Genomic DNA, 143,654 nt, shown 5'->3' on the forward strand with positions numbered 1-143,654 from the left:
TATCTCTTCCCCATGCCCATTGTTGGAAAGTCCCAGGCACTGCCCCACAGATGTGACTTCATTTGCATTGCCCCTGAAGTCAACAGAATTAAATGACTTTGGTCTTATCAAGCTGTACAGATGCTGATGGGCACTCAGCTGATTCCTGACTCAGACAAGTGGCTTTGCATTGTAGGGAGGAACCCCATCTTCACACCCATCTGCTGCACTTTCTTCAGCCCTGGCATCCCTCCACATGAAGAGCAATGGAAAAGAGTTGGTGGCGATTTACTTCCCCAAGGCAGGCTGTGCTTCCTGGTGCCTGAGGTTGAGTCACGGCTGAGGGCTGCAGGCGCCCACGCGATGGGTTTCTCTTTGTGGCTTTTGATTGGCTTTTCCCCTTTCTTGGCCCAAAAAGGCTGACCGCAATCAAATCTCTCTGTGTCAGCACAGGAAATCCCGGCGTCGCCGTTCAGCACGAGTGCTGTGATGGGAGCTGGGCTTGGGTGCCTTGCTGCACCACGGCTCCCTTGGGCCAAGGCATCCAAAAGCACTGATGTGAGGCTGGGCACAGCCCAGGGTGGCCCTGCTGGGCCAGGGTTGGACCAAAGGGACCCAGAGGTGCCTCCAGCCTCAGCCATGCTGTGAGCCTCAGACACCAAACAGCCCAGCACCAATTAACGACAAAATCATTGATAGGACAAGGGGAATGGTTCTAAAGTGAGACAGGGGAGGTTTGGGTTGGATATGAGGAGGAAGTTTTGGAGCCAGAGGGTGGTGAGGCACTGGCACAGGTTGCCCAAGGAGGCTGTGGATGCCCCATCCCTGCAGGCATTCAAGGCCAGGCTGGATGTGGCTCTGGGCAGCCTGGGCTGCTGGTTGGCGACCTGCACACAGCAGGGGTTGGAGCTGGATGAGCGCTGTGCTCCTGTGCAACCCAGGCCATGCTGTGATTCTGTGATCTATACAATCACACAGTGGCTGGGTGTGGAGGAACCTTCCTGTCCACCCTGCCATGGTCTGGGTGCCCCCCAGCTTGGACTGGGGCACCTCCAGGGACGGAGCCCAGCACAGCCAGCACCACCGCAGTGCCAACATCACAGGAGCTGTAGGGAAGGGAGAAGGGCTCGGGTTGCAGCACGACCACAACACTCAGCGATGGCAGCCATTAAATAAAAGATTCGACTTTTATTTAAAATAAAATGCATTTATACATTGCCTTGAAACCACAGACTGGGGGAACACAACACTGCTTACTCCTCACATCAGGAGATGCGGCGGCCGCTGGCGCTGCCCCCGCCGTGGGATGGGAGCTGCACCCATCATCCCTGGGTTGGGGCTCCCAGCCCAGCTCCTGCTTAACTTAGATAAAAACTGAACTGAAACTGGCTTTTTTTTTGGCTGTATTTAGTTTTCCCTAGGTTAATCCCCTTATTTCTTACAGGCATACTAGAGTTAAGGCGGATATCTATGCGATATTCTAGCTGGCTTGTGAGACTAGTTAAAAAACTGTACAGTTTTATAAAATTTGTGTTTTTACATTAGTTACACAAAACCTATACTTCATAGACCTTTACTTCATACTGTAATGAAAACGTTTGCATATCGTAGGCGGAACAGTGGACTATGCTGGTGAATACTAAAAGTGTTGTAACACAATACGGTGTAAAAATAAAATAAAATAAAATAAAAAGACAATATAAATGATTATCAAAAAAGGAAAGTTAACACATAAATCCAAGCTATAACAAACTAACAGAAGGTCATCTTTAAGGCCACATATCTTCAGAAGAACGTCAGGCACCTGTAGCAGTCCCGGTGCATGTAGTGTGAAAGGAGATTGGAACTCTACATATGGGGAGGACAACTTCCAAACAGGTCAAATGTACAGAATAATAATAAAAAAAAAATACAACAAGAAAACACAAAAAAAAAGGAAATAAAACACTCATGCATTAAACATGATAAATAGACTTCATATCATTTAAGCCCCGGATGGCTTTTAAAGAAGATGGCTTAGAGTTCTCTCGGAAATTTGGCTCTTTAAGTCAAATCCTATCCCAGCTGCAGGCATGTTCTGGAGTAAGGCTGCAGGCAGCATCACCTGGCCCAGGCACGGTCTCGTTATAGCAAATTAACAGAAGTGCTCATTAGTGCACACAGATTAACTGGTCTGGTAATGCAAAAACGTTCATGATTAAAAAAAAAAAAAAAAAGATACATTTCAAGCTTACTTTATTAAGCAGCATATTTCAAATAACAGCTTCTTAAAGTTAAATATTAATACGGCCACGGGGTTTCCTCTTGGCTTACAGTACATGGGGCTCACACCCAGCCGCTGGTCAGTTTGTAGAACATCTCCTCGTCCAAGCTCTCATTCTGGTCCTTCGCTCGCGTCGACAGGAAGATGTAACCACCAATGAACTCGTGCACCACTTTGCAATCCACCTCTGTGCAGATGAAGGACACCCGCACGTCGTCGGCGAACTCCACCGTCACCTATGGCGTGGGGGGAGGGCAGCGTTTCACCACTGATTAGAATCACTGAATCATTATGGTTAGAAAAGACCTCTGAGATCCCCAACCCAACCCAACCCAACCAAACTCAACCCAACCCAACCAAACTCAACCCAACCCAATTCAACTCAACCCAACCCAACCAAACCCAACCCAACCGAATCCAAGTCAACTCAACCCAACCCAACCAAACTCAACTCAACTCAACTCAACCCAACACAACTCAACTCAAGCCAACCCAACCCAACCCAACCCAATTCAACTCAACCCAATCCAACCAAACCCAACCCAACACAACTCAACTCAAGCCAACCCAAGCCAACACAACCCAACCCAAGTCAACTCAACCCAACCCAACCAAACCCAACCCAACCCAACTCAACTCAAGCCAACCCAACCCAACCCAACCCAACTCAACTCAACCCAACCCAACCCATCCCACTATGCCCACTGGCCGTGCCCCTCAGGGCCACATCTCCATGTATCCCAGTGACATCATAAGTGTCACTGAATCCAACTCCTGGCTCCACACAGGAGCGCTCACAAATTAATCAGCAGACTACCAAGCTGTGCCACAGATAGAATGCATTTTCATAAGGATCCCCAAAAAGGGTGAGGGATCGGTCGGTTGGTGGTGAGCAACTGCACTGCGCATCACTTGTTTTGTAAATATAGATATACATTTTACTGTCATTACCATTATTTCCTCTTCCTATTCTGTCTTACTAAAATGCCTTTATCTCAACCCATGGCTGTTTACTTCTTCTCATTCTGTTGCCCATTCCACACAGTGGGAGTGGGTGATAGCACTAAGCTGCTTGCTGGTAATGCAAAAACCCCAATGCATGCACTTTGGGAAACAGCAACAAAACCTCTCAATGCTTTAACAATTAGCTCAAGAATCATAGAATCATAGAATGGCCTGGGTTGAAAAGGGCCACAGTGATCATCTAGTTTCAATGCCCCTGCTACGTGCAGGGTCGTCAACCAGCAGACCAGGCTGCCCAGAGAAAATGGAAAGCAATCACTTTCCCATGCAAAGAAAGTGAGGAAGAAGCCTACACATGTGAAATAATGAGCAGATGGCACTGAAACTGCAGTGTGCACATCTGGTCATGGCGCACAGCTGGGCAAGGCACGCATCTGGGCTCTGCCCACTCACCATTTTGATCTCCCAGTTCACGTTCCACTGCTTCATGTTGCTGAATCGCCACGTTTTGATGGCATCACCCGTGCTGGCGTCCATGCGGATGAGCCGGTTGTAGGCGATGCCGATCAGCTCCTCCTTCTTCCCCCCCTGGAACCTACAGCACAGTGAGGGATTAGGAACCGAAGGCCAATGTCTTATATTCAGCAGCTAACTCAACCCAAGGACTCCAACCCCAGTCCCAGTAGGACGCTGCCTACACAACGTGGCCCCGTGCTCTCACCCAGCTCCGCACGCCCACCGACCTGGCAATGAAGTGCGTGATGCCGAATTCGGGCAGCGACTGCCAAGCTTGGATGAAACGCATCTTGGCCTCGATGAGGCTCATCTGGGCGACGTTCTGGTGGGCCTCCAGGATCCGCGCCGTGAGCTATGCAGCGAGACATCAGCATCAGGCACTGGGCTCACAGCAGCCCTCCCGGCACCGCGCTCACCCCATTGGGAACAGTATGGGTCAGCAAGGCAAAGAAATGGCCGTTTCTATCCCAAGGATATATTTCTGCTGTTTGGTGCTCAATGAGTGGGAGCCCAGCTGATGGAGCTGCTTTTGCTTAACATCTCCCGACACACAAAGCAAATCCAGCTCCGACCTGCCTGAAGGCAGAGGGCACTCGGGCTCATTTCATCGAAGACGCAGGATGTGAGCAAGCAGCAGGGCAGATTTCTGGTGTAGGGTTTCCACTTGTGCAGCATAAATCACCAGGGACCATTGCAAAAAAACAAACAGGGCTGGAATTTCTCAGGGAGGATGGGCTGTGTTAGTGTTTCCATTGCTGTTTTCAAAACCAAAAGGGTTCTAAACTATTTTAGTGGGTTTTTTTTTTCAGCTTAGTTGGATGGTCGCTGTCACTTACCAAGTCTCTTACATAGCCTGGCTGTAGATGGCAAGGCGAAAAAAAAAAGGAGGCAGAAAGAAAAAAAAGCGATCAGAAATATGGCAACAAAGCAAAGAAAAAGTGCAAATCATCTGCAAATCAAAGTTCAAGCAAAAAAAAACAAACCAAACCAAACAAACAACAAAACCCATGCATGACTCTGTAGGCAGAAAAGCAGCTAAAGTGAAGGGAAGTGTGGGGAAGGGACAGGCGAGCCGGTTCAACACTGGTGCCAACTGCTGTGGGAATGGCTCTGCTTGGAGAAATGCCCTTCACCCCCTCCTCTCCTTGCCTCTGTGCAAACTCAGCTCTATTTATTTGTATCGAGAGGGCCTTGAGTTGCTTTTATCTGAGGAAGGCAGAAGAAGGGATGGAGACATTCACAGGATCATTCAGCCTGGAAAAGACCTCTGAGATCCCCAGCCCACCTCACCGTGCCCACTGCCCACATCCCTCAGTGCCACATCTCCACAGCCCTGGAACACCTCCAGGGATGGTGACCCCACCTCTCCTGGGCAGCTGTGCCACTGCCCAACCACTCTTTTGGAAAATAAATGCTTCCTTATACCTAACCTGAAACTTCCCTCGGCACAACTTGAGACCATCACCTCTCATCCTATTGCCATTACCTGGGAGTAAAGGCTGACCCCACCTCACTACCATCTCCTTTCACAGGGTTGTGGAGAGCAATGAGGTCTCTCCTGAGCTATCTTTTGCGTTTCAGATTTGATGCTCCCCAAACATAAGCATGCCAGCCCTACGCTGCTGCAACAGCACATGGAAAAAACCAAAGCCTAAGCAGGTTTGGGGCTGCCACATCCATAAATCATCTCACAAGGCCGGGTGCCAACTCCCATTTTCAATATCCTCTTCCTTATGCCAGGGCACAAGGGGACCCTCAGCCAAATTCCTTGCATTCCTTCCTCTATCCATCCATCCATCCATCCATCCATCCATCCATCCATCCATCCATCCATCCATCCATCCATTTATCTGTCCGTCCATTTATCCGTCCGTCCGTCTGTCCTTCCCAGCAAACAGCCTTTGAAACTGCCCCTATCTCTCCATTCTGATGCCCACTGTCCCCATGGGGCCATGCCCTGTGGTTGATTTCCATAGCAAGGATGCCTGCACACTAAGTAAGTTCTATCCTACTATTTTTCCAGGTGCCCCCATTTTACTGAGCCGGAGCCTGGAAGGTGCTGTATGTCAAAGCTGGATATTTATGCAGCCTCTCCACCATCCAAATGGATATAAAGGCTCATTCAGAAGAAGAACAAGGGCTATATAAAATATAACTCCACTGCCAGGAAATCATCGTGCTGTGCCAATAAAAAGTTATATTTTTCCTGCTTCTCTCAGTTGCAGCCTTCTTCTTGGCTTGCAGAGGTCGAACGCAGCCACAGCCCAAGAACTCGGGCTGCAGAGCCATTCATGTCAGTGAGAGGCCACAGAGCAATGCCTTCCTTCTTTCTGCTGCTGAACTGGAGTGTAATGTCTTTCAGAAAGCCATGCTTTTTTTTCCATCACGAAACAGATCAGCTCTGTCATGCACGGACTGAATGCAGCGCCGAGTTCAAGCACAAGTCGTGGCGATGTAAAATGAAGCAATGTTTCAAGGACTGGCATTTGGAAGGAGGGGGAAAGCAAAGAGAGAAATATGCAAACCGCAGTACAGCCAAGTCTGCACAAAGCACTGCAAGCAACTGCAGCTCCGCTCATCCTGAGGGCTCCTGCACAGCTCAGTGCAGGTTGTGGTGCCAGCACCGGGATCCTGCGTGGCTGAGCTGCAGCATCCTTTTGTGGTGAACACAGCTCAACCGAGGGACGGGCACCGCTGCTGACGTGCACTCAACCTACAAAGTGTCATTATGGTGGTGGGTGCCATTCCCTGACGCCGGAGCACAGATCTCAGTGGGTGCTGTGTTTTAGTAGGGTGCATCCCAACACACCACCCCACGGCCCCGCGGCCGGCCCTACCTGCTTGCTCTTGTACTTCTTCAGGTAGCGCGGGGACACCAGGCACTCGGGGTTGATGTCTGTTGTGATCTGCTCCGGGATCAGCTGCGGGTCCGGGTTGAGGTGTTGCATCTTCAGGAAGGAGAGGATGTTCTGCACCTCCATGCTGTACGAGCTGTCCGCCATCGTCTTGCCCTTGGAGGCGAGGCGGCAGGCGGCCATCCAGCTGGCGTACTGCCTCTCCTGTGGCACAGTGAGAGCGTGGCTGTCAGCTGGAGGCATCAGCCCACCCCCCTCAAGCACCCGACAGCCTTCCTGCCTGCACAGCTGAGCAGAAACCAAGCGGTGGCCACGGGATGGACCCGAGCAAAGGAGATGGGTGCTGTCACCCATATGGACCAGGAGACAGACTTACATTGTCACAGCGCAGCCAGATTTCGTTCATTCCCTCTGCAACGGGGATCAGAAGCTTGATGTTAAACTTCTGACCGGAGATGTTCACGTCGGGAGTGACTTCACAACCTGCAATGGGAGCCACTGTTCAGAAGGACGTTCTAACAAGGAGAAAACAAGGAAAATGGACAAGAAAAGGCAAAGCGTTCCAGCTAGGTGCTGCCAAATTGCAGACCTCACAGTGCACCTCCAATGGGACAGCATCACAGGGACACAAACTGTGGCTCACAGCTATATTAGAATCATAGAATCACAAGGCTGGAAACGACCTATAAGATCATCTAGCTCCTCTTCCCAGTGAAGGGAAAATGGAAGACCTGGCCCAAAAGCAGAGAGACTGAAGCTGACAGGTTCCCTCAGGACTCACCTCCCACACCTTGGCCTTGATCTAATGGTAAACACCACTTGGTCCCCAGATTTTCACGAAAGTGCAGGAAAATGTGACTGGCCAGGTCCTGAACACCCACCTGCTGTTCTGTGCGGGTGCACTGCGACGTTTAGTGCTATGAGCATCCCACTTTGGGTGTTCAGGAAATGCTACGAGCCACCCTGCCAACATGGGTGGTGAATGGGGATGGCCAAGGTCACAGAATCACAGCACCCCATAATTATAAAGCAGTTTGGGTTAGGAGGCACCTTAAAGCCCATCCAGTTCCACACCCTGCTGTGGGCTGGCTGCTCCTCCCACCAGTTCAGGCTGCCCAGGACCCCGTCCAGCCTGGCTACAATGAAGTCTCCTTGGAGCCTTCTCTCCCCCAGGCTGTCTCCCTGGGCTTGCAAGAACCTGCTTCACTCTGACTTCACTCTGCAGCCAAAAAATGGGCCAGCCTGAGAGGTGAGTGGCAAACTGATATGCTACTGGGGAGCTGGCAGCACCTAACAGGGTCGTGGGCCACGTGGTAGACATCTCAGCACACACCAGCCCAGCCACTTTCTCCTTTTCACACCTTTATCCACACCCAGGATGGCACGCTAGGAACACAAGTAGAAAAGCAAGGTGTTGCAGTGGCAGATGATCACTGGAATGCCACACAAAGTGTGTGAATGCTGCTCCTACCTCTCAAGTTCATCTGGTGGGCAGGGGTTCCGTTGGCTTCCTCTTTACTTTTGTAGCAGGAGATGGAGGTATCTTTGAAGGTGCACCAGTATGGCTTGTAACCTTTCAGGGTCAGCTTCTTGGGCCTGTGAGACAGGGTGTGGGACGTTACAAACACGGGGCTAACCAGGTGGTGGGATGCGAATTGGGCTGAGAAATGACCACCTGCAGTCACAGAATCGTTGGGGCCAGAAAAGATGACCCAGTTCAGCTCACCCCACCATGCCCAGTGCCCACATCCCTCAGTACCACATCCCCACGGCTCTGGAATACCTCCAGGGATGGTGACCCCACCACTGCTGGGCAGCTGTGCCACTGCAGCACCGAAGGAGATGTAGAAGTTGGGCTGGCAGAAATGTGCATGCAGCAGCAGTGAGGTGCCCAGCACCCAATCTGACCTCTGGTGCCTTAATGGAGTTTTGGAAGTTTATCCAAGCTGCAGTTCTCAGAGATTGCACCAACTCAGCGGAGTGAACCAGCAACACCTCCTCCCTCCCTGACAACTGACACTCCAACTGGCGAGCAGTTAGCAATTAGAGCTGTGCCTGATTTTATTGGCAAACGAGCACGTCAAAGCAAACAGTAAGGTTTTTGTGCGATGGTTTGCTTTCAGGGGAAAACCACCCACCCTGAAGCATGGCACGGGCTCCAGTCCTGCGGCTTTGCCCCAGTTGGAGCAGAGACAATTACAACAGAGGGGCTCATTATGGAGCTATTCCACTGCCATCACTTTTCTGCCCCTGTACCTATCCTGTCAACTCCCGTTGGGTTTATTCACTTTCCAGAACATTCACCATAACCTGTGCTGCAGCAGAGAACTGCAAAACATTGGAAGCTGCCACGGCACCAGCCAACGTCCAGCTGCTGCCATTCCCAGGCATCCACGCTGCAGCAGAATGAACAAAACCCATAAATCCTGAGCGCAGGGACATGCACAGGGGTTGACGTTTAAGAACTTCAGGATCAAATGGGATGGTTGGGAACAACGTGGAATAATACCCAGTGGCTGTGCTGAGTGCTGGAGAAAGCAAAATGTGTTAACAGCGACGGCGCCCAGGTGCTGCAAACTGCAGGGTAACGGCTCTGCGGTTTCCATGCATGGTAACACAGTGAAATCTGGAGTCAGGAGGGGAAGAAATGGACAGGAGGCAGCAGGACCATGAATTATTCATAGCTACCACCTCTTCCCAGCAGTACTTACTTGAATACTTTAATGTAGTCAGCGAGCTCCGGGATGGAAGTGATGTCACCCTGAAAATATAAAGGAGAGGATCATAGAATGGGCTGGGATGGAAGGGACCTCAAAGGTCACCCAGATCCGACCACCAAACGGTCACTTCCAGTGCTGGGGGAGGAAGCACACAGAGCATCTACTGCATGGGAGTGCTGCCTGGAAAGCAGAGGGCAATATTCTATGGTTTTTATGGGATTCCTGCTGAGTGCTGTCACGCTGGATGGCATTTCCAGTTCCCATGAGCTCCAACCAAAGGGTTTTCAAATGACACGGAGCACAGACAGCGCTGCAGCAGTTTCCAGCAGTGGGACAGTTTACTTTCTGTCTGCAGTGAGCAATGCTGTTTACAGATACAACGGGGGAAAAAAAATGCAGAATCTAAACAAACAATCCACTAATTGCCCATTATCCGTATTCAATTACTCGAATGCATCTGGAAATGGCTACTGGGAGCAACCGGTAGAGAAAGGGATGGATTTTTTCTGACAAATCATTGCCTTCTTCACTCCTATCTGGTGGGAACTGCTTCTCAGTGCTGTGCTTCAGCTCTGCTCTGCAAAGAAATTGTGAACGGTCTCTTGGCTCTGACAACCAGGCCCTATTATGATCAGAGAATCACAGAATGGCCTGGTTTGATAAGGACCACAATGACCATCTAGTTTCAACCCCCTGCTATGTGCAGGGTCTCCAACCACTGAACCCACTATTTCTGCTGCATCCCAGTGATGCTGCTCTCCCTGCCAATCTCTGCAGGCTGAGGGTGGCAGTTCTACTTCAAAATATGAAACTACTATTGGGCTCTATGCTCTGCATCACAACCATAGGGTCATTAAGGTTGGAAAAAAGGATCATCACGCTCAAACGTGTTGCTCCACTGGGCTGCAGGCAACAGAAAAAAAAGGGAGACGAAGGAAATAAGGCAGGTTGGATGCTCAGAACAGTGATCCTTGCTTGCAAGAGGCAAGGAGGGGATGTGTATGGCCCCGTGCCCACAGCCCTTACCAGAATTGTCGACGTTTTGCCACCTTCCAAGGTGATTTCCAGGTCGGAGAGCGCAGCATCCACCTCGTCCACATCCTTGTCGCTGTTGTTCAGGTGGTTTTCTGATGACATGATGGACAGCTTGTTGATGTGGTACTGAAAGGCAAGGCATGGCTGTGTGAGCAAAGATGGCCTGCACCCACTGCTCTTCCCTCATCCACCAGGCCGTGCACCACACCGTGTTCTTCCAGTGACAACCGCTCAGCATTTTTGGATGCACAAACTTTTGCTGAAACGGCCCAACTGTTGTGATGAGACTGCAACATGCACAAAGATCTCCCATCACAGAATCACAGCATGGCCTGGGTTGCACAGGAACTCACCCAGCTCCAACCCCCTGCTGTGTGCAGGTCGCCAACCAGCAGCCCAGGCTGCCCAGAGCCACATCCAACCTGGCCTTGAATGCCTGCAGGGATGGGGCATCCACAGCCTCTCTTGTCTCATGTTGTTTTTACAAAAATGCAGTGAAACCTCACTCCAAGCACTAAGCACAGCCCAATGTGGGCTGCTGACAGAGTTAGGCTGAATCTTTATATTTTTGTTTTCACCGTTTTCTTCCTGGGAGGGGCCCTAAGAGCAGACTCGGGCTCCCTCTGGGGATGTTCCTACATCCTCCAGCAACGAGGAGCGCCAGACCACACATAGGAAATTGCCCACTGTCCGTCCCACAGAAGTCAATAGCAGGTGTAGTATTTATGCCAAATCACACCAAGGACTTCATAAAGCAGATAAATACGTCGTTCCAGGAAACCCACAGATTACCACCAGCTGTTTGGGGGGCAGCATGCCAGCAATGTGCAGCTCAGGAACTTACTGTCCTTACACTTGGCTTTGTCAAACAGGGCAAAGCGACAAGTCCTGGCAGACATAAACATGTTTGGGAAAAGAAGGCTACATTCCTCTTCATAAGGAGTAACAGCAGCCAACATGCTAACTGCCCAATAAGGGGGACAGGAGACAGAAGCAGTCCAACTCCTATCAGCACGGGAATCCCAAGCAATCCATCAACAGAGCAGTCTACAAGAGCCACAAAATGAAGCTTGACCAAACCAAGTGTTGGGGGCCATCTCCTACCTGCAGTGCTGCAAACATCATCATCTCCTCCTCCGTGCACTCGATCTCCTCCAGCAGGATGGCCCACTTGGACTGCTCGTACAGCTGGTTGATCCTGATGGCGTCGTACTGCGCACAGGGAGAAACAGCACAGCCCATAAGAGAGGTGCCACAGCAAGACCTGCCATCTCCCCTGCCCTGGGCACAACACACCCTCGTCTGATTACCCTTTTTCAATGCTCCCTTCAGCCCGGGGTGGACAAGGCTCACAGCCACAAAGCAGTCCCTGCAATGCCTTTCATCCCAGGGCACGGCAGCGTGCACACCTGCCCTTGATGCAAGCACCCATTTGCAATGTAGTGGAGTATTTACCACCACAAATGCACTCTGGAGACACAGGCATCTTTCACCCAAACCGTTTGCCTGCAAGGTGCAAGCCAAGAAACTAACTCCTTACCTTTGGATTCAGGTCGAAAAAGCTGTAATACTTGAACCGGAGCAGCAAAGCCTCGTTTTCCTTCACCTCCTGCTCCATGAGGGATCGGGACGAATCCAACCACCTGCAAATCATCAGCAAGGGGTAGCACACACAGAGAGCACCCGCGAGATCGCGACGAGAGAAGACAAACAAGTGGTGGACTCACCCTTGGTTGATCTTGGCTTTGTCGAGGAGCGCCTGTGGCTTGTACAGCTTTGCTAGGGACTCGGGGGAGGTGACGGGCTGGCTGACGGCCAGGATGCCCGGGTTGCCCTCCGACAAGGCGCTGTCCCCAAACCATGCGGACGTGGGGGACAAGGGGCTGCCGTCGTGAGCGTCGTAAGTCGGCGTCATGGTTTTGCTGTACAGTCCTGGGCTGGAATAGATGTTTCCTACCAGCGAGAGGAAGAAAGGCCGGCTGTGAGCTGGCGGCCAAGCCCCGCTCCACACAAAACCAATTCAGACACAAAACCGAAGCCAGCGGATGTCAAACCTTCCCTTTTTCTTTTTTACCATTTTGTTCCGCAGCTGGAAAACACTGCGCTGCTTGTTTTCCCATGACAAGCTGCCCCAACCTCTCTCTCTCTCTCTCTCTCTTTCTTCTCCAAGAGCAAAACTGATGGAAAAGCCATTCCCGAGCCGAATCCGTGGGAAAACCCGCGGGTGTCCCTGGGCCACCCCCCACTTACCGGTGTTACCTGGAGCTTAAAGATTTTGGAAGTCAAAGGTTTTAGAGCAGCAGGAAAATAAACTAAGGGCACGGCCAGAGAGACCAGAGGCAGAGCACAAAAGTCCTAAGGAGGTGGAGCTCACCTTTGACGGGGCCGATGTAAAGAATATCGGTGCCTATGGAGAGGGAAAGAAAGGAGGGAAGTGAGAAGGCGAGAGAAAGTCACCGGGTCGGCAGGGAAGGAGGAGAGCTGGAAATACAAGTGTGGGTTAAGAGGGCTGAGTAGCACGCGTGAGGCTGAGCCACCCGACCCCAGTGCGGAGCTGGCCTGTGGCTGAGACTCCCCTCGTTACACTGATTGCACTTAAAGTCAGGGGAGGCGTTTCAGGTGCGTTTGCCAAACCAGGGGTTACGCCGAACCGCTCGAGATGAGGATTCTCTGAGTTTCCCACACCCCACTGCTGCCATCGCTCAGCTCAGCGGTCGGACTCGGTGATCTCCAAGGTCTTTTTCAACCCAGATGACCCCATGGTTTTGGCAACCATCACTGCTCAACGCAGACCCGAAACCGCCGTGTTTTCACCCTGATTTACTGCAGGGGAGGCTCCTCCAGCGATGCGGCCGTGCGATGCGTGCTCCCGTGCTGCCCCAAGTACAGCACCCTGCACACTTGTTTTGTACCGACACGTCAGACGCTTGCAAAGCCACCCAGAAGTTCTCTTGGTACACAACTTGCACCAAAAGCTCTGGTTTTTCCGAGTGTTTGCAGCAGTGCCAGCTGAGCCGGCAGGCAAAGTAACCCGAGTGACTCCAGCTCTTTTGCTCGTGTTACAAGAAATGGCCAGGCACCGAAATGTGGCATTTCACGGGCAGAGAAGCTTGCTTATGTGGCCAATTTGATATTAATACGCCGAGCAAGTGGTGCTATTTGGTGCAAAACCAATCCCAAAGCATGCATTACTCCCAGACGCTTTGAAGTTTTACAGCTCATACAGCTCCACGTTGGGGAAAAAAAAAGCCTTTTAAAATTACTAATTACCTAGAGAAGAAAGCTGACCCGACTTGGCATCTCATACCCCAAAATAGCTGAGAGCTAAATCGTCCCCATTGATCTCAAAGGAGCATTGATTTTTATGCTAAGAGTAGAAAATCCATATTTTGAGCGTAATGGATGTTCATTGAGCGCGTCCTAATGTCAGTGACTCCACTGCTTATGAAATCAGGCAATGAGCTCAACGTCGTTTGCTGGGAATAAATGTGTGCACCACTCAGGAGGACCAATACTTGGCCTTCTGGAAAAGAGTTGCGTCCTTATGGAATCCAGTTCCATATTCATATTGCTCAGACGTGCCATTCAATGCACTCCAAATCTACCTTACAAAGCATTGCCTCCCTGGAGGCCCCAGGGAGGTGTTGGAGTCACCGTGCCTGGAGGTGTTAAGAAACATATAAGCGTTGTACTAAGGGACGTGGTTTAATGGGGAACTATTGGTGGATGGTTGGACTGGATGATCTTGGAGGTCTTTCCCAGCCTTGGTGATTCTACAGTTCGAGGAAGAAGCTACAGAAGGCTGAGCCACAGGGATGGTCCGAATCCATCACGCAGGAAAGATGTGAATGATCACACACAACACCTGTGGTCTGCATTTTGGGAACCCGCGTCCAGATAGGTGAAATATCTTCTGTATCTCCAGCCATTTTGAAGAGTGTTACAAAATTTCAGAGAGTACTAAAGAATTACACAGGGGAGTTGAAACTAGATGGTCATTGTGGTCCTTTTCAACCCAGGCCATTCTATGATCCTACGATTCTATGAATTATTCCAAGCGCTTTGTAACGATGCAGGACGCCATCGGGTTTTCCCAGTTTTAGGACAGAATGGAATTAGATGCATAAATCTGGTCCCAGCAGTCTGATCTGGAATGATAGGGCATCTGATAGACCCTTCTGTGGAGAACAACACAGCTGACATCAGTCAGCCAAGCTCATGCAGCTTTGATGGGATCGCCCCCACAATTAGCCTTGATGCTTTAGGCTGGTCAATGGCATCGTACCAAACACAGCCAATGCCACGGCAAGGAGACCTGAATAGTTTAGAAATGCAACCATAAACTGCCTGATAGTAAGGGAAATGGGAATGAAGATAAGAAAGCCTCGGAAAGCCAAGGATGCTTTTAGCACTCACTTCTTTGTAAGCGAATACAGGACTTCAGGCGCGGTGCTGGGGGACGTGGCTTAGTGGGCATGGTGGGGATGGGTTGGCGTTGGTGTCTTACAGGTCTTTTCCAACCTGAATGACTCTATGATTCAATGGAGACTGTTGGGCAAGGCTTATTGTGAGCCTGCAGAGGCTTAAGCTGGCTGTGCTGCCAGACATCCTCGGTGACAAAAACTGAGTCTATGTGCACTGAAATAAGCAGATCATGAAGTGCCAACTCATTTTACATGAGCATCAAGTGCACAGACAGGCGTTGGAACAACACTGACAGGAGTTTATTCAGATCAAGAAGACGATGTCAAACTAATGGGACCTAAACATCACAGGTAACTGCAGCAATTAAACCTGCAGCAAAAATCCTTGCATTCAGAGATGCAGTACGAGAAAGACAAACCGAGCAGACAGTTCAAAGTGACTCACTGCAAGAGTAATAAATAATTTAAATTAAAAAGTGTCTTCTGCATACGTTTCCCACAAGTAGGGCCAAGGGCTTGGAATTAATCTAACAGAGATGCTCCCTGCGAACGCTGCCTGTCGGAAAGCCTGCTGAGTGCCTCTCCTGATGGAAGTGCCAAATGACAACGAGCATTGGCTGGAGCCTTGAAAGACACAGGGAGAGCTCCTCCAGATGGGAGAGGAAACGTCCAGAAGGACTGTTCAGTGATTTAGAAAAGAATGAGTGACAAAGGAGGGAAAAAAAAAGGGGTATTTCTCCTTGGATACAAAGCCAGTGCACGCTGCCTGTCCCCAGGTGGAGATGCCAACCCTGCTTGCAGAGGTGAGCACCGCCAGCACTGACCACGCTGCTGCGACCTTCGCTCTCACCTCGCTTAATTCAAAGGCAATTAATACCAATCGACTGAACCCCGAGGCACTGGGTTCTCACAGCCTGCTGCCCTGCATCCCTCTCGTGCAGGACTTCAAACCCACAGCGCTGGCTGCCAGCCACGTCTCGCCTGCCTGCAGGCATGCAGCACCACGGCTGCCTCTGTGACTCCACCAGGGTTAAGTGCTCCCACTCGCAGCCTCCCTCATCCCAGCCCCGTGGAGCAGAGCCAGAACAACCCTCTGCTGGCAAACACCCCGCATCCATGTGCTGCTTGTGGCAAGCGGTGCTGCTCCGTTAGCGGTGCTGCTTTGTTAGCGATGCTCTGTGAGACAGGCTGGCAAAATCCCACAGCAGCAAGAACCCCCCCCGCCACGAGAGCTTCGTACCATCCCAATCCATAACTACACCCTTTGCAGGAGGGAGCTCTAATGCAATTAATAACAAGGCTGCTTCTGCTGGGCCATAAATAAGGTTTAGAGCAGTGGCACTGCCTGAAACACACCTGGAATGTGAAATTAGGAATGATTTTCCATTTGGCTTCTTTCTTACTAGGGTAAGAAAACATCTCAGTAACACAATCTGTGTGTTGATGTGGTCACGCTTGATTGCTTTTTTATTTTATAAAGCCTGGCCTTGTTCTGCCTCCCTACACACCTCTGCCCCAGGCACTGATCTATGCAGGCGTGACCGCTCACCAGTGTAGGGAGCTCATGGAAATCATGTGGGGCCCATTTCTTGCACAGACCGTAAGGAGTTAAGTCAGATCAATGCCACTGCACATTTTTCCCTCTATATGCTCCCATTTCATTGTCTAGCTGCCTCTTCGTCCCTGCTCCCCATACGTGCAGCCCTGCAAAGTGCACACGCTCAGGCTCACCCGACCCTGGTGTGATCAGTGGGCCCTCCAGCTCGAAGGCTTCGTCGTCACATTGATCATCCAGTTTCTTCTTTTTTTTCTTCGATGGATCTCTGGGTTTCCTCAGAAGAGAGAGCTCCTCTGGATGCCTGATGTCTGGGGAGAAATTTGTACAATCACTAAGGCTGGAAAAGACCTCCGAGATCCCCAAGCCCAACCCCAGCCCATCCCACTGCACCCAGTGCTCACATCCCTCAGTGCCACGTCTCCACTGAACACCTCCAGGGATGGTGGTCCACCACTGCTGGGCAATAATGGACCATTTTAACAAAGGCAAGATGAAAAAACATGGGAAAAACAGAGAAAATCCTTCCTTAAGGAACCACATCCAGTAACTCGAAATACCTGGGCTGATTTTCCTGTTTTGCAGTGGCTAAAAATGAAGTCGAGATCAAGCCTGTCTGGAACAAACACCTTTCTTATGGTTGGAGAGCTCACACAGCACTGGGGCCAAACACTGCACTTCCCATGCACAATGCAAACAGGAGGGGACTGCTGATGAGTGGTGTCCCCCGGGCGTTCACACTGGGACCAGTATTAATGACATGGATAGTGGGACCAGGTGCACCCACAGCGGATGACACCAAGCTGAGTGGTGCAGCTGACATGACAGAAGGAAGGGATGCCATCCAGAGGGCCATGGACAGGACTGGGAAGTTCAACAAGGCTTAGTGCAATGGTTGGGGCCATCCCAAGCACAAATACAGGCTGGGCAATGAGCAGACAGAGAGCAGCCCTGAGGACAAAGACCTGAGAACATTTTAAAACTAAAATGTAGGTTCAGATTGAATCCAAGGAAGATGTTCTTCATGATTAGAGTGGCGAGGCCCTGGCACTGCTGTCATGCAGTCTGCCCCAGCCCCTGTATGGTTGCTATTTCCACATTTGCCAGGGAACAGCTGCCATCATAAACAGCACGTTCCAAAAATGACTTTATTTTGTAGCCTTATTACAGCATGGCTTGTCTGGCAGGCTGTGTCCTGCTCTGAGACTTTGCTACCCTGCTTGCAGACATGGTGAGCGCTGCGGGGCCACAATGCTATCTGTACAACCTCTGCTTCCACCCACACCCAGGCTGTGGTTGTCCTTGGTGACATCCAGACCCAGCACCCCTTAACCCAGCACCTCCACGTTACCCATAGAATCATAGAACGGTGGGGTTGGAAGGGACCTCGAAGATCATCCAGTTCCAACCCCAATGCCACAGGCTGCTTGCCGACCAGTAAATCAAGCTCCATTCAATCTGGCCTTTCAGCACCTCCAGGGATGGGCATCCACAACTTCTCTGAGCAGAATCTTCCATACTATGGCCAGAATCTCCCACTCTATGGGTGTCCCACCCCCAAACCATCCACTGACACAGCTCTAATTAATTAAAGTGCACCCTGATTCATTATTACGACACAAACACCACCCATGGCACTGAGCTCCCTTCCTGCACCCACTCAGGTTTCACCATCACTCAGTGCTTCAACCATTCCTCCCAACAAACGCCCAATGCGGGAATACAGACAGCTCTTCCGACTCGCTCCTCTCGCCTCCAGCTTATCTCATTAAGAAAAAATCTGCTGGGATAACTGGGGTCACGAGCACAGGATGACTTGCAGCAGTGCCTAAAATGAGGAGTTCCCCTGGTATTTTGCTAGCAAGGTTTATACTCGGCTGTTTATTTATGGTGCATTAGCAACTGATGCTGCCGCTCAGCTGAAACCATTCAAAGAGGCCAAGAGAAGGGCTGCAGGCCAAGCTCTGCTCCTGAAAGCAATCTGCTGGAGACGGCCCAACGCTTGACCATCTGATTTCAAAGCGACTTTTTATAGTTCCTCAGTTGTTCGTGACGCTCTCTTCGGATTACAAAGGATGCTGTGAGTTTTCAGCAGCTGCTTCAAAGCCGCGCAGCGCCACGAGGCACAGCGGAGCATCCTTGGCATGCAAGAGCCCCTTTGTGGCTGGGCACATTTTCAGAGATAAATCCCAAATTTCACCCCAACGGCCAGCTGCTGGACACGCCGTCATCTCACAACCCTCCCAAAGCCAACTGCAGGCATTTGGGCTGCAATGGGGAGAGCAAAAGTGAAGCTTGCTGTAAGTGTACAGCATGCAGGCAGTGAGTGAGCACCGCTGTCTGCTTCTCCGACCCCAAAGCCAAAGGAAAAGCAAAAAAAGAAAAGCAACTTTGAGCACTTTGCTGGTTGTGCTTCTCAATCTTTCAGTAAACTACTGGCAGAAAAAAACGCTTGACACTGCCTGTGATTAATAAGTTTACAAAGGCTCCTCAAGCATGTTTTGAATAGAGACAGGCTTGGCAAATGCGGTGTTTAGTTACTGTAGCTAAAGCAGAGACTGTCCAGGGTATAAGGGCTTGCAGATGGTGGTGCTCCAGTTAGTTGGAAAGCAGGACAGGGAGCTGCTGAGGACGCCAGCCCATTTTCTGGCCATAAAGGCAAGAGATACATCTTTAAAGCGGCGTGAAAAACTGGAAATCCAATGGCAGGTCCGTGCTGTTGGGTAGGTCACACCGTGCCTGCAGAAAGCCATCCTCTGGACATGTTCCTCTGGGGCAAAACATCTCCCCAGATGGGGACTGCAGCCTCAAAGCCAAGCAAACCCCATCCACATCTCCCCCCATTTCAGCTCCCCCTGAGTCCCAGTCCCGCAGAGCTGCAGTGCCGACCTCCGAGCGGTGCAATGTTTGCTCTCCAATTTCTGCTTTTGTTACCATCTGCGGGGACTGTGTTTGCTTAAAGAGAGACTCCTTGTCTGTACACACAAGACAGATGGCAGTGGCGAAGTCTGCTTGAAATTACTGTAAATGATCACGATCCATTTAGCATTTCAATTTCTGCATGTTGTGCAAGCGTGTGAAATCTCAGCTATTCCCTCAGCGGCGTGGCTGGAAGCGGCCCATCCTGCTGGGTGCTGCCTATGGAGATCCCATCCGTGGCTGTGCTGTGCTGATGCAGACAAACTCTTGGCCTTTCATTCCCCTGGAATCTCTCCTTTCTGTTCCAGCCCAAACACAGCCCACCCGGCCCAGCTGTGCCCCATTTATCTCCTGCCCAGAGATGAGCAGCAGAGCTGGGATGAAAAATCCTGCTTCTCCGCAGAACAGTGCACTGACTGCTCCTGGAAAACTGACTTTGAAGGAAAACAGCCACTCTGATGGCGGTAAAATTCCAAATTCACACCATTTTTGGACCAAATCCATCAAGCAAACCACGCAGCCGCTGCATCCTTAACACCAAGGTGCATTGCAGCTGTGGGAAAGCAGAGGCAGGAACAAAACCCACGGGTTTTGGCACGGAAGAAGGATTTGCTCCTTTGTGTCCATCCAAGATGGCATCACCCAGTGGAAGCACTGTCTCAGGATACATCAGCTTCCCCCAAATCTAAAATTATGGGAGATCACACTACTTAGAATCACAGAATCGTTAGGGTTGGAAAAGACCTCTGCTATCATCTAGTCCAGCCCTCCACCAACCACCAGTGCTGTCCACTGCAACACATCCAGTATCCAGTTTTGACATGCCAAGAGATCAAACCCTCCAAAGAAGTTACTGTTCCCTTTTCCACCCCAATTCTGGCTGCCTAAAATCCATACAGCTTAAGGTTAACCTTACTCTTGAAACAGTGAAAACTCCATCATTTTCCTTGCAGCACACACAACATTTAGGGGAAATCCTCGCTTTAATGCTCATCCAGTTGCCCTCAGCTAGGACATGTGTTTTGAAGTGGGATATTTCTGCACTGGATAACCAATGCCTCGAACCAATGACTCATAAAAATTACAGCCTTTGCACTCCGACACGACGATTCCTAGAGAAACGAGACCTCAAAACCCACGTCCCTCCCATTTCAGATTTCAAGCTACATTTTTTGGGAGGGAATCAGCAAATTCTGTCTGCCGCCGTGAGCTGACAGAACCAGGTATTATCCTTATCTTTAACTCATTCAAGATAAAGCTCTGCAAAACAAACCCAAGGCAATAAAAAAATAAAAAGCAGCGCATAGCATTGGGAACGCCTGCAGATAAGAGTGTGGCTGTGCTGTGGTGCTGCAGCATCTGACCATGGAGCAGCTCCTCACCCATAGCACATTCAGAACATTTTATTATGGGTTCTTCAGCTGCCTGGCTGTTTAAATATTTATCTGGGCCAAAGCCAAGCTCTGTGTTACAGTCATGGGCCAGCAGGTCGGTCAGGACATCCCGTGAGCCACCTGATGGGCTGCAGAGCAAAACCAGGGCTCACCCTGGCATGGGCTCTGCCTTCCAAAATTCCATATGGAAAACCTGAGAGCTGGATGAACGATGCGCTGCTGGAGCAGAGAAGTGCAAAACCACCTAAAAATGGTGTGCCTGGGAGACCTGATCATGGGATCATAGAATCACTGACGTTGGAAAAGATCCCCCAAGCCCAACCCCAGCCCACCATGCCCGCTGCCCACATCCCTCAGTGCTGCACCTCCATGGCTCTGAAGCCCCTCCAGGGATGCGGACTCCAATACCCAAGTGCAGGACTCAGCTCTTTGTCTCACTGAACCTCATCCATTGGCCTCAGCACACTGACAGCCCTTCCAGATCCCTCTGTAGGGCTTTCCCACCCTCAGCCAGATTGACACCTCCTAACAGCTTGCTGTCATCTGCCAAATTATTGACGCTGCGTGGTGCCCAGAGTCAAAACCAGGTTGCATTGGACTGGAGGTGCCCCTAAGGGAGAGGTGGAAGAGGAAGGAGACAGCACTGATGGAACCCAGCGTTAGTGTAAGGCGAATAAAAAAGGAGAGACAGGAGGAGCCAAACGCTGTACGTTTGGATGATTTTTCCATGAGTGGGATGAAATCCCCAGCCTCCCGTTATCCGGATGCCTTTTGGAGCCCAGACAGCACTTTGAGCCTTTCCCTGAACTTGCTGAAGTCAAATTAAACTCATTCGATTAAGCGCCACAAACAAGAGAATAAATCCACTTAGAGCCTCTGCATCGGGCCATAAAGAGAGAACAGGCGTGGAGCTGGGCTGCCAGCAGCTCCTCATGGCTTTGGGATGGACGTCTATTTAAAGGGGCTCTGTCAACAGAAGAGTAAGGATGAAAAAATCCACTGACTCACACGGTGACATACAGCCTGACGCTGCTCCACAGCAGGATGGGGACAGGGATGGGGAGGAGAAAGGGGAGGGGGGGGGAAGAGTTTGTTCCATTTTGGTCACTTTGGGACTACGTGTCGTTATTTTGGTCCTGGGGTGCATTCAGACCCTACGTGAACACAGCAGACGCATACAGGAGAGCAATAAAAAGAGTGAAAAAAGGAAGAAGTTGGCAGCGGCACACTCGGCCTTTGCGATTTAAAAAGCTGAGTCCACTGCAATTTGGCAGGCTCTCTAAATGGTAAGATTTCCTTCCACACCCATCCCCTAGACATATTTAGAAATAGCTGTGCTACTGCCAAACCTCTGCTGGCGGTAGCAGAAGGCAGCAGCAAACCCTGCCCAGGGGCTGGGATGGGAGCGATGGCTCCGAGCATCCCCACAGTGCTGCCCAGCATCCCAGCACTGTGCTGGGGGAGGGCTGCTTCCCCCAGCTGCTCGCGTGCAAAACCCTGAGTTGGTCCCAATATTTTAGGAGAAATGCTGCTTTGTTTTCGAGCCGGGCATAAAGGAAGAAAAAAATAGTTTAAATCCTAAAATCACGGCATGGGTCGGGTTGGAAGGGGATTCCATGATCATCCAGTCCAGATGGGTGCCCTCCAGCTCATCCACCCCATACGTGGCCTCAGGCACCCCAGTGCACCCACAGATATGAGCAGAGGGGTGGCTGTCCCACGTCCCCAGCTCTGCCCCGTGCCTTTCCCAAAGCAGCCAGCAGCACTCTATGTGCTAATGGGGCTGGGCAGAGCCCCGGGAGGACCAACAGGCTTCACTTTTGCAGAAATAGCAGCTTTTTATAGAAGTTTTTTTGGCATTCGAGGGCGTGGAAATATTACAAATACTTCAGAAGGCAGAGGACATTCTGTACTGGGGGAGAGACCAGTTTATAAAGAGAAGCAAAATAAATAAATAAATAAATAAGGTAGGGTCATATTCAGTGTCTAGACAGCCCGGGGTGACACCTCGCCCAGCTCACACCGTGCTGCTCCCAAATGCCACCAGCAGCACGGCTTGGATTGCAGGCGAAGGCTGGGACAAGCAGGGCACATCAGCTGTCACTCATCATAGAACGGCCTGGGTTGCACAGGAGCACAGTGCTCATCCAGCTCCCATCCCCTGCTGTGTGCAGGTCGCCAACCAGCAGCCCAGGCTGCCCAGAGCCACATCCAGCCTGGGATGATCTGATCATGATCTCCGCCTGGACACCAAGCCATTGACCACCACTCTCCGAGGTACGAATGCACAACCAGTGAAGAATACGAGGAAGAACCTTATAAGGACAGCAGCTTTTCCCCACCACAACAACTCTCCATTTCTGGGACACCCGCAGCGCTGCTGGGGCAGGAAATGCAGAGGCATGGGAAAAAAGCCTTCCTGCTTGCAGCTCTGTTTGCTTTTCCTCTCCCACGTGCCCAGCAGCAGCAGTGCATCCTGCCTGCAGCCCAAGATACAGGGAGAGAACCTACAGAGCAGCACGAGGCGCCCACAGGGAAACAGCTTAAGAAAAAAGCAGATGGAAAGCATCATCTCTAATCACAGTGATGGCGTGACGGCAAAGAGCTTCTGTCTGTCTGCAGTTACATGGGATGATTGCTCATCAGCGGCTGATTGAAGAAGACTTCCAAGATACCCAACCCCAACCAGCCCACCCTGCCCACTGCCCACATCCCTCAGTGCACATCTGGAACACCTCCAGGGACGGTGACCCCACCACTGCTGGGCAGCTGTGCCACTGCAGCACTGCTTTTTCAGAGAAGGAATGCTTCCTAATGTCCAACCTGACCCTCCCCTGGTACAATGTGAGGCCATCACCTCTCATCCTATCGCTGTCAAATGCGAGAAGAGGCTGATCCCCACCTCGCTACCACCTCCCTTCAGGCAGTTGTAGAGAGTTGTAGAACATTTCCATCACTGGGCTCTTGTTGCTCTGGAGGCTTGGGGATTCCTATCCAGGCAATGGTATTTTGGGGTGTCACAGGAACGAGAAGCCCAGGGACTGGACTGGAGAATGCTCTGCAGTCCCTTCTCCATGGGAGAAGCAGGGACTTCATCTGCTCTGAGCTCCATGTGATTGGTGGGTCAGAACTGGCCTGGGGAGCTGCTCAAGTGGAGGCAAAGCCATTTCACCACAGTGATGGGAGCCTGCAAACAGATCTGGGAGCTCCAAGTACAGCTCAAAGCTGTACGTTGATTCTGGGTCATAGCTGAGCCTGGAAGGAAGAGCTTCAAAGCTGTCCCTGCTCAAGTCCCTTTCCTAACATCCAGCCTGAACCTCCCCTTGCAATTCGCCCCATACCAATCAGCTGCTGATATGCAGCATGCTGAATTGCATTCACATACCTTCTAGGTTGTCTGCTGGGCAGGGAAAACCTCCCCAGCAGGGCAGCGATGGGACAGGAACACATAGGGCACTCATAAGCAGCACCACATCCCCATCCCTCAGCAATCCCTGAACCGAAAAAGGGAACTTTTACTTTCTCTTTCTGTGGTTTCTGACTGCAGACCAAAGCCTGCCCTCGCGGCAGGCACACAGCCAGGCCCAGCACCGGGCTGCTCTCTCCACCCTCCACCCATCCCAGTGCCCTCCCCACCGGCTGCAGGGGGAACACAGGGGCTGTTCCACTGGGAATGAGATTGCGTTTTCCGGCTTCACACGACCTCCACGGACACTGGGGGACATGTGAGCAGCTCTGGAATCCTCCCACATCCACCCCCAGGATCCCCAGAGGTGAGCTTTGCTCTCTGAGCAAAAGAGAGTTTCCATCTGCAGATTAGGGGCTCTGAAAAGAAATCCCACTGGTGACATGCTGTATTCCAGGAGACAGCAGCAATAATGCTCTCATTTTAATTAAAAGAGATGCAGAACAGAAGCAACTTCACTGGCCAGTCCCAATGGGCCAGCTCTGCAATGGAGGCTGCTCTGCCTTGCCACGTCCCCTCCAAACCATTTCACATAGCTCAGACAGCATTCATCATCTGCTGTAACACCAATTCCCCTTTTGCAGCCTGTGACGGAAATGCAAATCTCAAGCACCGCACTGGAGCAAAGCCATTGCAAGGACCAAAGGACACTGGCAGAAACATTCCGCAGATGTCAGCCTCCTTCCTTCCTTCCCCATCGCTCTCTGATTTGAGACCAATTGCAGAACAAAAGCTAGGGCAGCATCCTCGCCCTGTGCTGTGGCACTGCATGGAATCACCAAGAACCACAGGCTCATTTTCAGCCAGAGGGTAGTGAGGCACTGGCACAGGCTGCCCAAGGAGGCTGTGGATGCCCCATCCCTGCAGGCATTCAAGGCCAGGCTGGATGTGGCTCTGGGCAGCCTGGGCTGCTGGTTGGCGACCTGCACACAGCAGGGGTTGGAGCTGGATGAGCGCTGTGCTCCTTTGCAACCCAGGCTGTTCTATCATGCTACGATTAAGGCTGGAAAAGACCACTAAGATCATTGAGTCCAACTGTAAATACACCACATATGCCACGGCTCTACAGCACAGACATCCCTTCTGCATCCTCCTTCCCAGGCTTTCTCTGCACAGCAGCAGCCTGTATCTGATGTCTGTTGTGAGCAGCCTCCATGGGCTGCCAAACACAGCACAGCAAACACGACTGCACAATTCGAGGAATTCCCAATCTTTTGGGTTGGATTCTCAATCTTTTGGGTCGTTAACTCTAAATCTTGGCATATCCTGTAATTTAGAGGCAAAATAAGCAAAAGCACAACCTAAATAACATACGCAAGCGTGATCCTGCTTGCTTATGGAGCATTGCAGAGATGCAACCAGCTAGAGTGCTGGCGACACGAGGAATTACTTCCAATTACTCCTTAATCATGCCATATGTTAAAATTAGTGAAGTATGTAATTGGATGCTCTGAGGGAAAGACAGCAAACAGATCCAAGCTATGAGTGACTCACAAACACAATTTTCTCTGCTGAGCATTGGTTCAGGCAGGCCACAGCAGACGGTAATTTAAGAAATGAAGGGATTTTCAGAGAAAAGAGCTGTGTTAGAGCAGGGATTACCTCCTTCCCTTTCTACCTTGAAATACTTGCTTGGTTTTCCTGAGGGAGGCAATTAGGAAACACTTCTTCTCTGAAAGAGTGGCGCTGCAGTGGCACAGCTGCCCATGGAGGGTCACTGTGCATGGAGGTGATCCAGAGCCATGGGGACGTGGCACTGAGGGATGCTGGCAGTGGGCATGGTGGGGTGGGCTGGAAATCTTGGAGGTCTTCTCCAAGCTATGATTCTACACATATAGATATTAATCCTATAGATATCTATAATATATATATATATCTGTACATATAACCAGATAGAAAAGCATCCATAGATCTCCATGAAGAGCCTCCAGACCCATCTTCCCATTCCAAACACTGAGCACCGCTGAACATCTGGCTTCCAGTACACACCAGCAGAAGGGCTAAACAAGATGCAACCCCCACATTCAGCCTCACAGCTCCCAACTGCCATCAAACAGCTTGGGTTTAAGCCAAACTCTTCTTTTGTTCCTTCCCCACCATCAGGTACCCCAGCACCTGGCAGAAACACCCACGACAGATGTCAAAGCGCTTCCTGTGCTGCTCACTGCAGCTCTCTGAGCAGATTTCCCCTCTTTGCACATCTTTAAATATTAGTGTTATCCTCCTGCTTTACTCATAAATACACAGGGAGGCCTGGAGTTAAATCAAGAGCTGCTTCAGGCCCATGTAAGGTTCTGGCTGCTCTGTGCTCTCATTACATGATTAACTCCAGCAGAATTTCCCAACATGACTCACTGCTAGAATCAGCAGCAGCAAAGCAGACGCTCGTGGCCTCACTGTCTAGCAAGGTATTGGAGATGGCAATAGGAGATGCAATGGGAGATGGGGGTGGGATGCTAAATCTGCTTGGAAATAACGCTGCCTAAGCTTTTCCTGTTTTAAGGAGAATTTTCCCAATATTTATCAAAATGAAACTCAAAAAAAGACAATCCAAGACAGCCCCAAAACTCAACCAAACCCAAAACAGGAAAGAAACAGCACAGAGCCCTCTCAAGACTCATCACCAGCTATATATACACCGGCGCAGCGGGTGTCGTAACAGCTCCCTTCCAGCTTCCTGCTCACACAACTGGGTCAGCCAAGAGTAACCAGAGCTGCTTAGAAGAGCAGAAATAGATTTACTACAGCAGCGTGGGCATTGCTTGGTCCCTCTGAGCTGAGTGACCATGGCCCATATTGGGGGGGTGGAGTAAGAAACATGGGAAGATCAGTAAAAAGCAGTGCAAACTTGCACATCTGGTATAGCAAATGATCCACCCCTCCTGGGGCTTCTTACTGAAGGGAATCAGGGAGGAAGGAGGGAGAATCAGCTGCTTCCTTCCACCAGACAGTTTTATAGCAGAGCATCATCACTTAATCCCTAATACCATTTTCTCCTAGAAGAAGACCCAGGGATCTGGCAGATTTCCTATTGCAGGGTTTGTTCTTCATCTAGAGCCTATGTTTGCAAAAATACAGATAGAAATCACAGCCCAGCACCAATAACTCTTCCAGGGAGCAGGGTGCTGCTGCCCTGCCCAGTGCAGCACTGCGAGCAGCTCTGCTCTGAAAGCAGCACTCAGCATGGAAACCTCATCCCTTTGTGGGTTACATCTGCAGCGCTCTGCAGGTATCAACACACAGAACTGAAAGGCAAAACGAGCAGGCATTTGGGCTGCCTGATCCCCAGGCTGGCTGTTGAGTGCTTGAAGGTGGAAGTCAGCAGTGATTTAATGAGTTTTACTGCACAAGAGCACAAATGGAAGACAAGGTACTCACTGAAGGTTTTGCAGATGTCGGAAACCGCCTTGAAGACTCTGTCGGAGAAGTTGACCTTCACCTTCACATACTTCATGTTGGGCAGCTGCAGGCGGAGCAGCTTGTGCTGTGGTGTGAACTGCAGCTTGGCGTCAGCCTGGATCCCATACTTGTCCAACGTCCAGTGTGTTTTGAGGAGCCACGTCTTCTTCTTTTCCCACCAGAGCGCGTGGTCCGACCAGTCCTTCTTGACATCTGCAACAAACACAGCATTCACCCATTAAAACCAAGACCAGAATTAACCTTCAAAAGTCAGAAATAATTGCTTGCGCTCCATAGCAGCCAGCTCGGAGGTGAGCTTTTTGCTCGGGGATGAGCTGTTTGCTATGGGATGTACCAAAGGGTCTGAAGGATGTCACTGCCTCCTCATCACAGAATCACAGAACGGCCCGGGTTGGAGGGGACCTCAAGGATCACGAAGCTCCAACCCCCCTGTGCCATGCAGGGCCACCAACCTCCACATTTCACAGCAGCCCAGGCTGCCCAGGGCCCCATCCAACCTGGCCTTCAACACCTCCAGGGATGGACGGGGCATCACAGCCTCTCTGGGCAGCTGTTCCAGCACCTCACCACTCTCACAGCACACAACTTCCCCCTGACATCCAACCTCCATCTGCCCTCCCTCAACTCCAAACCATTTCCCCTTGTCCTGCTGCCATCTCCCCTTGCCAAGAGCTGACTCCCCTCCTGTCTGCAGGCTCCCTTTAGGCACTGCAGGCTTCACTGAGGTCACCCTGCTGCCTTCTTTTCTCCATGCTGAACAAGCCCAGCTCCTTCACCCTATCTTCATAGGCTGCCCTCTGATCATTTTTGGGCTCCTCAGGACCCTCTCCAACAGCTCCCCTCAGCTGTCATTTCCACAAATGCCAGAAAAAAAGGCCGTTCTCTGCACATCATGCAGCATTCAGGACATTCCAACCTTCCAACCCACACCATCTTACATTTCTACCACTGGCCCAGAAATGGGCTAGGCAGGAGGAAAAGCAGTGAGGAGAGTCACACTGGGTCCCTGTGGTCCCAGCTGATGGGACACCAAGGGGCTCATGGCCAACTCCTCGCGTTCCCAGGAGGGATTTTCACTTTACTGTTTGGTATCAGCTGTTGGCTTGCCCTGTCTCCACAGCCTTGCTACCCAAAGGTGAGCCCAGCCATGTCCACGTGCATAGAAAATGGAATTAAACAAAATTAAGTGGAATTAAACAAGCTTCCTGCCAAGTCTTGCAGTCCCTGCAAATGAAACTGGAAAACTCCCAGATGTTACTCCAAGGAAAGAAGTGGACTCGATGATCCTCGTGGGTCCCTTCCAACTTGGGATATTCATGATCCAAAGTTGGAGCTGCATTTTGCAAAGCTCTCCGTGGGCTCAGAACCTCTGAAACCACCGGGGTGCATCAACAGCCATATGGGGAATTAAAGCCCTCATCCCAGAGGGGAACCCAAACGTTGCTGCAGGACAGGTGGGCAGGTGGAGGAGAACCCCAAGAGGATGCAGGACACCACAGACACACTTCTGCCCTCGGAATGGGGTTAGCAGGAAGTTTTGAGCTTATGGATTTTGTAGGATTACTTTAATTTCCGCAGTAAAAAAAGAGGTTTAAAGCCAAGGTGCTTTCTGGGTCAAACCCTGGCATGGCACTAAGATTTCTGCCCCAGACCCTCCTGTGACCTTGGACTCCCACATAGGAGCCACCAGCTGTCACCCACTGCCATCGCCACTCTGTGACCACCAGCCCACACCCAAAGCCCTGCAGCGTGGGACGACAAACAGGGTTTTTGATCCCTGTCTGTTTTTCCTTTTAATCTGTGACAAAACGGCATCATCACACAGCCAGAAAGTAGAAATGCTAAGCTGGACATTTCAGCAGCTTTGTACAATCAAATTAAACAAAACCAAATATAGAAAAGCATGCAAACTTGCACAAGCCTTGGCTACTCTCAGAAAAATCTGAGAAATCATTACAATGGACTTTGGTAAGGAGGTCCAACTTGTGCCCAGCTGGAAGCTCAACAGGTTGGCACTGAAGTTTAGGGGGTGGGGGAAGCAAAAAAAGGCATCTTGAATCAGTAACACTTATGTGTAACAGAGCACAGGAGGGGATTTGGGTTCTCGCTGCAGATTAACCTCTCAGGCATGGCAAGCACAGCCTGAGAGCAATTAACACTTTGGGTTAATGGTGAGATGGCCGGGGAGCAGCTGCACATAAAGAAGCCTTGGAAATGGTTAGCAGCAAGCTGAGGGCTGAGCACTGAGCTGTGATTTCCTTGGGGCTGGGCTCAAAGGGGGGTTGGAACCAGATGAGCCTTAAGGTCCCTTCCAACCCAAGCCATTCTGTGATCCCAATGGGTGCCTTCCAATGCCACTGGCACGTTTCCATTGCCAACAGTTCCCATCTGGGATTCACACAGCAGAAAATAACAAGGGATACTCCAAGCTCACCAGCACCTGCTTAAGGGAGGCCAGAAGGACCCGTGGGGATCTCCAGCCCTGCAGCAGCTCCTTGGCACTCGCACACCAGACCCCGGTGTCACATCAACACTGCCTGTGCCTCCTTGTTTTGGGGATATCCCAATATCCCCTGTCCTCAATGGGCCCTCCTGCTGCAGGACCAACAGCCAACAGCCAACCACACAGGGCTGAGATGTGGGTTGGGAATGATTGGGAGCTCCTGCACAAGCTCCAAGAATATGTTAGGCACTACATCTATCTACACATATGGTAGAGCTATCTGTACATATAAGGACCCATACACATACATATGGACCCATATGCAGATAAGAATACAAAGACATAGCTTGGTATGCATGCAAGATACATAATATAGATATAAAATATATAAATACATAAAAATATATCAATATTCCATACATTTAATAATCACGTATCTAAAATACACATTATATATCATGCACACACACATCTATATGTATCATCTACATAGGATTATTTTCAAACACTGACCATTTCCACATATATCTCCACATGGGAAAGCACAGTGTGTGTGCATATGTACATATCTTCATGTTCCCCCATACACAAACACACACATTCACCCACATAGTGGGCATGGTGGTGATGGGCTGATGGTTGGACTGGATGATCTCAGTGGCCTTCTCCAATGCTAATGGCTCTGATTCCCCATCTACACATGCATATATATGTGTCTACGTGTGTGTGCCCAAGTGGAAGGGCTCAGGCTGTGATATGGCTGCAGTCTTTTATGTCTGCACAGTTTATAGACATATACGTGTATATAACTGTGTGTATATGTGATACATATATCACACATCTGGATGTATTTATCACATGCATGCTATAGATACACACAGTGTATTTCCCTACAGGTATGTTCATTCTCTCTTGGTAAAAGCACACACATGTGTACAGCTCTGCATATACACACACGACCATGCACACACACACACGTCCATCTATTGATCCCGTTGGGCTGGGACCTACCAGCACCACCCCCTGCTCCTGCTGACCTCCGTACACCCAGATTCCTTTGAACATGCCAAAGCCACTCCTTCTTGGACAATCATGGAAAAAAAATGCAGAAAATGAGCTGTTTCCATTTATCTGGGGTCAGGCTGAAGTTCCATTTATCTGGGGTCAGGTGGGTTCGGCTGGGTGATGGGGTCAGGAAGAATCTATTTGTTGGTGTGGTTTGGGGCACTTAGGAGCCTACATTGGGACTTTAAATGGAAAAGGATCAACAATAAAATCCTTCTGCCCTTTGGTAATGAGACCTGAAAAATTATACTTTGCAGCACACAGAGACAAACAGCCTCTAAGAACCATTACCAGGCTGCTGCAATGCGCTGCGATCAGCAACGTGATGCTCTCAGTACTCCTAAGATTTAATAAGGGGTTTTAATCTTGTGCCTGTATGAGGCCAGCTATGAGAAACCCATTGAACTGCTTGATCTTACAGGTCTTTTCCAACCTTCGTGGCTCTATGAATGGTTCTGTGGGTGGTTCATAGAACCTCAAAGGTCGGCAAAACCTCTAAGATCATCAAGTCCAAGAGCTGACCCATCACCACCACATGCACTAACTGTGCTCCTAAATGCGATGTAGGATGTGAGCCATCACCACCATCTGCACTGGCCATGCCCCTAAATGCAATGCAGGATGCAATGCGGGGCACGGCTGCCTGACGCATCCTTGCTCAGGATGATCACTGACTGATGGTCACTCTGCAGAACCCAGGCAGCACCCCCAGCAAGGACAAAGCCTTGCAGGCATGCAAGTGGCTCCTACTCTGCAGCAAGCTCTAGGAAGGAAGCTCTTTTCAGTATTAATAGGATTACTCAGCTAGCACTTGGCAATCTGATTCATTTTACGGTGCCACTTGCACTCCTGCACATATATCCCTCCTGCTCCAGCTGCAACCACTTCCCCAGTCCTGGCCCTACAAATGTCGTTGTGACCCCAACACCCCCATTTTCCTAAGGGAGAGAATGAAGGAAAGCAAAAGGTGGGGTTCTCTTTTTAACGAGGTTTTTGAGCAGGGTTCATGCCCTGCTCTAGCAAGGTGCTCCTCCCACACCCTCCATCCAGCAGCATAGCAGCAGAGCTGCGGCGGATGGGACTGGGAGCAATGCAAGGAAACTTGATTACAGAGGGGCTGGTGTGATTAAAGCACTGCCCAGATACACAGCAGAAGGATGGAAGGAAGGAAGGAAGGAAAAGCACTTCTGCAGGGAGCCTCCAGCTGCCATGACTGCGCATCCCTCCGTCCCCATGCACTGCAGCATCGAGTCACAGTGATGAGACAACAGGGAACGGCTTTAAACTAAAAGAAGGGAGATTAAGGTGAAGTGGAGGGGGAATTTTTTTGACAGTGAGTGTGGGGAGGAGCTGGCACAGCTACCTGCAGAGCTGTGGGTGCTCCATCCCTAGAGGTGCAACCCTGGCTCATGCCCAGCGCCTGTGCAAGCTGTGCCAGGAGGAGCTGCAGATGATAGCAGCAGGAGGACGTTGTGCAGGATGCATGCAGCACGCAGATAATGCGGGGCTGAGCAGGCAGCCCGCACCCCAGCACCTCATTCTGCTCAGCACTCATCCCTCTGGTAACAGCTGCACCCTGCAAAGCCGGCTCTGCAACTGCTGCAGCATCCGGGCAGCCTTTCTATAAAACCCCACCACCAAATAACCCCCCCCAGTGCCCAAACTGTGGGCTCACAGCAGCTTTGCAATCGGTGATGTTGCAATGAGCCAAGCATGCAGTGCAAACACTCCCTGTGCTCTTTCCCAACTCAGCAAACACTCCCTGCATCAAGAACTCCACAGCAGTGCCACACACCCTTTGTCCCCCCACCCCAACCCCACCACAGAAACAGAAGAGTGAAGGTGAAAGCCCAGCACCATCACAGGTTGCACCAGGAACTGCCCAAGGAGGCTGTGGATGCCCCATCCCTGCAGGCATTCAAGGCCAGGCTGGATGTGGCTCTGGGCAGCCTGGGCTGCTGGTTGGCGACCTGCACACAGCAGGGCTTGGAGCTGGATGAGCACTGTGCTCCTGTGCAACCCAGGCCATCCTGTGGTTCTATGAATCCCTATGTGCACACTGGGAAGCTGATGGCCCAGTGCTGCCTTAAGGCCATTCTGGAGCACAGATCCCTTCCCCAAAACCCGACCCACTCCCCACCTCAGCACCATCCCTCCATGCAGTAACCACGTCCTTCTGGCCCTGCTTGGCTTCTTCTTGCAATAAAGTTCCCCCATTCAGCAAACTGGGAGATTCCTGGTTTGCTTTTTGCAATGTTTCAGAGAGGGATCCCTCTGGAAATTCCCACCTGGAGGCAGTCAGCTCCTCATCCATCCCTTTAAATATTAAGGAGCAACTCACACACAGCCGACATCACATCAAACACAGTCAGACTCAATGCAGAACACCGCGTTCAGAGCCCGATGGAGGAGGGTGGGGAAAAGGAAAGGCCGGCCGCCGCCAGGAACAAACACAGCACATGAAACCAAGGGAAGGGTGTGAGCCGTGCTCCCCCAGCCCCATCCCACACTTTGTGCCACAGCCGACCGCGCGCCCAGAGGAAGCCGCCGATCTCGGCTGGTCTGAGCAGCAAACCCAACAATTTCCTGTCTGTGGTCACCGACAATTCGGGCATCGCAAACCCCCCCGGCATCCCCAGCCTGGCTCGGAAGGGAAACGCTCCCAGCACCGCCGCAGATGGGTTCTGCCTCCAGGTGTGGGACGGCCGCTTCCCCACCGCCTTCACGTGCCGCCGCACGGACAAAGAACAACCAGCCGACAGAGAGGAAGTTACGGCAGAAACAGATTGCTTCATTTCGATTTTAATTCTTTGGGGAGGCTTCCAAAGACTCATCGCCGCTTGGGATGGGAGCACGCATCACCGGGACCTGCCAGCATACGTGCAGCACCCATCTCTCCCCGCCCCCAAGTCCTGCTCGCTGGCTGCACTGACGCCAACAAAGAGGACTTTATGTCAGCTGCAGCCCCGCGATCCGCTGCGTGCCTATGCAGCAGCTTCCTGGAGCCAGGGGCTGATGAACAGCACGCAGCCTGCATGCGTCCTCCGATTACCGGCGACGTGCGTGTTCCACTTCAGTGCTGTTACAAATGCGTTGTTCCAGGGACAAGGACTCGGTGTGGAGATATCAACCACGTGCTGATAGCAAAACACGGAGCGACACGAAACCCCACCGAGAGCTGGGATGCTGCTGGCTACCCCAGGAGATGCTCCTGCCCCAGCACAGCCCAGCACTGCCTGCTGCACCGACACCAGCACTGTGCCCACATCCCAGCCCAGCTAACGAGCCCGGCGTGACGTTCCCCAGGAAGATGTGGGTCACCGGGTGCTGAGAATCACAGCATGGCCTGGGTTGCACAGGAGCACAGTGCTCATCCAGCTCCAACCCCTGCTGTGTGCAGGTCGCCAACCAGCAGCCCAGGCTGCCCAGAGCCACATCCAGCCTGGCCTTGAATGCCTGCAGGGATGGGGCATCCACAGCCTCCTTGGGCAACCTGTGCCAGTGCCTCACCACCCTCTGGCTGAAAAACTTCCTCCTCATATCCAACCCAAACCTCTCCTGTCTCACTTTAAAACCATTCCCCCAGGCACATCTGCAGGCTGAAACCACCAGAAGAAAGAGCTCTCCATGCGCTACGTCAACCAAAAACCCCAAACTTGTGTGGATCAGCGCTTGTGTCCAGGTGAGATCCTGCCCTCCCTCAGGGTACACACCATGAGGACACAACAGAAGAGCTGAGAGAGGATGGCAGAGCTGGAATCTGCTGCCCAAATCCTTCCAAGAGCCCTGACTGACCACGACATGAGGCCTTTGAGCAGTTGGGGTCCCACCACGCCATTGGATGGCACCGGCGCCCTTCAGTCCCCCAGCCCCATTGGCACGCACAGCCAACACCCCTTCCCCGAGCTTCCTACCTCCCCAGGAACGTCCCACCAGCTCCTCCCAGGCACATTTCAAACAAATGAATAAATAAATGGAAGCAACATTTTGGTCGCATATGTTTAAAACAGCCTCGAGCCGACAACAACAATAACCTCTGCTCACTTCCTTCCTTCCTCCTCTCGCACTGACTTTGTAAGTCAGGCAATAGTGGCGGAATTCCTACAAGGCAGCAGCCCTGCTTGGGATTTTGGGCAAAGCCAAGCAGCTGCTGCCTACTTCCAATGCAATCAGCTGTCTTCTGCAAATGGGCCAAGCCTGGAGTGCAGCCCCCTGTTAACAAATTACATATAAATACACAGAGAGAGAAGAATTCATCCCAACTTGATGGGTGCCACATAGTACAACAGCACGGGTAGGATTCATTGCACAGCTCCTATGCTGTGACCAGGATTTTGCCCTGGACCTTTATAGGTTACTAAATAAATAGTGCTGCTCTTCCAACCTCAGCACTTTTTGCCCATTTTTCTGCCGACCACATGGCACAGCTCAATTAACACAGTGTCTTAATCTGCAGGGGTGATGAATAACAGGGGAGCACGCAGGTCGCTGCAATTCACTCAGTAACCAGAATCCCCGCTTGGGGGTTTTTCCAATCGCAATAGGTTTTAATTGCAAGCTGCCGGAGCTGCAGGGAGGGAATGCAGAGGGTTTATGTTCAAAGCCATCAACTGTTTTCACCAATGTGAGGGGTCCACCAAGAGGCAGCAGGGTCAGCCCGGCCCCAAATCCCCTGGGTTCAACCCGGCCCCACATTCCATGGAAGCTCCCCAATGGAGAGCCAATGGAAGAGCCAAGCCTGGCCCACAGCAGCAGCCCCATCCATCAGCATCCCAGCCATCCACCACCAGGCATCCCAGCACTGCCAGAAACGTCAGCTTTGGGAAGTTTCCTTAAAACCCACAGCAAAAACAGAGAGAGAGAAAGAGGGAGATCCTTCAGGAAACAATCACACTGCTTGCTTTTTTAAACACAGAGAGACGTTAAGAAAGCAAACCAGCCCCGGGATGGGGGAAAGCAGTGGGAATTGGACTCATGGAACCGAGCGGCCGTGGGCTGTGCCGACAGCTGAGCACAGAGCAGCAGAATCCCATTCCGTGCTGCTGGCATTCCTTCCCCTCAATACAATGCCTAATTTAACCAGCACGGCGCGGGGACGTCTGACGTCAGCCTCTAATTCGGGTCCCCTCGGCAGCCCCGAGCAGAGCCCTCCATCACCCAGGGGTCAGTTTTTACCATTTCTAGAAAGCCATTGAGGTGGGTTGTTGTTGTTTTTCTTCCCTATTATTTTGTTTTGGTGGTTTTTTTTTTGTTTTTTAGGGTTTTTTTGCTTCCCCAAGCACTCGGCCTGGCTTCAGGCTGAGCTTTCTGCATCTCTAGCAGAAAAATAGCAGACACAAACGGGTTTTTGGCTGCCTCCAGCAGAAGACCCTTTGATCGAATGATTGCTTTAAGTCCATCTCCTCCTTCCTTGAACCCCAGACAATTCACAAACGACAACCAAAGCAGGACGCTGCTCTTATAGCCATGCAAACACGTTGCATTCAATCTATGATTCTATGATTTAAGCAGGACCCACGGGCACGGCTGACAGCTCTGCTACTCCCACAGCCCCAGGCATGCGCCTGCAGTGCAACATTCATGTTTTATCCCAGCAATGACAGCAGCCACCCCAGCACTACTGCTGGGTAAGCACACACAGACCATAGCCAGAGGCACGAAGAGCCACCTCCCCTAATGCTGACCATGCTCAGCTGTGCTCTGAGCAAACTCTGCCAATTAGATCTTTTTGTTAATCATAGAACTTGCACCAAACAGCCCGAAGCAATGATATTTCTGAGCTCCGTGCAAACTGCAGCCAGCAGGACCCAGGGTGATGGGAGTGGGTGCAGGGTGGGTGCTGCTGGGGGTCTGGGTGGAGCTCAGAAGGGTACAGGGGCACCCTGGGGCATGCAGAGAGATGCAATGGGGCACTGGGGCAGGATGCAGGGGGACAGGCAAGGAGCAGATGCTGGATATGGGCAGGGTGCTGGTCGAGGTGTATCACAGAATACCCTGAGCCGGATGGAACCCATAAGGATCATCGAGTCCAACTCCTGATGCCAGATGTGAGCGAGGTGCTGGGTGCCAAAGCACAGCGCCAGGGCAGACCTCTGGGGCTTCATGTCAACAGCTGAAGCACAGTATTGAGCAGAGCCCTGGCTGTGGGGTGCAGGCAAGGCGCTGGCTGCCAGGTGCTGGGTGCTAAAGCACAGAATTGGGGCAGTGTCCCGAGTGCAGGCTGGATGCTAAAGCAAAATCCTGCCGCGGGGTGTTGAGCGCTACAGCAAAGTATTGCAGCGGGGTGCTGGATATTAAGGCACGGCATTAAGGCAGAGCTTCAGGGCCGGGTGCCGAGGCGGTGCAGGCAGGGCTTTGGGTCGTAAAGCAAAGCACTGGGGCAGGGTGCTGGGACTCAAAGCCGGCTGCCGGAGCAGGGCGTCGGACGTCGGGGCAGCGTCCCGCCGCTGGCCGCTAACGCAAAGCATCGGGGCAGAGCCCCGCGGCAGGATGCTGGGGCAGGACGGCCGCCGGCACTCACCGAGCTTCTCGACGAGGCGCAGCATGACTCCCCCGATGTGGATCTCCCCGGTGACCCTCAGGGTGACGTCGCGGCCCAGGTCGGTGACATGGACGCTCAGCTCCCATGTCCCGTCGGCGTAGCAGCCGTCCGGCATGCGGATCCCGTCCAGCGCCATGGCCCCGGCCTCCTGCGCGCAGAGAGCAGCGCTCAGCGCCGGCACGGCACGGCACGGCTCGGAGCGGGGCAGGCAGGCAGGGAGGGAGGGACGGACGGAGCCCGGGGGGCGCGGGGGGGGGACAGCAAGGCTGCCCCCGAACCGCTGCCTGCGGGGCCGCCGTTTGGGGGGCGGGGGGGAGAGAAGGGGCGGGCAGGGATGGGATGGGAGGAGGAGGAGGAGGAGGGACGAAGGAGGAGGAGGGGGATAATTAAAGGAAAAACGACCGCCGGGCCCCTGGCCTTTTATGGAAAAGAAGGACTGAGCGCAGCCGGGGCTGCTCCAACATCCGGGACTCGGAGCCGCACGGAACGGCTCGGAGCGGCTCCCGTCGGCGGCGCGGCCCCGTGCGGTGCCTTGGAGGCCCCGGAGAGCGGCTCCGCTGGGGCCGGTGGAGGTCGTGGGGCTTTTCCGAGCCGGCCCGCGCTTGCGGCCTGGCTGCTGGTGGCTTTGGGATGTGTTCGTCTTGTCCCGTTGGTAGAACGCAAAGACAAAAGCCTCACCTTGGCGTCGTGGTTCGTGGAGCCGAGGCCGGGCGATGCGCTGCCGCCCTCCATCCCGACCTCCCGAGAGCTTAGGAAATGGGAACTGGTTGAACCGAGAGCCTGAGCCGGCACAAATACTGAAAAAAAACCCCTATTATCCGCTTCCTGCAGCTCTCCACCCAATGATACATGCGTCCCGCCGAGGCAACCCGGCTTCCTGACCATCCGTCATGTGTGGAGGGAGCAGGACGGAGGGCAGGATGTGGCTGGCAGTGGCACCGTGTCCCATGAAAGCCATTCCGTTGCCTTGGGGATGGCACTGTCCTCAGCGTCCTGCGTGCCCATCCTCTATGGCTCCGGAGATGAATAATTGATAGGACAACAAAAACCTCATGGTGAGGATGGTGGGGTCCCACCACTTCTTCCCTTTTGCTGTTATGATGGGATCCCCTTTCCTATAAGCGTTAAGGTTTAGCACACAAAGAGCGTGGAGAACTCAAGCTAGCATGGCAGATAGTTGGACCAGGTGATCTCAGAGATCTTTTCCAACGTTAATCCAATTCAATTCTTCCCTGGACATCACTCCTGGCCAGCAGGACCCCATTTCTGCTTCCAAACCTGGGAGCTGGAGCCCAGCTTGCAGGGTGCCAGCAGGGGAACACCAGCCCTTAACAGCAGAGCTCTCCGATCCTATCTCAGTGCTGTTCCAGTGCCAAACAATAGGGCCATACACAGAAAGGGTTACTCTGTGCTCCAGCCTTTTGGCCGAGCTTCCCAGCTGATGCAATGCATCGCAGCCCTGCTGCGGCCGCCTTGTTTCACTACAGCTGACTGCTGCTGGTTTCTCCTGCCCTGAGCACCTCTTGCTGCTCCTTTTCCCTGCTCTCAGGGTGTTGGTGGCCAGCAGACGCCGTCCCCAGTGTCCCCATGCCATGCCGTGGGTGTGCGCGGAGGCGGGCGGCCACATCACCAATGTGCTGCCGAGATTTGGGGCAAGGTCAGAAAGGCACGGCGTGGGCTCATGCGTCAGAAGCAGCCAAGCATCCCCGGCTCTTCCCACTGTTTGCCAGAGCTCCGTGCTCCCTCCATGCAGCCATAGCCAAATAAGGTGCCGGAGCGCACGGCCGCTTCCATCGGGACGGAGGTGATGCCCAGCAGCCCGCTGCTGTCCTTCTGCCTTTCCCAAGAAACGAGTCAATGGATCTCGGGATGAAGTTGCCTTTGTTAAACCCATTTTGCCTTTTTTTATTTTTATTTTTAGAACGTATTTTTAATTTTATTTCATTTTTAATGTTTAACTCCGTGCAGTCAGCTCGCTTTCCCACCTCGCTGCAGCGGAGCCGGTCAGACTGGCTCCCTCCAGGATGACCGAAATCTAAACTCTGAGCTCCACCGGGTGATGGGAGCGGGAGGAGGAGAAAAGGAGAAGCATTTACTGGCGTTTCCTCCTTGCCCACCTGGGCAGTCTCCCCGTGCATCCCCATCTCCTTCAGCCTTTTGGATGTAGCCAAGGTTCTTTCCCACACGTGGCCATTTCCGAGCAGAGACAAGGTCACGCTCCTGGCAAGGGAAGTGCGTTGGGTAGCTCTGCTTCCTGGTTTATTCCCAGCCACATTCATTCTTTCCTGGCTTTGCCATTTCGGAAATGTCCACGTGAAGCAGCTTTTTCATTTTTCTGAATGTATATTGGAGTGATGGAGCTGTGTCACAGCTACATGTTGTACATAAGGAACCAACATGTGGTGTAGGCACTGAGTTTGTCAGCATCCCAGTGATAAAAGCATGGAACATTTCTGCGTTGGAGAGAATGGATGAAACACTGGAGAAGTGGAAGCTCAGTCTTTTTAGAGTGAATCCTAGACTCATACAATGTGTTGGGTTTAAGGAACCTCAAAGACCATCTGGTTCCACCCCTGCTGTGGGTTGGGTGCCTCCAGCTCAGGCTGCCCATGGCCCATCCATGGCCTCGAGCACCTCCTGGGATGGGGCACCATCCTGGGATGGGGCAATGAGAGAATCGTTGTAACAATTCCCTCTTGTGACCTTGCCAAGATGAATCAGCATCTCCATACCTCTCCTGCAGTCATACAACTTTATTTCCTTGAGGAGACAGCTCCATCCAGGTGGGACTTGTAGGTCTGCAGACTCATGTCCTCGTGTCTTCAGGATGGGCCGTTCATCCTTCCAAGAGAAATGTGTGATCCTGGTGCCAAGGCTTGTTTAGTAGAGGGCTGTTAGAGTTAGGGTAGGATGGTTGGGTTGTGGTTGGACTCGACGATCTTTAAGGTCTTTTCCAACCCGAGCAATTCTATGATTCTAAGTGATTATAAGATTATATTCTTGCTGAAACCAGGTGCTGGAAGAGCCTCCTGTCTTAGTGGGGACACATGGCCAGATCTGATGGCTGAGGATGCTGAGACAGTCATAGCCATCGGTGTGGTCCTTTGTGCCCAAAGGCTACAAAACTCATCCCTGAGGCTAGAATATATCCTAGCTTGCATGAAATAGCTGCTCCCACACAAGAGGCAGAGCGAGCACCTCCCTCAAGCCAAGCCAAGGGTTCATCACCCCAAACTGCCGAGCATCACCCGGCGCCCTGCTGCACCCTTGCTCAAACCACAACCTCGCTGCAGGGCTCTTCCTTCTCTCTTCCTTTCCAGGAGCTGCATGCACTTCAGTTCCCAAAATCCCGGGTGGGGATTTTTACTTCCCAGCCTCAATCCTCCGCACTCAGCAGTTTGCAGCAGTAACCCCGCTCTCTCCTTCCCGACCTGTGTCAGGCATGAGTTTCCTGTTGACATTAATCCCTCGACCGCCGTTTATCTTCTGAGCTTTTTCGATCCCGCGGTCACATCCTTCTGATGTTCCAGCTGCTCCTGCTGCCTGTCGCTTCCCTGGGCCCAGAAAGGAGGGAGTTTGCCCCGAATCGTCATCCAGATGACCCCAATGGTCATTATATGTAGATGTTCCTGCAGCAGGCTCTGACCTCCAGATGAGCTGGAGGGGGCTGTTAGCAGAAAGCTTGGGTGCTTGGGATGGAGAATTGGGTGAAAGCTGGTAAATTCTGCCCTAATTAATTCACTCTATGGCTGAAAATGCCCCTTCCCTGCTGCCACAGAGTGCACCATGAAGGTCAGTGCAACTCATTTTGGCAAATGCTGTTTCCAGAAGGAGATCCCAGAATCCAAGCAGTTTGTAGAGCTTCTTGGCTAGAGGTGACTTTGCAAAGTGCTTTCCTGCTTTGCACTTGCCCAAGAGAAAGGGAGTAACTCCAGCCCAGATGTTCTCCCCTAATCCACATCCAACCACTTTCTATTGTCCCTCTGATTTTTGGAGCTTTTGTCACTCCCCTTCTGGCTTCTCTCCACCTCCAGAAGGCTCCCATTCATTTGGCCCAGTGAACACAAAGCATTGCCCTGAGGCTGAGTTCCTGCCGTGGGGCAGAGGCCCTGCTGGGCTCTGTTTGAGTTGGAGAACCCAAATGTGCCACCAATGCTCCATCAGCAGCCCCAGAGCCGGCAGCTGTGGGGTGCCATGAGGAACACCTGGCATTCAGGAAGAACAAATGAGGATCACAAATAATTCATCTGATGGCTCCGAGACCATTATCTACAGAGCTGGCCAGAGAGTGCAGAGCATCCATTTGCATGGCTTTTGGATGCAGCAAGGGAGGGAGGGACGGGGAATATTCCCTGAATCACACCATGAATGATTCTTAGCTGCTGTTTGGGCCCTTCCAGGGCGGTTATTAAGATGAGAAGTTGAGCTGTGGGAAAACCCACCCCATACATCTCCATCTGTGTGCTTTCAAGCTGCAGCCCCATGCCCTGCCCTGCATTTCCCGTTATCTCTGCAGCCCCAGCTCTCCCCTCCCCAACGGCCCTATGAAACTGGCTTTGTGCCCACGGGTTTTTCCTCTGGGGTTGCAGGGAGCAGCCAGGCTGAGCTCACCCTGTGTGCTGTGTTTGGGGATCCACAGCTGGAGCATCCCTGCTCTGTGTCCGTATGGAGTAGTTGGGAATCAACTGGAGCAAATCAGCAGCAAAACCCAGCAGGAACAACGCCATGTCCTGCTCCATCTAATGTTTCACACAAGCAGACTGATAAAATCCCCTCATCTTGGACGGTGAGTTTCCCAGGGCACCGCTTGACCCCACAGCGTTGCAAAAATCCCCAAAATCCAACCAGGATTGGAAACAGAGCTGCGGGAACTGGCTGGCTGATGGGGATGGGGGATCACTGAGATGGTTTTCCCATTGCAGAAACGCAGTCTGGGTATTGGAGTGCTCCACGCTGGGCTGCAGCCCCAAAAAGATGTTCTGGAAATGGAATTTTGCTTCACCTCCCATGGTCCCAGCTACAATAGCAGCAGCTCATGGAAATCCATCCCCCTGAAGATACTGAGAGTAAACATCCATTGCTCAAAGAGGAATAAAGGACCTGGAGCCAGGCATGCCACAGCAGCACAGTGAGCTGGGAGTTGCTGAAAACCCCTACAGGTCAGGCAAGTAAAGCAGTAGGCCTGTAATTCCAGCTGGCCCTATAAATCACACCTTGCCCATAAATCCCATCCCCACCTGGGAAGCTCTGCGAAGCTGGTAAATGTGGGAGAGGAGGAAGAGGAGGAAGAGGAGGAGGATGAGGAGGATGAGGAGGATGAGGAGGATGAAGGCACTGAGGATGGAGCTGATGGGGTTTGGCCACTGATGGGGTTTGGCTGCCCTTGTTCACATGCTGCTGGAGAAGAAACAGCCTCGAGTGAGTGCTCTTATCACAGCACGTCATCACAGAGCTGCGAAATCAGAGCTGATAACAGGTATGGGAGTGAAGATGCCAACACCACGTGGGCACCAAAGCACTCGTGCCACCCTGATGGAGCCCCGATGGTGCTGCTTCACCCTGCAGGAGTCACCCCAGTTTGTTCCTGAGCCCATGCTGTGGGTGCAGGGGGAGCAACCAGCATGTGAGAGCTCCAGCTGGGCATCCCTAAGTGTCCCCACGGCATCTGCATTGCTGCAGTGAGCAGTGGCCAAGCTCCGGAGGTGGATGATGCCAATGCTGGTGGTTCTGTGCTGGCTGGCATCAGTCCTCACTGGAGAGGTGAGCGCTGAGCAGGCAGTATTGCAGCTAATGCTGGAGAAACAGAGGCAGAGCTGATCTGGGTGGTGTAATAAGGCGGGTGTGATTGAATCAGATGGACTCTGCAGAGCAGCAGGAGGGCTGGAGCGTGTGGGGAGCTCAGTGGGAATGGGCACTGGGGACATCTGGGAGTTGTAGAGTCATAGGATGGAGTGGGTAGGAAGGGACCTCACAGCCCCCCCCAGCCCTATCCCTGCTGTGGGCTGCGTGCCCCCCAGCTCAGGCTGCCCAGGGCCCATCCATGGTCATGGACACCTCCAGGGATGGGGCACCTGCAGCTTCTTTGGATGACCTGTGCCAGGGCCACACTGCACCTGTAAAGTAAAACATTTCCTCCCCAGAACATCCCCCAAAGCTCACCAAAACACAGAATTGGGAGCTCCTAGGAGGTATGTAATCCATGAGGGAGGCTTGGAGGAATTTGGGCTGTTTTCCCTAGAGAAAAAGAGCAGTGATAACATCTGCAGGCAGATAATAGAGGGTTTGCCCAAAGCAGGAGGGATAAAGGGGTGGAAAATGCTCAGTTCCACAACAGAGAAGCAAAAAGCGATGGGGAGATCTGCTAGAGAGGGATTCAGGCGAGCCCTCAGGGGAGGCTGGAGAAGGAATAACCCAACCAGAAGATCATTTGCTCTCCACACAGCTGTGGTGCCCCATCCTTGCAGGTGTCTGAGGCCATGGATGGGCCCTGGGCAGCCTGAGCTGGGGGGCACCCAGACCATGGCAGGGATGGGGCTGGGAGAGCAGCGGGAGGCGAGCAGCTCTGCAGCGTGCCAGGATGCACAGCACAGAACGATCTTCCCAGGACCTCGTTTATTTTCCCATCCACACGGAAACATGGAAATGGAGAGGAGCTGAGACCTATTTTGGCTGCCCGATGTGCTTTTTCCTCCCTGGGGGTTTGTAAGCGAGATCCTGTGAAGCCATTGCTGTTTATCCTGGGCTTGCAGCCTCTAGCTCTTTATTTTGCTTGCTTTTAAATAACACCAACATCGGGCTCCATTGGGTTCTCTGAGAGATTCTTTTTCAAGGCAGAGCCCAGAAGATCTGGCTGTCACAGTGTTTTATCCAAGCACAAATGCCCCATCCCTCCTATTGGGACCACAGTGTTGCCATCATTCCCTTTGCTTCAGGCAGTGGAGCTGCTGCCAGATGAGCACATGGGTTACAGCAATGTGTTCCTTGCATGGAAAGCCTTCGCCTCCCCAGCGATGGCAGCACCCAGCCAGGAAAAATAGCAATAGGAAAGAATAAGGAAAAGAAAAATGACAACAAGAAACCAAAGTTCATCAAATCCTATGGAAAGGAGATGGAAGAGTCACTGCCAGGTGTCCAAGGAGAGCTCACTGGTACCATGTGGAAAACCAAGAAGGGTTGGTCATTGGCAATGTGCCCTTCCCATAAGGGCTCTGGTATGGACATGGCATCCAAGAGCAAATGCCTCCCTTTCATAGAATCATTAAGGAGAAAGAAAAAGAAAAGCAAAAAGCAAAATTCTTCTTTGCAGAATAGCCGCTCCAGAGAACGTGAGTGACATTTCCAGCAGGGCAAGGCATGCTCCACGGTCATGTCCCAGCTAATACAAGAGAGAGATGGGCTTGTTTCCAAGCACTCTGGCTTGGGGCCAGCTGCTTAACTCTTGGCATCTCAGTTCCTCAGCTGGAAGCAGGACGGCTGTTCTGCATGGCCTCTCCTGGGCTGTTCAGGCGTGGGGAGGTGAGAATGGGACACACTGCAGCCCCAGCACTGCAGGATGGTTGGAGTAGGGATCACAGGACGAGGCTGCAATGCAAGCAATGTGCAAAAGCCCCCACAGGATGGCTGTCAGAACCCTGCTCCCGTGCTCAAAGCTCGTTTTTCTGCAAGGTTGGGCTTACTGTTGGGTGGATACATGGTCTGCTTCATGGGGAGCTGCTCCATCCTGGCACTCGGAGTTGCCCACTGCCCCCATCCTACTCCATGATTCTGTAGAATTCCATAGATTCCTGCTTATTCTGATTCCACGATCCTTTGATTGCTATGACATGCAGCCCATGGGCAGCTCCAGCTCCCCAGGACCCATCCGGGGGATTTTGGAGCTGGTGGAGACGATTCACAGAGAGCATCGCAAACTGCAAAACCGTATGTCAGGAAGGAGGCAGCAAGCATCCTAACCAGAAACATATTTGAGGAGTGAGTCAGTGGGGGGGGGGACGGGGGAAGCAAAAAGAAAGTTGCGCCCTTTTGCTTGATGAAAAAAGCACATGGCAACAGCCAGCGATGTGAGCAACATTCCCCGCTCCGACAGCAGTGCCAGAAAGCAAAATCATGACTCAACCTTTGCGTTTCATCCAAATCTAAAGAGAAATCTCGCTCAGGAGGGGGCAGCCAGCCATGTAGGGTGTTAATTAACTAAATGGTTCAGGAGGACGAAGTCATTTTGCAGAAGTTCGTAGGCTCATTTGGAAGCTCTGCTTCAAAACACTGCTTCGAGTGTGGAGAAACAAGTGGGATACACAAATCTGTGCACGCATGCTTTTCACAGAGCCCACAGACCAGGACCTGCAAGGACCTCAATGCTTCGTGCAGCAACATCTTGCGTCCAGAAGTGCTTCACTAAGACCACGAACACATCACTGTAACTCACAAATCCGAGAGGGCTGAGAATGCCATTGTGATGATGAAACACAGCCGGCGATTGGCAAGGCGTTCACTGCAGCATCCCTGCACCGGACAGTGGCAAACACCCAGCACTGATGTCCTGGGAGCTGTGATTGCAGATGTCAGAAATGCAATGTTGGGTCAGCGACCACGGGAAGCAAGCACTAATTCCCCTGGTGAACAGATGTGGGCTGCAGCACGCAGGTTGCTTTCGTGACAGCACAGCACGCAGCTTTGGGAGGAATGGCTCTGCCCTCTCCCTTTTTTTTTCTGCAGCCTTCCCCGCCCTCCCTTCCCCTGCTGATTTTTAATAATTCTGTTTATAGGAAAATGTTCTAAAATAAGGCTTGCATGCAAGGGGCAGTCTGGTAAGCATACAGGAGAAACCCCAAGGAGTGCATCAAGAGGCAGAGCCGTCCCATCCCACTGCGACACGCTTTGTTAACAGAAAACATTTGGCTGTTTGTTTCAGTGTGAGCCCTTCTTGCAAAGTACACACACACACCTGAACATGAGTGCTGTGAAGCAGCAACGAGACACGGCGCCGGTACCCCTTGGTGGGAGCAGCTGGAGCTGAGCAGTGCTGGTTTGGGGCTGAGCCATCCTCCTTAGCAAGGAAGTCTCACCATGTCTGTACTGAATTGTATTGTGGAATCACAGCGTGGTTGGGTTGAGTTGGGCCTCCCCAAACCCTCCTGCTGTGGGCTGGGTGCCCCCACCAGGCTGCCCAAGGCTCCATCCATGATCCAGGGCCACCCACAGCTGTTGGGAAGCATCCTGCCCAGCCTGGCTCCCAGCAATGAAGCCCTGCAAATCCCCATGTTGCACTGCTGCCCCATGGGCATCGCCGCCCTGTGCCCACTTCCACCAGCCCACCCAACCCATCCTCTTCAATCATTCACAGTTCTCTTTTCCACTGTGGAAACTCATTTCTGGAAGCACAAACGTGGAGAACGCACTGTGGAACATGTGGTCCATTGGCTTCATTGCCAAGAGTGTCAGAGGCTGCCCAGAGAGCTGTGGGTGCTCTCCAAGACCTCCAAGATCAGCCCTAACCCAGCCCCACCATGCCCACTGACCATATCCTCAGACCCACATCTCCACGGTTCTGGAACACTCCAGGGACGGTGACTCCACCACTCCCTGTGCTGTGCTGGCAAATCAGAGGGCAAAAGTCTGGATTCATAAGGAACAGGATAAGATGAAGTCATTTCTACTTCAAACAGCTATTACTAATTCAAAACCTATGCTGAAAGAGACTTCTTACAAACTACAGAAAGTAGTTAAAACCCCCAAACTAGATACTTTAGCGCAAACAAACTTGACATTTTGTTTTAAACTGGAGGCCAAGAATCTTCTTTATCAAACAGCACAGTGAAATGTCAAGACCCTTCAAGAGGCTGCTCTTCAACTGCAAACTATGGCATTGCTCTGGGATGTGATACAGACTTTGAGAGAAACTGAAAGAGCCATGAAAGCAAGAAGAACAAAGCAGATGTGGGGTCTGCAGAGCTCGGGGCAGGGAGGTTTGCACGTCACCTCTCCCACCTCCACACTTGGGATCAATGAGGCATGGAAAACCATGGCACCATGTTTGCTGTGCACTCAGCGACTTCTCACACCCAAAGAGAAAGGATGCAGCTGAGGGCTGCTGCAGGGAGATGGGGCATCTTCAGTGGAAGGGCTGAGAGTGGAATTTGTTTTCTAATGGGACCAGAGAGCACTGACCTCCAGGGTGATCTAGAAGCTCAACAGCCAGGCATATTGGGGCTTTCCCTATTCTTTGGAGACACTGAATGTGCACACTCAAATTGTTCATGTTGGATGGAGCTCTGGGCCTGATCTGGTGGGGGGCAGCCAGCCCATGGCAGAGGTGGGAATGGGGGGCTGGGAGGTCCCTTCCAACCCAACCCATTCCATAACTCCGTGGCAGGAGCTTGAAAATAGGTGGGCTTTGAGGTCCCTTCCAACCCAACCATTCTAGGATTTTATCATCCTGGAGGATGAATGCATCCATGTGGGCTGAGCTGACACTGAGCTCTAGGAGAAGTCTCCTGGATCACGACAGCAAAATATCTCTTGGATTTCAAATGGGTTGCAGGGCTTCAGCTTGTACGTCTTGAGAATGCACAGACTGTGCTGCAGCAAGCAAGCTTCAATGCCAGCAAACTGAGTTCAAAGCAGAAATTAGATCAGAAATCTTCAGAAGAGGTTTGAGATAATGGGCAGTAGGGAAGTGGTACTGAAACGTACCTGGGGAAGAGGGAGGGAAAAATAAACCTGGACAAAGTTTGCCTTTTTGGAAAATGCTTATTAAGTGCAGGCAAAATGCAGAGTTTAATACAAATGTCAGGCTGATAAACCAGCAAATGGGACTGTTGCATGGATGGCAATCTGGGGGACAGACTTTCTAGTGGGGTCTGTTGTGACAGGACAAGAGGAAATAGTTTCAAACTAAAGCAGGGGAGAGTTAGGTTGGATATAAGGAAGAAGCTTTTTTACACCACAGATGGTGAGCACAGCACAGGTTGACCAGAGAGGTGGTGGTGCCCCATCTCTGGAGAAACCCAGGGTCAGGGGATGGGCTGTGAGCACTGATGGAGCTGTGGGTGTCCCTGTGCACTGCAGGGAGGGGAGCCAGAGGGCTTTGAAGGGCTCCTTCCAACTCCAATCACTCTGTGGTTCGATGAAAATCAGCGAAGACATCAGAGAGGGACTCTGAGGCAGAAACCTCAACTCCAAGCCAACAACAGAAAAATAGGAAAGGGAATGACATTTGAAATAAACTCGTGGGGCAGAGGGCACACAAAGGTACATTAACTATCTAACCGCAAACAGTTGACATAGTGATGAATGAAGTAAAAGAAATCAATTTCCAACCATTCAGCTCGAGGCACAGCCAGCTCTGCATGAGTGGTGTGGGAAAGGAGCAGCAGGACAAACAGAATCGTGCAGGAGGTGGCAACCAGGTGGAATACAGACATGAGAATGGACGCTTCTTTCTGGTCAGCCTCAGACTGATAAGGAGCTGAAATAATTGCACGTGGCCAGCTGGGCTGTCACTGCAAAATAAAGCAGCAGCAGAATGCAAGCACGGAATCACAGAATCATTAAGGCTGGAAAACACCTCCAAGATCCCCAAGGCCAACCCCAGCCCACCCCACCATCCCACTGCCCGCGTCCCTCAGTGCCACATCTCCACTGAACACCTCCAGGGATGGTGACCCCACCACTGCTGGGCAGCTGTGCCACTGCACAGAAGAGGCTGTTCCTAATATCCAACCTGAACTTCACCTGGCACAACTTGAGGCCATCACCTCTCGCCCTGTTGCTGGTCACCTAGCAGCTATGACAGAAGAATTAGGAGCAAAGGGATGAAATTCAGTAAAATAATTTAAAAAATTGAAGGAGGTTATTTGCAAAACGACCTCGTATTAAAAAAGACAGCCAAGCAGTGAGCATCAAATTTGGACGAGTGCAGGAAAACAGCTGAGGATCAGTCAGGAGACGACAGCAAGGCGGTTCATTGCCCTTATCTTGGGTTCTCAAGAAAAACCACCCGCCAACACAGCTTGTAAGGCTAAACATCACTCTGTGAATGAAAACAAGTCGGTCATTGGAAGCCAGCACATTCCAGCTCTGTATTCTGCAGCAGGCCATCTGACCAGAAAGTTTTAAGCGTGAAATTTAGAATCCAGCGTGCAGTGATGGGGCTGTGCTCGAGGCTGTGCTGTGCTGCAGACATGGGGCAGCCCTTTTTTTGTCAAATGGCTTTAAAGTGCCGTTATCAAAGAGCAAATCATCTTCGCAAGAGGGGAAGAGAGGTTTTTTGAGAATTAGAAAGATGAAAATCAGCCTATAACACGCATCGTATGCTTGTATGTGCTTTAGAATAAACCTCCGTTTAACTCCTCAGGCGCGTCGTCTTTGTCACAATGTTAGGAATGCTTCTCAAGTGCTGGACCAGAATCCACTCCATGAGAGCAGGACGAAGGCAAGGCGATGCTCAGCTCCTGCCCCTCTCCCTGCTTGCCCCAGAGGTACACAGGAGGTACACCAGGATCCCAGCCCTTATATGGAGCGTGCTCCGCAGGCTCCAGCACGTCCCGGTGCGGGGAAAAGAGCCATCCCATAAATCTGAAACATGTTCTGGACAACGGCAGAGTTTACGCAGACCACAAGAATTGTAGGAATTAACCCCCTCTGCTCGCAGCGCTGAAAACAAGATCTCGTGGAGATGCAGAGCTGGAAAGCTGTGCACACCATCCAGCAGCTGTGACACCATCCAACCCCGAGCACAAACAGGGCGCATTCGGAAATGTTTTGCATGTTCCAAATATAAAAGGGGATTCTCCTTTTATGTTCAAGTTCTCCTAATTAAGAAGGGTTGACTGAACAAGGAAAGCAGCCGCAAAAACAAAAGCCTGTTTTCTGGAGGTGTCAAACTGCCCTCCGCTTAAAGGGCAGACCTGAATTTTTAATGATTACTCATCAAACAAGGTGAACTTGCCAGGCATGTTACATTCACTGAGGCCAAAAAGATTTAATAGCCAGAGTTCCACAGACCCAATGTCTTGCTGCATTTATAGCAGCACCGTTCCCATCATCTTCTGCCCTTCCCCCCCACCTCCCATTCCTCCCTTTACCCCCTCTGCACTGTTTATCCCTTTGTAATTGCTGCTAAATCCCTAACCACAACACACAGCCTCACGCCCCGTTCCTCCCCCATTGCACCACACACTCGGGCACAAACAAGAGCCCAAGCAGCAGCGCTGCTGCCCTCCCCCTCCCAAACTCCAGGATTGAAGGATGCTGGTTGGGGCTGCTGGTTCCACATCTGTTTACATTGAGAACGCGGCTATCTGCTGACACCACGGCCTCATCCTTTGCAAAGGAAAGCTGAGATTCTGCAGCTTCTAAACATGCCATACAGACCACAGATACCCCAGCCAGAGGCAGTGCAGAGGCTGTGGATCTGGCACTTTGCTCTAGAGCTGTGCATGGCTTCAGATCCCAGCAGTGACCTTGTAGTGTTTCATTGGGAGACATTTCCTTTCATCACAACACATCCCTCTTGGAGGCTCCTGAATTAGTTTCAGATGCAAATCCAACCTAAGTTCTGGTATCCTCAGGTCTCACCAAGTTTATATACTGCTGCTCTCCTTCCTCTTGACGGCTCCTTGCATGTCTATATACACAGACAAATATATGTTTCCATACAGAATATATATTCTGTATATTCACATATATTCACATCTACACATGGCAAAGGAACCCTCTATGCACTGAGGTCAAAGCCTTCATACGTTTCAGAGACACGTGGGACCTGGCCAAGCAATGACTCACCTTTGAGAAGAAGGTGATTAACGTCATTTGTGTGAAACCACAAATATTTATTTTAATGAAAAAATACTTAAAGTGTGCCACAGTGTCCATATATTCATCTGAATAGTAGTACAAAGATATGCATTTCTGAGAAAAAGTCTTAACGCTGTAGAAAATAAACGTGGTTCTTAAATTATGTCAAAAGAAACCAGTAAAAAAGTAATGATTTATACACTGGGATAAAATGAAACGGAGATAATAAATTATAATTACAGTATTTCAGATCCTCGTGGTGCTTTTCAGCGTTGGTTTCTCCACGTGCCACGCAGAACACGGCCCAGCAGCCAGCCCTCAGAATGGTGCTGTGGGTAACAGGATGTGGAGCTGAACAGATCCTAGAGAAACGACACCACCGTTCGTTACTGACTGACACACACGACATTGGAACATGGCAGTTTTAGGTTTGTAAGTAACACATACTTCGTTAATGGAAATTAATTTCGCTTTTTTTTTTTTTTTTTTTTTTTAAATCAACTCCTCTTTTTATACTTTAATGAACTGAACAGCAATTATGGTCATCAACAAGAATGTCACCCGAGCACGATGCACGATGGTGCTTAAGTGGTGCTGCACGTTGCGTCGTCTTTTTATGCAAAGTCAACAGGAATTTGGAACAACCTCAGGTCTGATTAAGCACTGCAAAACGTTTGAAACTATAAAGTGCTTTTCCATACAAATCGTTTTTGCTCCTTAGAAACAGGAAAAAACCCAAACATGCACTTAAACCTGAAACCTCCATGCCATACATACTGCGGTTTAACATCTGTTTTGTGCCATTGGTTTTCAGATTTCCTTTCCCATCCCTCCCAACCCCCAGTCAAAAATTCAGATAGCATCCAAATTGGATTTGTCAGTATCGTCCTGGTCGTGTTTGTACATGAAGGTGAGGAGGAAAAGAGCAATATCCAGAGATGACCAATAGGCAGTGTGCGACGTGACTGCAGACCAGTATCTGCTCTCCACCAGACCTTCCCTGAGCTCGAAATCAATCCTGTGCTCCAGTTCCACTAGAAATTGGAGAAGAAGGAGAAACGCTGTTAGAACTGTATGTCAGTGGAAGGAAAAGAAATCCTTGCTCATTTGTCTGCCACCTTTATGTCTGATTCTGCAGAAACCAAACCTAAAGCTTGAAAAGAGCTGGTATATATATATAAGTAACTGTATATAATCTTTGTATGCTGATTATAGAAATAAATCTATGCTCCTTATGATAACTGCACAGAAATACCCAGGAGATGCTGAGATCCCGTCGGCAAACTCTGTCAGGAGGGGGATGCTCAGAGCCTGCAGCACTGAAGGGATCTGTTGTACCTCTGGCAGCCGAATCCCCATTCAGACTACATGCAGCACGACGTGCTTTCAGAAAACCATAGCTCTTTTTGATTTCCAGATTATTCCAAATACATTTCAGCAGTTATCTTTCCATTGTAATGGCTGCTTTGATTAATACCACATTCAGAGCAATTCTTACTGCGCGTTGCACTGGGATGGTTGACCTATTGCGAAGGCACTTCAGCGGTTAGAAAATCTGCAAGGAGCAACAGAGTGAAAAGGACAAAACTAAAAGCCTGCTTAGCTACAAAAGCCAAAACCCCATATTGAGTAAAAAATGCAGCCATTTATCATAGGCAATTTCAAGGAATTTTAATTCTTGGCTGGGAGAGAGCATAAATGGAGCATCACAACAAGCGCTGCCTCCGCGGTCATGGCACAGCAGCACGGGGGAGTGACAGCCCTTCGTCTCTCACAGCGGCGTTCCGCTGCTTTCCAAACACAGCAAGGAAAGGGAGTCGGAGCCTCTGCATACCAGGAGACAACCACAGTCATTTCCACTGAGATGCATGCATTCAGAACCAGTCGCTCTGCAGCAAAAACACCCCGACCAACCCTGTCTCTGTTACAGAAGCTTGGGAGGAAGCCAAACCCCACTGCAAGCCGTGCGGCCACTCTCTCGGAAGCAGACACTCGGGCCATGGATTGCATCACTCTGCCCACAGATTCGTGGCCTCTGCTCCAAGTTCTCCTCCTATAGACGGGATTTCACAGAATCACAGAATGGCCCAGATTGGAAGGGACCTCAAGGATCACGAAGCTCCAACCCCCCTGTGCCATGCAGGGCCACCAACCTCCACATTTCACAGCAGCCCAGGCTGCCCAGGGCCCCATCCAACCTGGCCTTCAACACCTCCAGGGATGGACGGGGCATCACAGCCTCTCTGGGCAGCTGTTCCAGCACCTCACCACTCTCACAGCACACAACTTCCCCTGACATCCAACCTCCATCTGCCCTCCCTCAACTCCAAACCATTTCCCCTTGTCCTGCTGCCATCTCCCCTTTCCAAGAGCTGACTCCCCTCCTGTCTGCAGGCTCCCTTTAGGTACTGCAGGCTGCACTGAGCTCACCCCGCAGCCTTCTTTTCTCCATGCTGAACAAGCCCAGCTCCCTCACCCCATCTTCATAGGGGAGATGCTGCAGCCCCCTGCTCATCTTTGTGGCTCCTCTGGACCCTCTCCAACAGCTCTCTGTCTTTCCTGTACTGGGGGCTTCAGACCTGGACACAGCACTGCAGATGGGATTTCAGCAAAGTGGGATGTGGGAATTGTGCAGGAGACCTCAACGTGCCACCATGCAAAGGGACCTCATCAAGAGCTCCACAGTGCTGGCTGTCACCCCACTCCATTTCCCTGAAGTTTAAAACCAACTCTCTGTCCGCAGCAGTGACTCAGGCAGGTTATCTGCTGGAAGTGGCAGCAATCAACAGACTGCAATGCATCATGTGAATGCAATCACAAGATACAACAGTGCTAATGCTTGTGACTGCTTAGATTGCAAAAGCCCCGCCTTGAGATGAGAAGTTTAAAAATAAAGTATGAATGTCTGTAAAGGAAGTATATGTACTTTTAAAAAAATAACCCAGCTGCTAAAATTGCACTCTGTGCTCTGGGGGGTTCAGAGCAGGACAAGGACAGCCTCTGTTTCCAGCCATACCTGCATTTAAATAGAGATTGCTTCAAAACTGCAAATGTATGGGCAAATTTACATAAATCCATTTCATTACAGAGGCTGAAATTCTTGAAGCAATCATTTTGCTTTCCCTAGAGATAGTCTAGGAACTGCTGATGGACAGGTCTCGTTAGCTAAAACTCACACACACACAGATGTGTGAGCATATGTGACGGGCACAAATACACAGATAAATGTTTTTTAAGAGGACAAAAAAAAATAAATAACAGGGAGAACAAAGTCAGTAATTGTGCAGCCTTCAAAGAATCACAGAATGGCTGAGGCTGGAAGGGACCTCTAGAGCTGATGTGGTCCACTGCCCTGCTCAAGCAGGGATAGCCAGAGCTGGAGCCCAGCACTGTGCATGGGTGGTTTTTGGAGATCTCCAAAGAGAGACCCCACAGCCTTTCTGGGCAGCTCGTTCCAGTGCTCTGCCACCCGCACAGCACAGAGTGATGGCCAGAGGGAATGTCCGTGCTCCAGTTTATGCCCGCTGCCTCTCGTCCTGGCACTGGGCACCACAGCACAGAGCCTGGCTCTGTCCTCCCCACACCTCCCTTCAGGTATTAACAGACACGGATGGGATCTCTGAGTATCCTCAGCTCCAGGCTGAGCAGCCCCAGCTCTCGGCCCTCCTCACAGCAGAGCTGTTTCAGGCCCTGCAGCACCTCGCTGGCCTTACGCTGGGCTCTCTCCACTCACTCCCAGAAGACACACACGCAGGAGATGCTGCTCCCACAAGGGACGTAAGGTGTGTTAGTCACTAACACGTGGGTTCGAGGAAGCCCGAGCTGCTCTGTGAGAAAGGCGGCGTTCCCACAGCGCTCTTCTTGTCGTCCCCTTCCCCTCCATCTTTTCCTGGCTCTGCAGTCTGTGTACTTGAGCGGCCGAATCTCGAAAACAGCATCCCTCCGAGGCCCTTCCCAATGCTCGCAGCTCCTGAGCTCAGCAAAAACAAACAAACAAAAGGAAAACAAGCACGAGGTCAGCCAATTCAAACTGCAAATTAAAGCTGCTGCTGCGCCCGTCAATTAGAGCGGGGTGATGGAAAACACTATTCATGCTTTTCTAGGGTGGGAACAGCTTATCTGACTGAAGTGTACACTGTTTATCACGATGCTAATCTAGTGGACAGGCAAAGGCTGTAATTTGGAACCTGTAGTTACGGGGAACAAAAAAATAGATGGGAATGCTTTTGCAGAAAGGAATCCGGAATTTTTAAGTCTGCGTTGTAATTCCTCCTTTATAGAAAGTTTAAGACAAATGTTTCATAACCGTGATGCTGCCTTCTGAACCTAAGAATCCCATGGGAATATTGAAGAGACTTCTTTTGTTTGTGGTCCTCACGATGAAATAACCCCTACAGAGCTTTAGAAATGCTCTATCGTCCTTCAGTCCGACTCCTTTGGTTGCTCAGGAAGAAAGGTGTAAAAGCTAGGAACAGATTTGAGATGTTTTCTTCTGACTTTGCTGCCACCGTATGGACGAGACACTGAAGTTGCTGTAGTAAAACAGCAAAAAGCAGTGTACCGTGAGAGAACGCTGCTTTGAAATGCTGCACGCTTTCACTTAAGGACTGAACTGCTTTTATACTCTCTATTTGTTGGGTTGGCAGGATTTCTTGCACTAGGTCACACTAACCTTCTTCCAGAACCCACACAGAGAGCTAAAGAAAGTCCTTGAGTCAACAAAAACTGCATGTGCGTGCTCAAACATAAGCTCCAGTGAAAGTGATTTTAAGCTCTACTAAATCAGGGCTTACTCTGATTTGGAAAGTTGATTCAGAAAGGCAGAAAGGGACAGACTTCACAGTGAACTAGCCCGAATCTCCCTTGGTAAAATTATAAAAGTATTGGGTTCCATTTAACCTATACAGAGTGATTTTTTTCCTTCTATTTGTCAATACCACAGAATGCAAACACAAAACAAGCTTCAAAGTATTTCAAAACATGAAGTACAGTGGAAATTATATGAAGCCCCCAGGATGTTACCATAAGAAGGCAGACAGTAAAGCGGCAATAGCATAAACTCTCTGACCCACATCCTCTCTCTGCAACGCATCCTTTCCTTGACTTCAGTGTATTATGTAAACTGCCTTTTCTTCAAAGCAAATGTTAGTTTGGATTAGAACAAGCAATGCACCCCACGCAAAACAAGCACTGAAAACAGGCAGGAATGACTCGCTGACAGTTGGACCTTAAACACCACACAGCAGTGATGCTGTGTGAGAAGACCCCTGCAGAAAAGGGACAAGGAGCAATTACCCAGTATACTGGCTTTGCCTATGTTGGTTATGGACTCCCCGTAGTGGCGCCGAACCATGACTGGTGAAGTAGTTGGGCTTGGTACAGTTGAAGCACTTTCGCCATCCGTAACTGAGGTAGGTTCTTTTGTTGGGTTGAGAAAACTTGGCTTCATATGCTCGTAAGGTAGAGGGTTTGCGGTGTTGTACCAGTGGATCTGGACTGGTGAAATGTTGCTGTAGTGCTTCAGGATTAAAGGTTCTAATCTATAGGCCTGCAAGAGGAATTCAGGAAAGAAAACAGAGTGACAAGACTGAAATCTATATACCCTATACTATATACCAGACTATACTATAATACCATATACCAGAGTCTGGATAGGAAAGCATGCAACTCCCCAGTCAGACTCCTGTCAAAGAAGCTGCCAAGGCCGTATGGATCAGAGGCCCAACATCCTGCCTTTGATGACAGCTAACACTGGCTGCCTATGGAGGAGCACAAGGACAGCACAAAGCTATACCAATACTTCCTTCCCAAGGCCTATCCCACCCTCTAACAATCTGTTACTCCCTTAGGGAAAACGACGGCGTCTTTGTTTTTCTACAGTATTTTGTCAACTGCTTGTGAAGCCTTTTTATGATGGCAGTAGTAGACTTGGATCTATGACATTTAATGGAAGCCAGTAAGCTAAAGCCAAGTTGGAACTTGGCTTTGCAAAAAAGCAAGTTGAGCACACTCAAATTTTACCCTTATTAATTTGAAAAGAGAAGCAAAGTGCACAATACTGAAGGCAACCATTTGCAGCAAATGCTTCTCAACTGCTACAAAACCCGAGGTACTGCACAGCAATCATGAACAGCCAGTGCAGTGCAGGAACACACGTGTGTCGACTCACACACTTTGAAGAACTCATTATCACACAGCCAACACTTAGAAACAAAAGAAGGTAAAAGCTTGCAACTGCAATTACAACTCACCACTGGATCTGTTGGATGAAAGATATTCAGTAAGCGGTTACAAATTGTTCTGGGCAGAATATGATCTTGACTCCCGCTGTTTCCTGGACGGATGCCACGCAATGCCAAAAACACTGCTAGTGGAGATCCCATACAGAAGAAATTCTCAACCTAAGGAGAGATTTCATCTGCATGAGTGAGGGTGGAAATAATGCTTTCTAACATGGCTGGATTTGATTTCTCTCTGTTTCAACCAAGGGACTTGTATAGTATTGGTAAATTAAAGCAGGGAAGAGCACTGTAATATACATAGTGCAACATAACAAGTTAAGTTTCCTGCTTTTTTTTGCTGTGAGAAGAGAGCTACATGTTGTGATGCTGCAACGTTTGAGAATTGGAAACTATGTTGGGTATTTGAACTGAAAGAAGTCTACCAACACTGGAAGGAGTAATACAAGAACTTAGAAGACATCAAGGAAAGAAATGTGATGTGCTTCACATCATTAAAGTCTGCTTCTCATGCAACTTTTCAAAGCTCACCACAGCTCCATAACCTTATCCTCAGCTAGTACTCCTTGACTCACTTTGCTACAGAAGCCATCAGTGCAACTACACTGAGCACTGGAGATGACCTACAGAAAACCCTCCTGGTAGTCACACACACATACAAGCTGGTGATATGTACAACCTCTTGCAAATATCCGGTGTTAAGTGAACAGAATGGTGCTCATCAGAAGTGTCACACATCACAAACAGAAGCACTGCCTGAGAGCAGCACACTGAGCTACCTTGCAGCTCACGCTCATGCTGTGCAAAGCTGCTGCGACTTGCTCTGCAAGGATTGCTCTCAGCACTGCCAGGCAGGCAGAGCAAACCTGCACTGCAGCCATGAGCCCATCTGACATACATCACTGAGCACTCATCAGTGGTAATGACTTCTGGTCACTGCCAACGTAGGCCAGGATTCAACAGTGACCAAGAGGTGAATGCCTTTGTATCCCATCACCAATCCTCAGATATTGTCTCCGAGGAACATCAAATATAAAACTCTTTAGTGAAAAATATTTTTCAAAATCAAAATTACTTCTCAACCTTTAAAATGTTTTCTTATATGAAAAATTGGTTTGATCATTGTACCAGCTTCACTGTCACTTTCCCAGTAGTAGCACCAGTTTGCAGGGCACTGCAACCAAGACACTGTCAGCATGCTGCTACTCAACTGGTGAGAGGAGTTTATTCTTGCTGGGTGCATGAGGAGAACGCCTGGATTCCTACACGCCTTTGCTGTATGTCAGCACACGGAGCGAGGGTGTGGAAATAATGGTCCATTTCATCCACCAGATTCCAGCATTGAACAAAACATTCCTCCTCCTCTGACTTGGCGCTGGTACTCCACCTCTTCCTTCCAAAAGAATATCCGAGCTCCAATTCAATGGAAAAAAGCCCTAGGTCTTCAGCAGAGCTATTCAGTGTCATATGCTGCAAAGCACAGATCACTGTCATCTGTAGTGTTACTCCAGTCTGGTTCAAAGCAGCTCTTCTTTCAATTAATCTTCACAGAGACCCTCACATTTCTGCAGTTTGGACAAAAAGCCTTCTCATCTTCAAATAAGATAGAAACAGATATTCACTGTGTTACCCTTTGAAGTGAGTACATCACTTCCAACCCTGTCCATCTGACTTGCCCACATACAGCATTTGGAGTACACAGTTATGGTCTTTGTGCCTCAGAAAGAAATCAGAAAGCGACTGCCAGCTGACATTTGCTGGCAGATACTTCCCAGAATTCTCCTCATGCAAAGATCCTTAAAAAGGTAAACAATTTAAATGGTCACGAGGTGCAGGTTTCTATCAATAAACATTAACAGTGTTCACAGACAGATTTTTCTTGGAGCACAGCATTCTTTGCTGTATTATTTTCTTCCACGCACAAGTCTTCAACATGATCTTCCATCTCTGGTAAAGTTCACAAAGACAAAGTGCCAACTGCAGGGTACCTTGAAGGGTGGCAATAAATCAATACCAATGCTAAAAATCAAAAGCAAGCCTTCCAAAAATAAAGCCCTTTAAATTGCAGTCATTAGACGCTTAGCACTGTAGCAAAGTGGCATCTATCAATTTTGGTGTTCCTGCATGAAGCAGGACTGAGGCACTCCACATGCACTCCTGTAAATGTTTAACAGAGAAGCAATTTTTAAGAACACCACTTTTCAGGATAGCACTTTTCTCCTGGTTATGATTCACGAACAGAAGACCTAATGGATTCATTTTAATGTTAAGCAGAAGCAGGTATTACACCATTCCCCACATGTCCATATTCTGGCTAGTCCTTTCCATTACAACTGCACGTAGCCACTTGGTTGTGGATGACAGCCTAAGAGATCAGGGATCAAAGACTCCAGCCTCCTGCACTGCACAGCTCAAAGCAATTTGTGGATCAAGCACTTGCAGTGAATAACAACTCAAGATCCTATGAGAGCTCTGTCTGCCAAGAGCCATGGTGCTTGGTAGTCAGTGCCTACAAAGCAGTTACTTCTCTTTCAACAAGCTAGTCACCCTCAGGAAGCTTGCTGATGAGCAATCATCTCTCAATGACATCCTGCAGAAATCATCCTTTAGCAGGAGCACCTTGCTATCACATTCATGGAAAGCCTTCCTCTTCCCCTCGAGGTCTCCCTTCTTCCCCTTGAGGTCTGTCCCATGCACAGTACTCAAGCAGGAGGCGTCATTAGCTTTGCTCTATGCTAGGAGTACTGACATAATAAAAAAACCAAAATGTCTTTTTGTTTTTTTCAGTAAGGGTAAGAAAAAGGATGCACATCAATGGGAAATTACCTAAGAGTAATCTGGATATAGTTCACTCTTCTCTCTGCCTTCTTTTCCCCTCCCCTCCTGCTCTCTCTAAAAAGCATCTGTTCAAAGAAACCTTCAGTTTAAACGCAGCTGAGTGAAGAATAATCTTTGCACACAGCAAGAGCAGTATGTCTGACTCCAGCTTCTTTGATGGTAGAGATAATAGCACAACATGCGTTTTTAAGCCGTGATAAAAGAAGGAGGCTATGACAAATTGAATTACAGTTAGTTTCTTCTTTTTCACAGCTCAAGATTGACCTTGGCTTTCTGGGAGTGCTTCTGAATTCAGAAGGAAAGACAAACGGCAAGTTAAGAACAATAATCTGTTTTCTTCTTATCTACCATGTCACATTTTTATTGTTTCATATTTTAGGATACAGCAGAGCAACCAGAAAGCGTTGCACATCCCACCACAAAGCTAGAAATGTCTTTTTCCAATGACATGAAATTCTAGCAATTGACAGAGCCAATTAGCAAGCAGTCTTTTTCACGAGTCTAGAAGTAACCTGCCCTACCTGTCAGGCCAGAGTAATTCTGAAGGAAAATCCACTGCTGGAGGAAATTCACTCAGGTTGACTCAGAGGTGAGAAGCAGTCCCAAGGGCAGATGGTTCAATTGACAAAGCAGAAGTACAGTTGTTCAAGGTATGTGATTGGTGCAATCTGTCAAATGGTTTTTACCTTACACAAGTGTGTGCAGTGTGATAGCTATTCAAACACTGGGTTATGTATTCACATAGGAACATATATACTTGTAACAAATATTAGCACATGAATGTAGTAGTGTGTTTATGTACATCCACACACATTTATGCCATTTTACCAATGTCTAGTGACATGGGAAAAAAAAGAAAGTAGAATAATTCTAACTGCAAGTGTGTTTTTAGTGTGGTTAGGACATTCAGTGAAAATCTAGATATACATACCTTAAATTTTAAGACAGGTGTTTTTGCTATGGTGGATGCCTTTAAGCCTTGTAACCTTTCTTCTATCTCTTTCAACCTGGAAAATAAGGAGATCTTTCTGAGACAGAACAATGCAGACGTATTAAGGGACCTGATCCAAACAGGCACTGATGCAAGGTCCAACAGTTTGCCTGTTAGGCAGAGAGAGTGACTGCGCTGTTTTTTCCTCTGAGGCAGCCCAGTTGATTAAGAATCAATGCATGTGAAATCCTGTTCCTCTGACCACGGGAGGAATCAATCAAGACATTCATCACCCCAAGCATCTGCCCATCCTCCCTGCTCAGGAGCAGGTGATTCACCTCCTGCTTCCTTGGTTTCTGCAGCCACATGGCCTGATTTTAGTTTGTTTTGTTCAGCCACAGCCACAGGAGAATCCATGGCCCATTATGGAGTTCTGTACTGCAGTGGAATATCTGAAGGACAGGGTCTCGCATTTTCAGCTATCTCTAAAAAGGGTCCTTTATCTTTCACCAGTCTGTGGGATGAACAACATCTAACCCAGCACTAGAGCATTATGCCCTCGTCAAAGCAGGAAAAAGCACCTCTTCAAGTTCTCCTAAAGCATTCTGCAAGCAAAAATATGAAGGCTAACCTCTGTCGCCCTGATTAGAAAGATACTAGTCTGGAGCTAAAGCTTTTTGAAGAGTATTCCTCTCAACCAGTTAGTATGCTTCAATGAATGTGATCTGGTCTTAAAAAAGGAGGCATGCAGAATTCTTGACTCTTGTAAGCTGCTCTTGAAGGGTTCCAATAAATAAAATGCATATGCTCATGTTCTACAATGCAGTATATTTATGCACGCTGTCACACACCTCACTCAGGCATAAGTATTTTCAGAAATCCACTACATGTTTGAGAGCCCTGCAACACCAGAAATCCAGGAGATAGAAACATCCTTTACCATTCCAGACTGAATGACACTACGATGGCCTGTGAACAGGGGAGCCACTATCACACAAGTGCCTGTGTCAAATGGTGCTCGGATTACTGGGATGAAAAGTGAAATGCATCTGCATACCTAAGGAGCCGGAGCATGGCTATAAAAACTGTAATTTTCCATCAGTAATATGCCTGTAGGGTCACCTTACCCCTGGGCACGATTTTTGGGTCTTTTACTTCTCTACTTTCTGAAAGACCACACTTTATCCAGCCCTGCAGCTGTTAGAGATGTCCTGTACCCATCCCTAATTACACACATACTGATCTCAGGCACAGCGGATCTGATGCAATACAAACGTTCCCAAAGCACCACTGGAAAGACTGAAATTCATGCTCCTGTGTTCATCATTAGATTCTCTGTCTATGAAGTCTCACAGTACCCGGAAAGCCAGGTTAGAACAGAGAAAGCACCATAACAGTGTGAGGGCAGAGTGATTATCTACATGGTCACCTCATCCTGAAAATCCCTACCAACACTTGCAAGGCAATGAAACCAAGATCCAATCTGTCACAATGGGCAGTGCTGCTCTGCACTAAGAACTGCATTAACATTTCTAAATGGCAGCAGGCAGAAACTGGTAAATGATCTGCAGCAGAACAGTAATCCCCTAAGCCCAATCACAGCAACCACAACATCTGCACCCAGCTGGTGGAGCTCAATTTCCAAGCTCAGTCTCAGAGAACACTTCTCATTTTTCTCTAGAGACTCTGGCATTTCACTGCTCAGGTTCTGTGTGTTTCAGTTCACTGCACACCTGTGAGCTACCTCAAATATCTGCGGGGCTCATGGCCTGACCCTGCCCTTTCTTTTTGGCTAGGAGCTCCCAGCGCATCTGAGCAGTGAGTAGCAGCTACTTGAGTTTGGTATAGTCTGTAGGATACGGATTCAGAGCTCTCATTAGCACTGCCAGCTCCCTGCCTGCTTAGTTCTGCGGTTAGCATCCACCACCGCCGTTCAGCATCGTCAGAGGAACATCAGCTGCAAAATACAAGAGCTATGGTGGGTTCTGGAAACACCCAAAGGGCGTCACGTAGGGCTGTGGTTTTATCCTTTCATAACCAAAGTGGATGCATTACCGTTGTTTGGTTATGTAAAGTTCTTCAAGCAAACGCCGCTCCTCATAACTCATCCAAGTGTCTTCAAGCTCCTCCTCCTCTTTCCGCAGCAACTGTTCATACAGGCTGACCGGGTTCCAGCCAGTCATGATGTCGTAGGTGATGACACAGCCCAGAGAGTGGGACACAATGGAGACTTTCCCTCCTTTCTCCTCAAACTCTGGGTTCCGAGAGCAGAACAGTGTGTACAGGCGGTTCAGCTCCTGCTGCAGCCCCTTGACAAGCTGTTTGAAGGTGGGAAGGGAAGAAGGTTTAATAACAACATATCTTAGTTCACACAGCGCATAGATCAGCCTCCTGAGCATGCATGTAGGACAAGCATCGTGTTCGGTTTGTGTAACTGGGAAAACATCCCAAATTGCTTTTGGATCTTTGTAAGGCATACTTGAATTCATTCTGCCCATTGCTCACGTATGAAGGGACCAGAGCTTCCTATTCCACTTCCTCTCCTCCATGCTGCACCTATGTAATGTTTCCCCAGAATGAGATGATGCTAGTACAGGAAAAAAGCAGTCTCATGTCAGGCAAAAGGAAGAAACAGGAGGAGAAAAAGCACAAATGAGAAAAGCAGAGCCAGAATTTGAACATTTGACATAAGCGATGCTAACAAAATGTTTTTCTGGCTATAGATTACTGGGAGGTATGAGGGAAAAACAATAATGCAACACAGTTCTCAATCATCACAAGCTAACCCTATGATGCTACCATAATAAATACATATTGGCCCTAATTGAATCTCCCGGAGGTTTATCTGCTTCAAGTCCTATAGTAATGTACATGTATATAAGAACAGGAGGATTCACTGAAATATTTTTTTAGAGAGAACTGTTAAAAGACATAAGATTTGGAAAACAGACAATACAAAAAGAAACCAGCTTTGCTTGCGACACTCAACACAGAAACTGAGCAATGCTTCCAGGCTGCATAGAGGAGGACAAACATGAAATTGCAAATCATTCCCTTGTTAACAACAGGAAATTGAAGCTATAGAACATGTAATTTGGACATGATTTTTCAAGTGCCTGAATCATTACTGAATATAAATATGAACGACGCTAGCACTGTCAGTGTTTGATACACACTTTGCTGAGATAGAAACCACACAAGCCCTATGCCTCAAAGCACTGTGAAATGATTAACAAAGCTTTGCAGGAGCTCAGAGAAATAAGCATCAACATTCCCATTTTCAAGTCTTTTTGTTGTGATGCTGCCCACTGCGCTTGGCGCTGTGCAGACGTTGGGAGGTACGTTCACACATGAACAAACAGGCAGAGCTTTTCAGCAAGGGCTGCAAATAGCAATCAGGGCTAGCTTCGGCTGGTTGGCACTTTCTCCATTAAAAAAAAAAGGTTTTGATTACAATCCAGAAGAAAATAACAGAGATCTGTTGAAATCAAAGTGTTCCAGGACTATCGCCAAGCACTCAGGGAAAAAAGGGAACGCTGCTCTCCTGCAGTTTCCAGGCTGGCTTCCAGGTACCCCCAAGGAGACAGCACTATGTCCTGCCCACAGGGCCCTCAGCAGGGAGCCCACAACCCCAGACACACAGTGGATGCTCCGGATGGAGCACTGGCTCCTGGTTTCAGTGCAGGCAGCACAGAATCATAGAATCATTCAGGTTGGATCCCCGAACCCAACTCCAATCCATCCCCACCATGCTCACTGCCCATGTCCTCAGTGCCACAGCTCCATGGCTCTGGAACACCTCCAGAGACTCTACCATTCCATGGGCAGCTGTGCCAGTGCATCACTGGGAGTTGGAATCGATGATCTCTGGAGCTCCCTTCCAACCCCTACAGTTCTGTGATTCTGTGATCACCAGACTTTCCGAGAAGAATTTTTTCCTCGTATCCAATCTGACCCTCCCCTGGCATGACTTGAGGCCATCACCTCTTGTCCTATCATTGTGATCTGCAAGAAGAGGCTGAGCCCCACCTCACCACCACCTCCTGCTGGGGAGCTGTAGAGAGTGTTGAGGTCTTTCCTGGGGTCTCCTTTTCACCACTGACCCACCCCAGCTGCCTCAGTTGCTCCCCATAAGAGCCATGTTCCAGCGCCAGACTCACCCAGGTACTCAATCTATACAAGGAAGAAAAGAATAATGCCATCTTGTTTTAAAAATCCTAAACAAGCTAGTTCTGAAACCCTTAAATAATATATCTCAGCATTAGCAACTTTTTTTCTCTTTTTCCTGATGGAAAGTTAAAAATAAGGTGCACAACAACTCAGCAACGTCCTTCAGTGCTCCCAGAGCACTGCCCAACTTACTCAACAGTCCTCTATCCTACTTTCCTATTTCCCTGGAAAAGCAGATTCCTTTCAGGAACAACATTGCATCAGTCTGCCCACAGCCCATAGGCACAGAGTGGGCAAGTAACCTTCTGGCATTGTCATGTTTCATTATAGGATTATGTTCTCTTGCTGCTTTGGGGAGTAAGACAACTCAGGTTGGAAATTATGTCCAGTCTCCTTTACAAGTGTCCAAATCCTTAGAAACTTGTTGTTATTAAAGAGTTAGACAAAAACAAGGTCTAGGAAACTGTCTGTGGGTTTCCAAATAGCTCTACATTTGCCAACCAGAGTACAAGTACTTAATTTGACTAGATATCTGACACACAGGGTTTGTGAATCACTGGTTCACAGAATGAATCATAGAATCATAGCATGGCCTGGGTTGCAAAGAAGCACAGCGCTCATCCAGCTCCAACCCCTGCTGTGTGCAGGTCGCCAACCAGCAGCCCAGGCTGCCCAGAGCCACATCCAGCCTGGCATTGAATGCCTGCAGGGATGGGGCATCCACACAAATAGTGGTATGCAAACATGAACAGAAACCTTTCTCAGTTCTCACCTCCTCTCCTGCCTCCTCCCTCCCAGTTTCCACCTTAATCATTGACAAAGAGCCATTTCTCAGTGCCATTCTTTGGCAGCTGCTCCCCAGTGCTTTGGGTAGCACTTACCCACAAAAAGGTTTGAGTTTCCTTGAATGCTTGCCCAACGCGTTATCATCATCTCCTGAATGTTTCTCACAGGCTAAACAAGCTCAAATCCCCCCACAAAAGGCAGTACTGCGTCAATATTTTCCTGCAGCTGCTCCCACAAACCTTGTTTGCTGCTCTGATGGCTAATCCACTGACTGCTCTGCTCAGCTCTTCCAGGAGGGACCAGTGAAAAGCAGGCAGCCTATAGAACAGACAGAACCACTGCAGCAAAAGGAACACTTGCTAACCCTTCAGCAACAGCCACATCAAATCCCTGCACCACAACTGGCCCTTCGACTGCATCAGACTGAGGATGCAGCAACCTCTGAAAGAAAGGTACCGAAAATCTTCCAACATTTCTGTCTTGCTTCCTAGGAAAGCCCTTTCTCTCTGTTGTGATTCTGGGAGAAATAAACCCTGAGCACAGCAAGCAGATCAATTATTTCAGTGCAAAAGTTTGGTGTAGGATTAAAATGCTATGAAGCATGCAGATGTGCCACTAACACTCATGCATAAAATACAAATAAAAGCAAGCTTTACAATGTCTGGAGCCCTTAATGCAGTCAAATTTCAAAGACTTTATAGCAAGTCATAACCAGGCACACTAAGCAGCCCACAATCCTCAGACTGAATAGAGAGCCAGTATGCATTACTGTATTTCCAGAGGTGCAAAAGTAAAGACACCCAAGACACAGCCTTTACCAGTTTGACAGAGCTGTGTCCGAGTCATGGATGCATTTCCTACATGTTTTATTCTGGTCCCAGAGGGCAAACAAGAGCCTTGATTGCCAGCAGTCAAAGATTTCAGCAAAGCAGAGCAAAGGAAGAAAAATGCCATGGGGACCAAGCAGATGCAGCACACTGCTACCCCCTGTGCAGCTCTTTGGGGAGCAATTCTCCTTTTGCTCCATGAGAAGTCAATCCAGTTGCTTGGAGCTTCCTTTATCAGCTGAACTTTTGCCAGCGCATCTCCCATGTAGGAAACCGAAGCCCACAGGATCAAGTTGCTCAGATGTCACTGTTTTTGATTCTGACAAACTGAGGTTAAATGCTCTATGACCTTCACAAGCCTAAATAAAAGCCCAGCAAGGAATCTTCCTGCACACATGTAGAGAGCCAGAGTGACACTCCTGCAGTCTGAGGGGAAGGCAAACCAAGACTGACAGTCAAGGTATAGGAATGGATCACTGGGCCTGCTCTGATCCAACCATAAATCCCATCTGCCTTTCAATTACATGCCTGTCTGCCACATTGCTTCCAACGTGTAGAAAAATGGCAGTCCATCCAACCACTGAGGAGTCCAGGTGGCAAGGGTACATGCTTTATGAACAAGGCACAGAGGCTCTGCCAGAGGAGATGCCCTGCTCTCATCTCCAAAATAACAACTTTAGGATGAGAGGTGCTGGCCTCAAGTTGCTCCAGGGAAGGTTTGGCTTGGATATTAGGAAAAATTTCTTCTCAGAAAGAGCAGTGCTGCAGTGGCACAGCTGCCCAGCAGTGGTGGGGTCACCGTCCCTGGAGGTGTTCAGAGGATGTGGCACTGAGGGACGTGGGCAGTGGGATGGAGGGGTGGGCTCGGGGATCTCAGAGGTCTTTTCCAGCCTTAATGATTCTGTGAAGATGCTGATTACACAGGCAGAAGGATCATGTCTCTAATTTGCTCTTGGGTACCTGGGTAAGCCTGGACTGTTGAAAGATGAAGGGGATAAGTAACCGTGGAAGCAGTGAAATACCCAGAGCTGCTGCCTGTCTCAGCTGAAGCTCCTATGTGAAGGTATTAACTGCATCCTGTGTGAAGCTGGAAAATAACAAGCTTCTAAATCACAGCCACCGACATCTGAAACAGCTGTTTGTTCCTCTTTGGATGGAAAGAAGCCCTGTGAGACTCAAGCATAGATGAGCACTCCTGTTTTCTGCAATGCAGAAGAATGCACACAAGGCAGACAAACACCTCCTGGTCCACACCAAGGAGCTCCAGGCAGGATCCTGCACATCCCAGCAGGCTGGTTGCTGAGGCAAAAGCTGGCTTTTCAGGATAGTAAATAACACTTTCCCTCAATATAGAGGAAATGAGTTCTTCCAAGAGAACAAGGAGTACAAAACCCCGCTGGCACCCCGAGCACAGAAGTGACACAGACATTGCACGGCTGCTACTCAAATCTTCAGTGACTTGTTTGCAGCTGAAAATTGCATGCAGCTCTCTGGTCTCAAGCTCTTTGATCTGTCAAAGACAACAAAAAAAGCTGCTCTTCTCTTGGGCTCTGCTGATGGTCCTTTTTTGGCAGCAGTCAGCTCCAACAACCTCCCCTTGTAACTTTCCAGGGCCTTTCTCTGGCCTCTCCATAGGAGCTCACCACTGAACAGTCTTCTCACATGAACAGCTTGAAGTCCAAGAGGAAGAAACTCAAAGCACAGCTACATATCAAAAGGGAGTGCAGGAAACCTGACCTTAGCACCCCTCCAGCTTGAACAGCAGGAATGTTTTTGTAGGATTCATGGGAAAAGAATCTGAAAGCAATCTGTGGAACAGAATTTTGTCAGCAGCTCACACCAAGTGCCGGGAGAACTTCAGAAGTATAAACCTGTTCAACAAGCAGGCAATAAGAAAGTGCTTGGGCCTACTGGAGGTACAATAAGGTCCTTACCAGCCAACAAAAACCTGCGGCTCAAGGATAGATTGATAAATCTCTGGGCAGCCTGGGCTGCTGGTTGGCGACCTGCACACAGCAGGGCTTGGAGCTGGATGAGCACTGTGCTCCTGTGCAACCCAGGCCATGCTGTGGTTCTATGATAAAAGCACTGAGAAGGAGTTTGCTTCACACGAACCAGGAGGGCATGGCAGCACACAGTGGTGGGAGGCTGCTGACCCTCCCGAATATAAAGCTGCCATATATCCTGATGGATGGGGGCCAGTAGTGTGTCCCAACAACAGATGAGAGGCCAGAATGAGACTTCATGGGGTGAACAGGCAGGAAAGGCTTCATCTATTAGTCATTTCACATTAAAAGGAAGCACACAGCCCAACGCCTCCCTCAGTACCCCTTTTTGGTTGAGAAGCTGAGCCTAAGCCATTCGTATCCAAGTCGCAGCATTCAAGGCTGCACAGAAAGCAGATCCAGTAACCACTTTATAAAGTTGACAATCCAATGAATTAATCACGCCATGAAAGCGCTGGCAGGCAGTTCCCTATTAGGTTCAACAGAATAAGCAAAGACAGTGCTCAAGCAGTCTCAGCTAAAGATTTCCTGCTTCAAATCCTTCTCCTTTTGAAAGACATAGAAACAACTTCCTTTTACTGCTGAAAGCAGCACATTTCTTTGCCAGACCTCGTATCAGAGGGATGAAACCTGTTGTAAGAACGAATACAAGTTCCAAGGTTCACAGATGTGAATCTCTTGATTTTAATACACGTGTAACAGCAGACTACCAGGCCATTTCAGAGTGGAGCCACGCTAGGTGGGCTGCATGACACAGCCTGCCAGGCTCCACCAACACCAAGCCTGCAGCCACTGTGTCCCAGAGCCTTCATTCCCTCTGCCCTCAGCTGGTGAGGAATGCAGGACCCTCTGCCCTCCCTGCACTTCAGCTGTGGCGGAAGCATCCCATAAACATCAATTGATCTCCGAGACTGTTGCACTGTCTGAATGAATCTTTAAAGGTCTTTCTAAGATGGGTGGAAATAATATTCAGCCTGCACAAAAGGCACTTTCTGCCACGAGGTGTATCAATAATGTATAGAATTACAATTAGGCTGGAAGTAAGCACACCGAAGACCAGTAAAATAAGCACTTAACAATATAACAAAGGTGACAACGCTGAATTCGCAGTGTGTCAATTAGGCTTTCCAATCTCTGCCAGAAGCATTTATTATTAAAGAAATACGAAGCTCCAGTGACATGGGTGTGAAGCGAAGTCTTGCACCAGCAAGACCAGGATCAGTGTAAAGTTGTTCGTTTCAAGGTAGGCATGCATGCCTCAAAAGACAAAGAAAAGCACTAAGTTGGCATCTGTGCAATATTTGAACAGTTTTGATCCTGTTTTACTCAGGGACCTCAGCGTAGATGAGGAGCTGCACAGCACCAGGCTCAGCTCACACAAATGCCACAGCCGAATGTGTGGGCTGCAAACATCCTCCATCCTGAGCTCTGAGCCCAGGCTGCCCGAGATGCTTGCTGAATTATTGATATCTGGCTGGTATCACGTTGCACATCACAAGTAAGAGGCACCTTTGGGATATTCTACTGTGTTGCAGGAGAAAATTATACTTGCAATCAGAGAGGGGGTTACCTGCCAGGATCCCATAACGCTTCGCTGAACAATCCAGCTGCATCTGGAGCTGCTGACTGCTATCTAAGGTGAAAGCCAATGCAACAAAGCTTCTCCTTTTCTTTCTTCAACACATACCCACTTGAACATCCCTTACTGAGATGTTAAAAGAGTGATCAGAAGCTTTAAAGCAATGGCTACATTCCAGATGTGGGGAAAGTCCTTTGAATTAGAAAAGAATTAATAGCAAAGTATTTTTAAGCGCTCTCAGGTGGATAACAGCTTTTACTCTTCTCTAGGGCAAACTCACTGTACTGTTCAATTTATTTCATGGGGCATAGCAAAGTTTCATTCATTCCTTTCAAGATTCAGCCAGAGGGTGATGAGGCACTGGCACAGGTTGCCCAAGGAGGCTGTGGATGCTCCATCCCTGCAGGCATTCAAGGCCAGGCTGGATGTGGCTCTGGGCAGCCTGGGCTGCTGGTTGGCGACCTGCACACAGCAGGGCTTGGAGCTGGATGAGCGCTGTGCTCCTGTGCAACCCAGGCCATTCTAGGATTCTAAGCTTTCTGGATGGAAAGCTTCAGGAGTGCCAACAGTACACAAAGAAGCGGGTTGGTATTGTGAAGTGGTGAGCATACTAATTCTGAGCTGCATGTGACCATGTGAATGCTTGAAGACAAGGCTCTCTTCTCAGCTGGAATGAGTACTTGGAACAAAGTGAACACTGAACACTGGGGAAGAAGAAAAAAAAACCTGCTGATTTTCCAGAGGAGTGCTCAGTTAGTTGGTAATACACTGTTCAGTCTGTGCACAGGAAATGAAACGGGACGAGGAGCAGGATCTAAAAAAATACAAGCCTCCTTTCTGTAGCTAAAGGCAAAATAAAAGGTGAAAAGATGAACAGAACCGTGCATTGAGTGGAAGCTTACACAGCTCCAAGTGAAATAATGGCATCAGTCCAGAAGCCGCATCCCTGGGACCTCAGGGTCAGAACAGGAACAGCTGAGTGAAGCAGCAAACCTGCATCCCAGGCATTCATTTCAGCAACCTGTTCTTCAAGGTTTTAACATTACACCTGTAAGATTGCCTTCTTGTTTCTTGCTTGCTATTCAAACTGTCCAACTTTGCTTTGAGAAAGGTGTAAGACGTACTGGTGCAGTCTGAATAAGGCAGGGCAATGGCAATCTCGCGTGTATTGTTGCAGACATTTCAGGAAAATTCACTTGATTAAGTGAAGAAAACAACTTGTGTAATCAGATCTAAGCACAGCCACAGTACACTCATTGTATTTGCCAATTCTCATACCTCAGGGATGCGATATACCTGTAAAACTACAGCTCTACTGAGCAACAAATTGAATTTTTCATGCACCGGTGGCCTGCATACCTAACCTTTGCTAGCTAATTCACTGCCCAAAAGACATGCTGAGCCTCCAATGCACTTTAAAAATCTATTTTTGAGCTGCCAGAGAAGTTTTCTTCACTTGCTACAGCAGCTCAGGCTGCTCTCAGTTCCACAGCAAAGAAACCTGATACACAGCTGAGAACCCAGAAGCCCTGAACAATAAACTCTGCATTACTGAGCAACAAGAGCACAGCTTTCAGTACGCTTATTTCTAGCACTGGAAGCTGAAAAGGCTCACAGCAATTTCTCAGCCATGGCTGCTATAAGCAAAATCAGTATTACTAGGAGTTTTAGGTTTGGCAATTATGTTAACAGTCTGAAATACTTAAACATATCAAATTTTAATGAAAGGTAGCACCAAAGCCTCAAGTAAGCTTTGAAAGTATTCGTCCACCTCTCACCTCCAGTCAAACCATGCAGGTTGGGCATGAAAGCTGCAAAAAGATTAGAATTACTTCATTTATAACACAAGCAAGGTAGGAAAAGCTAGAATTCCTATAGAAACTAATCATAAAACAACGCCATGGGGCTTTTCCAGAACGTGTGACAAAGGATGCTCTTGGGGTACTTAATCTTTGGGGTCCTTTCTTTTTATTTTTTCTTTTTTAACCTTTGAGGCTTTTCCATTGAACGAGGCCACACTGCATCTGAACAGACTAAAGCATGTGTGCCTATAGAGGAAGACAAGACAGCAACCTCCAGCATACAACCAACAGCACATGTTTGTTGGAGGTAAGAAGGATCTCACCTTAAAGGAGTTCCTTAGCTCAGCATACACAGATGCATGAAAAAGCTGTGAAAAACCCTTCTGTTTCTAATCTGATCAAGACCCATTTTAGACAATCATTTCTGCTCTAAAACCACGCTGATTATAGTTGTTGTTATTCTACTTTTCTCCCATTAAAACTCTGTATTTTGATTACTTGAAGCGCAAACATCAGCTTTTCATTTAATTTCTCTAAAATACATACCAAACTTAGAGTCCCTAAACAGCAGGGATGAGGATCCTCATGCTGGATGTTTTCCAGACCCTTTACACATTCACTGACAGGGAGAACCCAGAATCCCTGTTCTTTCAGAAGCAAAACGTCTTTCAGGACATTTTAAAGCTGATTAATTCTCAGTGATATCACCCTCATTATATCACCCTATTATATGCTTGCACACATAACATTGCTTATTTTCTACCGCAGAATACCAAAAGACACACTTCTATTGCCCATGTGGCATAGAAGCCTGGCTGTTCCTCTTTCAAACCCAGGATGAATGCTGTCAAATCCAGATGATAGACATGTAACCACAACTTGACAGTTGGAATCCCTGACCCTGGCATGCTGCATGCAGTCACTGATACAGGAGGTGAGGACTGGAGGACGTGACAAAAGCAATGCCACTTGCTGTGGCACTGACGCCTTACTTTATTCAATCTAAATACAATGCATTTAAGCTCCTACTCCCTTCACAGAACCATAGAATTGCAAGGTTGGAAACGACCTGCAAGATCATCTAGTCCAACCACCCTCCCATTCCTATTAGTACCACAAGCTACTAAACCATATCTTGAAGACCTTTGCAGGTCTTTGCTCAGTTCAGGGTCCCAGAAGGAAACTTTAATAACACTAAATCCAGTTTATTTCAGCCTCTCTGCCCTGCTCTAGTAAAATTCATATAAAATCCACTTACTTCATCTCTATAAAGAGGACTTGTGTAGTACATGATATCCATGGCACTGCTGTTCAGCATGTCCCTCAGACCCCTCACTTTGTCTGGAGTAATGGAGTCCACAGTGTCTGAAAGAAAAGAGGCTTAAGTTACATGCAGGAGAAGGATAAAATCCAAACAAGGCACAGGCAAAGAATACAGCACGAAACTTCTGGGGACAGTTTTGCAGACTGCAGCTACTGAACAACCAAAGAGCCAAAGAATGTACCTCCATCGAGGGTGAGTTTTGACCTCCATTCAACTGGAAGAAATTCAACATGTGTTGCAAGGTTGGAAAAATACTTTTCTTCTATTTTTCTTGCAGTATCTCGCATCCTTGAAAAAAAAAAACACAGACAGAATATGTTCCTGTTAAGGCTGCTAATGGTGCTCTTAGCAGACAATTCAGTGCATCCAGGTGCAATGCGTTTCTCTCCTTACTGCTTTCAAGGTATGTCAATGCATGCTTACCAACACTGCTAATTACTTCACCTCTCAATTTTGTTAAAAAGTGCTTAAATCCTCACAGAGTGGAAAACTGTGTGCATTGCATTCTCCAAAGAGCTTCAGAGCTCTTTGTGATTTCACTTTGAGCCTGATCCAAACCATTCAAGTTCAACTGACAAACATCTGTTAACTCTGGTTGGTTTGAGCAGCATATGATCTGAAAACTAACAGTTTTACTGTCTTGGAATCCTGAACACACTGAAATCAACCATTTAGACCACTAAGGAAGACACTTCAGTGCTTTTAAACACAAAGAAAACTAATAAAAACAGTGCTTGATAAGTCAGAATGTTAACTTCACATATCAGAATGGAAGGCTTAAGAGTTCTCAGTGAGAGACACAGGGTGATTTATTAGCATTTCAACTTGCAGCTTCCAGCAGCTGCTTCCCAGTTACAGCCATCAGAGTTTTGCTTTGAAGCCTTGTGGGTTCTTTTTTTCTATTTTCAAAGCCAGCCTCCCTCTCATGACTGCTATGACCAAATGCAAGGTGACATTAATCTCCCATCAGCACTTCTACCAATCCAGACGGGCTTTGGGAAGTTTAACCTCCCCCCAGCTGAGATACTTTTCCTTGAGTATGAGTGCTCTTGTTCTGCTTGACAGAAATGCAATCATTCAGCCTGGATCACCAGCACCTGAGACAGTAATCACTGAAGCTCCTCTGTTTGATGAGCAAAACTGTCTGCACCAGAGCAGCGTCAGCACTTGGTGGTATCCCATACAGACAACTCTGTCAAACTCCTGCCTTGAGATCAAGTCCATCTTTACCCCTTCAAAACAAAGCCAGCAGTAGGCAGCAGGGAGCTGCCACACCAGGACAGGGGCTGCTCAAAGCTCTTTCATGAGACTGCCACAGGAGGTGACAGCGCAGATGAAAAGGAGGAAGTGTGGATGAAATTCATCCTTCATTTCCCAGTGTAGCTGCTGCCCTGTGCAGACCCAACTCCCTGACAGGATTTATGCTGTGCAGGAAGGCTGAAGGCAGATGTGTGCAGAGGAACAAATGCAGAGCTGAATTTCAGCTCCTACTGGCAGCTCATATGGTACTCAGTCGTTCTGCGATGCACCAAAATATTAATGGAAGTGGGCTGTCAAAATATTTTCCATTACTGATGCTTTTCTGGGGAGGAAGGGAAGGGAAAGAAAATGAAAGAAAGGGAAAGAAAGGGAAAGGAGAGAACATCCTTTGGCACGCAGTGTTTCAAAATAGTTACCAGTGGCATGACCAAGCAGCCAAGAAATGCAGCTAATCAACATCTCTATTTTTAAAGCCTGGTTTGATTGCACTTCTAATCTCCTAGTCTGTAGTCCAAAGGTTTACATACAGCACAGCGTTCTTCCCATTTGAGGTGGAGGAAAGGCAAGAGGATCTGATTCAGTTAAGGCTGACAAACCTTTCCTCTGCTTAGTGCTGCATGTGCTTTTTGAATATATCTTGCACACCAAAGACAAGGAGGAGCTAAAGCGGAACTCCCTGCCAGGAAACCAAATCACAACACTTTGTTAAACACAAAGCACAATTCCAACTTTTACCCACATCTGGGGGTTGCCCCCACATCAGCTGTGGCTGCCCAGAAGCATTCCACCCTTTGGCAACAGAGTTCCAGGCTTCTGCTGAAAAGGCCAAATGCTCAGCTGCACCTGGGCGTGTTGGAAAAATCAATGCATCCTCCTGGTGCCTTGCAAAACACACTCCAGCAAAGTACACACAAGTTTTGTTTCAACAGATTTTGTTAACTGCCACTTCACTGACCAAGTGTGCAGCAAATGCATTTCTCAGTGTATGTCTGAGCGTGCTCCTCTGCTCGCCATCCCACACTGCCACTTAACCTTAAGGAGCTGGTTAATGCTACAAAACACATGACTGACATTTTGCACATCACAAACTATGCAGTTACAAAAAAATGTATTATTTTTTTGCCTAAAACTGAACTCGCTTAGAGATAATCCAGCTCTGTCACTGGCCAAAAGCAATCAGAAAGATCCCCCACTGTTACGGCAGCAATGTCACACTGATCTCCTGATACCAACCGAGAGTCACAATGGCATCAAAACACATCAGAAGGCCAATTTCCAGAGCAGCACATCTCATTCCCAGCGAATGGCACTATGTGGCATCTCCCACTGGTTTTCATCAACAGTTTTGTATGACAAATGTTGATCAAAGCTGCGATGTAATTGCTAAGCAGTGTGCCTGTGCTCATGCACAAAACACCTGCTACATCAATGCACTCTGCTTTGCTATTTTTTTTTTTCTTTCTTTTAATTAAATGCCTTCTGGCTTAAAGAAAAATAATGTTTTTAGCTATTTTATTAGCTGGCAAGGCTCTCCAGCCACTTGTGAAATTAACACTAACCGAAGTGATAAATCCTCATCTAAACATGCAGAGTTATTCCCCTTTCCAATACAAACGGAAGCTGAAATATTGACCCCAGAGCAACAATTACTTAAATCTATACACCCCAGCACACTGTAACAACTAGAATTTATGATTTTTCTAAGTGAAAATGCACTTGAGCCCAGATGCAATGCATGCCTTGGAAAGCACTGTGACATATTGCTACGCTGCAAGCAAGGAGCAATGGCCTGAAAATAAATACTTCTGAGACTCACCATAAATAAAACACACTGGGCTGCCTCTCTCTGGTTAATGCAATGAAATAACACCACTATATTTACATAGGTAGGTATCCTTACATAAGAAAGTCTATTCCAAAGATGTTTTAACATATTGACAAGTATTACTTTTAATTTTTTTTTCTAATCATTACACTACTCGTTTTACTTCTGTGAAGCATGCACAACTTGTACAAAAGAAACCAGCTACAGTAAGATCAATCTACTACACAGATTTTATAAGATCACCTTGATAGTTGGTAACACTGCAAAACACCTGAAGGGTAGAACATCTTACTCTGCTTGTTCCCAAACCATCTTTACAGATGGTCTTCAGCCAGACAATCCACAGCCAAGCATGAGGAATGGTCTTGGATTTAGGAGGCATTACATCAGCTTCTGCCTCTGAGCTCATGATTGAACTGAGACAGGGGAGGTTTGGGTTGGATATGAGGAGGAAGTTTTGGAGCCAGAAGGTGGTGAGGCACTGGCACAGGTTGCCCAAGGAGGCTGTGGATGCCCCATCCCTGCAGGCATTCAAGGCCAGGCTGGATGTGGCTCTGGGCAGCCTGGGCTGCTGATTGGTGACCTGCACACAGCAGGGGTTGGAGCTGGATGAGCGCTGTGCTCCTGTGCAACCCAGGCCATTCTAGGATTCTAAGATTTAGGATAGAGAGCAGTAGGGTGAGTGGCTGGGAACAGGACGACCTTCAACAGCTTTCCTTCCTCTCGTGCTCTAAATGCATGCACTCATTTGTAAAGTGGGAATAATATACCTGTTATAAGGTGGGAATACACCTATTTGGGGGTTGGAACTAGATGCTCCTTAAGGTCCATTCCAACCCAAGCGATTCTGTGATTCTATGACACCACTCATAAAGTGGGAATAACAACACCGTGTTGATTGCTGAACGCGTGGCACACTTAATAAAAGACAAAAGAATCAACTTCTCCTATTCATTCCACAATTTTCATTTCATTACAAAAGCAGGAACGAACCCCAGTAAAAAGGTGGGGGAAAAAATAAATAAATCAGGTAGCATTGCTGCTTGCTTGAAAACTTCATCAACCAAAATACCTTTACTCTCACAACATTACACTCTACCCTGAATGAACAAGAAATTCACTCAGAGCAGCTCTCTATTCTTTCTGTTGTTAACCCAGGAACAAAACAAACTAATGCCTTGTTTGGGTCACACACCTGTACACAGAGCCATAGAACGGCCTGGGTTGCACAGGAGCACAGCGCTCATCCAGCTCCAAGCCCTGCTGTGTGCAGGTCGCCAACCAGCAGCCCAGGCTGCCCAGAGCCACATCCAGCCTGGCCTTGAATGCCTGCAGGGATGGGGCATCCACAGCCTCCTTGGGCAACCTGTGCCAGTGCCTCACCACCCTCTGGCTGAAAAACTTCCTCCTCATATCCAACCCAAACCTCCCCTGTCTCACTTTAAAGCCATTCCCCTTGTCCCATCACCATCCACCCTCACACACAGCCGTTCCCCTCCTGTTTATCCGCTCCCTTCAAGCACTGAAGGCCACCATGAGGTCTTCCTGCAGCCTTCTGTTCTCCAAGCTAAACAAGCCCAGCTCCCTCAACGTTTCTTCACAGGAGAGACATTATGCTTCAAAAGCATTCCTGCATTGGTTTCACCACTCCAGAGCTCTGTAAATTGAGCTCAGCACTCCCAGCCTCCTTGAGAATACCACAAGCTATTGGGAAAACACGGGGCTGGCTTACGCTACGTTTGCTAAGTCAAGTGAGAGCAGTGGGCATGAGCACTAAATACTGAGTTCTGCTGAAGCCAGGGGAAATGAAAGGGACACCAGGTTCAAAAGCTCAGCTGCGTTTCAGAAATGCAGTTTTTTTCAAGGCAGACTTCAAAGAGCACCTGTGAGACACGTGTTGTCCTCTGCCACTGCACTTCAGGGATTCCTCTGCTCTCAGGCCTTAAGATACTCAGAGTGCTGCTCTAGGACATATGGAGACTCATTTTACTTCAGAAGAAAGATGAAAATTCTAGGAGACCATCAAAGTGAACATAATCGTGATTCATACTTCATCCTTTTCAAGATTAATGGGACTCTGCATGATCAAAAGAACCCAAAATTCTAGGTTATGACAACAGGATCTCTGAGAGAAGGCTGCAGAGGTTCAGTTCAGGTACTCCAAACCAAGTGCCTCCCTACCTGGCACAGCTTACGAACAGCAGCAAGGCAGCTCTTTGGTTGATGCTGGTTTTGGCAGCAAAGCAGATGAGACATTCCCTGCTCCTGCTGCTCTACCCTGCCTCCCCACTGCTCTCTCCCTTATTCTGGATGGGACTCTCACTCTTTGGTAACTGCAGTGATCTGGATTACAACAGGAGCACAGAGTCAGCAGTAGCATAAGTGCAACTTTGGGCAGAGGAGAGGACTGGGGAGAAGAAGGGAAGAAGGACAGATGTGAGTAGAGATGCATGTAATGACTGCTGTAGCTTTGGTCCAACATGCAGCCACGTGTTAGATAACTAATTAATGCACACAGAACAAGCTCCTACAGGAGTACTAATACCCTAACCATCACCCTTTACCTCTTAGGCTGAACTTCTCATCTGCCTTCCAAAGAAAGCTCGAGTTGAGACTGGTACAACAACCACTATTATTTGCATACCAGCACCAGAGAATGGAAAACAAACATGTAATGTGCATACAGTGCAACGTAAGCTTTTAAATGGAAAATAAACAGAACAACCAAACACCTGAAAAGCTTACAAAAAGAAGCATATAGGAAATCTTGATTTAAGATCCAAGCATTTAAAGGCACTGGAAGGCCTCTGAGAGGCTCTGTGTTCTGCAAGGGCTTGCATATCATTGGAAATTTACCAAAATTGCTATTCTGAAGTAATTATTATAATGACAATCCACAATTAAAAAGCTTACTAATGGGACGTGCAATAAAAACGTAATTGGTGACTGTGCAGTACCAAGATGATGCGATTGCACAGACAGCAATTTTTGTGCTGTGAGCAGCAGCAAAGGCAAATAGGAATCTGAATCAAAACAAGAGATTCAAAGAGAGGCAGACAGACACCAGGCCTGGAGAAAGAGCAATAGAGAAGCATCGTAACATCACAGCTGCTGTGGAAATATGCAGAGCAATTACTCCATTCAATTTTTAAGCTCAGGATGGTAGGATCAATCTGCAGTAAGACAACGGGATTGCTTCAAATTATTCCTATTTCTTAATGTTAGCATTGCTTCGTACCACGAGTCATGTAACACCAGAATAATGCACCTGATGGGAAATAAAAAATGCCAGCAGAGTACACTAAGCCATCCTATCTTGGTTTATGTTACATAGAAATTCAGAATACGGCATCTTCTTCCATTAAAAGAAACTATCCCCTTTTCTGCTGGAACAGCTCACAGCTCATTATTCTGCTCACAGTAGGTCAGCTGAATCATTGTTCCAGCCTGGAGGAGGTACTGTCTCTTCTCAGACGAGTCTTGCTGTTAATATCAGCACTGACAGGAGCAGCTTGTTGTACCAGCTGCCATGCTACATTTAGACAATAAATGTGTTTAACTGCACCGTGCAGAAACAAAATCATGTCACATCTCCCAAAGACACATTCACTCAAACATTGATAGGATGCATCTTTTCCATTTACCTACTTACAGGACACCCTGCAACCCTAGCATCGAACCACATTAATGAGCAGACTGAACTCCATTTCTTAATGAAATTAGTGCATACAATTTTAAATTACCCTGGAAACAGAGTTCTGTTTTCAGCTCTGTGATGAACAATATCTGCCTAATGATGGAGCTACATCAGGAGGTGCACCAGTTTCTTCTTGAGGCAGTAATCTGAGGACAGCATATCAAATGGGCTCTGGTTGTGCCTCTCAGCCCACTGGGTTACAGGCAGAGAACTCCAAATCTGAGTTATAAGCTTCATTTTTGCACTTAGTTTTCTTTTTCTTTTAAGGCCACTTGCTCAAGTGGGGCTATGGTTTTGTGCTCTGCATAGAAGTGCTGCTCTCATACAGGCTGAAAAAAATACAAAGGTTTTATAGCAGGGTAGATTGAATCCGAAAGATGCCATAATGTGTGCATGTGGCAAAGACATAATGCACAAGAGAGGTTTGGGAAAAGGGAGATTTCCACCTGGAGACCCCACAAGCACCATACCAAACCAATGAAAGGCACCATGGAGTGTGCTGCTTCTTTCTACCCACCTGAACACTGGGATAACAGCTTACAGCAGGCTCTACACTTACTTGCATATCAAAGACATGGACACCACCTGCTCATGCCTGAAGCAGCATCCTATAATGTGCAATCAACTAAGCAGCGTGACACTAAACTAGCATCCTGGGCACTTCCTAAAGGCCTAGGAGAAGAGACACCACGAGAAGCCATCTGCACATAGGCCTGGTGGTTGACCTACATGTTCCTTCTAACCTGCCTTATCTCTGTTCTCTCCCAGTCTGTATCCCAAATTCCCACACTGGAACATCAATATCCCAAGTGAGATACAAACCTATCAAAGCTGCACGCAGCCCAAGACAACGATGAGCTCCGAGGGCTGCTAATGTGTTGCAGCTGCTGGTAGTACCCAGATTTGGTGAGGGAAGAAAGCAGGAATGGTGACAACAATGGCAATGACTTATGTTATACAGATAGCATGGCTGCAACTACAGGTTTCCTACAAAACCATGTCCATTTTAAAGGGAATAATACTGAAATATTTTCTCCTTAGATCATGCACGTCTGAAAAGTCAAAAAATACATCTCCCTACCCTTATCCATTTTCAGAAGGCAGCATTTGACTTTTTGTGTCCCTGGTGCAAAAGAATGTTTAAAAAAAAGAAGAAAAAATAATACACAGTCATATCACAGATGAAAGTGCTAACAGAAAGTGTTAGTATGGCTTGTGAGAACTGCCACTGCATTGGTCTGGAAGACATTTCTTCTAAAATCCCTTCCTAGAACATATGGGATCTTCCCCACTGATAAGTTCTTAAAGAAAAAAATAAATTTCCATCTAACACGATGCTTTCCTTTGTAGGTTTTGTACAGACTACACAGTTTATGCCAATAACTAGCATTTTACAGCTTTATGCCATCTGATTGCCTGATATTTCTTGAGGGAATGTGAGACCAGAGGGAAATTACCTGAAGCACAAAAACTCTTGTTTGAATGGTTTTAAAGTGAGACAGGAGAGGTTTAGGTTGGATATGAGGAGGAAGATTTTGAGCCAGAGGGTGGTGAGGCACTGGCACAGGTTGCCCAAGGAGGCTGTGGATGCCCCATCCCTGCAGGCATTCAAGGCCAGGCTGGATGTGGCTCTGGGCAGCCTGGGCTGCTGGTTGGCGACCTGCACACAGCAGGGGTTGGAATTGGATGAGCACTGTGCTCCTGTGCAACCCAGGCCTTGCTGTGATTCTATGATTCCATGCAATGTGCTGCCATCTGTAGTGTGACTTCTTGTGGAATGGACACCTGCGCACTCTGTGCTGAGCTGAAATTAATCCACACACACAAATCCCATATGCATTTTCAGTGAAGAACAGAGTAGAAGGAAAAAGTAGAAAATCTTAATGACTTAACGATTGCTGGTGGCTGCTAAACCAGCAACTCATATTTAGGACCTTTGCACGACCAGTGCAATTGGCTCCTAAAAAAATAAAAGGTTTTACATATATTTTGGTGACCAGCTTCAGGTTTTTATCAAGGGCTGTGGATTTCTCTCTCAGTGCTTTTGCCTGCTTGCTCCTAAAACACCACAGATAAGAGCGGTGAAGTGCTAGAATGAGGAGAGCAGGAAAGAGCAGCTTGTTGCTTTGAGATGACAACTGACAGTAGTGAAATTGAAAGGCCTGCTCCACTACAGCCAAGGACAACGGAGCAGAACAGTGAGCTGCAGAGCTCAGGAGCCTGGCGACACGATGGCACACAGCAGAGCAATGGCACCTCAGACACTCACATAAGCACTGACCTCCGGTGCTGCTCTGGATTTAAAGGCAGTGTCACAAGACCCTTACCATGACATCAGCTCCACATGGCACTTTCTCTAGAGGCAGCAGGCATGCTGCTACTGCTGTTGACTTTGATGGAAGGTGGAACTGTTTGGGATGCACGTACTAAACCATCTGCACAACACAGATCTGCAGTTCACACATTTTAGCCTCTTCTTTCAGCTAATCAAGCATTCCTTAGCACCAGCTTGTCTCCTCAGTTCTGTCATCAGGAGTTTACAACTCCTAATATTCAACAGAACTATTTTCATGGATAGCATTCTCATTAACTCAGGACTTTGCCCTCCTATTCACCAGCACTGTAAGTGGCCTCCTGAGTTAGCTCGGATGTCAAATCAAAACCCATTTGCAAACCAAGCTTCACAAAAGACTTTTAATGAAAAGACCCCATAAGCATTTAATTACGTTTTGCTTTTCATCAGGCTTGCATGAACTCAAGGAGCAGATTCTCAGCAACAGCTTCCCACCATATTAAGTAACTCGGCACCGTTACAAATGCCAGCATTCATTCCAGCTCCTCACTTTCACTCCTACCAGCACACACTTCACTCGCTCACTGCTCTGACAACCTGCAGGAGCAATGGAGATTCCCCTTGATTTTGGTCAAATGAAAATCTTCCCTCACTTGACCAAGTCACTGAGCATTGGTGCTGGAAATGCACCAGACAGTCCCCTAGAAGTCAGAAGCATTGGTCATGGAAACAAAATACATCCTTGCTCTTCCTGATTGCAGCTGCTTTCCCTTAGGCTCATACAGTTGAGCTAACATAGAAAGTAATGCACTCCCAGTACAAAGAGTAATGACTCAGGGGTAGAGAGGGAGAAGGAAATTGGAAGAGGTGCAGCTTAAACTGAAGGATCTGCTGTCCTTTACAATGTCAGCATTTTATTCAGGTTAGAGTTGCTACTGCAAACACGATGAAGGACTCACATAGCTGTATTTTTGATGATCCTTCCTTGGTCCATTTTCTGCCCAATACCATGCACAACAAACACAATGTGACTAGTTTGTGGTGGCTTGTCTTCTAAGGTAGCTTCTTCTACATAGCCTCTATGTAGCCTTGTCCCACTACTTGAAGCTGCAGAAAAAACATGATCCTAGATCAGTTACATTTCATGAAATGCAATGGTCTTACACGTTGACAGAAGCTTAATTTGTCTGAGACCAATACATTAAAAAGTATTCTGAAAATACAATTATACAGAAAAAATCAGTATGCAATTTAACAATCTGCAGTTTTCAAATCCTGAGAGATCTGAGCAACAAGGTGACATTCATTCTCTCAGTCAATGTATTAGAAAGCCATTTCCAATGCAAAAAGAACCAATTTCAGAGCTGGTTTGAAAAACAACTTTTTCAGAGAACAGTTGTGTGATTGCCCATTAACTTTTATTACATAATGCTCTTCTTCAATGCACCTCAGCCATTAAAATTCCTTGTACCTCCACCTTACTTCCCCAGCAGGTGATCACTGAAACCATCTTGCCATAAAACAGGCACTCACTGTCATTTGATCTCTGATGGCATTAGAGGAGCTGCTTGAAAAACTTTAGATTTCTCCTCCAAAGTGACAAACTGCACGTTTTTCCAGCCAATTAAACCCCACGTTTCCCCAGGCATTCTCCAGTTCAGTGGCCAAAGCAAAAATCAATTCTGCAGGTATGGGTATCCTCTCATTGCCCTGCGGGTGGCTGCTGAAACCCAGGGCACAGCGTGGCTTCATCCCCCTCTAGTGACAGCGCCATACAGAAGGCAGCAGCCTCCTATGAGAGCTAGCTGTGCAACACCAGAAAAGCTGGCATTCAGCAAAGCCCTTTGGATGCAACACAGAGCAAGGCAGCACCATTCCTCGTGGGGAAAAAACAGCAAGAAGCAACTCGTTTTGTTTCAGAGGAGGAGGAAAACACAACAGAAATAGTGAGAGCAGTTCTTATACGTGACTGGTTTATCATGGGAGCTTCTATTTGCTATTTTTCTTCCCAAAGCGTTCAGGACAGAATGTCTGCATTATCTGTTTCATGCTGTCCAAAATCACACTGTGGATACAGAATACTTCATCTCTTCTGGAAACTTGGGCAACGAGAGCCTTAAATTATACTAATTCTTGGCAAACATTAATTAAGTATCCACCCAAGAGCCCTGTGGGTTAAGAGGGCAGTAATTACAGAACAGAGGCATCAGATTAAAGCCAGACCTGTTACCTGGCCTCTTCAGAAACCAAGGAGAAAAACAAAAGCAACCTGTGCCTCTTCTTGTTTTTGTAGTTGCCCAGTAATGCACAGGAGCAGCATGGCAGGGAGGACACGTCCCAGTATTCCAGATGGACAACAATCTGCCTTTATTTGAGGAGGAACATCCTCTCTCATAACTGTCTCAGCTTCACTGGTTATAAAACTGGTAATTTTGAGCTTAAATGAGCCTGGATTCCTACAGAAAATGCTTTCCATTTAGATCCAAGTGCTTCACCCCTCCTCTCAGTTCATAGGTCTGTCCAATGAACTGAAAAAAGCAAAAGCTGGCAAGAGGGGGAGGCACAACCATGTTTTTAAGGAGAGCATTGCAATCTGTAAGGACACAGAGAGAAAGCTAAGGTTGCAAAGGCAACTGTAATTCTTACACTGTGGCTATCAGACACTGCCACTGTAGTAGCAGCATTATGCAGCAAGGACATGAAAACTGCTGCTTCCAAAGTAACAAGGAACAAACGTAATAAAAACACTCCATGTCCAGTTATAATTATGCATCCTAAGGAATCTATTACACCCCCCTGCAAAACCCCGCCAGCAAAAAGGGGCCAGTCACATATTAACACTTCAGATACAGATATTTGCATTATGTTTTTTTTACAAACTCTGAGAAATATTACCTTTGGAAAACCCCAACTTTTGTGTAACAGTTCTTGCAATTTTAGATGTTGTTGCATCACTGTACAGATACACTTCATCCACACTGTGCCAGTCCACATGGTTGCGACTCAACTTTAGACTATGAATAGCTGCAGCAAAAAGGAACAACATTGAATTTAGATGGGTAAGGGGAAAAACAAAAGCCTCTTCAAACAGAGAGAAGGGTAATTCACACACACACATTTATATCTAGTGCTCCATTATACCTAAATCCATACTGCTTCTTACCTTGGAAAGCTTTTACACTGAGGATTAATCTGACCAGAACAAAGAGCAGTTTGGAGAAGACATTGCACATCATCCTCCTGCAGCCTGGTAGGCTTCTAAAGCATATCCTTAACTGAAAGCAAAAAACGAGGGGGGAAGGGAGATGCACCCCACAATACTGCTGACCAATGCACTTCTGCTAGGAAGGTGCACTCCTACCTTCTCTCCTTTGCAGCCATACAGTGGGATCCCTGCTTTCAACCAAGGCTACGGAGCATCAGAGCAACACAGAAGCTTTCAAGGCTCCATTATGAGAAGGCTCTATTGCTTCTGCTATTCTTTCAGAAACATCCAGGAGCTGAAAATGTGGTTCAGTGAGAAAGCCTCTGAATGAGTAATTTCTGGCACAGAACAGGATTTTGCTCTTTCAAAAGCTCCTAAAGAGCTCTAGTGGTTTTTTTTTTGTGCAGTGATTGTGCTTTCCAGATTTGGAACGGATTGAACTCAGGAACCAACCTCATGACACACTGCCTGACTGCTGGGGTTAAGCACAGCAGGCACGCAATAATGCAAGCCAGAATCTCCCAGCTGAGCTTCTGTGTACAAAGCAGCATCACAGTTGCTGCATCACCAGCAAGACGGATATCACCTGTGCTTGGAAATCTGCTGCTTAGCTCTCGTCCAGTGTGCAACATTCAGCACTTGGAGACCTGACAACTAACAGCAATAGCCCTATGAAAAGAAAATGCTGTTTAACCACATCATGGGTCTTGCAAAAAGGCTGTGAAGCCATGGAAAACACTCACAGGGGTTTTATGCTATTTTTTCATAACAAGCTCGGCTCTCATCTGTCCTCTACTTGAAGCTACTCTAATTTTTTGTAGTCAAAAAACATTCTGAGAAAGCATGAGCCGTCATGGTTTCATATTTTAACTTTCTTCCAGCACAAATTAATTAAATGTTGTGTGACCTTTGCCCTGAAGCATTTTTTCTTTCTTTTCCAAGGCAGATAGACCCAAAATAGCCTGAGGAAAACTAAATTAAGTCCCTGAGAAACAAGGAGATTAGAAAAGGATTACCCCTTTCCACCATAGTTAACAGCTGATCCACAAGAAGCAGAACTACACTGCTGTTTTACAGTGGCATAGAAGAAGAAGGGAAGCCGGCCTGGCTTAGAGGTGTCAGCTTGGGCTGATGAGTGGCCAGAGCAAGAAGTAATATAGCGAGAACCCAAAGAACAACAAAGTGATTTTTCCTTGCAAGTGAAGAGAGAAGCCCATATGCAGAGATCTCAGTTTAGAATCAGAGAAGAAAGGAAATTCCTAGCAAGACTTCTTTCAGACGTGGAGCCAATGCAACAGGCTGTGACGTGCTGAGAGCTGAGCAGTCCAGGGGCGAAGGCTTCCTTCTGCATGGCTGCTGACTCCTCTACCCACGAATCCACGACCACTGTAGACTTTTCATGCATCCACTCAGCAGGTCTTTAACAGCAGAGGTTTATTCCATGTGAGCTCTGTGAAATCCTTCTCTCAGTACGTTTCTGGGGAAGCTGACAGAGCAGGACTGGAAGCACGACGCCTTCGGAGAATGCCATGCTCAAGACTCTAAGCATGCACAGGAAGAAGTAGAGAAGTCTGTGGCTCAACTGCTTGCTACCATTGGAAGAACAGCAGTGTGAAGAGCAACAATTCTCAAATGCTTTCTGGAATCAAGGCCAGCCTCTCCATTGGGAAGGAAATACAGGAAGTGGTAGATTTTCTTAATTTTGCATTAATTATTCTCACATGGAAAGAATAAAGTCTAACTTTCACTTCTATACTCCTCAAAAATATCTGTTGAAGGACACATGGAAATAAACTAAAACCTATGCATGCGTGCACTAAGGAACAGCAAATGAACATCCAACACTATGGATATTTAGCAGTGCATTCAAAAGGGAACCCGAAAAATTGGGTCTGCTTCTAACAAGAGCACCACGTGAAACTAGCAGTAATACTCAGGACTGTGCTTCCCTGCCTCTTGGGAACAGAATAACTTACCTCTCTGAGACACGTTGTCAAGGCAGACACACACTGCATTCAAGGTCAGATACAAATACATATCAATATATCTTTTTCAGCACTTGGATTACACATCCTTCCTTTCCCCCATCACACTCAAGTGTTTTAAAAAGTGGTTCTTGTTTCTCAGTTTTCCTTCTTGGGATGCTTAAACAGTCTGCCTGAGGATCAATGGACCTGTTCCAAACACCATCCCATATTCTTTCTGAGATAGGGTGAGATTCTCTGTCTCCCAGTTCCGACTCTTAGAAATACTGGGATGCCAGTTCATCCTCCAACCCCGGCTGCCTTGTCCATCACAAGAATATAAATCTCCTAAAATGAGAAAATTCAATGCACTGGCACAGGTTGCCCAAGGAGGCTGTGGATGCCCCATCCCTGCAGGCATTCAAGGCCAGGCTGGATGTGGCTCTGGGCAGCCTGGGCTGCTGGTTGGCGACCTGCACACAGCAGGGCTTGGAGCTGGATGAGCACTGTGCTCCTGTGCAACCCAGGCTGTTCTAGGATTCTATGATTCTCATGGTAATCAAGAGCCCCAATGAAAGGGGCTTTCACTGCTGACATTTGCAGAATTTGCTAATGACAAGGCAGGAAACAAACATGACTTTGGAGAAGATTTGATAGCAGTGTGAAAATAATCATTTAAAAAGAAAATAAAACCAAAAAAAGTGTAAACACGTTTTCCAGGTATGGGATAACAAACACTACTACTGCTATTTTGAACCCAAAGAAGAAAGAATGAAATATTCCTGAAGATGAGATGATAACGTTTGTATTTTCTTTCCAGACCCAAAGGCTGTGATGTAAACCACGCAAACGGTGCAGAGGTGGTCAAAGTGACATCTCTGGAGCTGTTCATACCATCAGGTGTCACTGAGTGTCACAAAGTCACCAAGGCATGCCGTGGTTTCACTGAAGAAGCACTGAGATCAAGTTGCAGAATTCAGGTCAGGCAGCAGGTAGGGCACAGAGGAATGCCCTTCATGTTCACACCTCCGCCTCGTGGTCCTCCAGGAGCACGCTGTACGTGTGGATTGCACAGAAGACAAAGGCATCTCCTGACAAAGCCATGGCACAGGAACATCCCTCTGGGTCAGGCTTCTTGTAGCTTTGTTTTCACATGGGCACCTTCTCTGACATTAAGAACACGTGCAGCTTTCTTAGCAGGAGTCACTGCATATGCCCCTTCCCCTGCTGCAAAACCCCTCAGTATTCTGCATGCTGCTCAGTTTTCCAGTTTGGCATTAAAACCCAAAGCCTTTGAAAATGAGATCAAGTTTTGGTTTCTTCTGTATCTAGGAAAGAGAAATTAAACTTCCTTTTTTTCCCCCACCCCAGGAATACCAAGCAAACAGACACCTAGAGTACAAACAAATGGAAGCCCCAGCCCAGCTGCAGATGGAAGACAGCAGAGAGAAGCACATTAATGGCCTTAAATTGCACCAGAGGAAGTTCAGGGTGGATTTCTCCTCTGAAAGGAGTGGCACAGCTGCACCAGAGCGATGGGGTCACAGGAGGTGGTCCAAAGGCATGGAGATGTGGCACTGAAGGATGTGGTCAGTGGGCATGGAGGGCTGGGGTTGGTGATCTTAGAGGTCTTTTCCAACCTGAACGATTCTGTAATTCTATAGGTGAAGTGTGAGGGATAGGAAAGGAATTGCCATCACACAAATCTCCAGTCTCACCAGGACAGATGAGCACAGAGGAAAACATCCCTCTATAAAGTTCAAATATTAAGAACGAAGAGGTAAGGAAAATCTGAAGTACATATTCCTCCAGTCTTGAAGAACCTGATCTCAGGCAGCAGAAACTCAACTTAAGCCACAACAGCTGGAGAATAGCTGAGGAGCAGCATCATAGCACAGAAGCTGGGGTGTGCAGACTGCAGGTGTGCTGCCAGCACAAACAGCATGCTGGCTCCAGTGCTTCAGGAGCCAAACGCTTCCAGCAGAAGGCACCTGCAGACAGGCACCTGAAGCTGGCATCTCACAGGGCCAGCAGTTTAAAATTAAATACCCTTGAAGGTAAGCACCTGGTTTTAACTTGGCACTTTCATCTACCAGCCAAGACTGAAGCGTGGGGTGATTCTTTCCCACCACAGTGCCAATGCAAGTCAAAAATCAATAAGGAAAAGCATCTTTGAAGTGTTAAGAGCTGCTCTCCATCTACTCCACAAAGGCACTGGCATCCTGGTTAGGGCTAAAAGACAGAACAGATTTATACTGCTTGAAATCCATGCTGTTCTTCTTTTTCTTCTATTTTTTCCCCAGGAATTTTCACCTTCTGACTCAAGAACGTCACTAATTGCCCAATAAGCAATCTTAATTCAAATCCATTGGACACTACAAACGAACACGATTTGGAGAAAAAATAATGTATAAAATAATTTCAAAATTATGATGACAAGTTTTCTTACTTTTTACGATCGTATTTTTTACGATGCTTTTCACCTTTTACAGATTTGAGTTCCAGGTGTGAGAAGAGGCAGGAAATGATTTCCTATGCATCTCTATGCTTTCAGACATTTGCATTTTAGACTCAACTACAGAAAAATATTATGGTAGGAATTCCAAGGCAAACACTTATGCATGCCAAAGTTGATCCTCACCCTTCAGAATACTCCTAGGAACTACAAAAATATACAGTATGACAGGAATAACTCTAAACCTACCAGATGCGTTGACATTTTAAATCAAAGGTGCCTTTTGCAGCAGGCTGGTTCCAATGTCACTGTGGTCAGCACGACTTTAATCACTGCCAGCTCTAACAACGCCAAAGATGTGTGGCAAAGTGCTTTGGAACCTTCTGCAATCCTTAATGGCTCCTGTAAGAACTACTTCCACCTTCTGAAGCAAACTGGCACAACATCAGCTGTTCCACAGCTCCAAGTTCCTCCTGTGATACAGCAGCCTTGATGGTGCATTCTCTACAGCCTCCCTGTTTCATATCCTACATCTGGTGATTCACTTCATTCCAATATTGATACAAAAGCTGCAGTAAAAATAACTTCCGACACAAAACTAGAGGTGCATCCATCATCCCAAGGTTGGCCAGCAAATTCTGCCTACTACAAAACTCTTTATTCAGTTCCTTCCCCAGTACAGTCTCCCTTACGCTGGGCCTACAGAGGTTCTAAAAGTGTTGCTTCTATTTTACTGAGAAAGTCAAGCCACAAAGTGAGTGTGTAAGAAACAAAAGTTTACAGTCATTAATCACAGCCACAAACAATTATAATGAAACTATAATAAAACTAGAGCACAGTATTGCTAGCATCTACTTTTCTCTACGACTCGCAGCACTGCTGTTTTTCTCCTAAGATTCAGTGCTTTTTCCTTCCCATGTGGGGGAAATGGCAAGAACACGGTGCAAGAAAGTGAAGCATGTAATTCTAGCACATTTAACTGATACGAGCAAACTAGAATGCAAAGCTTCCTATGCCAGGAGTACTACAAGAAAAAAAATAATAATCTACAATTACTGTACCTTGGGAACGCTTTCGTTTAAGACATGCAGCATCTGAATTCTCCTTATATCCTCTCCATTTGAACAAAGAAGGGAGGGAGAAGGGAGGGAGGTAGTAGAGAACTAAAAGTAAAAACACTGAGCTTCAAAGTAAAATTTTTAAAAGGAGTGTCAATTTTCATTAGCATTACCATCACAAAAGAAAAAGAGTCGATGCATTTGTTGAAAAAGCACACACACTTCAACTGGTTCTGTAGCACGAGCGTCAGGTCACGTCAGGCACATTCAGTCTCTTTGCTCTTCATAAACAGTTACGACATCACAACAAAGCTCAGGGCGTTAGGAAAGGAAAGCTGTGACAGTGCATGCAGTTTCACTGAGTGCCTTTGCATCGAGGCGTACCAAAGCATTAACACACAAGGTGGCATAGGGCAGAACAAAGGCACTTTTAAGCAGACTCTAAACATTTGGAAAAATAAACAACTCATCTTCAAGCACAGCTCTATTATTTTCCCCAAAGACTGCAAGAAACGACATCCCACTGTTAACCTGTGCTGTGAGTCCTTCAGCAGAGAAACCCAGCAGCACACACCGTGCCTCTGACAGCCCTCCCATTGTGAGCAGGAGCTTCCCTTGGATGGCAAGGCAAGCCCACAGTTCCTATTAGACATTCACTCGTCTTACTTCACCCCTGAAACACCACATAGCTGTGCCAAAGATTCTTTTTCACGGACTTACCTTCACATCAGTGCTGTGCAATTACAGAAGGAATGCTTGAAGGAAAGGGGAAACTGCTGCCAAGCAGATTGAGTTATGCAGTCATGTGGCTGCTTCTCTTGGCACTTGCACAGCAAGGCTGAGCTCCTACCAACCCACCTTCTGCACTTGTACAAATAGCCTTGGATTGCAAGCAAACAACAGGAGCCTCAAAAACCTTATGTAGTCAAGAATGTGTGTGCTTAAAGCCAGTGAGAAATCAGAGTCTCCAGTTGGGCTTCTGAATCCATAAAGTTGCTGAGGCTGCAATGGCTGGAAATCAGTTTGCCTGCTGGGGAATGGGAAAATGTAACTGACATCACCCTCCCTTACAGACATTAGAAGTAATTAATGCTCTACAGCCCAGTAACTTACAAGTGATATTCCATGCTTCTGTCAAGGGCACCTCACACCTCCTCACGCTCTCAGCTCACAGCTCTGTCAGCAGATGCCTTCATACAGATGCTGTACATTACTGTTGCGCATCAGTTTTCTACAGGGAGGGAAACTAGGCTCATCATTCCTGCACTGGGACTTAATGGAACAATTCAGCCTACAGAGTACTGTGCTGGCTGTGGCAATACAGGAACAGGCTGCCCACAGAGATGCTGTGGAGTCTCCTCTGCTGGAGATAAGCAAAACCCCATGGAAACATGCTGAGCAACCTGCCTTCATTGGCTCTGCTGCTTTCTCAATCTCCACAGATCCCTTCTGATCCTGGCAATTCTGTGACTGCATGAATGAGACTTTCCTTACTAAAGGTTAGCACAGTCAGCTGCAACAAAAATGTATTGTTAATGGTTTTTTCTGTTTTAATCAACAGAGAAAACTGTATTTGAAGCCTAAGGCAAAAAAAGCAAAAACTCCAAACACAGTTTCTATACTTTTCATGGCATGTAATGACACACTGAAGCCCATAGCAAAACCCAAGAAACTCACGTGGTTTCAAAATCAATGCATTATAAAATCTGTTCTGATTCTGACTCGTGGGGATTTCTACATTTCTTACAGTCTCTCACAGAATCACAGAGTTGATTTCCATTGAAGGAACTTGCTGGGGATTATCTGCTCCAGTTTCCCACAGACAGGACTAGATTTTCAGTTGAATGTAATATCACGTTTGGATCAGGTTGCTCTGGCAATATCCAGCTGAAATCTGAGCATTTTTAAGGACGGATGCTCCACCACCTCTCTGCAAATACAATCAGCTACAGAATCACAGAATGGCCTGGGTTGGAAAGGACCTCAAGGATCACGAAGCTCCAACCCCCCTGTGCCATACAGGGCCACCAACCTCCACATTTCACAGCAGCCCAGGCTGCCCAGGGCCCCATCCAACCTGGCCTTCAACACCTCCAGGGATGGACGGGGCATCACAGCCTCTCTGGGCAGCTGTTCCAGCACCTCACCACTCTCACAGCACACAACTTCCCCTGACATCCAACCTCCATCTGCCCTCTCTAAACATTGTCCCTATTTTACCATCATGTGTATTAAACTTCCAGCTCGCTTCTCCCCAGTTAAACGAATATTCTTGAAAAGCTAACAGAAGAACAAAAGACAGGTACCTAACTGTACCTGACTCTAAGAGCTAACCTGCAGCTCAATGGCAGGCTGCTCTGTATTGCAGACACTGCTCCTCCCTCTCTGCAGCTGGAGCTGTGCTGCCTGCTAACAGCTCCTCTGTGCTGCAGGAGCACACAGCAGGGGATGTGTGGGCTTCGATCACACAGCAGGGGAGAAAAAGCAACACTTCAGATGCAGAACATTCCTGCCTTTATTGTGGTTAAATGATGTTAGCAAAGCATCTAGTCTGAGATCCTTTCAGAACTTGCTATTATCCAAGTTCATGGCTTTGTTTTTATCTTACAGTGGCCTTGATCTCACCAAGGTTGCTAGAGAATGCTGCTCTTCAGATGAGCAAGTCCTAAACTCACTGTCTAAGCATGTATGAAAATAAGTTTCTAAATCTTACTTATTCTATACCTTTTAATCTTACTGTTTGCTAACAAGGTTTTACAATACCCTTTTTGTATTCCTTTCAAAATGTTTTCACCTTAAACGCTGCTTCACAGAACAACTGCTACAATAAAGGTCTCAAATATTAATAGAGTTATTTAACAACAATATATTTAAGCATAATACATGGGCAGAAGCACAGTACAAGAAAGGTCAGTAGTGCTGCAGGAAGGCAGTGACAGCCATCTCAGTGTGACCAAACAAACTCCTTAGTTTCATATTTCAATGGTCAATATCTATATTTAAAATTTTGAACCTAAGAACAAAAATGTCACCTTACACCTCATGCTGATATTAACCTATGCATGTTCAGCTTGAAGGATGAACCTTCCCTAAGAAAGACAAGCAAAACCCTTGTTCTTATCAAAAAAGCCTGGATGAAAAAAAAACCAATCAACACATGGGCAAATGAACGTGAGGCCCAAAAAGCCCCCAACATCATCCTATCTCACCTATCAGCATGGTGGCGGAACTAAAAATCAGAGCTGGTAGTCGGTGGGAGCCTACAGATACAGCTTCAGCACTGCAGCATCTCACTGAATGGTTGAAGGCTTCAGACAGGACTGCTGTAGGAAAGACTGGAGCAGCAAACACCGAGCCCCCATACAACTACCACAGGACAACACCAGCACTACTCTTGCTCAAAAAATTGATTTCTAAGCTACACAAGTGAGGGCAAGCTAGAAGATACTGTCCTGAATCTGCCAATATCACATTTGCGATTTGCACAGGCTGTAGATTGTCTCTTCCACAACAAAGCAGTCAGAGAAATGCAGCCAAATCTCTGCTCCTCATCCCCAATGTGGATTCTTCCTGTAGCTCTAAAGGTTATCCCATCTTCATAGGCAGAATTGCAATGTTTCTTTGTCTATCAACAATCAGACTAACACTTAGAGCTGAATAATGTATTCAGAATCTGGCCAGGATCAAAGCAAACTCTGAGGGCAGTCAGACTAAGGAGGTGAGAGGTGATTTCTTTGCAGCTTTTGCTTGCACTGGTGTTCTGGTAGCATTCCTCCTGCCTGGTTTGGGGCAGGAAGGAGAACATCCTGCATAGCCACACACACACACACACTACCTGCTGTGTGGTGGCCTGAGAGATCAGCTGTCACTTGCCAGCATCTCATATACATGATACTGCACTTCAGAAACCTCTGGTGAGGGTAAGAGGCCTCCTGCAAGCATGGCAGGTGCTCAGCACTCCTCCAGGAATATCAGAAATCTGTCTAATTTCTATAAGCAGCAGACACAGCTCTGGAACTCAGCCTTCTGGGACCCAAATCTCAAATCCAAATATCAGTTGGATATTGAAAAACCAAAGCTCACATTAATCTGCTTTGACGATGCCAAGAAATAAGCAAAGTGCTCCATTTTGGAGTTCTGACCTGACGAATGATTCACCCAAGGAAGTCACATCACTGCTGAGATCACCACTCAGAGACCACTGCAGAGGATCAGAGGCCAGGAGGAATCAAATACATCAGGCAGCAAAAGTGCACTTCATTTTGCAGTGCATGAAATTAAATACTTGGTCTCCATGAGCACTGAAGAGTAGGATGAACATTATTATCATCCCTGCAGGCCGGATTGGGGACCACTGTTCTGAAACGTTGTGCACTTTCAAAGGAAGGCATTCTTGGACTGGCAGTTTAATAATGGGGTAATTATTCATTGGCAGTCTGTCGTTAACAAAAGTTCTGGATAAAGCTTATCCATGTTTTCTTAAGATGCTTCAATCTGGGAGCAGAATTAAGAAAGCAAATAGCTGAAATCTACTCTTAACTTTTCAACCTGCTGCCACTGCTTTAAAGCACAGCTGGCCTAAGATCAGGGCCCAACAAGACTCAGCTGAATATCAGCAAGAGCCTCACTGTTATTCATTATTTGTGAAGCAAGGAGGCACGATCAAATAATAAAGCAATTATGCCTAGGTAATAACAGGCATTGTAACAGCAAATCAGCAGAGACTGCCGTCCCTCTTGCTGATGGGTCAGATAAGACTGCTAGGTTTTCAGCATTTACAAGGTTGTACTGTAGTGTTGTGAAGAGCCATTTTGCCTCCCAGTGATACCTACAGGTCCATCCTAGCTTTCATTAGTCTTAAGTAACAGGCACCTGTAAACCTTAATGGGGCTGAGATGTATTTAATACAGGATGCAATGACAACAAGTTGCAGCAACAAAGCAACGAAGCAATTTAAGCTGAACTCAGCACTTCTCCAACTAATGATGTTTACCTCACCAGTGATAATGCAAGTTGTAAAGCTTCTCCCCGTGCCACCTGCAGATGGAAATCGCAGATTTCAGCCCATCAGAAATGTTTTGAGAGGCTAATTAAGATGAAAAATGCACTTTTCACACTTATTGTTGATCATTTTTTCTGCATCTTCCCGAATTTCTAGGAGAAAGCCTTCAGAGAGTTAGGACTTATGCTCCCTTTTGAAGTCACTGCATGCCTCACTGTTATTGTTTTAGTTCAGCTTTAGAAAAGGCCCTGGGGGCTGGAGGCTCTCTGATCTCTTACATTTCTGTAAATAACAAGGACTGTATCTTTCCCATTCCTTTCCTCGATTCAGATCTGAATTTTTCTGTTCCACAACCCAGACATTTGCTGGAAGAAAAGCCCACCTGAGCCCCATTCCTTACCCGATGAGGTGAACCCAAGTGCAGCTGAAGGCATTTTCTCTTCCTTCCTACAGATATTATGCTACTAAAGGCTGGAAGCACTCAGCAGCCATAAGGATGTGCTTTCCAAGCAAATTCATGCTGACCAACCAGAAATGACACTGTGCTCTCAGCAGGACTACAGCTGCGATAACAATGCTGGCATTTGTATCAGTGCACTGGAATGATAAATTGACACAGGCCAACCAAACCCAGGTAAAAGCACCTTTCAGAAGCTGTGGGCACTGCGCTGGGGGGTCAGAGGTCACCCGACTTTAGGCACCCACCTGACAGAGCTGTTAAAGCAGAAGGCTTCTGCAGGGTTGGTCAGGGGACAAATGGTTTGGTCTGGTGGTTGGCAACCCTGCACACAGCAGGGGGGATTGAAACTAGATGATCGCTGTGGTCCTTTTCAACCCAAGCCATTCTATGCAAAATAAAAACCAGGACAGTTCAGTGTCCTCACTGGCTATGAAGGGAGCTAGGACTTTGCTGCTTTCTGTATTCCCAACAATTCCCCTGAAGTCAAAAAATGCGATTCTGGTTTTCCTATTACAGAAGAATCCCGAATGCTATCTGGCTTCTAAATTATTCACAAGGTTTTATGCACGTGATGGCACAGCTCCCACGTGAGGACTGCATGTCTGCACCAAAGCACAGCCATTTCTACCTCTGTAACTGTTTTGTTCCAAGTTTTGTTTAAGCTCCTTTAAACCACAAAGTTGCTTTGTAAAGGATAACCCCAAATGCTACTAAAACGTATTGCCAGGGCTCTGCGCTTGCAGCTCCTCCTTTGAGAAAGTTGCACAAGGGACAACAGACACACAAAAGCAAAGCATGAAAGCCAAAAATAATAAACTTCTGCTGTGCTACATTTGCCCAGAGCAATCAGTTCAACTGCACAGTAAGTTCAGAAGACTGTTCTTAACAAAGTTAAAGGCGTTTGACTGAGATTGCCAAGAATCCTAACTGAACGCCCTCAGCCTGGTGATTAAAACATAAGGACTTCCATAACTGAATGAGTGCCCGAGACTTCAGACTGGCTGAAAACTACTCTAATAAAGTCACAGATCGAGCTAGAATGGAAAATGAAATGTGATCTGTAAAATGGATGCTCCCTTTAGGGCAGAAATTAGGAACGCCAGCCAGAGAACTAATAGCCAGTTTGCCTTCAGACACTGACACACTTCTTAGCCCATAAAGGGATTACAGTTTGAAATGAGATTTCAAACACAATTAAAAGATATGAAACATTAAGCAAAATGGGAACAAGAGGTCCATCTGTGAATATAATTCCACAGTGCTCACCTAATGTGCTAGAGCAGGAAATCCTACCAGAAGATACAGTGGAGAAGGGGACAGCAAACTGCACCCTGTAACCTTCCCCATTATGCAGAACAGAAAACCATCCCAGATCAAGCTCTTAGTTAAGGAGAAGATTCCAGCTGTCCAGAAGACATGTCATGCAAAGTAATCTTACCTTCCTTCCCATCAACAGGTTTTGATACTTCCATATCAAAGCTCTCTTGCATCTGCTGGCCCCGGAAGCGGTTGAGGTGCTCCTGCTCTATCAGGTTACTTTCCTCCTCCTCCAGAGGTTGCCACGTACCATCAATAAACCACTGCCCTCGCATTACGGGAATCTTCTCCGTTTCTGAAAACCAAACAAGAGGTTCTTTTATGCGACAGAACCCAAACTGACTGCAGAGAATCACAGAATCACAGAATTGCAGGGGTTGGAAGGGACCTCCAGAGATCATCGAGTCCAACCCCTGCCAAAGCAGGTTCCCTACAGCAGGTCACACAGGTCGGCATCCAGGCAGGTGTTGAACATCTCCAGAGAAGGAGACTCCACCACCTCCCTGGGCAGCTTGTTCCAGTGCTGGGAATCCCAACAAGGAAACCCCAACCACACACTGAGAAACACCGCTTCTTCCCCATGGAGCTGAGCGTGTTGGAGGATGTAAGAAACAGGAAGATGTATATTCTGCAAACCTGAGTGCTGGGTTGAAAATGGGATTTATACTCCTCTCTATGTGGCTGCCCTGTATTTTCAAAAAGAACGAGGAACTTTGTGAGGCTCATGTTCCTTTATACAATTTGACTGATAGGAACTGGGGGTTTAAAGTTGTAAAGAAGATGCAGAACAAGGAGGAGAAAGCAAACCACATACGCTTGCCTTGACAGCACAGAGCTTTGTTTCTTTTGGGAACTGCACTTAAAATAACTCCATCTGTGTATCAATTAACATAAAGGACGATTTTAAAGAGTGAAGTCACTTCTTAATTAAAACCAGTCTGCAGTGGGGGTTGTTTTCAGTCACTGTCACTCTAGTTTCACTTCCGGCGCTCCAAACGAGGAAGCTGGGTGCTGAGCATGTGTTGTCCATGTGATACAACAGAATTATCCCCCAAAATGAGTGCTGGCATCTATGGTTCTTCAACAAACCACGACTGATGCCCAGATTCAGTACTGTGAGTGCAGGGAGTGAGAACTCTCCTCTTGCACAGATACCCTCAAGCACGATGAGACAACACTGTCCATTTTAGCTCAGGACTTCACAGAACCATGCAGGCTGGAGAAGACCTCCAAGATCCCCCAGCCCACCCCACCATGCCCACTGCCCACATCCTTCAGTGCCACATCTCCAGGGCTCTGCAACACCTCTGGGACGGTGACCCCCCAGCCCTGGGCAGCTGTGCCACTGCTGAATTATTCCTTCTGCAAAGAAATGTTTCCTCACAGCCAACCTGAACCTCTCCTGGCACCACTTCAGGCCGTTCTCTCTCATCCTATCATGGTTGCCTTGGAGCAGAGGCCAACCCCCACCTCGCTACCACCACCCTTCACGGAGCTATAGATAAGATCTCCCTGAGCCTCCTTTCCTCCATACTGATCCATTTTCCATCTCTGGAAAATCAAGGAGAGCAGTGTGTGGGTTCCAGAGCCTTTGGGGCTGTGGCCATGGGACTGGCTGAGACCCAAGACCAAGAAAGCAATCCCACCACTGACTTCCAGTACAAGCTGGAAGAGACTCAATCAAATGCAAACACTGTACACGTGTACATACACACCACACAAACTCAGCTCTCCAAGGAAGCGAAGCACTCAGCCACAAAAGGAGAGACTTAAAAAAGAAGATGAGGGAAAAAGAGCACCAAGGCTTTACTACTCAAAGAACTGTTCCTACACAGATGGTGTGAAAGCAGCTGATAAGGGCAGCTGGGAAAAGCAACAATAGATGCAAAACCAAACAAAAACGGTAAAGGAAAACTAGACACATAAATGCAAAGTAAAAAACAAACAAACAACCAAACAGAAAAACCAACACAGAGCACAAAGAGTTCCCAAGTGCAGGAACAGAAAGCAGAGATGCCTAGCCTGTCAGATGTGAAGTGCTTTCATACCAGGTGCTCACAGGGGAGAACAAAAAGCAGCAGAGATCTGCAAGCACCTCCCTTATTTATTCTGAATTCATCATCTCTTAGACCAACACAGCAACGAGCTAGGAAGACTAAAGGGAAATCTCCTTGCAGTGATCTCCCCTCCAGGCAGGAACACTCCATGTTCCAAAGCCTGTTTCAAAACCTTCACCATAGAAGATTTACAGTCCAACAGTGTTTCTACAATACCACAAGTGCCGATCATCCCCTAACAGCCCTGGCCTTGCAGCTGGAGCAGGGCAGGCTCTGGGTGATGGCACTGCTGGGCAGCTCCTGCAGCACAGCGAATTGAGCAGCAGGGAAAGCAGCAGCTGCTGTGGGCAGATAACCAGAGCGAGCGGCCCCACATCACGGCTGGGTGCTGGCGTGGGTGCTCTGCTGATTACCCAAGTGTACTCACGACTGGGAAACCCACAGGCAGCCCTGTAAGCAGGCACGCAGCGTGATGCAGGGAGCAAAGGCTCTGATCACCCCCAGCCTCTGTCATCCCGGCCTCCTGCACATCCCAATCCCCTCTTGTTCCTCCCTTCCAAGATCCTCAAAGCCTGTTTTAATGCTCTGACCACTGCTGCAGCACCAGACCGCACCAGTCTGGCTGGCCTGACCAAAATGCCAAGACACCTTTGGCACGGTGGTTGGAACCTGATGATCCTTGGGCTCCCTTCCAACCTATTCTATGATTCCGTGGCGCAGCACAGGACCCACTTTTGCCATTCAGTTGCTAAAACAGCTCTTCCAGACAGCACTGAATTATTCCACCCTGGATTTCTGATGTTTTGGGTATCGTTGATCCGACCAGATGAATGAAAAGGCTGGGCTGTTGGAAAGGCATGGCTACTTAATGAAAAGGGATCCGAACAATCAGAAGAACTCAAGGCGCTTTGAACTGCAGGAATTAATCGTCATGAAAAAGGACACAAACTGCAGTTGTGTGTGAAAACTAAACTCATTTTAGAGTCGACAACCCATGCACGGAGTGCCATCAGGTTTTGGAATGAACTTTCTCAAACTCAACCCGTTAAACACCACAATTGTGAATCATTATTGATCACTGCCGCACGGAGAACAAGAAGCAAACTCCAGCAGTAGCTGCTCATCGTGTGCTGGTCTTCACCTCGGCTGTGTCCCCTATGTTTTACACCTGCTGCTCTGCAGGGCTCATGCACACACATCCAGCTCTGCTGCTCTCACAGCACAGTTCTGCCTGCAGGAAGAAACAAAGCACACAAGGCATGGCAGTGAGCATAAAGGATGCCATTGTTGCCGAAGCAAAGGCACAACTGTGTCAGATGTTGATCCTCGCTGGGAAAAATCTGCAAGCAGCTCCTTAATTCTCCACCAAGCGTTCTGATGAGGCTCCATTCACTGAATCCATAATAAGATTTTTTAAAAAATTAAAAAAAAAAAAAAAAAATGATGTGAATACTATTTTGTACTCTAAACCAAATGAAGACAACAGACCTCTTCTTCATTTCTGAAGGGTTCCGAGGTTTTCACATGGGAATTTCCACCTACAGATTTCTGAAATTCGAAGCATTAGCAATTAAAATAAACGTTTTCAGGCTCTTTCTGCTGGAAAAAAACTTTCCCACTGAGTTTCTTTAAAGTAGAACACAGCAGCAAATAGCAAATCTCAAATAACAGATGGGCAACAGGCTCTCCCAGAGAAGCTGGGCCAGGAAAAAGAAAAACGGAACGACTGAAATAAGAAAACATTTATTGTAAAATCTTTACAGCCTAATTTGGTTTAGAGATAAAATAATATATCTGGCTCTAGGGCTGGAAAGGGCATTTATCTGGAAAACACTTCATCAGTAAATCACTTTCGGATCCAGAGAGAGATTACTACAGGGCTTCGTTTTCAAAGCAGGGCTTCATAAGGGAGCCAGGTTTTCCAAAGCTCAGTGGGATTTTAGGGAGACCCAGGAGTTGGTCCCCACCAACACTTAACAACTGGGGATTGGGTGAGCTGATCTCCAGAGGTCCCTTCCAAGCCCAACCACTCTGTGACTTTTAGTGCCTGCAGCCACAGCATCTCAGCTCGCTGTATTTCACCCTGGGTGCGTGGCAGGCTTGATCACTGTTACACTGCTGGGAAACCCCAGCAAAAAGACCATCCAGTACAGAAGGAACGCCCCTTCCTGCCATCAGGAGCACGGTTTGGTCTTCATAAAAGTGAATGCAGTCTTTCAGAGCCATCAGATTTGTTGCAGATGACAATGAACTGCAGCACAGCACTGCTTGTTAGTGAGGCTTGGCAAAGTGGGGAAAAAAACAGCTTCTTGATGGTTGTGAAAACCAAGCAATGACAGGACAAGGGGAATGGTTTTAAAGTGAGACAGGGGAGGTTTGGGTTGGATATGAGGAGGAAGTTTTGGAGCCAGAGGGTGGTGAGGCACTGGCACAGGTTGCCCAAGGAGGCTGTGGATGCCCCATCCCTGCAGGCATTCAAGGCCAGGCTGGATGTGGCTCTGGGCAGCCTGGGCTGCTGGTTGGCGACCTGCACACAGCAGGGGTTGGAGCTGGATGAGCACTGTGCTCCTGTGCAACCCAGGCCTTGCTAGGATTCTATGATGGCTGCATTACCACTGCGCAGTGCTGGGCTGCACTCAGGTCACACTCCAGGCAGGGCAACAGCAACCTCCTGATCCTCAAGGCCACCGGCTGCCATCGTGGCACTGGGTGGTGAAGGAAGGGCGGTGTGTTGAGGCAATGGCTGTGGGCACGAGGCTGGGTGGGGAGCCCAGGGACTTACAACACAGCAGCAGGTCCTTCCGTATCACCTGGCTGAGCGAAACCTCAAAGCTGCACTGCGGTAAACAACCCCGCTAATCTCAGACAGGTGCACCAAGATTACACCAAGATTACCCTGTGATTCATCCAGCACGATACAAGCTATTACAGTAATTGCCATGAAACAGCAGTGTACCAAACCTGCTATTTTAAGGCCCAATTGCATTCCTATCCTTGTTCATTAACGTCTTGAATATTCACCGGTGATTTCAGGAAGCGTAAGGCAAGCTCCCCCTGCATCCTTTCCTTCTACAAAAGGAATGAAATATTTACATCCAACTAGAATTTGATTTCTCTCTCCTCCGATACAGAACTCAAACTCTGTAGGAGGTAATGTTAAGAGTTTATCTTTGTCATTCCAACCTTGATCCCCAGGAAAGGATTTGCCTTGATTTCTTTACTGCCTTAAGCCTTACACCACGTAATCTGCAGCTGGCCGTGCTTCAAAGCGAGGCCCCACGTGTTTGGTTGGTACTTGGTGCTGTACATACACAAGGATTCCTAAGTTGGAATGGCAGAGATTAGGAGCTAATGAAAGGCACTTTATTTTAATTAGTCATACTTATTTCACCACTTGTAAAGAAAAATAGTCCCAGCAATGGCAACAAAGGATTTATAAATTTTTAAACAAAAAGTCCTAGTTTTTTTTTTTTTTTTTCCCCCCCTGAAAAGTTCTAAGAACACAAAAAATGTAATTAATGATGTGAAGAAACAGGAACGTGTGCAATTTACACCATCGTAGCCTCCTAAATCTTCTGAAAGGGAAGAACTGGGAAAACAGAAACTGCATCAGGCTGGATGGGGCTCTGAGCACTGATGGAGCCCTGGGTGTCCCTGTGCACTGCAGGGGGTTGGGCCAGATGGCCTTCACAGGTCCCTTCCAACTCCAACAATCCATGGTTCAGCACACCCATGCTGTGATTTATACACATACATACCCCAACCACTTCATTTCATTGTCCAGTGTCTGTGAGATCCTCACCCAAACAAAAACTGCATTCAAAACCTATGTAAATCTATCATAACACAGCAGGAAAACAAATTATGGCGCTCATTTTGGCTACATTTTTTCCTTCTTGTACTACTCAGTGATCATCATCATTTGTTCCCTGCCAACACATGGCCTGAAATTGCTTATACCTAAAAGCATACAGCACAAACTGTGCCTCATACTGGCCCCTTCCACCTCACTTGATTCAGAACTAAGAAAGCTTGCAAAAATAAGACCGCACAAACTTCTAATTAAAAGCAAAAGAAAATGAAAGGAGGTCTCTCTTAGAAACACTGAACTAGCATGCAACCTGGAAGACATGTAGGCAGAATGAAACAGTATGAAAGAAAGATGCAGTGAGCTTTGGATGTGGGGTGACTTCACTGCAGCCTTTCAGTACCTAAAGGGAACAAACAGGAGGGGAGTCAACTCTATGAAAGGATGGATAACAGTAAGACAAGGGGAAATGGTTTGGAGTTGAGGGAGGGCAGATGGAGGTTGGATGTCAGGGGGAAGTTGTGTGCTGTGAGAGTGGTGAGGTGCTGGAACAGCTGCCCAGAGAGGCTGTGATGCCCCGTCCATCCCTGGAGGTGTTGAAGGCCAGGTTGGATGGGGCCCTGGGCAGCCTGGGCTGCTGTGAAATGTGGAGGTTGGTGGCCCTGCATGGCACAGGGGGGTTGGAGCTTCGTGATCCTTGAGGTCCCTTCTACTCAGGCCATTCTGTGATTCTATCCACATCCAGTGCCATCCGCTCATGAAGCTCTGGACAGCCGTAACAATTTACCCAGCAATGAGATCTGAAAGGTTAATATGGCATTTAGGGGCTCAAAAATGTAAATTAAAACTTACGCTCTGCTGAAACCTACAAAGCCAAAGGGTTGGACGTGGAACAAAGGTCCATGAAGTGCTGTTGGCTTGATACCAAGGACTCCTGCTTTCCAGCGCAGTCATTTCTCTTCCTTTAATTTGGCTTCCTTATCACTACAGTTGTGAACGACCTCTAGTGCATGAGGATAACATCTGTGCAAGCTAAAGTATCTGCAAGGCTGTGGTATCTCAACTTTAAAGCTCCTTAGGTAATGAAGAGAGAAGCCCACGCACTTACTAACAGAGGGGGAAAACCTAGGCAAAAACCATTCTTTGACATTTTATTTTAAGTCCTGCTGAGAAGGCTGAATACTCTGTGCCTTGGAGTGCAGCACTGCCAGTAAGAACCTGGGCACAAGAAGCTGGATGTTAACGTGACACTGAAATGAATGTCTTTTACAGCTACACCCTCAATGCTACTCTGGACTTTTTCATATCAGCCATTCGTTCCAACTTCACCAGTGCTTACAGTGATATTTTAGGTACGTTCACTGCTGCACGACCCATAAGACTTCTCACTTAGGTATGAGGTCCAGAATTACTCACACTGCACCAGAGTGCATCCTCACACCCACCAGCCATCACCAGCACTGCTCATAGAGCCACAGCAACGTGCAGGTTTGATTTGTGCTGATGCAAATGCACAGAGCACAGTTTGCAGGGTAATCTGTTCCTCCTAGCTCCCCTACAGAAGGGTTTGCAGAGCCCCACAAAGGGAGAAGAATGCAAGAGAACAGAAAGCTCGACTAAGAGAAGTGATGGCTGTAACTGCTGATAATGAGATCCCTAAATTTAATGGCAGTGATGTGATCATGCACACAGAGTGGACAAACGGATGTAATGAAATAGACAAAAGCTAAAATTTCATTATTTCCTGACTGCTAGGTAACAGAACAGGCTTTCTGTTGCAGCTCAATGTTCTGCAGCTTTCCAGCTATTTCCCAGTACGTTATTGCAGTATAAAGCAGGTTACTGATATTTAAATTAATGGCACCATTCCTTTAATCACAGCCAGAATGACTTCCCTTTGTTTAACCACAAACACAGCAACCTGTTCTGCTCTTGCAGAAGTACCAACATCACCTACAGAGGAATTCATGGGTGAAATCCACCCTCAGAAAACTTCATAGTAACAGCCACTGAATTCACATAGCCAGAACCTTACTGAGCATCCAACATCAAGAGATTTCCTTCACTGAGTGGTAAAGGATATCGTGCTGCTGGTCCACCAAATAATTCTAATTCGCTTTACTGAGCCAAATTCAAGATAACAGGTGGAAGTAACCCCCAAAATACAGCACGCATTATGTTTTTCAGGCAGGATTTTCCTTTTAAGTTGGTAGCTGAAGGAAGATCACTGCAATTACTCTCTACACAGTTCTGAAGCCAACGGTTTAACAAGGAATTCTACAGCTCACCTCATCAGCTGCCTCAATGACATATGGAACAACGCTCATCAAAAAACCCTGGACTGTTAAAACATAAGAAGAGGTTGCGGCCTTAACTTTAGAGCCTTATTTTTATTGAATTCTTATCCATTAATACAGTTTACCCAATGTTAATACCAGTACTCTGAAGTGAAGCACTTGCACCAGCAGCACTTGTTGGCTGTGGCTGGTAAGTTTTAGCAAATAGTCCCTTATCAGCCCTTTTCTAACACACATAGCTTGCACTTTTTGCAGCGGCGTTAGGTGAAAGCTAAGCTGAATGACTGCGCCACGTGACAAACAGATGTGAGCACCTCCTGAACTTGAGCACGTGCTCTGATCCCATTGAAAGTCATGGGACTTTTGCACAATCACATCCATGGCGCTGAGGGTTTGTGCTCTGCTGGGAAGCGCCCTCCTGCTAGCAAGCTCTCTCCAGCACCACGCAGCAGTGATCAAGCACGAGCAGTTTCAGAAAGCAGGTCCCTCCATAGGAATAACTGGACTTAAAAAAAGCAAGCTTTTCCCTGTGCATACCTAACACCTACACAGAGCAAACACAAACACATTCAGGGCACACCAACTCTTTCTCTCATCTTTCCTCTCCCTTCCCTGCAGAGGTTTGTCCTCCATCCCGCTGCTCACTTACTGAGCTGTTCACCAAGCCCACTGTCTCTGCAGTGCCTCCTTTCCAGCCTCCTGCCAGGCACATTCTGGTGTGGCTTCACAGCTGCTTGCAGCCCACACTCAAACACAGCATGCCACCCTTCTGACCTTCTTTCTGGCCAACACTTAAAGCCATTACATACCTACATCTTTTTCAGCCTTAGAAATGTACTGATAGAATTGCCCATAGCATTCCTAGCATCTCTGCCTTCCTTCTTGTTCATCATAGCCACCAGAAGTGATGGACCACACCAATGGGCGAGCACAACTCACTCTAAGCAGGATCACTCAGCTGGAGTTGACAACACTCAGCAGACAGGGCTTCTGACATCGCTTAAAGAAAACTGATTAGTTTTCCTTAAACAATGCTTGTAAATCACAACAACAAAAGCTGAATTTGCAGAAGGAATTCATCTTCAAAGGCACACTCAAGAAAAGTACCAATATCTCCCACCTGCTTTAGAAAAGCATCCTGAAAGTCACAACTCACCCCTACTGAAAGGGAGAAAAGCACCAGAAAGCAGAAGCTATGCACACTGAGTACTGCAGAGCTGAAAACTGCTTCGCCATCACGTCAGCATTCTGATCAGGAAGGAGATGGCTGGACTGAAACTAGCAAGACGCTTTGGGAAGGAAGAGAGCAATGGAATTAACAGGAGAGGCAGAAAAGTAAAACCCAGGAAAGATCTCAGTTAGCAAAAGTAGTGCTTTACCTTGCCATGGAAACTATCAATATTTTATTTGTAAGTGAAGAATAACATGCCTGGTGAGGAAAACAAGAAAACAGCATTCAGGAGTTCAGTCTTCAATGAAAAACTCCTTTAGGAAATGGTATCGACCAAGTTCAAAGAGCATCTAACACCAAAAGCAATGTTCTAGGCACACTGTGAAGCAACTGAAGAAGTATTCTGCTGCTAAAAAAGACTAAAAAAAATATGCAAACTATATACTGGTAACTATTAGTTCCAAATCCTCAGTTTTCACCTACCTCATAAATGTGTTTTAATGCTATTTCTGTTTCAGAATAGAAGAAGAAAAACCATAAAGCAATCACGCAGGCTCAGCATACCAGATGTCAATTAAGGCAGCCAGGGAAGCGGAGCCATGGGGCCTGTGCCTCTGGATGGTCTCAGGGTGCCAACCTGTCAGAAGCCAACGTGGAAATCTGCACTGCTAGGAGAAGGCACAAGCAGCCAGCACTCCTGCACAAAGCAGGCAGCAGAGGAGCACCTGGCAGCTCCTGCACACTGATTTTCAGTCTCCACAGCAGAGCTGTAACAACCACCAGGGCTGATGTACAGAAGGGTTTCTATCTCACTGCTGACCTCCATCTCCTACATCAAAACAAGCACATCAAAACAACCCACTGAGAAAACAGCCATTTGTAACATCTGGTGCCAAGCATTACCCACTATACTCCCAAGATTTTTCAATGATTCTGACTAACTCTAAGTTCAAAGGGCTGATAACACATCCCTGGCACTCGTGTCTCGTTACGCAGGAAGCTCTCCTGGCAGAGGCTTCTCACCCTGACTGCTCCTTCTTGCCATCTACAAAGTGGCTCACAGACACCTTACAAAAGAACTATGGAGTTCTTGGAGATTTCTTTCTTTCACTACAAGCTTAAAGGGATCTCATACAGATTTTAAACCTGTCCAACCTGGCTGAAGTTCAGGGATTTTAAAATCTGTATCTGAGGATCCAATGACTCCCTCTGCATTCACACATGGGCTAAGCAGAATCTCTGCTAGCAAGCAGCGCAGCAGAAATTACCTCCGTACCCTCAGTCAAGGACAGTCCTAATGAAGCATTCTTATTTTTAATACAATATGTAGTATTTTACTTAATAGGTGCCTGCAAGCTATTAGGTACAAAGGCATATATATTAATCAACAAAACTCTCACTGGGTCTGCTTCTCCCCACATACTGACAGATCTGTATAGAAGCTCTACTTCAATTTTAAGAGGTGTTCCTGCATGACAGACAGCAGTAGAGGCGATGCATCCTCAACAGCCTGAATTTAAACTGGAGAACATGGTCTGGAACTGGAGAACTGGTCTGGTATTAAATGTGGAGGCTGGTGGCCCTGCCTGCAGCACGGGGGTTGGAGTTTCATGATCCTTGGGGTCCCTTCCAAGCCAGGCCATTCTGTGATTCTATGAACATGCTGAGATGAGGACAACTACCTGGAGAGTACAAGTGGATTAATATGTAAGAAATCAGTAACCTGACAGTGTAACTGCCAAAAAGCAAGGGAAAGGCAGGGCAACAGTTGCATGAGACAAAGGCATGAGTCCCAAGCCAATGAATAGGACGGTCACCTCGAAGTCTGTAGTTTAAACAGATTCACCCAGGACTTTGAAAACCAGAATAAGTCAATCTACAGAAAAACAGCTGCAAAGCAGCCCTCTTTGAGTAAGAGGGCAGAGAGGACTGGGCACTCCAAGAGGATTCAAAGGGCAGAACTTGCACATCAAATACCACTCATCACCACGTCTGCAGAAGAACAAGAAGCCCAGCTCCAAGCTACTCTTTTATCTGGAAGCCTCCACTAGTAATTTCAGTTCTCTTGTGCTGTCTTTGCTACTTCCACAATTCTAATTAAATAAATCCCAGAGGTCACAAGGTAAGGATACAATTCTCAGTAATTAATCTCTTCAAACTGTAACTCAGTCTGGTATTTCTGATGTTACAAAGGAATCCTGTGGCGAGCCTAAGATATTCCAGCAGAAGCCGAGCTACGATCAGCATCTTCCTGTCACTGAGATTACAAAACAGCTGAAGAACTGTCAGGGCACCCAACGTTGTCGCTGTGAGATAGCAGCCGTCCCTGAAGAGCAGTACATATGTGGAACAGAGCAACAGGGAAGAACAAAGATAAAAGCTTTTGACCTTTGCTCTGAACTGAAAGCATGAATCAGCAAAAACAGCAGTTTCTGTACTCTTTAACGTGCAGCTCAGCATATTTGCTGCCAGTTGTACTCGCTGTTTGTCATGCTCGTGCAATCAGAGAGTAAGATCTGCCTCCCTTACCCACACATGTATCTAGCGTGAGATCTGGTATGCCATCAGTAGCTCCCTCCCACAAGACCAAAGTAGCATCTACCCCTCAGATCCAGAATTGCACGCACGCCATTAGATGGGAGTAACAGCCACACCAAGGTCTTCAGAAGCAGGAGATGAGACAGAATCCTTGGGATCTGACCTTGCAGTCTTCTGTGGCCTGGGCGCAGCAGAGAACCAGGCAGAGAGCACCAGGCGGCAGCGCAGCAGAGCCATGCTGGCCATCTGCCTACAGGGGAACGCACCGCCTCACCTGGGAGGAGAGAATGGGAGAAAGGCAAGAACTCTCACATTTACAGGAAGAGGCAACGAAACGTGTGAGCAAAGGAGGCATTAGGTCAGAAGACACTGACAGATCCCTGGAACACCAGAAGTTTATCTCAGTCTTGCAAATGAGCAGACCAGATAAGAAGAAAAGACTCGAGCACTCTTTAATCAGCTTTCTGAGGACAAAAAGTTATCCCCATTTTTAGCGCTGTGAGTTTATTTCTCTGTCTAGCACTGCTTCTGGTGCTAACCTCTGGAAATCTCTCCTTCCAAGCATCAGAAATTGTCTCTGTGCAGCACACGTTACTTGAAACATCTGCTACTCAGGCTTAAGGAGACTGAATCAGCTTCCAAAATGGACCAGGCAAAGGGTCAAGAAATTAAACCTTTAAGCTGCTGATGAGCACAGCCTCTTGCTCCCATTACCAGGAGCAATCCTGCCTCACCTGGCAGCTCTGCTCACTCTGTCGCCTCTGTCCCCATGGCACAGGCAGCAAGAGGGACAGCAGCAGTTTCCTCATCCCTTGGGTGATCTGTAACCATGTGGCAGATGCAACAATCACCAGCAGTCATTGCTTCAGGGTGGTGATAGAAAAATCCCCACTGTCCAAACATGGAGCTGTGCCCAGGCTCTTCTTTAACTCAAAATGTGTGTGAACTGAGAGCTCCTTGGGCTCACTATCTGTCTTTTGGGGTGATGAGCTGAAAAACAGAGGTTTCACACACCTCGATGAACTTCACCACCTGCTATAGTCTTTTACGGATCTCCCCCCTGTAAAGATGACAAGAAAGAAGAGAGGAAACAAGCAAGAGCCCTAGTTTTCAGATCTGCTCCTCTGTGACTCTCATCAGCCCCAAATTTCCCAAGTAAGCCTCAAAAATTTACAAAAACTGCCTGCTGCCCATGCCAAGACAATGTCCCTTGCTTGACCAGTCTATGTCTCACACTCCATTACAGTCCCCTTGACCTTGAAGGAACACAGTTGGAAAGCAAGTCGTCAGGGACAGAGGGTGAGCAGCAGCATAGCCTGTCTGCTCCAGGAGAGCTGATGCCTGTCCAGCAAGACCCTGGGACACGTTCCCTCCAAAGAAAGGTGCCTAGCCTTTCATCTCTGTTCCTCAAGGTCCCCTCTCTAGGGATAGAGACAGATGAATGCAAGAGATGTGCCTCTTGAGGAAGGACGAGAAAAGGCGTACATCACCACATCCTTTTGAAGCTGAGGTGGTAAAGCAAACACCCTTCACTTGGAAGGATAAGAAGCAAGGACTGCGCATCTGAGATGCCTGTTGCATCCCCTTGAAGCAGAAAACAGAAGTTCCATTTCATGCCTCTCCCAGTGGAAGGATGATTGGGTTGGGGAGATGAAACTCCATCGCTTTCCTAGAAGAGAGGATGACAGTAGCAGAGAAGCCAGGTTTCAGCCCGCTCTTCCATGGGGTTCCTCACCAAAGAAAAGAGATCAGAAGCATGCACGTGGCAGGGAGACAGTGGACAAATAACTGCCTGGTATCCCCTGGCTCTTCCTGAAGAGCAGGTATGCATACTGAGGGGACAGCAGTAGGGACAGCAAAACTCCACTCCCACTCACCCTTTCCCATCTGGGAAAAGGTCAACTCTTTGAAAGGGGAGATGACAGCAGGACAAGGGGAAATGGTTTGAAGTTGAGGGAGGGCAGATGGAGGTTGGATGTCAGGGGGAAGCTGTGTGCTGTGAGAGTGGTGAGGTGCTGGAACAGCTGCCCAGAGAGGCTGTGATGCCCCGTCCATCCCTGGAGGTGTTGGAGGCCAGGTTGGATGGGGCCCTGGGCAGCCTGGGCTGCTGTGAAATGTGGAGGTTGGTGGCCCTGCATGGCACAGGGGGGTTGGAGCTTCGTGATCCCTGAGGTCCCTTCCAACCCGGGCCATTCTGTGTGTGATTCTGTGAAATGGGAAGCACAAGCAAGAAGGTTCTCAGCCACCTTCCTCTGTACCTATCAAGGAACAAGAGAATGCCATTCCATACATTCATCTCTGTATGCCAGGGAGTGCATGCCCAGATGCCCCTTTCCTTTAGGTGCAGAGGGAGGAAATAGAGGGAAAGATGCCCAGATCCCCTTTTTGCCAGAAGCATGTGAAGAGATGAGCAGGGTCTCCTCTTCCCATGAGTCCACATGCAGCATGGGGGTACCCAGCGCCTCCTATCCTCAGGATGCATTAGGGGGATTCATCGCCCACCCTCTCAAGTCCATGTTGAGTAATACCCCATTCTCTATGGGCACTGGACAGCCCCTCACCTCCTGGATGCACAGCATTGGCTCGAGGAGGCTGCCCGATGCCCCCGGATGCCAAAAGGGAAGAACACCCTCCTTGAGTGTCTCTCCTTGACCCATTTATGTGTGAGACACGATGCCCAGCTGCCCCCATCCCTTACCCCAAATGTCAGCATCAAAAGGATGCGACAGGGAGCGCTCAGCCCCGCACCCATCCACACCAGGGGGCAAGAAGGGCCGCCTGCTAAATCCATTTCTCCATAGCAGCTCCCTGTGCGAGCAGGGGACACTCAGTGACTTTTTGGGGAGGGCAGGAGGCAGATGGCATCCCGCCGCCTGAGGCGTGAGGGTCCGGTCCTTCCGGGGGTGAAAAAGCACCCCGTCAGATCCGTGTCCTTCGGTCCCACACAGCCGACGGGGATCCTGTGCGTGAGCCGCCCTCGCTGGCGCTGCTGGACCCCTCCCGCCCCCCACCGGGGCCCCGGGCCGGCAGCGGCCGCACTCACGGTTCCAGTAGACGGGGTAGCACTCGGCGTTGGCCACGTCCACCTCGTAGAGTCCGCTCCGCACGCACACCGGTTCCACCGCCGTCCGCTCGGGGCCGGGGCCGAGAGCTCGGAAGGCCAGTTCGATCCGCAGCGAGTCGTAACCGATGAAGGGCTTCCAGCTCTTCCGGTCCTCCCGGTAGAACCAGCGCACCTCCTCGGCCCCCAGCTCCCGCACCACCTCATAGCGGGGCCGCCCGCCGCCCGCCGCCGAGCGCTGCCGTTTCCTCTCGGGCAGCGCGGAGCCGCCGCCGCTCTCTCCGCTCGCCAGCCCCGCGCCCTCGCCGCTTTCCCCGGTGCCGGAGGAGTAACGCAGCGAAGCGCCGGACTCGGCCGAATCGAACTCGCCGCCGCCGGTCGAGTCGCTCGGGGTGGCCGCCTCCGGTTCCCCCTCCTCCTCGGAGGAGGTGGAGAGCGCGGCGCGGAGCGGCGGCATGGAGCGCTGCCGGGGGCGGCGGGGCGGGCGGGCCAGGGGATGCTCCGCCGCTTCCTCCTCCTCCTCCTCCTCGCCACCGGCCGCCCGCTCGTAGCGGCCGCCGTAACCGCCGCCGCCGCCTTCCCCGGGCAGCTCCCAGGCGCCCTGCGGCGAGCCGGGCTCGGGGTAATCCATGCCGCGCCGGCGTCGCCTCACCTCGGCCGCCCTCGCGCCGCCCAGCTCACGCCCGGCTCGCGGCTGCCGCAGCCGCCGGCTCCTCCGCCCGGCCGGGGGCGGGGCCGCATCGTCACGTGCACCGCGACGCGGCCGGGGGCGGTGCGGGGCGGGGGGGAAGGGAGGCCTGGGCTGAGGGCTGAGGGCTTCCTGGCGGTTGCTGCCTGCTGCCTGCGCTTGGGCTGCATTACGCAGTTTGCGGGAACTGCCGAGCGTTTACCCCCGTCAACCCCCAGCACGTCCCGGGGTTACGTGGCATCCGCACGTGTGTCACTGAATCGCGGAATATCTCGGGTTGGAAGGAACCCGCAGAGATTGCCGTGCTCCTGGCTCCACGCTGACTACCCGAGCCCTGTGGCTCACTGGCACAGGTTGCCCCAGGAGGCTGTGGATGCCCCATCCCTGCAGGCATTCAAGGCCAGGCTGGATGTGGCTCTGGGCAGCCTGGGCTGCTGGTTGGTGACCTGCACACAGCAGGGGTTGGAGCTGGATAAGCACTGTGCTCCTGTGCAACCCAGACCGTTCTATGATTCTATGACTCAAAGCCATGTCCCAGTGTTCCCTGAGCTCTGGCAGCCCAGGGCCATACCCACTGCCTCTGGGGCAGAGCCTTGCCCTGACCAACCTTATCCTCGCAGCTCCATTTTGTTTCCCATAGAGCTCAGCACTCAGCTTGCTGCAGCAGCTGCAAGGCCTCCCCTCTGCCTGCTCTGTTCTGGGCCCAACAAACCATGGGGCCTCAGGCATTTTGCACACACCTTGCCTTCCAGACCCTTCCCCATCCCCATAGTGGATGGTGGCTACATGTCCTCCTGATATTGCGGTGCTCAACTTGCACCTGGTGCTCGAGGTGAGGCCACACCTGCTGCTTTGGGGATGTCTCAGCCCAGTGTGAGATCCCAGTCCTCCGAATGCTTGCTATGAGTACCAAAAAGGGAGGTGTTGGACCCCAAAATGAGAGGTGCTGGGGCTCACCTGTGCTTGTTGGTGTGTGTGAGCCACAACCAGCCACCTCCCTGCCCTGTGCACACCTGGCACTCGGCAGGAGGGGGTGCTGAGATGCGTATCGGTGCCGGGTGATAAAACACTTTGTTACGTCAGGAGCGAGGATGAGGGATGGTTTTCAGTCCCCAACACACACCCAGAGATGGATCACTGCTGGGTGTACGTCCCCCTCGTCTTATCTCGTGGCTGCTGTGGGGGTGGCAGAGGGAGAGCTTCCCAGAAACACACCCTGAAATACTGGGGTGGGGTCACCTGTTTGTACGAAACCCCCCGTATTGCAACACCCCCAGGAACGAGGAGGTGGGGTGAGGGTATGTGAGCGATGCTCCTATCCTGCCTGCACATCAGCTGTGGAAAAAAACAGGATGCAGTATGCGTGTTCCCCAATTCCCACATCTCCTGGAGCTGGGATTCCACATCCTTAATGCACCATTCCCTTCTGCTTGGCTCTGTCCTGCGAGGGAAGTTCTGTGTACTGCATGGCATTGTATCTCCCAAAATAGGTTTGTGACCTACCTGCTAGATCCACTTTCAGCGGGGGAATCCTTTTAATGGACTGCATTAAAACAGAAAGAGGCCAGATGAAGTTCAGGTTGGAAGGATGGGCGAAGCTTTTAAAAAATGTTTGCTGTGGGTGAATGCATCTTGAATGCCTGGCAACACTTTTTGATCCTAAAAACTCCACAAAACTTTGTTAGCATTCACACGCTTTCACCACGGGAGCTTTGTGAGTGCTCCTTCTGCATTCTCAGGTGGGGAAAAAGTAAAAAGAGAGGAGATGAAATATAGGCAGCCGTCAGAGGAAGCTGTGCTTGACTTCATATCCACGTCAGCCTAGCAACAGGGACATGAGCTACTTGTTTCATTTTGCATTTCTAAATGAACTCAACAAGGTATGCTTTCCGTGAAACCTGCCCCAGATTTTCCTCAACAGTGGGGAAGAAGAGGAGAATGCCACAGAGTCATAGAACCATTAAGGTTGGAAAAGATGACTGAGATCACCTCGTCCAACTGCCAGCCCACCCCATCATGCCCACTGACCAGGCATCCCTCAGTGCCACATCTCCACGGGTCTTGAGAACCTCCAGGGACGGAGGCTGTCGATTGCTTTGAAGACACATCCCATGAGATTCTCATTTCCATCCTCATTTCTGTCAAAGCCAGTGGGGTTTTCACCATCTTTTGTCATTCAGCAAGTGTTTCGCCCTTCTTCATTTATGTCATCCTACTCGGATGCTCCCTCCTTTTCTCCTTGTTTGAGAGAACAAGGAAAGGTTGCCTAAAAAACCAAGGGACACATCATGTTCTTTATCTCATGTATGTATTATTTCAGATGACTTGATCTCTGATTCTGTGATTTATTTCTTCTTGTGCATTTCTGGGAGTGTGTGTCTGCTGTCCATTTGCAGACGCTGCTTTCTTGTTCACAAAGTCCCTGTAGACTATAGGCAAACAGAGATTGTTCATCATCATCAGGCTGAACCACAGCATCAAGAGCTGCAATTTGACTTTTCTTTAGAGCCATTTTGGAGACCTACAAAGACAAGTGGCAGAAAACTGGTTTATTGAATGTGAAGGGACCTGCAGAACCTCAAGTTCCCTCCCAGAAATGTCCAATTTCTGCTCACTTTGAATTTCTGGGGGAGATCTTCGCTGGGGTAGGCTGGTGTGAATGGAAGTTGGGAGCCCAGACCTCTCTCTCTAGAGCTCAGAAGAGGAACATTTTCCTCTTTGTGTGGTTGGGAACACACAAAGTGGGTGTGGAGTAGCACAGAAGTTCCTGGCGTGTCACAGGACTCTACTCCCATCACTGCTGATGTACATCAAGTAAAAAGTAAGAGTCAGTGTGCAAGGGCAGAAGTTCCCTTACAGAGGAAATATGTGGAAGAATGTGAGTGTCTACGTGGAAAGTTTAAAACCAAATGGCATTAATTTTGAAGTGTTGTTTGTATAGCTCTGTGAATTTCTATGCAGACTAAGATCAGTCCTGTATGTCATGAAACCCTCACAGAAAGCTTCCACAGACCATCAATCGATACCCAAACATGTTGGCAACTTCCAGGAAAGGGGAACACAGTTCCCCATGAATCTGGTAGCATGGGTATAACTGAAAGTGTAAAGGGCTTCCCTTAATTAAGCTCATTTTACCTAGTCGCTTGGATTCCTTTTGTCGCTGCTATTCTAATTATCCACATCCCAACAGTTTTGTTTTCAAGAGCAGCTGCTCCTGTTGGTGCTACTTTATACAGTGTGGCCAGTTTTGAAATGATCACAATGCACAACTGATGCCATCATCTTGTGATTTCTTCCAGATCCTAAATCAAATACAGTGAACAGCACGAGGCCGAGTGCCTGCAGGAGTGCATTAGTAACAGTCTTTACTCATTGATGAATCCTTTCTAACAAAGCCATTTTAAGATCTTTCCATTAGCTATTTTTAAACCATTTCTTATGCACTGGTATTGATTTTGTATATAACTTTTTCTTCAAATCTGGATACTGTGCAGCTCTGAGTCAACATGGTTACTGCTGTCAACTGCACCTGTGATTTTATCAAGGAACAGAATGAAAATGGTTCTTTGACAGGAACGTTTACATTTCCCATGAAAACTGCTGATTGCCATCTCATTACATCCCCTCTCTCCGTCTCCTTATTAATTGGTGCATGCCACTTCTCTATAGGTAGGTCAGAAGTGTCAGATGAACCAACATGAGTTTACCTCAGTCACACACTTCAAATATTGACACAGCGCTGAGTTTCACCTTAGAAATGGTCCTCTGGCCCAATTCTAGACTCTCACGTTCCCACCTTGTGTGAGAACAGTCATCTGAACAGCGAGCTCTTAAAACCCTGACGTGCAAGTCCTCTGGACCTGCTGCTTTTCAAATGTCAGCTGTGCTGTTTAATGTTCTTCTTTTTTTAAGTTGTTTGCATGGGAAGCATTTCATCATCATTATATAACGTAGAAACAACATTCAACTTTGTCCCAAATACAGGCGGGAAATATTTATCAAACACTTCTGCTTTTTTCAGTTTCACAGCTATCCAAATATATTTGGGTTCACTGAGAGTGTTAGGAATTGGTCTCTGCTAAAACATTGTTCATCAAATTAAGCAGGCTTCCAAAAATCTTTGCTTACACCTTGATATTTTCTGCTCAGAAGACATTGACTCCAGGCTCTTTTAGAAAGGATGTTGGTTAACTGGATTAACCCCCCCTCCAAAATAGACCTCGGTTCTGCTTTCAGCCATGGAAAGCTTGTCTGCTTGTTTTCCTTTTACTTGAACGCCAGCAGTTTTGGTCCATCTCCTGAGCCAAGGTCAGCTGTGCTTTTCTCTAGAACTGAGATGTTCTTCCAAAGCTACGGCTTCATCTCTCTTTCCCCCTGCTGCCAGCAGACACAGAATATCCTGCTAGCTGTAAAAGACAAGAGCTGGGGGCAAGGAGGGGTCATTTCTTAGATATCACATACCGTCCCTCTCAAGGCAGCATTGTTCAATCGTACAGCTTTTTCCCCCCTCTTTTTCTTTTGCTGTTGTTACAGGGCAAACAAAAAGAAGAAAGCAAAGTAATGACCCCTGACAGAAGTGTTTACCCTTTCAGATTTTGGTCTGGTAAAGCTTGCATGGACTGAAGATTAGGTGCTTGTCTGTGCATTGATGAGACCCACAGAAAGCCACGCACAGGCAGCCTGCTGGCAAAGAAAAGGCTGAACTAGAGCCATGCCTAGGCTCAGCTGCCCCATCTCCTCCTGTTCTCTCCTTCTGGGGGTATATATTTTGCCCTTTGTGCAGGAGTGAGTCGAGCAGGGTGACTGCCCCATCGCTGCAGGTCCCCAAGGCTAGGCTGGATGGCCCCTCATCAGTGGGAGCTGTAGCAGGGGTTGCAGTCAGACGGCTTTGAGCTCCCTTCCAACCTAAATCAACCACATCATTCTTCTTCAACAAGATGAAGAGGGGTTGATGGCACTAAAGAAAGAATTTCTGATCATGAGTCCATCTGTTATCACACAAGCTAGCACTGCAATGGATATGTTGCTCTTTCTTTCTCTAAAAAATATCCTGACTCCGCACTCATCTCCCTGTGAAAGAAGGAGATGGAGATGTGAAAGATATGAAACTATCAAATGGAGGGATCCATGTCAGTCTTCCAGCCAGAACCCTTCAGCATTCATCTGATGAGAGCTGTTGTAGAAGAGCTTGTCATAGTGGGCTCACTTAATTAATGCTGTATTTGTGCTTGTAGACGTGGATAAAAGGCCTCTCCCAGAAATGTGGTTGCAATGCAGATGCATCAGAGAGAGCCCTTCAAATCCAGGCTCTCCTAATGGGTCTTTGGGCCTGATGATCTTGTGGGTCTTTTCCAGCCTAGATGTTTCTATCATTCCTTATAGCACTGACATTGCCCAACTGCGTGTTTGCCAACAGCTACTCCAGATACACACCATCCTGTAGTATTTTCCTTCCTCCTAGGTACTCTTCCAATAATGTTTTTTTGTTCCTTTGCTCTGGGATTTGCGCAGTTCCCAGTGTTGGAAGGGTTGTTACTGATTTTCTTTCTTCCTTGCTAGGGGTGGTGAGCAAATAAAAATGATAGAAAAAGGTAATTCTTATGGTGTTTTTTTTCTCCAGATGTAACAGGATGTAGGAAGTGCCTCAAGTGTGTGCACGTGGAAAGCAAATTAGTTTTGTAGCTCCAAAACCAACAAAGCTGACACAGACATTTTGGAGGAGAGAAGGGGAATATTGTGTAACCTTCTGGTAAGTGTTGACTGTGGACTTGACCAGATCAAAATGCAAACAAGGGCTCTGCATTCATGTTGAGCCAATGGCTAGGCCAAGAGATAAAGCACAAAGACCCCTGGAGGAAATCATTGACCTGGAAAATAAAGACCTTGTTCCATTCTGTAGATGCTGAAATGAAGAGTTGGAGGCCACTGTATCTCCTGCACCTTACACCTTGCATTCAGAAAGGATGGAATACACGCAGCGCAAGTAAGAAATGCCACCAGGAAGAGGAAAAAGAAACAAAACCTTTTTCCTGCACAGAAGTTCAGGCTGGTGAGTGGCTGAAAAGCAAAGGATGAGAGGTGGTTATAAGTTGTCCAGAACTCCTGCTCAAAGGGCTGTAAGGAGGAACAAAGGATTTTGTAGCAGTGTGGGGCTGTGCTGGAGGTCACAGCAAGGATCCCAGGAGCAGGGTCAGATGGGGGCTGGAGACGTTTCAAAGCCCTCTGTGCCAGCTCTGGAGGACTACACACAGATGTTTTGTTTCATGATGCCAGAAAGCGTTGCTGGAGTGCCAGGACCTTGAGAACACTTGGCACTAGAAGTGAGTTTGGAATCACTGTCAGTGTGGTGGTGTGTGAAACGCAGGCTTTACTGGGACCTGTACTGTATCGCCATTGGTTTCATCAGGATTCAGATTTCAGCTGCTCTCTGTGCTTCATCCTTTCCCCTCCCAAATGTTCATTGTTAGTCTGTCACAATCCAATCCACTGGATGCATTTCTGACTCAAATATAAGAAGATTAGGCACGACGAATCATAAGAGATGCAAAATGCATCACCTGGTCCTCACAGTACACGCCGTTCTAGGAAAGCATAGAGCAGTGCTTGTCATTGCATCCTTGATGGAGGTACCAAAGGACGTAGCTTCAGGCAGGAGAGCAGTAATGGAAACACTCCTGTAAAGTCAGATACTGTCTTAAATGTCTTTCTGGAGCAGAGTGTGATTCAGAAGACCTTAAGCCTGCAGGGAGATGCAGACGCTGCGTCTTGGTAAGCTGACACCAAATAGCAGGTGAGCGACCTTGGATCATCTTCGTCATACTGGCCCAGAGGGAATGTCCTCGTGACTTGTGTTTTACTGGGTAATGTGGGATGCTTGCTGTGTGCAGCTGGAAATGTGCAGGAGGGTTGTGCAAAGCTGCTCTGGCAGCATGCAGCCAGAAGGAGCTGATGTCAGTCAGGTGACAGCTAGTGCCTTGGATTCCTGCTATAAATACACCACATTGTGTTCATTTCATGGAAGTGCTCTTTCACCAGAAGCCTCTAAATACATAAGCCTCTGGACACTCCAGTTTTGCTTTTCGCTGAACATTGCTGTTACTTCATTCAGTCTCTCTTGTCAGATACTTTCACTTCTCTTAGATGCTGTTAAGAGGTCTCCTCTTTCATGTCATGTCTGGCATGAGAGCTCCTTTCTTCTTGTAGTGCAAGTCCTGCTGCAGCCAGTAATGAAGGACATGGCAAGAAACGTTGAAGAGGGGCCTCGGAGAGTGAGCTCCTCTCAGTTCCACTCTTTCAGATCACTGCTACCTTATGGGCTGAAACAGGACAGCCTGCACTCCTATGGTGCAGGGGGACCAAAATCAGAATCACAGACCAGACTAGGAAGGAACAAGCATCTGGTATGGGAAATCTGTAGCAAAACTGGCCGCAGTGGAAATCGTCATGGCTCAGGTTACTTAAAAGGCCTCAAAACAGCCAAGCAGTGTCACCATCCACATGGCCAGGGACAAGATCCCTCCCACTTCTGACCACTGGACCTGTCCCCGAGTTGGCGTAAATGCAGTAATCGAACCCTTGCAGAATATTTTCCCATCCTACCACTTTCCAGAAGCCTGGGCAAAGGCTTATTGGCTTAAATAGTCATAGGGCCCTACAGCCCTCTCACCTCGGGTGAACTTTGTGCATGGTTAGAAGCTTACAGCCAGAGTTTTACATCACATCTGTAAAGCAAGCCGCAATGGGAGGATCTGCAAAACAGTGTTTTCCAATGCAAATGCCTGTTATGATCCCTGCCCTGCTCCCCACACACAGGCACTTGCACTGGAAAACAGGTACCTGCCCTCAAAAATGGACGTGGTGTGAGTCTGGGATTTTGGGTAGGTGAGGGATGAGCAAAAGGGTTGTGTCACACTCCCTGCATCTGATCCCACACCCCGATTGGAGAGTTAGGTTTTCCTATGGGACTTCATCACCCGGGTATTACATGGGATTGGTACTTCATAAGGGAGGATGGTGGTGATTGAGGCACACATCCAAACCTGGTGTCAGTATTCCATAGTATCACGAGTAGGACAGGTTTCATGATGTGGACATCTGTACTCAGATGTAATGTCCTGTGCCTTGTTCTCTTTTTACAGTGATTTTAAATCAGGATTTTCTGGTGGGAGGAGTAAAATCAGGGCCACATTCTGTATTGCCATCCCTCCTGGCCTCAGTGGGCAGCCAGGACTGCAGATCACGACTTGAAATGGTAAAGCACAGCTGAGCAAAATAGATAAGCTGCAGTTGCCCAAACTCCCAGCACATGGTCCATTTGTTCAATACTTTCTGCTGTAGTCCTTAAAAAAAGGAGGGAAAAAGATTTCCAGAGGTGAAAGTATCTGGAAAGCAGGGAGTTGTCCTCATCCACATCCGTGACATCCTGGAGCCTATGCAAACGTCAGCATGCTGGCACTGGGCCTTTTATTGCCTTGTGCTGGAGGCAGACCCCACTGAGTGCAGCCTAGAGAAAGCGTCTGTCCTTTCTGCTGCTTTTTCTGTGCACTGAAAACTGCTCAAAACGAGAGACACAACTTCCACTGTTGCTACAGTTTTTTGAGGTCTTTGTTTATTCTTCAATAACTGCATATTCTTTCCTTCTTTCCTTTTCTAAGACTTAATGGTGCCAGCCAAGAATCCATATTTTTGCAACTGTTCTAAGTCTGATATCCAAGCAAAGCACCCAAAGCCAGCAAAAACATGACAGGTTTGAGGGCTGCTGCTAAGATAGGGGAAGTATCTTTTTCCCCAGCAGCCAAATTGTAAATGAGAGTCAAAGACAAGCAGTGATTCTATTTTTATTCATCTTTTCTCTCTACTCTACCTTGCATTCTTGTATCTACTTGTAAAAAGAAGCAAGAGCCTATTGCTTGTAGTGCCTGGGGAAAGCCAGAAATCTGAGCTAACAGCAAAGTGAGCAGCCAATGTTGTCCAGAAGCACTTGATGAGGGGGTCAGAGATTTAAACTCCCTGCCCTCTGTGGCTCCACAGGCATCAGTGAAGGGGGTCTTTTCAAGCTTACCCTTGTAATACTCTGGCTCTGTTTTTGTTTTTTCCCCCCCATCTCCATACTTTCATTTCCAGATTTATCCACCAGTAGTAGCTATTGGAAACCCATACTTTCATCATTGATGGATGAATGCTGATTTTTCGTGTCAGGTAGCTTCTGTGGAATGCCACCAGGAGATAATACAGGGAGTGATTTAGAAATCCACACAGAACTGTGAGTAGTAAGCAATAATTAGCAATAAGCAATAAGTCTAATTGCAACAAACCAGCACTTATTAACAGGATGAAGAGTTGCGTGGAGAGGACGTAATGAGATTCAATGAGGACAAGTGTAGGGTCCATCACCTGGGGATGGACCAGGTGAGGATGTAACCTCATGCACCCATACAGGTTCAGGCTGAGCTGCTGGAGAGGAGCTCTGAGGAGAAAGACATGAGGGACCTGGTGGCCAACAGGGTGACCATGAGCCAGCAGTGTGCCCTGGTGGCCCATAAGCCAATGGTGTTCTGGGGTGAGTTGCAAAGAGCGTGGCCAGCAGGGTAAGGGAGATACTCCTCCCTGTGCTCTGCCCTGGGGAGGCCATGTCTGCAGTCTGAGGAATTGAAACTGCATACGGCAGTTACCTGACTTTCACTGCAAAAAATTATATCACGTGTGATTTCTTGAAGGTCAATGACCGTGAATTGAAATTTTCTTGTTAGGCAATGTTAATCAGATTGAGGCTGATCTAGTCGAAGGTGTGAGGAACCGGCTTTGGCTCTGCTTGGCAGCAGGAAGCCTGCTAGTCCAAGTGCCACAGATGCTGAGACATTCCTTCATATGGTATGAGCCAAGTCCTGCACACTGCCAAGAGCTTCCTCTGTAATTCATGGGAACTGTGGCACCCAGCAAGACCGAGCTTGCTGCAAAAGCCCTTTGGAAAGGACAGGGTTTGCATATCAGAACCTTGTGTAGTAAACTGACTATGGTCTTAGCTTTGCTGTTTGCCAGCATGAACACAGAGGAAGTCGTGGTGTAGGAAGGCTTGTAAACCAGGGTGGGGAGACTGCAGCCTGAGAGGCTACGGATGGGCTGGAATTTCATTCATACAGCCCAGATCATGTGGTTTTACAAAAAAATCTCAGCTAACATGCTAGCAATGGCTATTTTACCCCGAGAAAAGCAAAGATTCCCCACCACTATTGCGGAGAAACATCAGATCCATTGCACAACTCTGCTGGGAAATGTGCAAGGGTGCTCAGTAATGTACACAGCCTGTGCCTAGGCTTGGCATTGACTTCGTGCCCCATGACAGCACCAAACTTAGTTAAACCTTCCCCTCAAATCCAGAAAGGGAATGGAAAAAGGCAGATTTCCCTCCTTTCTTCCCAGGGACTTCTATCTCCAAGTGGAATGGAGTACACAAAATACTTTTGCCTGGTCTGGTGGCAAGCTGAGTGGAGAAGGAACTGATTGGCCAGTGTGAGATGGAACATGCATCCATGCAACAGGTTCTGTGTTATTTCAGTTTTTCCATGATCTCACCTTCTCTAGCCCCATGACCTAGCACTGAGCACTTGTGACAGGGGCTAGCTCTCTGGGGCATTAGAAGTCAGTGTTGCATCCCTGTGCACTGCCCAATTTCAGTGTTACATCCCGTTAATTTTGCTGTTCACAGGTTGCAGTTTTTCAGGGGAAGACTTGGATTTTTTTTATTATCACGAAATATGAAGGTTTGGTCCAAAATTAATCCAAATGAGTGGTGCATAAAAGTGGCCTTTTTTGGAATTAGGATCTTACACAACACAGCCATGGACATTTTACAATAACGGCTGGTCCAATGGTCCTACAAGGATGTGATCCTTGGAGATACTCAAAATAGAAGTTTCTTTTATGAGAGTGTTTTGTAAGCTCAGAATGATGCAAGTCTAGAACTTAAATTTGGTGCCAGCCTCAAGGCACCGAATTTTTTTACCATAACAGAATCACACAGAATCACAGAATGGCCTGGGTTGGAAGGGACCTCAAGGATCACGAAGCTCCAACCCCCCTGTGCCATGCAGGGCCACCAACCTCCACATTTCACAGCAGCCCAGGCTGCCCAGGGCCCCATCCAACCTGGCCTTCAACACCTCCAGGGATGGACGGGGCATCACAGCCTCTCAGGGCAGCTGTTCCAGCACCTCACCACTCTCACAGCGCACAACTTCCCCTGACATCCAACTGAAATCTGCCCTCCCTTACCATCTAAATCTCTACTAGAGAAGAGATGAGCTTGATGCCTCAGGTACCTGGTACTGGGCACAAACTTTGCCAACACTCTGTCACATCACTGCTACAGGTGTACAGCCAACAGACCTAAGGTAGATGAGAGATGATCTCTCTTTAACTGTGATGCCACCACTGGCTGTCTCTCAGGAAGCTGTTCCATCTCATGTCATAGGATCACAGAATCATAGAGTCATTCAGGTTGGAAAAGACCTCCAAGATCCCCAACCCCAGCCAACCCCATCCTGCCCACTGCCCACATCCCTCAGTGCCACATCTCCGTGGGTCTGGAACACCTTCAGGGATGGTGACCCCACCACTGCTGGGCAGCTGTGCCACTGCAGCTCTGCTCTTTCAGAGAAGAAATTTTTCTTGGCATCCAGCCTGAACTTTCTCCAGCTCAACTTGAGGCTACTATTATCTCTCACCTTATCTCTAGTCACATGGGAGAAGAGACTGACCTGACTACACTCTTGTACCTCATACTTATTCATTATATGTTTATCAATGTAGAGTGTATGAAGAACTCAGTGGTAACTGCACAGATGTCATTAAGTACAAATTGATTGATTTGTACAGGAGTTGGATGGTTTCTGCCAGGATGACATGCAGCAGGACAAGGGTGCAAGGTACAACACAATTGTTTCACACGTCAGTGAATGAATACACCAGAGCAAAGTAGCCCATGAGGATCTGTAAGTTCCACTGATACTTTGAAAAAAGGAGAGCAGTGATAAAATCTTGGTTTGACTGAAGAAAACCTCAAAACTGGAAAAAAAAACCCCAAACTCCCTTTAGCTCCTTTGGAGCCAGGGCATCAACCTAGGGCTCTACGTCACGCAAGTTGTTCTGTGCAGATGGAGACCTTTGGGTTTGCTCAGAGCTCTGGTGGTTTTTCTGAGGCTGCAGATGGCTCTGAGATCTGCTGCAAGGAGTGGGGCTGGAGTGAGAGCTCAGGGGGAGGAACCAGTGCAGGCAAAGTGTGCCATGCTGTGCCGTGAGGAGTTGTACCGCTCCATGCCAGGCCTTGCCATGCCATGCCATGCCATGCTGTGCCTTGCTTTGCCAAGCTGTGTCTTGCCATGCTGGGCCATGCAATGCCATGATGAGTTGTACCACACCATGCCTTGCTGTGCCGTGCCATGCTTTGCCAAGCTGTGTTGTGCCATGCTGGGTCACGCTGTGCCAACCCATTTTGTGCCTTGCCATGTCCCACTACCAGCACCTGGGAAAGGCAGCAGCAAGTTCAATCGTGAGCATATTGCTGAGCACTGCTTGAACTTCCCCAAGGGCGACAAGCAGATGGACAAATAACATTAACCCTCACCTACTTGGATTCCACCTTTTCCAAATGGTGGAAAACAAAGCATTCTCTCTCATGTATGGTGAAAAGGTCAAAACCACTGCAGTATGGGAATAGGGGCCTTCCAAGTAGGGCTTTCCTAGGGGAAACATTTCCTGGAATTTTTTGCCATTACCAGTCTTGGAAAAGTACTGCTGGGGCTGCAGTGGCGATCAGAGGGAAGAGAACAATGTCTCACAAGGCCACGAGATGGCAGCCAGAGCCTGAGAAGTGGCTCACTGGCACAGCAGCTCCCACGGAAAACTCCATCATTTGCTTTGAACTGTACCAAAGCCTGCATTTGGGAACGTGCACCTGCACCACTTCACTTTGAATGCTTTGCGTGTGCGCGCTCAGAATTTCCAATCCCCGTTTCATCTCTCAGCTCCTCCGAGCCCTCCTCGATTAGTCAGTATCAAATAAGCAATGTAATCCCTGCCAATAGGAAGACAGCAGTGCATCTGGTTGTACGCTGTGCTGTGAGGTCAGAAATACTTCATGCAGAGGGCGGTGAGGCCATGGCACTGCCTGGAGCTGTGGGTGCCTCATCCCTGGAGGCGCCTGAAGCTGTGGATGGACCACAGGCATCCTGAGCTGGGGGCACCCAGCCTACTGCAGGGGTGGGGCTGGATGGTCTTTGAGGTCCCTTCCAACATAATCCATTCTATGATGTGATTCTATGTTTTTCTTTGGTTATTTTCCCTGATTTTTTGTCTGTGCTGATACCTCTCAGCCTTGTTCCGGTCCTCACAGAAGTTGGGGAAACACAAATGGGGAAACAGAGGTTTAGGGTGGAAGTGAATGCTCTGGCTGGAAAAACAAAAAAGAACATTTACATGGATGGATTTTAAGATCATAGAATCACAGACTTGTAGAAAGGCTTGGGTTGGAAGAGATGTTAGAGCCCATCTGGAACCAGTGGCCAAGATCACCGAGAGTCCACATAGAGGTCAAGGCATCGATCTGGATGTGCCTTTGGCTGCTTTTGCCACAAGTGACAGCATGACACTCCTTATGCCAGTGTCTCTCAATTGCTGAGCGTATGGCAGTGTGACACAGGAGTCCTATTATTTGCATAATGGAAGATATGTTAATGTTTCCATGCTTCAGCCCACATAAGCTCTCCATATGCGGTACTGCTCGTGCTGCCCATCTTTGGCCCGTTGCAGCTCTGCATTCCCTCATTGAGCGGTGATAATCACGTTGCATATTGCAGGAGCAGTAATCAGTAACAGATTAGCACCTACTGCTTCAGAAAGACCTTAAAATAGTAAAGAAATAAAGGCATTCAGTTTGCAATTCATTTCATGGCTGAATGGTTTGCACAAGTGGAGCTAGAGGAAGGAGGCACCAACTCATGCCCTTCTGACATTGCCCCCTATAGCCCAGGGCATCTCCAAAGTACCTGCTTCTCCTCCCTGCCCAATCCTGCTTCTATGTGCCAGAAAGAGCAGTCACACTTCTTACCACAGCAAGAGGGATTTCTTGGCAGTCGAGAGCAGTAGGAAATGGCCATAGTGGGAATGCCAAGCAGAACAAGGAGGAAATTGTTATCAGCCATGGCAAAAAGGTGAGGAATCATTGCAGCAATTTCTGCACTTCCTGAACGCTTGGGTTTGTGAAATGGGAACTCCTCTGCTCAATGTTTTGTTCAGTGAGCATCCCTCTTTCTTAACAGTGTGAGCTTATTCTGTAGGACAGAGGAGCACAGCCAGATTGGAGCTTCTTTTCCCCTGACCTACGGTGACTTATTTACAAAGGTTTAGACTGAGTTAAAGCAAAGCTGAAGCCTGAGCCTGCTGGTTAATATCTTGCAGCTGCTCTTCTGAAGCCCAATCTGAAGACCACAAACATTACTAGGGACTTTCCCTCTGACATCAGGGGGCATTAGGATGGGGTTTATGCCATGATTTTATTCCTCCTATACAAATAAATAAAATAATTCACTTAAGCCCTTGGAGGGAGCAGGTGAGAACCTGGTGCAGAACTGAGATATGCAGAACATGACCCTACTCCTCCCCCTGAAAACCGAAACAACGGGCTGTGACTTTATTAACTGAGCATGGATTTAGAAAAACAGCAGGTGAAAGACTGCATGACCTTCTCCTTTTAAGACCTGGGAGCAGCTCAGGGGTCTTTTAAACCCAAAAAAGGGAGCTCTTTCATGCAACTCCCTTGAAGCTCTTGGAGCAGCCAGGTGCTTTCCAGGCTCACGCTGCAGCCTTTGGTTAGGACTGTCACTTCTTCAGCCAGGCCAAGGGAAGCAGTGCACAACTGTCAGCTCATCCTTTGTCCCGGTGCTCAGAACCAGAGCGCACAGATGTGCTCCAGTTGTGTGGAGGCTTCAGGATCGTAAACAGAGCTGAAAACCGGGACATCCCTGAGGCTTTGTTTCCACAGCCTTCCCCAGCCATAAACGCCAGGGCTGTGATTTCTAAATCATAGCCTCCAGATTTCTTCCTGGCGGGTGTCCGGGTCCTTCTCTCCTTGCACACTCACAGTTCCTCAGTGCCCAGCACAGCACAGGACGAGCACATCGAGCAGTCTGCTCTGAGCAGGGTTGCACTGCCCAAACAGGGGCTGAAAGCAAGGGGAGCAAACGGAGCCATTCCCACCTCCCTGGGAAGCTGGCATCAGTCACTTCACTTCGTGAAGATGTGCCCTTTGGTGCTGCTCCTCCATCTCTTTCAAGTAGGGATAAATAGAAAGATAAAGTGCTTTCTCAGTATTGCCCGCAGCTGGAGCAAAGCTTCTGGTTGGGAACTGGTGGCTCTGGGGTCATCACTGTGCTGTGGTCCCTTTGGCCACCGGAGGAGAGTGCGCTCCTGCCATCTCATGGACATCTCTGAGAACAAGAAAGAATTTCTCAACAGGAAGAGAGGATTGTGATGAATTTTTCGTCAAATCTATTTCAACAGTTGAGAATTCAGCTAAGTATTAAACAGATTAATTTTTTTTTTTTTTCCTTTTGCCTTTGTGCAGGCTTTTGATTATGCAGTTGTCGTAATGAACTCAATGTGGTTGTTTCCGATTTGGCCCCGTAGCATCTGGCAGGGAGCCGCCGTCTGAACGCGAGCCTTGCTGCATCCAGATTTGATTCCTTTTCCTTGGCACAGCTTTCCTTCCTGCTGATGGAAGCTTTAAAGAAAAAAAATACCATGACATCTGAAATACTGCCAAAAAACATCAACATGCTTTCTAGCTGCCATCTATTGTGCAACACGAACCTCTTGAGATTTCATATTTCTAAAACTGCGGTGCACCTGCTTGCAAGAAAAAGTACCTTGTCACATGGTGACATGTTTTGTTAAATCACTTTTTGTATTTATTAGCTTCAGAATGTGGGTCTCTTCCCATTCTCCCCTTTCTTCCTCCTCCACCCCAAGATTTCTCCATGAAAAAACACTTCCTTCTGGAATTGTGATCCGTGATTATATGACATGCTTTCAACCCTCTGTTTTTGGTGGATGTTTGCCCTCAGTCTACGGTGAGAACTTTGGTGATGGGGTGTTTAGTTGTGTCCCAGTGGTGCCATCACCATGAAAGCCCACTGAGGCCCAACTGGTTCACCCACCTCTTCACTACCCACTGTTGTGCTGAAGAGGGCTCTGCTGCCTGGCCGAAGCTCAGCTCTCGGGCTGCAAAGAGAAAAACATTATTTTCCTATTTGTTTGATTTTTATTTTTTTCTTCTTGTTTTTTTCAAGGTAGGTTTGAGCTCCACAGGTGCTTCACTGGGGTGGGAATCTGAGACAGAGCTGTGTGCTGATGATGGGCTCAGGTGGGCAGGAAGGGCTCAGCAGGGAGAAATCTCCTGAGAAGGACACAGGATGCCTTCCCTCTGCTCCCACCTGGTAGATCAAAGAAGTACTCTGCCAACCCTACCAGCGGGTCGCCTTCCAGGTGTCACAGCCATACACACCTCACTCGGGTTACAGCACCCACTGCTGGCACTTGCTTTCCCTAGAGCATCCTCCACAGACCCCTCCTTTCTTCAAGAACCTCAGGAAGTGACATGAATAACAGCAACAACAACAAAAAACCAACCCTCAAAACCCAACACAGAAGGCTGCGCCGCTTAGCTACAAGGCCATGGGGAGCTCACACTGCTCTGAGCCCTCCATCCTCATTACAGGACCTTGTGGTACTTAATTGGAAGGGGAGGATGTGGGCACTCTCTCCGTTGCCCTTGTCTGTGAGCTGCCATGGGGGGGATGGCAGCTTGTGGTGACAGACATGCACCCAGCCATCACACCACAGGGTGCTTCCAGCAGCTGCCGAATAAGCAGAGCCCCTTGGAAAGTTTGTCAATATTTATCCTCGCTGCATATAGCAGATGAGTGCTAGCAAATTACAGGCTGTACCACTGCAGACAGGCAGGCTCTGGTTGTGTGGATTTGGGCTTGCCAAGTGTCCTTATTGATGCCGCCTTCGTCAGCTGTGCTTGCTGTAAATCAGCCACTTCAGCGTGCTGCTTTCTGCTGCAGAGGGCCCAGGAATAGTCTCAAATCTTGGCAGGAATTCTCGTGCAATCCAGAATGGTGTGGCCATGTGGGGTCACGGTAGATGCAGGTTAGCTTACTTTGTAGTGGTCTGGAAAACACAACTGGGCCTCTGGAGGAATGCAGCCTATCCTTGGCCATGGGACCATCTCTTTGAATTGACTGAATTCTTTTCTGGAGGCTGAGGGTGAACCTTTTTGCCCCATACCAGCCCTCCCTGTCCTCTCCTCTATAAACTGGGAAAGCTTTGCCTAGCTCCATGTTCAAAGCATGACTCCTTGATGTATCTAAGGGGTCTGGAGATAACAGGGGCCCAGATATGATTACAATGCACACTTTCCCTATGACCAACTTTACATGTGCCTGGATAAGACTGCAGAACCCACTTTCCCCACAGCCAACTTTCACATGCCCGGATATGACCACAGTACCCATTTTCCCCATGACCAACTTTGTTCCCCCCAAAAGACCTCCAATATTCTCCCTCCCCCACACTTGTAGAGAGCATCTTTGACTCTGTGATTCTACGATCTTCTGAAGCTGGTGGTAGGGCAGACTGGTGCCCTCTTCTTTTGCCATCCCATGGACATGGACCCAAGTCCACTCGGTGGGTTCATCGGTCGTGGATCAGTGTATCCAAATGAAAGCGAGCAGAGGGAAGATCTCCCCTCCCTCCTTTTCCATTCTGCAGTTGAACAGACACAACATTTCTCTTCATTTGCCACAGAACAGTACAGGTCCCAGTTCCCATATTGTGAAGCCCTCTGCCATAAATCAGGCTGATAGGTTTATTCTCTACGTAATGGGAAATTATGACAAATGCAGCTGTATAATCTAGTTAGTAACTCACCATAATGACTACTTCTGGGGTGATTTATGGGTTTTGTCATATGTAAGCTTTCAGAACACTAGAGATTACATTTTTCACACTTTTTGTTGGAATCTCAGTTTATTAGACTTTACTGCAGCATTAATCACTTGCAGTACAACCCCGGACTTCACCAGTGTATCAGATCAGCATGGAAAAGGCAGAGAAAACAAGAGCTGTTGTGAATTAATGATCCGGATAACGTGTCTCCTAACCAGCAAGGAACAACCTGTGTTCTTCTTCAAGTCACAGCAGAAAGCCCTGAAGCCCACAAGTCTTTGATGTGATGCGAGCAAGGGGCAAAGAAGTGAAACACCACAGCCAGGCTGGAGGATCTGCAAGGCTGAGTCTATTCTAATTAATGGTGAAATGATGTGTGAATCTGTCCTAAGTGTTCAAATAAAGAAGATTGATTCCCAGTTATAATATGTCTTATAAGTAAAACACTGGGATTATATAGGAGAGATGTATGTGTTGTGAAACAACCGATAAATCAGACAGACAGTTCCAAGGTCTACTGTGAAGGTCTGGGAAACTTTCAAAGTTGCCATTTATGGAGTTTGGGGTGGGATAAACTGGACCAAAAGGCCATCGTTACCCAAATTGCTTTGGTTTATGGTGTTTTTTGCGAGAGGCCCGTTCAGATAACACTTATAACATTCCAGGAAATACGTTGAAAAAGCCCCTACAATCCATCAGCAACAAGAAGAGGGGAGGCTGGGGTGATGTGACTCATTCCCCACGAGGGAGGGACGTTGGGATCTATTGCAGTGCTGGGAGGGCACATGGGGTGCAGGCCTCTTTTGGGGCAAGTCGACGTGGTTAAGGGACGTGCAGCTCCAACCTTTGCATGCAGAAGCCTGGATGTGTGCTGGAGGTCCTCAGCACCTGGCTGTGCTGCCTGGGTTTTTGGTCCCTGGGTAAGATGATCTGCAGGTGGGGAGCAGTATCTCTGCTCACCAAGCACCTGGAGAGCTGCAGACACCGATCACTGATAAGGGACAGGCCAGGCAGGTGACATGGGGGACTGCTCCTGGTGTCCTCTTTCTGCTGCTGCTTACTGCTAAAGATAACAGCCTGTTACCAAGCTCTTTTTGTTCAGGCAATGAGTGGACGGTGAGATTCGCTGCTGCACGTTTCTGCTTTTGTCTGCACTTCTGTGCTGCCTGTACCACCAGCAGCTGGGCTGTGCATGCTTCAGAACAGGCCCAGTGTGAGTCTTCACTGTTGGGAGCAGCAGGCCATCCATCACTAAACCAGAGCCTGATTTTGTTTTCCTCTTTTGAGGAACACAAAGGGCCATTCTTGTTTATTTCATTCACAATTCCCATTTTTCTTGTTTGGGTAGTGCAAGATGCCTGTTGCATGAGAAGCATGAAACGTTACATCTCACCAGTGTGTGGCATCTGCAACTGGATGTGAATGCTGCTAAATATCCTTCTGGACGCTTGGAGACACGGCTGCTGGAGGCACTTTGATGGCCTTTGTGATCTTAGAGGTCGTTTCCAACCTTAATGAATCTATGATTCTGGGACATATGGAAGGAAGATGCAGGATGTGAACACAGCAGAAAGCCCAAGATAGCAACATCAGAGCCTTTGGGTATAAGCAGCATAGCAGGAGCTAAATACAGCTCAGATCTTCTCAGCCTGCACCCATCAGTCATTGGAAGTCATCACTGCTGGGATGAGAATGAGGAGTGGGAGAAGATTTTAGTGTACTTCTCCAGCTGCCATGTACACACCTCTAGCTCTGCACTGGGATCTGGACCCTGTGCAGGGTGACATGGAATGCCTTGTTTGCCAGGTCTGGTTGCATCTGAGCCCCAGTGCAGCCTGGAGGAGAGAAATCCAGAGGCATTCCTGTAGCTGGAGAGGGGAGCTGAGCCATCGTGCAGCACTATACATCATGTCCTGATGAAAGATGCTGGCTTCAGCAAAGAGGTCAGCAACCAAAAGTATTCCCTACCTGCCCACATGAAATAAATGGATGGAAAGGTGTCCATGCACCCAGATCTCCATGTCGTCTGCACATGGCTGGGATGGATGACACTGGGGTAGATGCAGAGTGGTCAATGCAGCAGGGCAGAATGGCCTCAGCCTCCATCTCCTCACCCACATTGGGCTGGGCAGCTCCTGGCCTGCAGGACTATGTGCACCTCTCCTCCCTCACCACCTGCAGCCCCTGTCCCCACCATCAGATGTCCTGTTCTCCTGGAGGGTGTTGTTAATAGCATCAGAATCATAGAATCACAGAATCATTCAGGTTGGAAAAGACCTCCAAGATCTCCAAGCCCAATCCCAGCCCACCTGCCCCATGCCCCAGCCCATACTGCCCACATCCTTCAGTGCCACATCTCCATATGGCCCTTAAAGATCTCCAGGGAGACCCCTCCACTTTCCTGGGCAACTGTGCCAGTAAGTCCCATGTAATATTTTAGCTCTATTTTCTATGCAGCGCAGTGCTGAATTTAAGGGGATGAATCTCCAGTAGGCTTGCTGGCATCTTGCTGCTGCTCCACAAGAAGCTCATTCCCCCCACTCTTCTTCTCCTTGTTTTTTTTTTAGGGGAAAAGTCTTTTATCTCCAGCTAGGGAAAATGGAGACAGATCCTCACCCCCAGCCCTGAACACCAGGAGTTAGGCACGATGCTGCTAGACGTGGCTTCTCCTCACGCCCTTCTCCCCACTGCCGTGGCTCCATATCTTCAGGAGTGCTGGAGACCCTGCAAAAACAGTGGAAAATTGGGGACAAACTGGAGAAAAAGCTGCCTTGCTTCTCAAGCGGCCACATCTGCTCCGAGGTCAGGGAGATGCTGCTTTTGCCAGCAGAAAGAGCCCAGATGTTTCTCTGCACAGGCAGGCTCGAAGGCAGGTCAGCAACACCAAGCTGCAGGCTTGCAATGCTGAAGACCCCCTCTTTGCAAAGTCTCCAGCATGAAATACGCTGCAAAACGGGAGGTCGGGGTGCTGGAGGGGTTGAAGAGCCCTTGCCCCTACTCGAGGGTCTGAAGGGGTCTTTGCATTGGTTGGGTTTCTGGGTTCTCATATCAATGAGAGAATTAAATCATTATATTAAAACATCAAAACACTAATGCTTTGTTTTCATTGGCACGGAGCAAAATGATCTAACTCCAAAGCCATGAAATATCAGCCTTCTTTTTTTTTATTTTTTTATTTTTTTGCTGATGAATAATAAGATCTCTGGCCGCTCGTGATAGTAAATTTAATAATGTCAGCGATTTGAAAGGTTTGAATCCTAAACGTGAAGAAATGTGCTTCACCCCCTCTGCCTGCTGCCTTCTTCTCCACCACCCCCCAGTAATGTCAGGGAGCTGCATGGCACAGAAGCCAAAACGCATCGCTCAGAGCCCATTGGTCCCATGTACCAGGTGAGTGCCAAACTGCGTACCAGCGCTCCATCTCCCAGGTGGTCTGCATTTGCTTATAGCCGGGTCCTGTAAGCAGATTTAATATTTCATAAGCACTGCTCCATCTCATGCCTATATTATTGACACCACATGGAAGTCAGGAAATTGGTTCTTTCTGGGAACGGTTTGCAGAAATATGCAGCCTGTCAGCTCCTTTCTCATGGGGTGCATTAACAGAGGGGCTCGCAATTACAAGTAATGAACCTTCTCCAGATGTCTGCAGTGACTCAGCTCCAACTTTATCTTCGACGTACGAGATGGACTTGACAAGATGGATTATTTGTGGATATAATATAACAACTCTGCAAAACGTGGAATTCCCAATTATTGCAATTCGGTAGGAGAGGAACGCCAGGGTTTATCCGTTGGATAAACAACAACAACCCGAAAGGAAATAAGCTGTGCCATTTCCCCCCCTCCTGAAACTACAAGTGTTCCCATGCTGTTTTAATTCCTCCTCTTTACGATACCGTTTATGTTACACACATTAAAGTTTAGTCATGTCTTTAATAAGATGGAAACTGGAAGTGAGATTTTCAAGGGAAAGGAGCTCGGCGTCCTAAATTTACTTTGCTCTTGGAGAGCACAGAAGAACAACAGAAAGGATGGGATAGACCAAAGAAAGCAATTTTAATTGTCATCTTCCATGGAAAATTGAATCCAGTCGCTCCCCACCGCTGCGAGTGCCAATGTAGTGCACTATATATGGCTGGGTGCTTATTTTAGCCATTCAGCTGCACAGAGAATAGCGCAGCCCAAGTGCAATTTCTTGGGTGAAGCTCTAGCTGCAAATGGCACACAGGGCTTCTGGGGTTGTAAATTTTAAGCTGGGTGTTTCAAAGCCTGCGTTGAATAGTTGGGACAATCTCTTTTATCGCTAAGAGCGATAATTTCATGCTAACGCCCACCGAAGGCACTCTTGTCAGGTGTGGATAAAGGGATGCTGAATTATCTTTCTTTTAAATCACAAGTCTCCCGGTATCCAGGGTGTAAGAGCGAGCTCTCCTTGGGGAAGTATTTGTATATCTTCTTGGGCTGAGCTGCAAGTTTGTTTGATGTGGATCTTCAAGATAAAATTACTGCGCTCCAGATGTTACAGTTTAAATGTTTGTACATAGGGATTTCCTTGGTTGTTGAAGAGAGGAGACTCAAAACAGACTCGATCATTCATGCAACTGTTTCTAGCACATGCTTTGCTCTGTTTGAGGAGGCGAATGTCAGGAGGAGCTTTTATAAACAGGCCTTTCTTCCTCGGAGCAGTTTGTTTACTGGCTAACGTGCAGAGCAGGCTTCTTCAGCACTAGCAGCAAACTGTTGATTTGAACTATTGCGCCTCTCTCGGCAGCTCCAAAAATCTTCCTTTCTGGTCTGGAAGAGAAAATAAAGGGGGGAATTCTGCCTTGTACTCAGTGCCTGCCGTAGGGGAGACTGTAGAGTCACAGAATGGGTTGGGTTGGAATGGGTTGGGTTGGGACCTCAAAGACCGTCCATTTCCAACACCTGCTGTGGGATGGGTGCCCCCCAGCTCAGGCTGCCCATCCACAGCCTCGGGCACCTCCAGGGATGGGGTACCCACAGCTCTGGGCAGTGCCAGGACCTCACTGCCCTCTGAGTAAAGGTTTCTATATAAAAAGAGCTCACGCAATGGCATACCTGCAGGAAATGAGCCTTTGGCACTTGGTGGGAAGCAGGAATCTGGCTGGGAAGGAGCAGAGGCCTTCCCCGTGCAGTTTTCTGCCAGGGAACAGTCAGTGGGGCCACTTCCCTGCCATGACTCTTCATGGGTGTCCTCAGCAGTTTGGGATAAAACGTGGCTCAAAGCGGCAGCAAACATGTGTGGAAATGGAGATGCAGAGCGACTTCAAAGGGAGCAAAAACACATCAGTGTGACCGATAAATATCAAAAGGAAAAGTCAAAAGGAAATGTCAGCCTTCTGTAAATATAGAGGAAGAAAATAAAAACAAAACAAACAAAAAATACAGCCGCTGTGGGACCGGGTATTACCTGTTGGCTGCTCTGTTGGCACGACATGCAGGAATAAGGGGGCAGGGCTGAGGCCCCTTTCCTCACCGTTTCTCCTGGGCCTCTGAGGAGTCCAAACAAAGGGGTCTGGGGGAGCCTGGATGAAGCTCAGCAATCACCGTCCTCATCTGGTCATTTGGGGTGGCCTTGATGTCCCAGGTGATGGCTTTGTTGGCACGGAGAATCAGAGAGGGGCAATCTTCTTCACTTCCATATAGCTACAAACCCCATTTTTGGCAATAGCTCAGCAATTTGCAGAAGAACCCAATTAAACAGTGGGGAAGAGATAGACAGGGGCAGAGCTATGAGGGAAAGGTGGTGGAGACCTTCTCTGCAGTGAGTGTCAATGGCCTGTGCCCCCCAGCAAGGAGGGGAAGGGTCTCCCATTTGGGGTGAAAGCACAAAACCAGCACACCCACTCTGCTTCCTAGGAAAGAGGGAAGCCACCTATGCAGAGCTGCAAAACACATCCCTCATCATAGAATCATTAAGGTTGGAAAAGGCCTCCAAGAGAATTAAGCCCAACTGTTGACCCATCACCACCATCCCCATTCCTTCTGCTCCATGCATGTGATGACTGCAGCCAAGGTGAGTTTGGAGCTCACACCACACTGACTTCTCCCTGGGACACCTGGTCTCAGGCTGCTGCTCCCAAGCACTCAGCACCACCATGGTGGTGGTCTGGGATCTGCTGCTGAGCCCCAGGGTGCGAGCAGGCAGCCGTGTTGGATGTTTCCTGAGCAGCTCTCAGTGTTTGTAGTGAGAAAGGAATGTTCTTCCTGTCCCTCCCCATCCTCATTTAAAGCCCTGCATTTCCCAGTCAGCCATATGAGTCCCTTCCCAACACAGTCTTCCCTTCAGCATCATCTTGCTTTCTTAAGGGTTTTGTTAGCCTGTTGTAATATGGAAAGGCTTTATGCAGTGCTCAGGAGAAACATCTTCCTGCAGAACCCCAAGAGAGGAGCTCACCTTGCTCAGCACCTTGCTGTGGCTCATGCAGGCATGTCCACAGCTTTCTCAAAATGGCCCTCAGTTTGGGCAGCTCCACAAACCAGCTGAGGCTTGGGATTCTGTGCTACCATTTCCATTGGAGAGAGAATGGAGACTGGTTGTGTGTGTTGGTACTGTTGCAGAACCATAGAATCATTCAGGCTGGAAAAGACCTCCAAGATCCCCAACCCCATCCCACCCCACCCCACCGTGCCCACTGCCCACATCCTTCAGTGCCACATCTCCGTGGCTCTGGAACACCTCCAGGGATGGTGACCCCACCACTGCTGGGCAGCTGTGCCAGTGTCCAACCACTCTTTCAGAAGACAAAGAGGGTAAGGAACAGACTCACTTTGCTGTCCTAGCTGCTTCAAAGGCAGCTTAGCTACAGATCTCCTTGATGGTCCCAGCATTCATCTTGTACCATGTTCTTGCAGTGGTTTGGCTGAGGGCAGTGAGCTCCTTGCCGTCTGACAGGAAGGCCAAGGAAACCATGGAGGCTCGTGTATGCAGACAAAAGTAATCCACACATGAAAATCCTACTCATTTTTGGATGGGAAGCCTTCCTCCCACAGCCTGAGACCCGAATGCTGGCCCTGGACCCGAATGTTGCAGGTGAATGCTTTGAAGAAAGTGGGCTCTGCAGTGCTTTTGATACCTCCCAAAGCACTTACAGAGAGCTACCCTGGGTATATGCCCTCCTGGCTCCACCTGTACCAACTGCTCAATCTCACCAGACATTGCTCTGTGGTGCTCTGCAGCATGTCAGTCCCCAGAAGAAAGGTAAATTTCTCCATGGCTGTATTTTGTCTCCTGAGTGCCTTGTTTTGGTGCAAACAGACATACACGCAAAACAAACAGCAAAGAGGCAAAATAGTTTTTGGGATAGAATAGGAATGACGGGGAGGAAAAGAGGCAAACAGGGAAAGAGCAGCCTGGTGGTGTAAGTGTTGTCCTAAGGGATAAGAACCAGCATGGCTCAAGCAGGTACAGTTTTGCCATGATAAAAGAAGCCTGGCCACTTCACATAGGGTCGCTGTCCCCAGTGGTCCCCTTTGTTCCCCAGCATGTGGCAGTGGCAGAGCAGGGCTCGGTGCAGCCGTGCAGCCGGAGCAGCAGGAGCACAGGACTCCCACCGTCCTGTCCCAGAACACTTTGTCCTTGGATGCTGCTCGCGGTGCGGCTGCGAGGACAAAGACCTACGAGCCAACATAAATCATCGTTTGAAGTCTGCAATGACAACATGGAGAAACATTAATGGGATCGTTTAATAAAATCCACATTGTTTCCATCGGGAAGCTGTATAAACAGCACTATCGGCGCTGCCTAAGCCAGCCCTTGAAGGCCTCAAGAGTGTGTGCTGCTCAGCTGATGCTCACCGCATGCGGAGGGAGGCAGGGAGCTGGATTGAACGATTGATTAATCAAGCAATAGCTGGGCTCACTGGGGAGTGGGGATGCTGTTTGAACACACCCTTCCCTTCCGCAGCAAGCTGGCCACCTCCTCCTCCAGCCCAGCTGTAGGTGAGGGATGCTCAGAGGAATGCATGACGCTCTCACTCGCGTTTACCCGCTCAGCCAGCTGGCATCCATGGGTCTCCCTGTGGCTGTCCTGGCTGAGAGATCCTCGCTGTTTGTCCTGGGAAACTCAGCTTGTCGATGCCAAACTCACCCTTTTCTGCTTACTGTCGCAAGGTGTCATCTTTGGAGCAAGGCTGGGTACAGGTGTGTTCATGTGTTTTGGCCTTCGGCCATCACCCAGATCCATTTTAGCTAAATTAATCTGACCACAGTGTGCGTAACAATCCAGGGGGTCAGGGATGTCTCAGACCTCATCCAGGACAATGGTTCTACTTCTCTGCCAAAACCCCGTGAGGTTGCCCAGATTGATGTGGGTGCCCCATCCCTGGAGGTGCCCAAGGCCATGGATAGGGCCCTGGGCAGCCTGAGCCAGTGGGAGGCGTCCCTGCCCATGGCAGCGGTAGGAACTCGATGGGCTTTAAGGTCATTTCCATCTCAAACCATTCTATAAGTCTATGATTTTGTCAGCAAAAAATGAACACGTTGGCCCAATGTCCTTGGATTTGCTGTTGTCAGTGTGCTGAGTGTTGCCTTGGCAGAGGGTTTTCCTGCAGGAGAGCAAAGGCTGAAGGAAGTGTGAGCTGCACTGTCTATGTTTTGAAGAGGGATGAAGCATTTTCCTGCATTGGCTTGGGACACTCGGGCAGTGCTTGGATTTTTCTGTATTTTTAGGAACTGTGGATCTGAAACTGATTGCTCTGAGTAAAGCTTAAAGACAGACAGAGCTGCCAATTTGTGGGATTTTATTGCAAGCTCTGTGGTATTTCTGAAGTCTTGGTTCATGGAGTCATGTGACTAAATGAGAATTTCAGTATTTGTTTAAAAACTTTTCTCAAGCAAGGTGTGAAACCTGAGATTACCTCCAAAACCCTTACAGCAGAAAGAACAAAAAATATGTTTTAAAATCATACTGGTTTTTTTGATTGAGTGTTTCAGGGAGCCGGACTTGGTTTTAAAGAAAGTTGATAGTGCTGAAAAAATGTAGTTTGGGTAGCAAGGTAACATCTGTAGGGAGAGGGCAGAGCAGAGCATGGTGCAGCCAGAACATCGCTCTATGAAGAGATGCTCAGCTGAGATTTTCCTGCCCTGAATCTGTGTCTTCTTTTCCAATGCCTCCAATGAGGAACGTCCCTGGGGAGGGCAATATCACAGAAAGGTTTGAGTTGGAAGGGACCCTTCAAGGCCCTCTGGTCCCACTCCCTGCAGTGCACAGGGACACCCACAGCTCCATCAGTGCTCAGAACCCATCCCCTCACCTTGGCTGTCTGAGGGATGGGGCAGCATCATCATTCTGGGCATCCTGTGCAGTGCCTCAACATCAGCTCCTGTATAACCTGAAGAGTTCACAGCCCCCACACAGCCAACCCTTGGCTTCTTCTGAGGACATCTCTCTTTCCTGTTCCTCCTTTCCCACTGTAAAGCAGACATTTAGGAAATGAGAGCCCATGATGCTATTGCTGTCACCACTCCTGTGAATTCCTTGGCAAGGCTCATTTTGCTCTCATTTGCACTACTTGGTGGACTCTATTCTTTAATATTCAACTGAACTTTCAGCAAATCTTGAAGTTCTTCCCTTGAATCCTCAAGCAGAAACTTGTGGCTGTTGCACCTTTAAGATGTAAGTAAGTTAAGTAAGATCAAGAATCTGGAGTTACATAGCTCCAACTTGCTTCTGCCTCCTGCAATTTGTTCATCTCATGTTGCCGACCACCATCCATGCTGCATTATATACCTAGCAGGGATGGTTACTGTTCTGATGCTCAGCACATAAAGCAGCCCTCCAGCTCTTCAGAGCCTACTGGCTTTGGTTAGCATTTGCCTTCCCACTTTCTGCTGAGCACTTTGTTAGAGCGATAGAATTGTTAAGGTTGGAAAGACCAATAAGGTCAAGTCCAACCACCAACGCATGCCTATGACTGTTCTGAATCATGTTCCTCCATGTGACATCTACCCTTTTCTTGAACACCTCTAGGGACAGTGACTCCACCACCTCCCTGGGCAGCTGTGCCAATGAGTCACCGCTCTTTGGTCCAACAGGACTGGGATCTCCAGCCTTATCCTCTCTTGGGCTTGTGCACAACAAAAATGGATTATAGCATAATGTAGCACTACGAAAAAATCCACAAGCAATCCACCAGACCTCCAGCACTGTAGCTGCAATTTTCCCAGGCTCACCATTAGCCCAGGTACAGTCCCAGAGGGCTGGGCAATGCCAACAGCAAACCAAAGTCTGCTCTCCCCCACGTGCATCTCTGGTCTGCTGGGAGTAAAATGAGGCGATCGTTCTGAGAATTTGCTGGTTTATTAACTGTTTGGCAGCCTTCATCCTCCCAAAATGACACCGCAAATTTAAAGAGAATAAAGGAAAACAGAAAAAAAAGGAAAGAAAAATCTTTGCTGAATCTAATTAGTTGAATCAAGGGCTACAGACATAACCATGCTTGAATTATAACTGCGTCATTACTTCTTGACTGTAGGGCAGAGTGAAAGAAAGAATATCCTGAATGAACACACCCTGGACTGGTTTGGATTTCTTTCCCATCTCAATTTAATTTTGTTTTTTCTGACCCCAGCTCCTGGGGCTTGGGATGCATCCAACATCTCTGTAATGGTGTTACTCCACCTGCAGCCTGTGTTTCAGCCCGCGTTCCTGCTTGAGATTGCATATTTTTTGCAATTGGAGCAATATCTGAAGATCCCCTCCAGGACCAGGCCCCACTGTGCAAGAATTTGTACCAACACGCGCCAACGAGGAAGTTTCAGCTCAAAAAACATTTAACTACTTCTGAGGGGGAGGCTCCAGGCATGAGCTGAGGTTCACCTGCTGTCTCCAGCGTTCTTTTCTTGCTTCCTTCTCCTGCTGACACTGTGATTTGGATCCTATAGCACCGTGTGCACTCCATTTGTCACAAAGTCCATGTTGGTCCCATGCTCTGGACAAAGTGGGCAGCATTGCTGACCCTTCAGCCAATAAAGCTGCAACAAAAAGTCAACAGAGCAGTAACCAGGATTGGTTTAAATCTATGTCTAGACCTTAGGGTTGAGACAAATGTACAGAGAAGAAATATCAAGTGTAACCTCTGTGTATAATTTCTGTATATAAGGACAAACTTTTTCACAATGAGAGCAGTCAACAGCTGGCCATTGGAGCTGGTGGCCCGGGGAGGTTGCGCAGTCTCTATACTTAGTTTTGAAGTTCAACTGGATAAAGTTCTAAGCCTGGTATTTGCTCAGACACTGGATAAGGTCCTCTTTCCAGCCTGAGTTACCCTGGTTGTGTTTATCAGGTCATTTTCTAGGTGATGGGGCCATTTGCAGCTCAGTCCCTAAATGAAGCTCACTCTCCTGGCCCCAGTCATTTGCTAGGATCTTTCCTTGTCAGAACCTCAGCATCAGGGCATCCACACACACACTGGTAGCCATCTCATCGCTTTTCCTTTCCCTCTTCTTCTGTCCTTCATAGAATCATAGAATCACAGAATCATTAAGGATGGAAAAGATCACTAAGATCCCCAAGTCTGTTGCCAACCCACCCCCACCATGCCCACTGACCACGTCCCTCAGTGACACATCTACTCTTTTCTTTTTCTGCAGTCCAAGGCAGAGGCAGACC

The 143,654-nt window shown here is 48.3% G+C and overlaps 2 protein-coding genes across 8 annotated transcripts; both read right to left on the reverse strand.

Moving 5' to 3' along the window:
• Positions 1-1,147: 1,147 nt before the first annotated feature.
• On the reverse strand, positions 1,148-37,863 carry FERMT2 (FERM domain containing kindlin 2). Of its 4 annotated transcripts, XM_052696575.1 has the most exons (16): positions 37,538-37,863; positions 27,468-27,701; positions 16,487-16,621; positions 12,706-12,738; positions 12,059-12,284; positions 11,872-11,974; positions 11,436-11,543; positions 10,323-10,457; positions 9,288-9,337; positions 8,048-8,172; positions 6,953-7,059; positions 6,559-6,780; positions 4,558-4,578; positions 3,949-4,073; positions 3,659-3,800; positions 1,148-2,478 (listed from the first exon to the last, which is right to left on the reverse strand). In XM_052696575.1, exons 1-16 carry the CDS (start codon positions 37,692-37,694, stop codon positions 2,305-2,307), a joined length of 2,097 nt encoding a protein of 698 aa, XP_052552535.1. In that variant the 5' UTR covers positions 37,695-37,863; the 3' UTR covers positions 1,148-2,304. The 4 variants fall into 4 exon arrangements, with proteins under 4 accessions (XP_052552535.1, XP_052552533.1, XP_052552532.1 ...); XM_052696573.1 differs by lacking the exon at positions 12,706-12,738 and having other exon boundaries at positions 37,538-37,706; XM_052696572.1 differs by lacking the exon at positions 4,558-4,578 and having other exon boundaries at positions 37,538-37,706.
• A 13,493-nt stretch (positions 37,864-51,356) lies between these two features.
• DDHD1 (DDHD domain containing 1) lies at positions 51,357-113,979 on the reverse strand. 4 transcript variants are annotated; one of them, XM_052696543.1, is made up of 14 exons: positions 113,308-113,979; positions 110,428-110,538; positions 98,515-98,688; positions 91,618-91,719; positions 85,828-85,956; positions 83,892-84,039; positions 74,039-74,145; positions 73,792-73,898; positions 63,419-63,681; positions 61,364-61,439; positions 57,607-57,756; positions 56,651-56,903; positions 55,155-55,325; positions 51,357-52,389 (listed from the first exon to the last, which is right to left on the reverse strand). In XM_052696543.1, the coding sequence occupies exons 1-14, from the start codon at positions 113,954-113,956 to the stop codon at positions 52,208-52,210; spliced, it is 2,622 nt and encodes an 873-aa protein (XP_052552503.1). In that variant the 5' UTR covers positions 113,957-113,979; the 3' UTR covers positions 51,357-52,207. The 4 variants fall into 4 exon arrangements, with proteins under 4 accessions (XP_052552503.1, XP_052552505.1, XP_052552504.1 ...); XM_052696545.1 differs by lacking the exon at positions 110,428-110,538 and having other exon boundaries at positions 113,308-113,974; XM_052696544.1 differs by lacking the exon at positions 91,618-91,719 and having other exon boundaries at positions 113,308-113,974.
• Between the last annotated feature and the right edge of the window lie 29,675 nt (positions 113,980-143,654).

This window comes from Tympanuchus pallidicinctus, unplaced genomic scaffold (genome assembly GCF_026119805.1).
Source record: "Tympanuchus pallidicinctus isolate F22 unplaced genomic scaffold, pur_lepc_1.0 scaffold3, whole genome shotgun sequence".
NCBI classification, from domain to species: Eukaryota; Metazoa; Chordata; class Aves; order Galliformes; family Phasianidae; genus Tympanuchus; species Tympanuchus pallidicinctus.

What these genes read in the sequence shown, in the direction of transcription:
- FERMT2 (XM_052696575.1), bottom strand. Translation starts at nt 37,694, where the DNA reads ATGGCGCTGGACGGGATCCGCATGCCGGACGGCTGCTACGCCGACGGG. An exon ending in GCGCCTCGTCGAGAAGCTCG is followed by an intron (nt 27,702 to 37,537) that starts GTGAGTGCCGGC and finishes TGTTTGTTGCAG; the next exon opens with ATGTCAAGAAGGACTGGTCG. An exon ending in CAGGCTATGTAAGAGACTTG is followed by an intron (nt 4,074 to 4,557) that starts GTAAGTGACAGC and finishes CTCGCTGCATAG; the next exon opens with CTCACGGCGCGGATCCTGGA.
- DDHD1 (XM_052696543.1), bottom strand. Translation starts at nt 113,956, where the DNA reads ATGGATTACCCCGAGCCCGGCTCGCCGCAGGGCGCCTGGGAGCTGCCC. An exon ending in CTTTACATAACCAAACAACG is followed by an intron (nt 61,440 to 63,418) that starts GTAATGCATCCA and finishes CTTATTTTCCAG; the next exon opens with GTTGAAAGAGATAGAAGAAA. An exon ending in AGGCAAAGCCAGTATACTGG is followed by an intron (nt 55,326 to 56,650) that starts GTAATTGCTCCT and finishes TGCTGAGCTCAG; the next exon opens with GAGCTGCGAGCATTGGGAAG.